The sequence below is a fragment of the Rana temporaria genome, chromosome 4, assembly GCF_905171775.1.
Source record: "Rana temporaria chromosome 4, aRanTem1.1, whole genome shotgun sequence".
Taxonomy (NCBI): Eukaryota; Metazoa; Chordata; class Amphibia; order Anura; family Ranidae; genus Rana; species Rana temporaria.
The window spans coordinates 272,096,521-272,240,699 of NC_053492.1; the positions used below are offsets into that span (position 1 = coordinate 272,096,521).

The window sequence follows — 144,179 nt, forward strand, 5'->3', positions numbered from 1 at the left end:
TTTGCTCTGCTCTGCCAGGAACTGTGTATAGTCTAGACTGGCTTAAACAGGAAGTACAATCCCTTATAAGGGCCTGATCAGACTGAAGCCCATTGGTTGAGAGCTGTGGATCATAGAGACTGACCTGTAGTATAACACAACACAATAAGGTCTTGTCTAGCACTTTAGTCCTCCCGACTCTAATACACTCTGACTGAACATGAGATGGTAATACACTCTGACTGAACATGAGATGGCTGACTAAAACCTCTTAAAGCTATACACACCTAATAAACGTATTATCAACCATAACAGTATAAATCACATCATAACTAGCTGAGTCCCTGCAGGGGAGACCCCACAAGCCGAGGGCCTCAATCTGACAGGGCCTACAGCAAATACCTGTACTGGGACACCACAAGGCCGGCTGGGAAAGAGGGTGTATACAATGCTTTCTTATTGGATGAGGAAGCAGCAGAGAGGCTGTATATCAATCCGCCTCTGAAATCAGGCTGCCGGGTCTAACTAAAGATTATTGGCTTATGCGGCTGAAGCAGCTATATCCCTCCACAGGAAAAAAAGAGTCCACAGCCTTCTGGCATCAATAGAGGATGTGCAGGTACAAAATAAAATAAAAATAGTGACATATGCAAGTAGCGGCATCTGAATTTTAACCTACCAGCTTACGCAGATATACTGTGGCAGGTGGGCTATCCTGTGTGAGCCGACGTACATGTACGTTGGCCCGGGCAAGGTGGATAGCGAGCTCACGCGGATGTCCGCCAGCAACCCACGATCGCAGTGAGGAAAGGGGGAACTGTAAACAAGGCGATTCATCGTTCTGCCTAGTGACATAAAAGATCTACAGTTCCCAGTGATCTCTGTCATGTTCCAGTTAGCTCATCCCCCCTACAGTTAAAACACACTACTTAACTTCTTGATCGCCCCATAGTTTTAACCCCTTCCCTGCCAGTGTAATTTTTACATTGATCAGTGAGTGCATTTTTTATAGCACTGATCAATGTAATAATGTCACTGGTCCCCAAAAAGTGTAATTTGGGGTCAGATTTGTCTGCCTCAATCCCGAAAAAATTACCATTACCAGTAAAAAAAAAGAATAAAAGTCCCTAAATATATCCCGTAGTTTGTAGACGCAATAACTTTTGCGCAAACCAATCAATATACACTTATTGCAATTTATTTACCAAAAATATTGTCTTCTGGTGCCGTCAATCAAATCCAATGACCCGTGCACTGGGGGCGGGGCCAAGTCCAGCAAACGTGTCTATGGAGGCAAATGCTGGACACGGGAGCACGCCGCAAGGTAACCCGGGATAGCACTCCTCCTAGGGGGGGTTATCCGATGCGGGGAGGAGCCACGATAGCTGCCGAGGGCCCCCAGAAGTCGAGGATCGGGGACACTAAAGGAAGCTTTACAATGACTTTAAGGGGACAAATCCTTTTGGGGCTGAAGTGGTTAAGCACACCCAAGCTCCCACCAGGCGCGGCCCCTGCCAGGGATAGACTTGGTCCTGGGACAGTGTCCTCAGTCCGGGGACTGTCCCCAGAAACCGGGGACGTCTGGTCACCGGAGGAGGAGGAGGTATGACATTTTTTTTCGAGGGCTCCTGGTTATTTGCTGCTGCATACTGTAGGTAAGTTTTGTCATGTCTGGCAGAATACATTTGTATTCATCACAGCCCGGGCTGCATACAGGGAATATGGTGGGTTCAATGGTCAGCGCAGCTAACACTGATGGAGGGGCCTACTACATACTATCCACCGCCGTACACTATGCACTTCTTTCCTGCACATACTACCCACCGCTGCACAGTCTGCACTCCTCTCCTGTGTCATACGTCATATGAGGTTGCACCTTTAAAAGCCACTAGGGTGTCACTGGGGACCCAATGCGCGTGAGGCACCTGCGATTGCCCAGTAACTAAGCAGGACAGTGGATCTGTGTGTGTAAACACACAGATCCACGTCCTGTCAGGGAGAGGGGACAACCATCGGTCACCTCCCCCAGTCACTCCCCTCCCCCCTCAGTAAGAATCACTTCCTAGGGAATACATTAACCCCTTGATCGCCCCCTAGTGTTAACCCCTTCCCTGCCAGTCACATTTATAAAGTAATCAATGCATTTTTATAGCAGGGATCACTGTATAAATGTGAATGGTCCCAAAAATGTGTCAAAAGTGTCGGATGTGTCCGCCTCAATATTGCAGTCACGATAAAAATCATGGATCGCCGCCATTACTAGTAAAAAATAAATAATAATAAAAATGCTATAAATCTATCCCCTATTTTGTAGACCCTATAATTTTTACGCAAACCAATCAATATACGCTTATTGCGATTTTTTTTTACCAAAAATATGTAGAAAAATACGTATCGGCCTAAACTGAGGAAACATTTTTTTTTTCAATGGATATTTATTATAGCAAAAAGTAAAAAATATTGTGTTTTTTTTTTTTCAAACTTGTCCCTCTTCAAATACCACCAAAAGAAAGCTCTATTTGTGGGGAAAAAATGATAAAACATGTATTTGGGTACAGTGTTGCATGACCGCGCAATTGTTATTCAAAATGTAACAGCGCTGAAAGCTGAAAATTGGTCTGGGCAGGAAGGGGGTGAAAGTGCCCTGTAGGCAAGTGGTTAAATTTGTCTATTTGATTGACGGGCCGACCAGCCCATCAGATCTCTCTGTTTCTATTCTATTTCCTCTGTATTTAAGACTGCCAGGTTTGCCAGCCAATCATGGTCTGATAAAGAAGCTGTAGCTTTGAAATGCATTACCATTCCTTGCCACTGTCAATAATCACATTTCCTGTTCCTGTACAGTCACCACCAGCTGCTTTTCGTTTCCTGCTTCCTGGTTTTCAGCCTTCTCTGCATCCCCGTAAGATCACACCAGTGCCCCAGGCTGCAAAGGGAAAACAGGACCCTAAATAGGACGTTTATAAGACTCCAGGACTAGCGATTTTCACCACATACTGAACTCATCTAACTTAACCTGTGAGTTACTACTTGTTTTTATTAAATATATGATTTATACTGCACTCAGTCTGGCACCCTTCTGTTCTTATTTCTACACAGAGCCCATCGCTTCACTCTAAGGGAGCTGCCTCCAGGTGCTAATCATTCAAGATCTCGGATCATTTATGGACACGGGGCCAGATTCAGAAAGACTTACGACAGGCGTATCAGTAGATACACCGTCGTAAGTCCTAATCTGAGCCCGCGCAAATTTAAGCGTATGCTCATAATGAGATACGCTTAAATGTTTCTAAGATACGACCGGCGTAAGGCACTTACACCGTTGTATCTTAGATGCATATTTACGCTGGCCGCTAGGTGGCGTTCCTGTTGTTAAATATGCAAATGAGCAAATACGCCGATTCACAAACGTACGCCAGGCCACCGTATCTGTTTACGTCGTTTGCGTAAGACTTACGGCTGGCGTAACGTTACCCCTGCTATAGTGAGGCGCAGCCAATGTTAAGTATGGACGTCGGGACAGACGTAAGTTACGTCGTTTGCGTAAGTCGATTCACGCATTGACAATTAGCGATGTGATTTGGAGCATGCACACTGGGATTCAGTCGTGGCCGGCGCATGCGCAGTTCGCTTGGCGCGGGGACGCGCTTGATTTAAATGATACACGCCCCCTACCCGCCGAATTTGAATTCCGCCAGGTGATTTGCGCTACGCGGCCTCAACTTTGCAGGCAAGTGCTTTGTGAATAAAGCACTTGCCTGAAAAACTTGCGGCGGCGTAACGTAAATGACATACGTTACGCCAGCAGAAAGATCCACTGATCTTTCTGAATCTGGCCCAATATGTTTTAAACAAATGTTTTAATATTATGTGTGCTTACACACACATTGTATGAATACCTATATTCCAGTTGCTATATACTTTTATGTTTCATGTCTAGCGCCGCTGTTCACCCCGTTTTTCTTTTTTTTTAACTACCCGCATAGTTTATATGTATTTTCTATATACTGTATGATTGTTCAGGAAGTTAGACCTCTGTTACCTCAGTAATGCATGTCTTCTATTCAGCTAACATTTATTTACACACCCTAATTTCACCCCCTTCCCGCGCCCTTTTGTACTGTGGAGTTTATTAACTATATGTGCAACAGATTTAGTAACGCATGTTAGCTTTGGGATTTTTGTTTGAAGAATTGCATGACTGCATAATGGTGCTTTTTAAATATCTGCTTGTAGTTCACCTTTAAAAATATTATAAGCATATAAAACAAAGCATTAAAGGCGTCAGTAAATTCTACATACAGTGTTTTCTACTACAGAATGTGTTGGGAGCTCATTAGTTAATGCCCAGGCGCTGTAACTGTGGAAAAAAGGGTGTACTTTTATAATGTCATAACTGATTGGCTAGGTTCCCAGTACAATTCAGTTGGGCAGAGGAATAAAACTCACTTTGGTTGCAACATGACATGTTTGCTGTACATACAAATCAAGGCATGAAAAAAGAAGTGTAAGCAGAAAGGTGAGTCTTGTCATTTTATGCTGGTGTATGTGTATATACAGTATCTCACAAAAGTGAGTACACCCCTCATGTTTTTTGGAAATATTTTGTTATAGCTTTTCATGTGACAACACTGAAGAAATTACACTTTGCTACAATGTAAAGTAGTGAGTGTAGAGCCTGTATAACAGTGTAAATTTGCTGCCCCCTCAAAATAACTCAACACACAACCATTAATGTCTGAACAGCTGGGAACAAAAGTGAATACACCCCTAAGTGAAAATGTCCAAATTGGCCCCAAAGTGTCAATATTTTGTGTGGCCATCATTATTTTTCAGCACTGCCTTAACCCTCTTGGGTATGGAGTTCAACATAGCTTCACAGGTTGCCACTGGAGTCCTCTTCCACTCCTCCATGACGACATCACGGAGCTGGTGAATTCCATTTGAGGAAGCCCGACATATGCTCAATAGGGTTTAGGTCTGGAGACCTGCTTGGCCAGTCTATCACCTTTACCCTCAAGTTCTTTAGCAAGGCAGTGGCCGTCTTGGAGGTGTGTTTGGGGTCATTATCATATAATTATCTTAGAATACTGCCCTGTGGCCCAGTCTCTGAAGGGAGGGGCTCATGCTCTGCTTCAGTATGTCACAGTACATGTTGGCATTCATGGTTCCCTCAGTGAACTGTAGCTCCCCAGTTGTGGCAGCACTCATGTAGCCACAGATCATGACACTCCCACCACCATGCTTGACTGTAGGCAAGACACACTTGTTTTTGTACTTCTCACCTGGTTGCCACCACACACGCTTGACACCATCTGAACCATATACGTTTATATTGGTTTCATTGGACCACAGGACATGGTTCCAGTAATTCGGTCTACTTCAGCAAACTGTTTGCAGTCTTTCTTGTGCATCATCTTTAGAAGAGGCTTCCTTCTGGGACCACAGCCATGCAGACCAATTTTATACAGTGTGCGGCGTACGGTCTGAGCAGGCTGGCCCCCCACTCCTTCAACCTCTGCAGCAATGCTGGCAGCACTCATACATCTATTTCCCAAAGACAACCTCTGGATATGATGCTGAGCACGTGCACTGAACTTCTTTGGTCGACCATGGAAAGGCCTGTTCAGAGTGGAACCTGTCCTCTAAGGCTGCTTTCACACTGAGGCACTTTGCAGGCACTATTGCGCTAACAAAATAGCACCTGCAATGCGCCCTAAAAGAGCCGCTCCTCCTTGGTATACCCAAAAGCAAAACAGAGGCGACAGAATGTAGGCTGCCCTGGGTACCAAAGGTACCCACGATTGGACCCGATCGAAAATGTTTGAGGTGTGTGCTTTACCCCTCCAATCCCATCCGGATCCCGTTCCTGCTGGACCCAAAACTTCCTCTTACCATTAAAAGTTCCAAAAACATCCAAAAACATTAGTCTGTTTTGAGCCAGCAGAAACAAAATCACAATAAAGGGACCAAAAGGCCCTGATTTCCTCATCCCTCACAAAAGGGTTGTACATGTGGACCACGACCAGTAAACGCTGCTTGCTCTCAGCGCAATAAAAGGTAATGCCCTCAAGCAACGGGTCGCCCTTTTTCTCCGCCTGCCGCAACCAACATGTTTGCATATCAGCCTTATTCCAAAAGGTGACGTCATAAACACCAGTGGAAGGAAAGCACTGAACGCAGAAAATAGTCTCTTGAGCCATGCCCAATAGTTCCTCGATTACGCGCTTCTGCACATAGTGCAGGCCAACATCATCCCTTTTTTTCCTCCACAACAGACAGCCGAACTGTATTAAGCGCATCAGGTGCTAACACCATGTTGACCTATGGTCTACCCCACATTCCACAAAGGAAAGGTGAGTAGGGGGGATTGCAACTCGTTGCCTGGGGACTAAGCCGTAGGCCAATAGCAGCAAGGGGGGCCCTCCGAAAAGGGACGCTCCCTCCAAGGCCGACCCTTGGGTACCCCAGGCACCTCTTAACCAAGAATCAGGCAGTCAAGACTACACTTGATCTCACCTGGGCCTGATCTCAACCCAGCACTGTGCATGTGCATGTCTGTCTCTCTGCCTCCTCACAAGGCAGATTGATAGATTTGATTGCTGTCAATCAGATTATGTGACTGGGGGGCAGGGCGGAACTATAATGTCTGTCAATAGACGCAGACAGAGCAACTCAGAAGTGAGCCTGCACGAGTGCCACCATAGCCTCTTTCTCGGGGGGGACAAATCAAGAGTGCTGGCCAGGGACCCCAGAAGAGGAGGATTGAGACATGTTTAAAGTGACAGTGGCTGTGAGGGAGAAGATTTCCTGTCTGTTGTCACAGGAGGGGGTGCTTGGAGAGTGAGGGGGAGGGCTGCTGGAACATGTTACACCAGGTGTTGGCAACCCCTGGCACGCTGCCACATTCATGACGGTGTGCAAAGGAAGCCTGGGACATACATTTGCCATACATTAACCAAGCTGGCCGACAACTGCTGCTGGTTACACAGCCTGGCTGGGACCTTGATGTCTCCAAAAGGAACCCTCAGGTTTCTCTTCTGTGTGCCTCTCTCTCATTCTCTCTCTGCCACAGGGGATGAGCCCCCAGCCCAGGAGTCTAATGCAGAGGGTTGGACCCTGGAACTCTGCACTCCCAGGCCTAAACAATTATACACTTTCCAGCCACCTACTAGACACACCTCTCCAGGGATTGGTCAGTCTCCCAAATATTCAGCCTGCCTGTTCTGCTCTCCTAAAACAATCAAACCAAGGTCCACTGATTACAGAGGAGCTAACCAAATTTGCCTAATAGTCCACCCTAAGCTAAGAGGGTGCAACATCAGTATACAACATCCATACCTGGAATTCCTCTTTAAATTCATTTCTCTTTGCCTAAATTTACTTAAAAAATTAAGAATAAGCACACGTGATATTACTTACCTTCAGCACGTGTGTACCTTATGTTGTGTTTCTCCCCCGATACCACCCCATCCCCACCACCTTATGTATCGGTGCAACTGGGGTTAATGGAACTAAAGGAGCAGTGAAAGGCACTAATCAAGAGTATCAGAGTATGTCCTCTTAGTTCCTCCATTCATTCAAGCCATACTGCAGATTCTATGAATGAATCAGAATATATGAATGGCGTGGATAGAACTTTCAATCATCTACCCATCATCCATTCATAGATTGTATTTCATTCATAGAATCTGTAGTACCGGATGGTGCTTGGCAGAAAGGGCCGGCTTAATTGGTCACTCTTAATGAGTGCCTGTTACAGATCTTTGTTCTATTAACCCTTGCCACCATAGTCTACTGGTGCAGCAGAGCACCAGAGGAAAAGGAATTGGGCTTAACAAAGACATGACAGCACACGGGACATGGAAGTTTCCTGTCATGCACCCTACATGGATGTCAGCAGCAGGTGTGTCCGTGCAGCCACTGCATCCCAATTGACAGCAATAGGACTGCCTGCATGGGGATACCTGTGTGGGTTAAACACAGCCCACCATGGGGGTATGCTGGTGTATGTCCCGTGTGAATGAGGCATTTGTCTCTTCAAGGTCTCCCTCTCCCCCTAAATCACAGCAGTGTAGGGATCAGAAGGGAGGAAAAAGCTGATCTGTTCACAGCAGCGTGAAAATCTCATTTATTTGTCCCACCAGTCCCTCCTTTACAGGCAGGGAGAGAGTGCAATGATTCATAGGACTTGTAGTTTCATATAACTTTGTGAACTACAATCCCAGATGGCACTGCCAGAAGAAAACAGGAAGTAGGAAGATAACCTTTGAATACATTTCTCCAAAATAACTCAAACGTGGGATACCAGAACACAGGGGTAAGCTAATTTTACAAAAAAGAAAGATTTTGCACATTAAGAATGTCATCTGTGTTAGGCATGATAGCTGAAGGAATTCAATTTTTAGAGCTAAAGGTGAATTGCATCAAAGAATGTGCATTTAATATTGGGCTCGCCAATACCCCACCTATTGATTTCTTTGTCTGTTTTTTTTTTTTTTACAGATAGCATTGCTAACAATGGCTGCAATTACATCTGTACCACGTGGCAATAATTTGTACTGTTATAAAGGATTCTGTTTTTTAAAAGACATGATGCCACCAGAGTATATAGACTCCCTACAGGATTTTAAAATAAGAGATGATGATATTTTCTTGATTACATATCCAAAATCAGGTGAGTTTAACATTGCTTGCAATGAGAAATTCTAAAAATGAATTCAGAATTAGTCAAGCACAATTCTTTGATAGATAAGTGGGAACTGCACATAAGAGTAGACTGTTGAAAGTACATTCTTTTTAATATTATTATTATAAATGATCACCCCCCACCCCCCCGAGCCATACCAGGCCGCATGCCCTCAACATGGGGGGGTGGGTGCTTTGGGACAGGCCATGTTGATGGGGACAAGGGCCTCTTCCCGACAACCCTAGCCGTTGGTTGTCAGGGTTTGCGGTCGGAGAGCTTATCGGAATCCGGGAGCTCCCTTTAACAAGGGGGCCCCCAAATCCCAGCCCCCCACCCTAGGTGAATGAGTATGTGGTACATCGTACCCCTACCCATTCACCTGGAAGAAAAAATGTAAAAAAAAACACTCTACACAGGTTTTAAAAGTCATTTATTAGGCAGCTCCGGGGGTCTTCTTCCAACTTCGGGGGTCTCTTCTTCTGCTCTCCGGTGCCTTCTTCCTTCTCCGGGCTTCTCCACTATCTTCTTGCTGCTCTTTTACTATTGGGGGCCCGGTCTTCCGCAAAGTCTTCTTTCCTCTTCTCCGGTGTCCTTCTGCCGGGCTTCTCCGCTATCTTTTTGCAGCTCTTTTTCTAGCAGGGGCCCGGTCTTCCACAAAGTCTTCTTCGCCCCCTGCCCCAAAGCACCCACGACCCATGTTGAGGGCATGCAGCCTGGTACAGTTCAGGAGGGGGGCGCTCGCTCGCCCCCATCCCCTTTCCTGACCAACCGTACTGCGTGCTCAGATAAGGGTCTGGTATGGATTTTTCGGCATAGGGGGTACCCTTAAAATCCATATCAGACCTAAGGGCCTGGTATGCTCTTGGAGGGGAACCCATGCTGGTTTTTTATTTAAAATTTGGCGTGGAGTACCCCTCAAGATTCATACCATACACAGTGCCTGGTATTAGCAGGAATCCAAGTCGGATCCCAATTCAATATCGTGCCGTGGCTAAACGCAACCGCAGCTAATCACACTGTACAAATGCAGCTGATCACTGTGCCTGAAGTCTTAAATTTCAGCAGAAAATAAACATGCTTTTAACTGCGGCAGAACAGCCATCCGTGTGAAAGATGCCTTACATTACAATTCAATACAGGAGGAATCAGAGGGCCCTGCTCGTTAGAGCTTACAATTTAGGAATTGTATGCTCTTTATTACCATCTCTACCTGTATTGTGAAAGCCAGCCCTGTCTAAAACCTAGTTCACACTGTGAGTTTTGTTTCTTTCATCCCAGTGGGCTGATCGAAAAAAAAAAAAAAACTGAAGAGCTCGGGAGGAGATCCTGTACGAACAATCCGATGTTAGTACAGCGATCTCACCCACTGAGCTATTGTGTTCTGACAGGGTGACTGCCCCCCCAGAACACACTGGTCAGCCATTGACTGAGAGCGCTGATCGTAGACCTTTTTTGGTCATGCTCCTTTCAACATAAGCATATCATTTGGCCAGCTTCTGTCGGACCGGCTGCCGGACACACGGGCGATACTGCCCAATATCAAAAGGGAAAAAAAGTGCGCTTATCTAGTGCAATATACAGCTGCAAACTCAAAATGTTTATACAAACAAAAATTAACATAGAAAAAGGTGGAGTCGCGCTAAATAATATGTGATAAATGATGTCTTATCCAATCATAAGGGACAAAAATAAATATAAAAATGTCCAATAATGAAAACAATGAAGAAGAAAGTTCATATATATAAAAAAATGTGGTATATATAAAAAAATTGTGGTATAGCAGATAATGTGATCAGTTCAGTGAGAAATCAGATTCAAAAACAGCTATCCAAAAAAGTAAAAGAAAATCTGGATCAGAGGATAAACCACGGACATGGATCACAACTTCCTGGTATTACTGACCCTTACCAGATAGGACGATCCAAATGGATCAAGCCAAGCAATTAGCCATACACCTGGGCTGCACAGGGAATCGGAATCTTGAAGCGATCCTCCCAATGGTCCTCCAGCAGAGTATCCAGGGAAAAGCAAATGAACTAAAATAGTGTGATACTGTATGGAGCACTTGCATGTATCATCCCCCAGTGACTGGCAAACTAACAGTGTGACACATACAAACCACCACCACCACAGTACACACTGATCCTTACCAGAGCCCTGGAAATAACATTCGCAGACAGTATATGTAGTGTGTGCAGCAGATGAAAGCTTTCCACAGAGCGATCCTCAGACAAGTAATCAGGCGATATACGAGCATGTAGAAGAGAACTCACAATAGTGTAACATCGTTTAGACGTTTAATCAATAAAAAAGTAATGCACTTACAGCATAAGAGATAAAAAACAGCATAAAAGTTCCGGCCGGTAACAGAACGAGTATCCTCACTAGCGGTGACGTCAGTACGCCTCCTCCCAACGTTTCGTCCAATCAGACTTGTTCACGGGATGTGAGGAGGCGTCCTGTGTCACCGCATTAAATACACAACAGCGGGCGGAGCAAGCAATGGACACATGTCCCAAATGACTGGCCGTCCGCCATCTTGGTTGAGGAAAAACTTAAGGGAAACCAAGAAATAAACACAAAAGAGTCTGGAGATACCACGAGACCTACGGACATGAAGAAAAAACGTCAAACTAATGACTTATATCCGTATTCAGGCCTCAAATAAGCACAGGATCCAGAAATGACCAAAATAATTTTATTAATTAATATAGTAACAAATCATAAAGCCAGCGAGGTGGAAATAAACCACTAGCCGGAATGGATAAAAGCTTAGGTGATAGATCATCCAACGGACTATTAATCCATATTAGACCACCCATATATGATCGCATAGGCAATACAGCAACAAAAAATAAAAAATAAAAAATAATAATTAAAGACAAACATTGTCAAAATAAAAAATGTCACGTTGGTAATCATTGAATAATTATCTCACCAAGGCTGTATAATAGAAAAAATTGATTAAAAAATTAAAAATAATCAGAATTGTATTGTGGATGTGTGCACTAATCATATATATAGGCACCCATATATTAAAAAAGTTAATGGCGATTCTCTGGCAACTGTATGTTTGCTCTGTTTATTTTATTTCAATAAAAAACTCTTTTGTTAAAAAAAAAAAAAGTTAATGGCGAGCAAGTCATGGAGACACATGTCCATAGTGCTATAGACGGTCCATCATCAAGGTCAAATCCAAAGCCTTGATATAAATACAGAATAATAATCAATAAAAGTATATAACAAGGTATCCATTAACAAACAGCTAGCGCCATCAGATATTCATATAAAATACATCACATAGAATAAACCACTAATACAGTATCCAAGTGGATAGTGCCTACAACCCAAGTGTTATAGTGAACTTATCAAAACAGTGTGTATGGCCCTTTAGGCCTTGTTCACGCCATGTGCTGAGAAGTGAGTTTTTTATCTGCATATTTTCTGCAAAGGCACGAGGAAAACAATTGTTGGGGTTAAAGCTGCTCCAATGGACCAAAACTTTTACAGTCCACTGAGACTAAAGTTATTAAACATATGTGTACAGTCCTCGAGGTACACTTTTCACTATGCACCCAGATTGATCGAATCTTGTACGATATGCTCCTAATCACCACTGTGACAAATAATGCACACTCTCGGTGAAGACCCGCCACCAGGTATCAAAGCCGCTTACCAGACAGGGCAAGCTCAGTTTGCAGTCGGCTATAGCCCAGCCGCGATCTTTAAAGTTGTAGTGAACCCACAGGTTACAGATTCCTGGAACTGGCTTCCTTCACTTCCACAAGCTCCACCAAATGGTCATGTGTAAACAGAGAGGATGCAACATAGCGTAACTCTGCATAACATATTTTATTAAAAAAAGTAAGTTGTACTTACAAAAACACAGATAAAACCAGTCATGTAAAAATTGCCAGCCGGCAAGCGAACGGAGCCCTTCCTCCTCGGCGTGGTGACATCACTACACGTCCTCCCAGACACGTTTCGTCATAAGACAGACGTTTTCAATGGGATAGGGCGTAGCAGTGAATCACCTTATTTATAGATCCAGACCTCGTTGTGAGATGCAAGACAGCAGCAACGAAGACACCATGTTGACTATGGGCAAAAATGCCAACACCACACGGAAAGTTAGCTAAACGAATGGTGCATCGTCCTAACTAAAAAAACTAAACTATGTAGCGGACAGGCAATTTCGCTGACGGGGCTCGAGAAGTTTGAAAATAATATTAAAAACCATTGTATAGATTCGAAATATCATCCTAAACCCATAAAAAGTTATTCCATGTGTATGGATTATAGCATAAGACCTCCAAACAGTGACACCTACTGGATTGATTGATAATATCCACACGGGAGGTCAATGCACTGACTAAAATGTAAGCATTTCTATATTTCATGTGATTGATACCAGTCAATCTCGTGAAATTATCTTTAGATAAATAACTATTAACTTAGTCCTTTTATTCTTAAAACCCACACAAGAGTTCTCCAAACTGAGATACACTCTATGGGCTAGCTTCACATAGATCAGCGGATCTTTAGATCCACGTGATCTATGTGATTTAAGATCCGCTGCCGCAAGTTTGAGAGGCAAGTGGGTAATTCACAAACCACTTACCTCCAAACTTGCGGTGGCGGATCGTAAAACCCCCGGCGGAATTCAAATTCCGCGGCTAGGGGGAGTGTACTATTTAAATCAGGTGCGTCCCCACACCGATTTAAATGAGCATGCGCCGTCCGCGAAATTTCCCGCCGTGCATTGCTACCATTGACGTCGCTAGGACGTCAGTGGTTTCGGCGTGAGCGTAACTTGCGACGAGCGGGTTTCTGAATCGGCGTACGCAAAAAAAAATTGACGCGGGAACAACGGCTATACTTAACATTGGCTGCGCCTCATAGAAGCAGGGGTAAGTATACGCCGGGAAATCCGCTACGTAAACGTCGTAACAACACTGCGTCGGGCCCGCGTACGTTCGTGAATTGGCGTATCTCGCTGATTTACATATTATTCAGCGTAAATCAGCGAGAACGCCCCCGGCGGCCATTTTTAAAATGCAGTTAAGATCCGACGGTGTAACACAGTTACACCTGTCGGATCTTAGGCATATCTTTGCGTAACTGATTCTGTGAATCAGTCGCATAGATACGACCGGCCTATCAGTCAGAGATACGACGGCGTATCAGGAGATACACCGTCGTATCTCTCTCTGAATCTGGCCCTATATGTGAATAAACCGTAAAAAATGTATTACCCATAGGGAGGAATTATTCAAACCCTCACTAGGGAATATGAAAAATTAACATACTAAATGTCATTAATTGTGTGTGCAAACCCGTCTTTTAAATAAAAGACAGTTTATTACTATATAGATATAGCTGTGAGGGTGAATGTACATAGTCTATGAGAGAAGTATTTTACCCTTCTTAAATTCCTAAAAAGTGAGCTAATTCATTCAAAAGCTTAAAAATAGATTTTTTGGCTGGAGCTACACTTAAAAAATGTACCTGTTCCAAATAACAAACAGGTTCAACTTAAGAACAAACCTACAGTCCCTATCTTGTTTGTAGCCTGGGGAACACCTGTATACGGCTGTTCAGAGTATATAGCGGCTGGGGGCCCCACACATGTCTTTATTTTTTTTGGGCCGATGCGCCTTATTCCCTTGATCCTTTTGACAAGGAAGTTGTTTTTTTTGGTGGCTGTAACCTCGGCAAGGAGAGTATCAAAATTGGCAGCTTTCTCATGTAAAGAGCCATACTTAATTATTCATAAAGTGTTGCGTCCTCACCCAACCTTTCTGCCTAAGGAAGTGTCCAGTTTTCATCTGAACCAAGATGTCTCCCTGCCTTCCTTTTTTCCAGATCCTCGTTCTCCGGAGGAACAATTGTTACATTCTCTCGATCTGGTGAGAGCTGTTAGGCTCTACGTGAAGTTGAAAGCTCAGATACGGAAAACTGATGCTTTGTTTGTGCTGCCAGAGGGGCCCAGGAAAGGGCAGGCAGCATCGAAATCCACTATTTTAAAGTGGATTCATCAGGTTATAATTAAGGCTTATGGTTTGAAAAGAAGGGTTCTGCCTTTTCAAGTTAGAGCGCACTCTACCAGAGCAGTAAGTGCTTCATGGGTGGTGCATCACTAATGCACTAACTACAGCACTTATGGGCACTGATGAGGCGGCACTTATGGGCACTGATGAGGCGGCACTTATGGGCACTGATTAGGTCGTGTTGATGAGGAGGCACTATTATGACACACTTATGGGCACTGATAGGTGGCACTGATGAGCACTAATAGGTGGCACTGATAGGCAGCACTGGTGGGCACTGATAGGCAGCACTGGTGGGCACTGATAGGTGGCACTGGTGGGCACTGATAGGTGGCACTGGTGGGCGATACTGATGGGCATTGGATGTCAGCACTGATAGCCAGAACTGACTGGCCTCACTAATGGGCACTGATTGGTGGCACTTGTGGGCACTGGTGGGAACTGATTGCTGGAACTGGTGGGTACTGGTGAGCACAGATTGCACTGATTTCTGTCACTTCTGGTGCTATATTGTTATACTGATGAGTGCCCTAATTACTTGTGTAGATGTCCCCCTGCGAGCAGATGCCTCTGATTGCCTTTCCACGCCACACACTCTGTCAGTGTGAGGCGAGGAGAGCCATTTACCGGCATCTCCGTGTTTACATGTGTAGCGCCTGGTTACTTCAAAGTACTGGTGCTATTTAAATTTAGAGGGAGATCAGAGTGTTAATTGAACTCTGATCCAGTTAATGTGTTTACATTTGGGTCTCTGTCTCAGCTTGGCTGTGGGCTTATTCTGTTGTTGCTGGGGTGCCCCATGACAGTAGGTGGCAGCAGTGGAGTCAAGGTTTGGGTGCTCTTCCCCAGCAGCCAATCATAAGGGTTGAGCCTCGCTGTGCATGCTGGGGGAGGGTATTTATGGGCAGATGCCATTGGTTCTGGGTCTTCTTCTTCGAGTGCGGCACCCACCTTTAGGGTGAATGCACCACGGCGACCCGGCGTTATGGCCTACTGGGCCGGGGTGTGCTTGCCACACGGTGTTCCTGGTTCCGGGACCATGTTGGTGCGAAACATTTGAGCTGTGGCAGGGAGCCCAGTGGTCGACTGGGTTCCCAATCCTGAAGATTCCAAGCGAGATAGCTGTTCGGTGGGGAGTCCATCTGAGGAGAGCCAATGAGAGGCTGGCCATCCAATAGGGTCTCGGCAAACCACCAGGGATCGAGGTATCCGGACACTGAGAGGCTGGTCACCTGTCAGTCGATACCTGAAAGCAACTTGAAGGAGATCCAGGCGTAATTCTATGAATGAATGAATGAATGAATGGATGACTTGTATAGCGCAACGCATGCGAACTGAATCGCCTCTGGGCGCTTTTTCCAGCCAGTATCTGCTTGGCTGGTGGAGTCATTTTTACCCCGTAGGATCATGACACGCTAGGGACACACAGTCATACACACATATATACATATATACTGGGCCAATTTGGACGAGATCCAATTTCCCTACCAGCATGTCTTTGGAGTGTGGGAGGAAACCGGAGTACCCGGAGGAAACCCACGCAGACACAGGGAGAACATGCAAACTCCAGGCAGATGGTGTCGTGGTTGGGATTCGAACCAGCGAACCTTTTGCTGCTAGGCAAAAGTGCTACTCACTGCACCACTGTGCTGCCCCTATCAAGGAGGTTCATCTCCGTAACCACAATCAGGAGGGCCTGTGGCAGAGGTTTCTCTCTGAGTCCATCCCAGGAGGGTCTGTGGCAGAGACTTTTCCTTAAAGGTTCCAGTTCATTCCAGGAGGGTCTGTGGCAGAGACTTTTCCTTAAAAGTTTGAGCGATACTCTGGTTGTCAGGTCAGTGAGAGAGGCCTGTCCAGGTACGCTATTCCCACTCAAGCAGGAGTGGCGCAAGAAGTGTTACATGTGGGACCAGGCTTGTTTCCCTATTTCTACGCCTGAATCTGCTGTTCTCCTTCTCCTTTCAACTCTACCTTCTTCACCACAAGTTTTATTGTTTTTACCCGGCTGGGTAATAAAAAGCACAGAAAAGACACCTGTCGTGGACCTTCCATTACTGCTATATGCACCATACACCCCTAAGACGGCGGAGGAGCCATGAGGTAAGATGCCACCCTAAACAAACCAGCAGCTCCTCCAGGGGGTAATACTACACATGTGACAGCTGATCACATGGTTAAAGAGCCATGGCCGTGAATGTTTACAAAGAGTGGGGTCCTAGCAACATGGCGTGTGAGAGTGGCCGTTTTGGGCTGACGTCATATGACGTCGGCCCAGAACAAGAGCCCCACCACCCCTCCGTCATTTAACGGTGGGCGGGCGGCAAATGGTTAAAGTTAAACTGTCATAAATCTGGACATATACCACCATACCACACCATACATGCATAAAAACTCATAGAATAAACGCACATATTCCCACCAGAGTCGCCACATAAAAAAAAACGCACATATTTCACTTGCAAAGACATGAGTTTACAGTGAGTTTTTATGCACATTGACATCAGTTTTCATGTGTGTCCATTATGTGCCCTTTTCACACCACAGTGTTGATGTCCTGTCAGGTTTTTTTTTTTCTCGTGCAGAAAACTGATTACACGTTGCAGATTCCTGTGCAGAAAAAAATCTGCACATGATACCAGTGTTGTGGTGTCAACAGGGAACATAGAGAACTATTTTTTTTATTTGTGCCCTTGCAGAACGCATGCAAAAAAACGGACGTCTACGCACATGGTGTGAGGCCTTAATTTGCAGAGACACAACACTTACATCAGTTTTCATGTGCGTTTCAGTGAGTTTTTATGCACATTAACATCAGTTATAATGTACGTCTTTTATAGACATCACACCCTTTGCCATCACTTTCTCTTCTGCCCTTAGTTATATGGTAATTTATGTCTACAGATTAATGTATTTATTTATCTTTCATATCAAAAGGAACCATTTGGACTCAGCAAATAATATGTTTAATATGCAGTGAAGGGCACCGAAATGGTACCGAAAAGATCGACACTTCTGAAAGAATGAAATGGTTTGAATGCCAAACACTAAATCCAGATTTGGATTACAACAAGCTTCCTTCACCTCGTCTGTTTGTATCCCATTTGTCAGAAACATTTGTTCCCCAAGAACTGAAAAGTAAAAAGGGAAAAGTAAGTAGCACAATTATAAATGCACTTAAATATAAGATTACCTAATGTATACAGACCAGAAAAAAATACTGTATATCTTAACCACTTGCCAACCGACCCATAGCACATTTACTGCTACAGGGTGGCCACGCTGTGCAGAATCACGTGTATATACAGGAGCTGATCAGCGGGTCCCATGGATTCGCTGTCTGCCAACACCCTCTGATTGTTTTGTACACAGGCAGAACGACAGTCTGCCTATATAAACAAGGCAGATTGCCGTTCTGTCAGTACAGAAAGCATGGATCCTGTGTTCCTGTAGAGCAGGGGCACCGATCTATGCCTTCCACTCGTTAAAGCACCCCCCACAGTTAGAAAACACCTTTATAGGCACATGGTAAAGCCTCTGATTGTCCCTGATGTTAACCCTTTCCCAGCCAGTGTCATTAGTACAGTGACAGTGCATATTTTAGCACTGATCACTGGTTCCCAAAAAGATGCCATGCAGTGCTTGAGTTGGTCTGTTTAGGGGACAGGAGCCACACTGGGGCAGAGATTCTGACAGCTCGGCAGGGGCAGGCTCAGTGGTGGTTGATGCCACGCCAGCTTTAGCCAGGAATGGTGGTTTGCAACAATGGCACCAACCTCCTCTCTGCCCTCCGACAGGGACACTTAACCCATGTGCCCTGTTTGGCTCACAACATTAATTTGGTGGTGCAGCGGTTCTTGTGCAGGTATACCCGGGCTTACAGGATCTCCTGAGGCAGGCCAGGAAAGTCTGTGGGCATTTCCGCCGGTCATATAATGCCCGTGCTCGGCTGGCTGACCTCCAAAAGGAATGCAACCTACCCAAGAACCGCCTCATCTGTGACATGCCCACCAGGTGGAACTCAACATTGGCAATGCTGCAGCGGCTGCACACGCAGCAGAGGGCCATCAATCAGTACCTGTGCGACTATGGCACCAGGACAGGGTCAGCAGAGCTTGGATTTTTTTTGCCACGCCAGTTCGTAATGATCAAGGATGCATGCACTGTCCTGTCACAATTTAAGGAGGCCACGAGGATGGTGAGCAGTGACAGTGCATGCATCAGTGATATTGTCCCTCTTGTCTTCCTGTTGGAGCACACGCTACATGGAATAATGGACAGGGCACTTTAGGCAGAACAGAGGGAGGAAGAGGAGGACTTCCTTACCTCTCAAGGCCCCCTTTATCCAGACAGTATTCATGCGGGCCTGCCTCTCACACACAAAGAGGAGGAGGATTGTGTCAGCATGGAGGTGGAGCCTAGCACTCGGCATCAGCAGCAGTCTTCAAGGGATCAATTACAGTCCCCAGAAACCTATGGACTTGTACGTGGCTGGGAGGAGGTGACTGCGGATCATGTCACCCTTAGTGACCCAGAGGACTCTGGTTCGAATGCCTCAGCAAACCTACGCTGTATGGCCTCCCTGATCCTGCAAAGCCTGCGAAAGGACCCTTGGATTCATGTGATCAAGGAGAGGGATCACTACTGGCTGACAACCCTTCTTGATCCACGTTACAAGGGTAAGGTTGCGGAACTTATCCAGATTTCACAGACGGATCAGAGGTTGAAACATCTTCGGGAGGCCTTGCAGAAAGGTTTGTGCAATACCTTTCCAGAGCCTGGGAGGTTACAATTTCCTGGTCTTCCTGGACAACGTGTTGCTGAGGCTTCGGTCAGTCACAGAAGGAGCGGTGGAGAAGGTGGCCATCTGACCGATGCGTTCAGACAATTTTTAAGTCCGCAGCCCCATGGTCTGATCGGTTCCAGCAACCATCGCCAGCGTTTACATGGTGCAGGAATACCTAGTAGGGATGAGCCGAACACCCCCCCGTTCGATTCGCAGAACCTTCGAATGGACTGACCGTTTGCACGAACATTTAGAACCCCATTGACGTCTATAGGACTCGAACGTTCGAATTCAAAAGTGCTCATTTTAAAGCCTACTATGCAAGTTATTGTCGTAAAACGTCTTCGATAACCCGGGCTTGCCCCAGGGAACATGTATCAATGGAAAAAAGTTTTAAAAACTGTAGTTTTTTCCTGGAGCAGTGATTTTAATGTTGCTTAAATAAAAAATAAAAAATAAAAAATGAAAAATTCCTTTAAATATTGTACCTACTGGGTGTCTATAGTATGCCTGTGAAAACGTCTTTGGGAACCCGGGCTTGCCCCAGGGAACATGTATCAATGGAAAAAAGTTTTAAAAACGGTCGTTTTTTCTGGAGCAGTGATTTTAATGATATTTAAATAAAAAATAAATGAAGAATTCCTTTAAATATTGTACCTGCTGGGTGTCTATAGTATGCCTGTGAAAACATCTTTGAGAACCGGGGTCTTGCCCCGGGGAACATGTATCAATGGAAAAAAAAGTTTTAAAAATGGTTGTTTTTTCTGGAGCAGTGATTTTAATGATGCCTAAATTAAATAAATAAATAAATGAAAGATTCCTTTAAATATTGTACCTGCTGGGTGTCTATAGTATGCCTGTGAAGTGGCACGTGTTTAGAACTGTCCCTGCACAAAATGAGATTACTATAAGAAAAAAGTAATTTAAAACTGCTTGCGGCTTTAATGTAATGTCTGATCCCTGCAATATGGATGAAAATCATTGAGAAAAATAGCACAGACACAGACAGTACACACACCACGTAGCTTTAGGTGCACACTGCAGAGGACACGGGCAGTACACACTACGTAGCTTTAGGTGCAAACTGCAGAGGACAAAGGCAGTACACACACTACGTAGCTTTAGGTGCAAACTGCAGAAGACACGGGCAGTACACACCAAGTAGCTTTAGGTGCAAACTACAGAGGACAAAGGCAGTACACACACCACGTAGCTTTATGGTGCACACTGCAGAGGACACAGGCAATACACCACGTGAGAATACTGCAGCTAGCACAATCACCTGCCTGCCAGTAAATTAGGAAGAGCTGATCTAGCTAAACTATACAGTGTATAAATATATATACAACACCTAGGATGCATATATATCCTCTACACACTGTAAATTTAACTGACTAGCCTGCATGCCTGCCTGCTCTATCTACCTACTAAAAATGACACTCTCTATCTCTGTCTTCTCTCTTTTAACCACCGCAACACACTACACAAGGCCGACCTGCAGGCGGCCTTTTATAGTGTGGGGTGTGTACTAAACCCCCTGAGCCATAATTGGCCAAAGCCACCCTGGCTTTGGCCAATTATGGCTCTCCGTTTATTGCAAGCTGTGATTGGCCATAGTGCATGCTTGGCCAATCATTAGACAGCAATGCACTGCGATGCCGCAGTGAATTATGGGCTGTGAAACGTAAACTCGAATTTGGCGCAAACTGTCCCCAAAACGTTCGGATTCGACGAACGATCGAACATACGATGTTTGACTCGAGTTTTACTCGAATACGAAGCTCATCCCTAATATCTAGGGGCACTATCAGACTTGGGGACCTTTCCAACCGAAAATCCTCTGGCTTACTGGGTCTTGAGGATGGATCACTGCCAGAGCTTGCACAGTGTTTGCAATTGAGCTACTGGCCTGTCCTGCATCCAGCGTTCTTTTGGAACGCACATTCAGTGCTGCTGGAGGCTTTGTAACCAATCAGAGTGCACCTGTCCATGACTCAGTTGATTGGCTCACCTTCATAAAAATGAATCAGTCTTGGATCACCAGCTACCAATCACCTGATGCTGATGTAACCAAATCATTTTTATGAATGAGATCCCTTTAAGACTGCCTATGCTGATGCTGAGTGACTATCCTGTTATGCTGAGTGACTATCCTATTCCTCCTCAATGTTCATGTTGATAGCTTCTAAGAATATTTTTGGTTCTGCTCACCATCATCAAAGGCCCAATTGTTCTGCCCTTGTTCAACAGGGGCATGTAATTACAATTCTTGATATAATATTTCACAGCAGGGCCCCGTTCTTGCGCCCACAAAGAGTAACTGTGAGGACTTACAGTGTTATAGCACCACCAAAGGCCCAATTTTTCGGCCCCTGTTCAACAGGGGCATGTAATTTCAATTCTTGATATAATAGTTTAAAGCAGGGCCGGTTCCAGTGCTCACCAAGAGAAACTGTGAGGGCTTACAGTGTTCTGGTACCACCAACACCTAAGACCCAATTTTCTGCAGAGTGTATATATATATATATATATATATATATATATATACAGGCGGTCCCCCTACTTTTAAACATCCAACTTACAAACGACTCCTACTTACAAAGGGAGGGAGACAACAGCAAGTGAGAGGAAATCTACCCTGGGGAGGGAAATTCTCTCCTGTAAGAGTTAACATGGGAAAAAGGGTGTCTCCACTGATGCTTTATCACCATCCTTGTTTCCCTAAAAAACACAAATGTTCAAAACCCAATTGTCATTGGGACAGAAAGTGAGGTGAAATCTTCTGAACAGGGACACAGACAGCAAAACAAATGTTACAGGGGTAATGATAGCCCTTCCCTATGATATTCAAAAAGCTTAAACATGGATTTTTTGACTGGAGCTACACTTACAAAATTTGCCTGTTCCAAATTACAAACAGATTGAACTTAAAGTGGAGGTTCACCCTTTAAAAAAAATTCTGACATCACACGGAGCCGCGCCATCCTACCGACAGAATGCCGGTGTTTTTTTTTTTTTCAGCACATACCTCTTAATCACGATTTTGACCTCACGGCAATCCCGCGGGAGTGGGCATTCCCAAGCACTGCCTGTGATTGACAGGCTTCCGAACGGCGCATACTGTTTTTTTCGGCAACCTGTGACGCGCAGTATGCGCCGTTCGGAAGCCTGTCAATCACAGGCAGTGCTTGGGAATGCCCACTCCTGCGGGATTGCCGTGAGGTCAAAATCGTGATTAAGAGGTATGTGCTGAGAAAAAAAAAAAACACCGTCATTCTGTCGGTAGGATGGCGCGGCTCCGTGTGATGTCAATATTTTTTTTTGAGGGTGAACCTCCACTTTAACAACAAACCTACAGTCCCTGTCTTTCTTGGGACCACTTGTATACTACTGTTTAGAGTATATAGGGCCTGGGGGACCCACATCTTTTATTTTTTTAATTTGGGTGCAGGGTTCCCCTTATTATCCATACAAGACCCAAAGGGCCTGACAATGGGCTGGGGGAGAGGGGGGATACCCATGCTGTTTTTCTCAATAATTTTCATCTATATTGCCGGGACCCAACATTATATTAAAGCCGCAAGCAGTTTTAAATTACTTTTATTCCTTTAGAAATGTCATCTTTTGCAGGGACTGTTATAAGCACGGGAAACACGGGCCACTTCACAGGCATACTATAGACACCCCCCAGGTATACCTGGGGGCAGGACCCGGGTCCCCAAACCCTTTTTAGGTCAATAACTTGCATGTTAGCCTTTAAAATTCGCACTTTTGATTTCTCACGTTGGAGTCCCTTGGGGCCGTATTCAGATACCTGAGCGTATCTTTCCTCCGGGGTAACGTATCTCCGATACGCTAAGCCGCTGTAACTTTGGGCGCAAGTTCTGTATTCAGAAAGAACTTGCGCCCTTATTTACGGCGGTGTAACGTATGTGTTGCGGCGTAAGGCCGCGTAATTCAAATGGGGATGTTGGGGGCGTGTAGTATTTAAATTTGTCTTGACCCCGCGTTTTTTACGTTTTTTTTTGAACGGCGCATACGCCGTCTGTAAAATATCCCAGTGTGCGTTGCGCCAAAGTATGCCAAAAGGACGTATTGGAATCGACGTGAACGTAAATGACGTCCAGCCCTATTTGCGAGCGACTTACGCAAACGACGTAAAATTTCAAAGCTCGGCGCGGAACGACGTCCATACTTGACATTAGCTACGCCCCATATAGGCAGGGGGTAACTATACGCCTGAAAAAAGCCTAACGTAAACGACGTAAAAAATTGCGCCGGCCGAACGTACGTTTCTGAATCGCCGTATCTACCTAATTAGCATATTCCTTGCGTAAACATACGGAAGCGCCACCTAGCGGCCAGCCTGAAAATGCAGCCTAAGATACGACGGTGTAAGACACTTACACCTGTCGGATCTTAGGGATATCTATGCGTAACTGATTCTCTGAATCAGGCGCATAGATACGACCTCCCGCGCTCAGAGATACGACGGCCTATCAGGAGATACGCCGTCGTATCTTGTCTCTGAATCTGGCCCATAGACTTTAAAGGTGTTTGAATGTTCACGCAAACTTTCGGCCTTTCGGTCTGTTCTGGATGCGAACCGAAACAGGGGGTATTCGGCCCATCCCTAAAAATGGGTATTCTTGGTTTACATACTGTATATTGCAATATGTGTTCAAGCTGGCCAACTGCATCAAAGAGTTTCCCTCTGGTCAGCCCCTAGTCTATCTTGCAGATTTGCAAACTCTTGCTGAAATAGATACTCTTGAGGGTGAGAACATGATAGGGTAAATTTACTAAGGGCTTATGGACTGTGCACTTTGCAAAGTTTTTTGCTGAGCTAAGTACAGGCATACCCCACTTTTAAGTACACAATGGGACCAGAGCATGTATGTAAAACGAAAATGTACTTAAAGTGAAACAATACCTTTTTTCACTTCTAGGATGTAGTAGGGGGTCAGGGGCTGTATTTGGGGTGTCAGGGGCACACTGGAACAGGACGGGCTATGATCTTGAAGCTTCAGCTCCTTCTACTGCGGCTGCAAAATGTCTGTACAGTACTTGTAAGGCACTTTACATACACTCGGGGGTATGTCCTTACTCGCGAGTGTATGTAAAGTGAGTGTACTTAAAGCGGGGTATGCCTGTAAATAAGGTCAACTTTCACAATGAAAGTGCAAAAGAATACCCAATCACATGCAAGGAAAGGGGCGGGGAGAAGAAAACAGCATTATTGCTTGCACATGATTGGATGATGAAAGTCAGCAGAAATTCTGGTTGCTTAACCACTTAAGGACCGGACCAATATGCTGCCTAAAGACCCAAGGTGTTTTTACAGTTTGGGACTGCGTCGCTTTAACAGACAATAGCGCGGTTGTGCAACGTGGCTCCCAAACAAAATTGGCGTCCTTTTTTCCCCACAAATAGAGCTTTCTTTTGGTGGTATTTGATCACCTCTGCGTTTTTTTTTTTTGCGCTATAAACAAAAATAGAGCGACAATTTTGAAAAAAATTCTATATTTTTTACTTTTTGCTATAATAAATATCCCCCAAAAACATATATATATAAAAAAAAATTTCCTCAGTTTAGGCCGATACGTATTCTTCTACCTATTTTTGGTAAAAAAAAATCGCAATAAGCGTTTATACGATTGGTTTGCGCAAAATTTTAGCGTTACAAAAGTTTTATTGCATTTTTATATTTTTTTTTTTTTACTACTAATGGCGGCGATCAGCGATTTTTTTCGTGACTGCGACATTATGGCGGACACTTCGGACAATTTTGACACATTTTTGGGACCATTGTCATTTTCACAGCAAAAAATGCATTTAAATTGCATTCTTTATTGTGAAAATGACAGTTGCAGTTTGGGAGTTAACCACAGGTGGCGCTGTAGGATTTAGTGTACACTTAGTGTGTGTTTACAACTGTAGGGGGGTGTGGCTGTAGGAATGACGTCATCGATCGAGTCTCCCCTATAAAGGGGATCACTCGATCGATGCAGCGCCATAGTGAAGCATGGGGAAGCCGTGTTTACATACGGCTCTCCCCATTCTTCAGCTCCGGGGAGCGATCGCGACGGAGCGGCTATAAACAAATAGCCGCGCCGTCGTCCCGGATCGCTCCCCGAGGGAACCCGACCGCCGCGTGTAGCGGGGGGGTCCCGATCGGACCCCCGACCCACGTCTAGGCAGGCACGTACAGGTACGTTGATGTGCCTGTCCGTGTAGGCAGGCACGTACAGGTACGTTGATGTGCCTGTCCGTGCCATTCTGCCGACGTATATCTACATGCGGCGGTCGGGAAGTGGTTAATAAGCTCTGTAGCAACAGCTCTTACAGAGTGCAACTGCACTTTGCAAAGTGCACAGTCTATTTGCCTTTATTACATCAACCCCATAGTGACATAATGGGGCAAACACAACTGGAGATGAGAAAAGCTCTGGGCCAAAACTAAGCCCTAAATATCCACATTGAGAAAATACACAAAGTTTAAGTGTGGACAGCACCAGCAGGTAAAAATACCAGTAGTTACCCATGCAAAAAAGTAGGTCCTCAAAAAAAAAGCACCAGACAGGGCAGAGATGACTGAAGTTGCTAAATAACTGGAAAAGGAAAAAACCACGCTACTACACCAAAAGATTACAGGCAGCAGCTGACATGCGATACACAATACAAACAGATGAAAACTAAAAAGCCGCGCCAAACACTTTACACCAATGAATCAGTGCAAAATATTTTTAGGGCTGAGCCCAAAAAATAAATGTCTATAACACTTTACACCAATGAATCAGTGCAAAAAATAAAGGGCTGAGCCCTAATGAAATGTCTATAACACCCACGGGTATTTAAAAGGTAGGTTTTGTATAAACACTTTTCATAAGTTGCAGATGGAGACAAGTTGGTATTTTGGTATAGTAGTTGATCAAAGCTCCAAATCACCAGGTGACATGCATGCAATCAGTGCCAGCCCTCCACCGTAATCATAAGCAGCTTACCAGATGGCAAGCTTTCCACACAGTTGGCTTTAGCCCAGCCACGGCCTTTTTATCCCTGGAACACTGGATGGAACACTCCTTCTCAGAACATAGGTGAGCTCTCTCCAGGACCCAAGGCATAAGCTAGATTCAATAAGATTAAAACAGCATATAGCGAAAAAATTTCAAAAGCCGGCCGGCTTGAAGGAGCCCTCCTCCTTGGAGTGGTGACGTCACTGACGCAGCCTCCCAGATGCGTTTCGTCACTAGTCGGACGTTCTAACTGTCTATATCTCTGATATATATAATTTGACATAAAAACTATTAAAAGTTATTTTTACATGATGCATACAGTATATGTCTGTTCTTCCCTGAGCACCGTTCTTAATGCTATGTAGTCCACTAATTCATCCTGTTTCGTTATTTTGGCATAGCTAGTACATACAGATTCTCAACTACTAGGAATTTATACAAAATTTGTATCTTTTATGAAAGATAATCTACGTGATGAGGAATCCAAAGGACGTAATAAAGTCTGCTTATCATTTTGAAAACATATTTGTTTCATCAGAAAAGTCACCAGATTTCAACCACTTTTTTGAGAAATTTTTGGATGGAGAAGGTAACTATATATGTACAATGTGTTCATGTGATTGTTGATTTAGAAATAGAGCAGCTTTTACACAATATCCTTAGTTTGCTCCCAACCCTCTTGGTATTTGCATCAGCTAAAAGCCGGTGAGTAAATACCCCTTTATTAAATCAGCCTCATAATCCAAAAAACGTGTTTTAACTATTTTTGTCAGTGTATTATAGTGTTCTGTCTTAAATTGCTGCCTACAGAATATTATATGAAAAAAGTAACAAACATTATTTCCTTCCTATGTAGTTGAAAACATTTTGACTGTGTACATAAAAACAAAACAAAAAACTCAGAGTAGTGGAAGGCATGCTATAAACCTTTTACAAACATGTCAGATTGTAGATGGTAGAAGACAAATGGCCTTTGTGACCTTAGAGATGTGATGATGAACAACATCTCCCTGTTTATAATGGGTGAAAATTTTAGAGTTCTCCTTTTCATTCTTTTTCCTTCAGTATTGCTCTTTTACCCAGTAAGGATTGCAAAGCTCAGCATTTAAAGTGAAAGTAAACCCTTCTAATCGTTTTCAGAAAAGGAAGCTGCCATCTTGGCCTCTTTAATCTTCAACTGCCATGATGCTGCACATGTATCAGTTATGACACAGCCATTAGTTTGGTGAGAGCACAAGCAATGTGGACAGGTTACATTCCCGACACATGCGAGGAATGTAACTGTTTCTGTAACTGTTAAATCAATGGCTTTACTTACGTTTTAAGTACCAATTCACATATATTGCGGTAGCGGCATTTTTCACACTGGGAGTGCACAGTCACCATTTGGTTACACAGAAAACAATCGTTTTTCTTTCAATAGATTTTTATTTTTCCAATATAGAATACAATTACAGTATGACCAAAGGCCGTGTCTACAACATCAAACATTTTTTTGATGTTGTAAACAATCGTTTTCTATGTACCCTGTTTGCACAGCAGCACAGCCCAGAGCTGTGGTGCAGTGAGCTGCATTTTATTGAAGTGCACAGGAAGGCACTGTATGTTACTGTACAACAGCGTAAAGCACTGCTCTATAGTGACAAGAATTAAGTGTCGCTTTGTGAACTTTACATAAAGTTCACACAAAAAACATGTGTGATGCAGTAAACCACACCCCTACACCAGCTTCCCTGGCAGCAGGAATGGAGAGTTCCAAAAAAAAGTATTGACCGCACTCCACGACATAGAGGATAAACAAATAATTGTATTAAAAGGATGAACAGTTCATGACAAACACAGGTACAGATGAACCACAGCTGGAGTTGACATTTTTCACAAATTAAAGGGGTTGCAAAGCTTCGTGTTTTTTCATCTTAATGTATCCTATGCATTAAGGTGAAAAAACACCTTGCACGCTCGGGCCCCCCAACCCCCACGTTTTACTTATCTAAGCCACAAAATCCTGGGCTCGTTCCTGCGATGGTTTCCCCCTGCTTGAGGCGGCTTGTCATTAGAGATTGATAGCAGTGCAGCCATTGGCTCACGCTGCTGTCAATCACATCCAATGATGCAGCTTGCCGGAGTGCGGGGCCGAGTGATACAGTCGGCGGATATAGCCGCCGGCTGTATCACTGGAGCGCCCCTGCAAGCTAACCCCCTTGGGAGAGAGCTTCCCATGAAGGGGGTTAGCACTTGCGGGGAGGAGCCGAGACAGCCGCCGAGGGACCCCAGAAAACCAGGATCGGGGCCACTCTGTACAAAACAAACTGCACAGTGGAGGCAAATATAACATGTTTGTTATTTTTTTATTTTATTTTAAACCAAAGCCATAAAACCCCTTTAACCACTAAAGACCCAGACCAATATGCAGGTTAAGGACCTTGCCCCTTTTTGCGATTCGGCTCTGCATCGCTTTAACTGACAATTGCGCGGTCGTGTGACGTGACTCCCAAACAAAATTGGCGTCATTTTTTCCACAAATAGAGCTTTCTTTTGGTGATATTTGATCACCTCTGCGATTTTTATTTTTTGCGCTATAAACAAAAATAGAGCGACAATTTTGAAAAAAATTCAATATTTTTTTACTTTTTGCTATAATAAATATCCCCCAAAAAGATATAAAAAAAAATGTCCTCAGTTTAGGCCGATACGTATTATTCTACCTATTTTTGTTAAAAAAAAAAATCGCAATAAGCGTTTATCGATTGGTTTGCGCAAAATTTATAGCGTTTACAAGATAGGGGATAGTTTTATGGCATTTTTATTAATAATTAATTTTTTACTAGTAATGGTGGCGATCAGTGATTTTTTTCGTGACTGCGACATTATGGCGGACACATCGGACACTTTTGACACATTTTTGGGACCATTGTCATTTTCACAGCGAAAAGTGCTATAAAAATGCACTGATTACTGTGAAAATGACAATGGCAGTGAAGGGGTTAACCACTAGGGGGTGCTAAGGGGTTAAGTGTGCCCTAAGGGAGTGATTCTTACTGTAGGGGGGCGTGGCTGTATGTGTGATGTCACTGATCGTCGTTCCCTACATCAGGGAACAGACGATCAGTGTCACTGCCACACAGAAGAACGGTGAAGGTGTGTTTACACACACCTCTCTCCGTTCTTCGGCTCCTGTGACCAATCGCGGGACACCGGCAGTGATCGGGTCCCGCGGGCGCGGTCACGGAGCTTCCGACCTCGCTCACGACCCCACGGCTGAGCTCTTAAAGGCAACTTACAGGTACGTGCCTGTGCCCAGCCGTGCCCTTCTGCTGACGTATATCGGAGTGAAGGGGTCCTTAAGTGGTTAACCACTTCCCTACCCGCCCATCGTCAAATGATGTCTACAGTTGGGATCTCCCATTCTGGGTGGACGTCATATGACAACCTTGGCTTCACAGCCGTCTAGGGCGCGTGAGCGCGGCATCGCTCGGGACCCAGTGCGCATGCCCGGTGACCGCGATGTCCCCCGGGCACCCGCGATTACCCACAATCACAGCAGGACCGTGGATCTGTGTGTGTAAACACGCAGGACTACATCCCGTCAGAGGTGAGGAGACCAATGTGTGTTCCCAGTACAGAGGAACACAGATCGGTCTCCTCCCCTTGTGAGTCCCCTCCCCCTACAGTTAGAATCACACACTAGGGAACATATTTAACCCCTTCAGCGCCCCCCTAGTGTTAACCCCTTCCCTACCAGGTCACATTTATACAGTAATCAGTGCAGTATAATAGCATTAATCGCTGTATAAATGTAATGGTCACGCTATTTGCTGCGTCGGCGTGGCGTAGGTTTTGAAGGTGCAGGCCGGCGTAGGTGGAAGTGGGTGTGACCCCATGAAAATGATGGTCCGAGCGTGGTGCAGTGTTTTACGTGTGCGCCGTGACATGAACGCATGCACAGCACACCTATGCGCATGCTCACAACCACGCCGGCGTAACTGCCTAGGATACGCCGGCCCACCGGCGTACGCCGAGAATATAAGTACGCCCAGCCATATGCCCGTCCAGCGCAAAAGTACGCCCGCTTGTTCTGTGGTGCAGAGGTACTTTTGAGGTCTGAGCCATGTCAGATACTGAGGTGGACAGGGAGAGGAGAAAGAAAAATTTCTCGGCGGATGAGAGGGTGATCCTGACCTCAGCCATCTCAAAGTATGATGCCTACCTCCATGGCGCACAGAGCGCCAGGACCTGCAAGGCCAGGAAGCAGGAGATCTTCCAGAAGGTCACCCTGGAGATCAATGCCCTTGGGCATGTAACCAGAACCTGCAAAGATATACAAAAAAGATCAATGACATGAGACGGCATGTCAGGGAGAAGCTGGCCAAGGTGAGAAGGCACCTCAGGGGCACGGGAGGTGGACCATTTACTTATGTCCAGCTAACAGCTGAGGAGGAGGTGATCGCCAGCTGTCTGGAGCAGGAGCAGGTGGAGGGCCTGGAGGGTTTTGACTCCAGTGAACAGGACTTGAGGAGAGGTAAGTGTGTTTTATCCCCCATCCGGTGTGGAGCATGTGAGGGGGTGCAAGGGAACATGTGACAAGTGTGTGAGTCCACCAACATGTGAATGCTTTGTGTCATCCACAGATGTGCTGGAGGGAGCTGGGCCATCGTCTGCCTGTGTCCGACCCACGCCATCCCCGGAACATCAGCCTCAGCCTAACCCCCTGGGAAGCCAGGAAACATCGGTGGAGGGGAGTGCCCACACCTCTGCTCTAGAGGTAGTTGTGGAGGAGCAGGGGGATATCCTTCTGGAGGAATGCCTCTACCTTGAGGAGGCTTCCATCTTCCCCGGACCCTCTGAGACCTCGAACGCCCATCAGGGGAACCCCCTCAAGGGCTACCTCGTCCAGGGGAACCCCCTCAAGGGCTACCGCGTCCAGGGGAACCCCCTCAAGGGCTACCCCGTCCAGACGGACACAACCGGCTACTTCCCCTAGGAAGGCTCTGGCCAAGACTAGGGGTGTAGCCGGATCCCTCCAAGAAGGGCTTGAGAGGGAGCAGGCATGGCAGATGCGCCACATGGCAGATATTGCCTGCGACCTGCACAGAGTGGCTGACAGCCTGGCCTCCTTTGTTGGGTCCTCGGATATGCAGCAGTGCCTCACCCAACAGGCTGCACATACCCAGGCCATATCGGACTGCCTGCAGGACGTGAATGCGAACTGCGCAGCCATGGCCACAAGCCTCTGCGACCAAAGCCAGACCCTTGATGCCATGCATCACCACATGGTAGCAGGGGGTCCCTCGTCATCTGTGGACCAGGGATTTGGGGATGTGCAGGCCACCCAGGACCGGCACACCGCGGCTATTGTGGAGCTGCAGGCCACAGCATCAGGGATCCTGGCGGAGGTGAAGAGCCTGGGGGAGGTTGTGCAGGCCAACACTGCCACCATCCAGATGGAGGGTCGGCAGAACAGTCGCCTACAGCGCCAGACCCACGCCCGCCAGCTGCGGATGCAGGCAGATACCAACAGTGTTCTGACACGCATTGCCGTTGCATTGGAGGGGATGCAGGCAAAATCTGCCATCAGATCCAGGAGCGACAGACCAGGGGATGAACCTCCTCATGATGCACCACCCCCCCACCCGAGTCGTTGCCCAGACAATTGAGGAGCCGAACCCTTGGCACGAGGCCTGGCCCACGAGAGGGCAAATGACTGTCCTCTGGACGTTTACAGCTCAGATTATGAGCTTTATATTTTTTTTTTACGTGCACAGATGTAGGTGCTGTCCTTCTGTAAGGGCATGATCCCTATTTTTTTTTTTTGTCACTGCACACGGTCAGGAGTGCAGAAGTGGTGACTGGACACCAGTTTGCAGGGGCAGGATTTGCCCGGTGCTGCTACAGTGTGACTGGTGTGTGAGTGTGTGTATGTGTGTGTGACATTCCTGCTAGCAAGGCGTGTCACCTTGGATCATCGGGGAGAGGTTATCCCCACGACCGTGTAAATGTGGTATGAATGGACAGCAACATCATTGGGGCCTTGGTGTGGCGTTGCTGCTCCCAAGTCCCGCGCGGTGGACTTGGGCTAAACCAATGTGAGGTGGATGTGGTGTGTGAGCTAGGGACCACAGTGGTGTGCATGTGTGCATTGTCCGTGGGCCATGATGAATGTGTGTGTTTAACGTGCAAAGACGCGTTCCACGAGGCAACTCCTGACTGCTGTTCCTTCAGCAGACGGGGTAGCCTCGGGCAGGGGGGGGGGCTGTGTGGCTCGGGGGTCAGGTCATCACATATGTCAATCTCCAGGTCCTTTCTCATGGCGTAGTTGTGCAGCACGCAACATGCACCGATGATCTGGCACACAAAGTTTGGGGAATACAACAGGGCCCCCCCGGACTTATCCAGGCATCGGAAACGGGACTTCAGGATGCCAAATGTGCACGGGTGCGTATGTGTGCAGCATTGTATCTTCTCACCTCTAGTTTGGGGATTCCGGTATGGAGTCAGGAGATGGGGCCCAAGTGCATATGCCGAGTCACCTGGAAAGGTAAAAACAGGAGGATGTTAGTCGTGCATGTGCCCCTCGTGATGTCTGCATCATGGGGTCGGACAGTCATGCTTGACACCCATGTCACTCACCAACCAGCCAGCTGTCCCTGTACACGTTCTGTTTGAATTCTGTTGGGATGTTGCTTTGACGGTATATGTAGCTGTCGTGGCTGGCCCCTGGGTGTTTGGCATGGACGTGCCATATGAGGCATTGGGGATCGGCTATCACCTGTACGTTGATGGAATGCCACTGCTTACAATTGCGGTATATGTGCTCTGTGGCACGGGGGGGGGGCATAGTGCCACATGTGTGCAATCAATGGCCCAGACAGTGCGTGGGAATCCGGCAATTCTGTAGAAATCCTGCATTGCCTTCTGCCGCAGGTGCTCATGGGTGGGTTTGATGATGTGGTGGGACATGCGTGTGAGGATTGCGGGGACAACCTGGTGCACACATCTGCTCATGGTGGATTGTGACATCCCAGACACGACTCCACTTGTACGTTGGAAAGATCCACTGGCGAGGAAATGGAGTGTTGCCAGTACCTTCACCAGTGGCTGCACTGCATGTGAGCGTTCTGTCTGGCTGGTGATTTCATCATGCAGGGCTGTGGCTAATTCCAGGATGGCATCAGGGCTGAATCTGAAGATGCGATACACCTCCGATTCCCCCATGCCAAAGACGTTCATGCGCGTTCGGTATATCATCTCCTGTGCCCTCCTCCGTGACTGTGGACGCAGTAGTGCTATGACCATGGCTGCCCCTGGCATGTTGGCATACAGATGTGTTGTCCTGCAAGTGTGGTTGCTCAGCTCGTCCGTAACGGTGCTGCTGCAGCTGCTCTCCAGCTGATCTGTGCACGTCTGTTGCCGGGTTGCACCTCCTTTATGGGGAATAACTTTGCGCCGGATGTACAACTTACGCGCGCCCCGCGTAGCATGCCCTGGGCGCATGTACGTTCGTGAATCGCCGTATTTCCCTAATTTGCATATTTGAATAGAAAATCAATGGGGAGCGCCACATGCGTCCAGCCTAAATGTTCGCCCACGCTACGCCTGTAATGACATAAACCACATTATGGGTATTACAATTGAAAAAACTATCAACATTGTAGGTATTGTCCCCAACAGTGGAGTGAAATGTGTTGCCAGACAAAATGTGGGAAAAATATTGACATTCACGAGAACCACGATTGAAATTGCCCTTAAAATTGAGCCAAATTAAAGCCATATTTGCCACCTTTCAGGGGGGAGCGGATACTTGTCTTTGACAGGTATCCTGTCCCCACTTCCGGGAGACCAGGCCGCGGCGATCTATGTCAGCAGCTAGGTCCCCCTCTTCTGCCGGCCAGTGAAAGAGCCCAGTGCGCTATACGCATGCACAGTAGGGGCCCGGCCGTGAAGCCGAAAGGCGACGCTTCTGTGTTCCCTTAGTAGCAATTGCTGTGGCAGCACCGACCAGACGATCTGAAGATCGCCTGTGGTGCCCAAATCGCTGGACTCCAGGACAGGTAAGTGTCCTAATGTTAAAAGTCCGCAGCTACAGTATGTGTAGCTGTTGACTTTAAATTTTTAAAGGGGACAGATCTCCTCTTTAACTACTTAACCCCCGGACCATATTGCTGGTCAAAGACCAGAGCACTTTTTGCGATTCGGGACTGCGACGCTTTAACTGACAATTGCGCGGTCGTGCGACGTGGCTCCCAAACAAAATTGGCGTCCTTTTTTTCCCACAAATAGAGCTTTCTTTTGGTGGTATTTGATCACCTCTGCGGTTTTTATTTTTTGCGCCATAAACAAAAATAGAGCGACAATTTTGAAAAAAAATAATATTTTTTTACATTTTGCTGTAATAAATATCCCCCATAAATATATAAAAAAAAAAATTTTCCTAAGTTTAGGCCGATACGTTTTTCTTCTACATATTTTTCGTAAAAAAAAATCGCAATAAGCGTTTAGTTGATTGGTTTGCGCAAAAGTTTATAGCGTTTACAAAATAGGGGGTATTTTTATGGCATTTTTATTAATATATTTTTTTTACTAGTAATGGCGGTGATCAGCGATTTTTTTTCGTTACTGCGACATTATGGCGGACACTTCGGACACTTTTGACAAATTTTTGGGACCATTGGCATTTTTATAGCGATCAGTGCTATAAAAATGCATTAGATTACTATAAAAATGCCACTGGCAGTGAAGGGGTTAACACTAGGGGGCGGGGAAGGGGTTAAGTATGTTCCCTGGGCGTGTTCTTACTGTGGGGGGGGGGGTGGCCTCACTAGGGGAAACACTGATCTTCTGTTCATACACTGTATGAACAGAAAATCAGCATTTCCCCCGCTGACAGGACCGGGAGCTGTGTGTTTACACACACAGCTCCCGGTACCCGCTCTGTAACGAGCGATCGCGTGTGCCCGGGTCGGGGGCGAGCGGGGGGGCACGCGCGCCTCCGGTGGCGCGCACGCGCCCCCTAGTGGCCGCTTGAAGAGCGGACGTATAGCTACGGGCTCTCGCCCAGGAGAGCTGACCTGCCGCCGTATAATGACGGTGGCTGGTCGGCTAGTGGTTAATGAGTGTACAGGTAAAGCTTTGGACCTGAAAAAATTGAGAGATAAAAAATTACCTAACGTTCTTGCTTTTTTTCGCTACAACAATGAAACCCTTATCAAGGATTTGAGCACAGGTTTCATCATTGTATAGAATAGGTAAATGTTTATAGACAATTTGCTGAATCTGTTTAAATTCCAAACTATACGCGATAACCAATGAGGGACAATTACTTCTATCATTGGTTACCCTGTGTTTTCCTTTTTATTATACAAAAGGTCTCTTCTATTTTTCTTAACCGACATGTCAAATTGCATGTCAAATTGGTGGCATTTGCCGGCAATCGCAGATGTGGCGTGGCAGTAATTTTCAGTAGTTTCTGTACTACGTTTTGCGATTTCGGCCCACGATTTACATTGACATCTGTGCAGAAACCTGCACAGATATCTCTATAATCACAAATTAAATCGGGACTGTCAGCGGGAGTGAAATTGTGTGAGTTCAGCTTAACTCGCACAGCTTCACTCCCGCAGCCCAGTGTGAACCTGGGCTAAAACTGTTTTGCACTTTACATTAGTTATTAGAGACAGTCTAATTTAACAAACAGCACATTCAATGATATCAACACTGACATGTCTGTATTGAGCATATATAAAAAAACTATATAATCTTTATTTAAAATAATAAACATGGAATAATTACCTGCTCTGTGCACAAAGCAACCCTGATCCTCCTCCTCTGGGGTACCCTGGCAGCTCTCCTGGCTCCTCCTCTTCAGCAAGTGCCCACCATAGAAAGCAACTTGCTCCGGAGCCATGCTGCCTGTGTCTAAAGACACAGGCAGTGCAGCTCAACCCTGCCTAGTCACAAAATTTGATTAACAACCATTGGTTCCCGCTGCTGTTAATTTAAAGACAGTGACAAGGGAGCAAAGGGTGGGGTTAAGTCCCCCTCTCTGGGTCAATAGACACAGACAGCCAGGCTTGGGAGCAAGTCCACACAAAGTCCCATAAAAGGCGTCTTTCTATGAGGACAATCACCAGAGAGGAACCGGGATTACCAGTGGGTGACCCGAGAAGAAGGGCCTCTCTGTGCAATTCTATTGCACAAAGCAGGTAAGAATAAACCTGTTATTTAAAAAATATGCCTTTTACAATCACTTTGAGGCCCCGTACACACGGTCGAACATGTCCGCTGAAACTGGTACGGCCTAGCGGACAGGTTTCCAGCGGACAAAAGTTTCTTAGCAAGCTAAGAAACTTGTCCGCTGGAAACATGTCCGTCGGACATGTCCGATGGTTATTGTATGTAAAGTGTTTAAAATATGCGCCCTTCCTTCAGATAAACACTGCTCAGCGCACAGGAAATAGCGATAAAGACTTATGATAACCAGGAAAAATAGACAAACTGACAGCAGCCGCTTAAAAAAGAAATAATTGTAAGAAAACAGTAAACGTGAATGAATGCAATTGACTCAAAAGTCCAAACAGTTCAAAGTGTACTGTAGCAGCGCTAGATGATCATAACGTGAGTTCTGATTATAGTACTATGAAAACATAGGTGTTCAATAATGGTGCAGATGAACATCAGCTGTGAGTAGTGTCTTCCATAACATGTGCTCCTTATCACCAAGGGGGTTGTATTTCACCACGTGGGGGGATACTATCCCCTAATGGGGATGCACTCACCAGACCGAGAATAAAAAACAGCATGGGATACACAATCAGCCTTTGTCATTGGTCTTGCACTCTCCACCACTCTGCTGGTATATATCTTGCCCGTGTATATATAAAGGAATAAACTTTGATAGTGTAGTACCGTTTTTCAAACAGTTTATTGGCAAACAAATAAGCCCCCCCTTGTAAAATATGCGTACCACAATATAAGATAAAAGAGCATGTAAAGTACTGTGCCTGTCTCTCTTTACTGGATAGGTAAGAAATGGCGCTCCGGCTCTGTTCTCAGTTCCTGATCCTTGGAGGGTACAGTGTCTAGGTCGTCCGATGTTGGCCACGCCCTGACGCGTTTTGTCATTGACTGACTTCGTCTGAGGGCGTGGCTGCAACTCTCAGCGACCTATTATATAGCCAGAGGCGTCCCACTCGTTATTCGCCGTCACGGCGTCATTCTCACGCATGCACGATGGCGCGCGTGAGGCTTAAGCCCATAGTAGGGCGGAAGTGGGAAGGCGGCGTTCTAGCAGGCATCGAATGCCGCTAGGTGTTGGTAAACGAACCGCCCTCTAACTCAGCGTCCTGGCGTGAGTCCCGCGCATGCGCTGTGGCATGCGTGAGACCAATGCCAGGTCTTGGGCGGAAGTGAGACTGACTCACAAACCGCGCAGCTGCATCAATGATTTAGCGCCGCTGTCCATGACAGGTCAGAACAGCCAATCAATGATGTGCGACGTCAGAGGTGCGCGCGCATCTCCAGACGGAGAACTGCAGGCCCGCCCACCCCTGTCTGACTGGACCAATCGGTCCAAAAAGCCTCAAGCTGCCAGTACCAATATGTAAATACACTGTGATGTCCCGCAGTGCAAATAGCCCATACAGGATATACAGTGCATGCATACTATTGAAAGGAATGATAAACAACTACAATATGGAATTACATAGATACAGTGAATTAAAATATCCCTGGGACTGGTAATACCTAGTATCTATTAAGTGTAACAACAGTAGTAAAAAAATGGTTATGAGATAATAAGAACGGTACAGTAAAATGGATAAACATAAACACTAAAACACTAAAACCAATAAAATGTACCCAGTGTATAAAATCCAGCATTAAGACCATTCTTAAAATAAATAGATAATAAATACATGTTTAAAAAAATATCCTAAAAACATGAATAATAATATCTAAAAAAACATGGTATGTTAACCCCACTGTAGAGCATATTGATTGGATCTTAATGCCATATATATATTGAGTGATCTGATAACGATACAATAGAGCATGGGCGACTTTTTGGAGACCAAAAACTCCAAACCATATGGAATATGGATAATCGAATAATCCGTGTTCTGTGTAATCTATATGTTATTATGCATCACTTATAAAGCAGTTGATATCCAACTCAATGTTCATGCCTTTTGGGGCAAGTGATTCGGTCAAAAAGATCCATCTTGTTTCGCTCTTTGATAATTCTCGGACCCTATGGCCTCCTCTCCAGTTTTGCGTTATATGTTGAACTCCCCAAAATTGTAACCCAGATGGATCCTGGTTATGCTTCAATTTGAAGTGGAGTGATACGTTATGGTCTTCATAACCTGACTTGATATTATTGATGTGCTCCATCACACGTATTCTCATTTTTCTCTTTGTTCTTCCGATATAGATTAAATTACATGGGCATCTTAGTGCATATACAACATGGTCAGTGTTGCAAGTGATAAACTGATCAATGTCAAATTCTGTGTTGTTGACCGGGCATGTGAACTTCTCGAGGCCTCTCATAATATGTGTAACTTCTCTGCAAGGTTTGCATTTCCTGCATGCAAAGAAACCATTTTGACTCCAAAAGGTCTTAGGTTTAGCGGGCGGATCCAGTACCTTCTTTACAATCCGATCCCCATGATTCGAGGCCTTTTTATAGATGAACTGCGGCTTAGGTGGGAGTGAGGGTCCCAATTTTTTGTCCGTCAGTAATATGTGCCAGTGTTTGTTAAAGATTTCCTCCACTTCTTTATACTGGGCGTGGAATTGGGATAGAAAGCCCCACTCTTTTGTGTTGGTGGCTGGATCACTGTCTGATTTTTTGTTCTGTAAACATGTTTCCCTGGGTATATTTCGTATTTCTTCCACCGATTTTTTCATTTTGTCCGGATGGTAGCCTCTGGCTTCAAATCTATTGGTTAAAATTTTAGATTGCGCAATAAAATCATCTGTCTCGGTACAGTTTAGTTTCACCCTCATAATCTGCCCTTTGGGTATGTTTCTGATCCACAATGGGTGGTGTCCACTGGTGGTAGGGAGGTAACTGTTTCTGTCGGTGGGTTTAAAAAATACCTTTGTGGCTAATCTTTGTTCATGACGGTATACAGTTACGTCTAAAAAATTAATTTCAGAACTATTGTATTCCGAGGTTAGCTTGATGTTTTTATTATTGTGGTTTAAAATGCTTAAAAAATCGGTAAGTGAGTCAGTGGAACCAGCCCAGATAAAAAACAAATCGTCAATGTATCGTTTATAAAAAATTAATTCACTCCGTCTGTCTTTAAAAATCACCTTATCTTCCCATTCGGCCATGAACAGATTTGCTATGCTTGGTGCAAATTTCGCGCCCATGGCAACTCCTCTTTTTTGGGAATAATACTTGCTGTCATACCAGAAGAAATTATGGGATAGACAGAAATCAAGAGCATTACCAATGAAAACTTTTTGATTGTGTGGCAGATCATCTCTTTGGCAAAGCGCCCAATTCAGGGCAAGCAGTGCGTCATCGTGTTGTATGATGGAGTAAAGAGACGATACATCTGCAGTTACAAGTAACACGGGTAAGTCTACCTCCAGAGTGATTTCCTGCAGGCTTAACAAGAGATCCTTAGTGTCCTTCAGATAAGATTTTGTTATTCTTACACTCTTTTGTAAAAAGGTATCCAGATATTGTCCCATTCTGGAAGATATGGAGTCAATGCTGTTAACAATTGGCCTCGCAGGGGGGTTCAGGGGATCTTTGTGTATCTTAGGGAGAGTGTAAATAGTTGGGACTTTGTTACTAGCTGGTGTCAGGTAGTTTTTTTCTTTCGCTGTTAGAACCCCTAATTGGGAGCCTCTTTTAACAAGTGCCTGTAGCTGTTGTCTGTAAGCCTGAGATCCTGCTCCAATAGGCTGTATGTGGACTTGTCTGCCAACATATCCGAAATTTGTCCATGGTAAAAAATCCTTACTCAGGATCACTACTCCCCCTCCTTTGTCCGCCGGTCTTATAATAATATCTTTCCGTTTTTCTAACATATCGATTCCTTCTTGTATGTGTTTTACATTGACGTTCTTTTTAGGTTTCAAGTGGTCTAGGTCTCTCAGTACCAAACTCTTGAACACCTCCACCTGGTGATTTGGGTTATTAAGGGGATTAAATAATGACCTGTTCTTTAATCCACTGTTGACTACGGTCTCTGAACTCGTGACATTGTTGCCAATGCGTGGAGTGCATCCAATGAAATATTTTTTCATATTCAGTTTACGAATATATTTATGAATATCTATGTATACATTGAATTTGTTGACCGGTTTCTTCATGCCACATTTTAGGCCTAAATTTAAAATATTCAGTTCTTTATGTGTGAGTTCCACTGAAGTTAAATTAAAAATCCCTCCTATTCCTGATGCCTTCTTCTTTTTCTGCGACCTCCATCCTGCCCTGCACCCTCTGGTTCGTCCTTTTTCGGGTATGGGAAGCGGTCCTTCTCCCATTGGTTCGTGGCTTGAGTTCCTCTCCATTCTTGTTCCTGGTACTGTCCTGATGGGTATTGTGGAGGCAGATACTGGGGCGGAGGATAATGGACAGGTGGGTGGTATGAAGAGGGGTAATTCTGGGGTTTCCCCCTGCGGGGTGGCTGGCCTCGACCCCTCCTTTGGGGCCCCCCTCCCCCTCGCCCTAAAAAAGGACGTGGAGGAGGAGCATTGTCATGGTTTTCTTGGTAGGCTCTTAATGGTGCAAACTTGTTTTGTGTGGGAATCTGGTATTCTCTGCTTTGTGGATTCTGATATTGGTTATCTCTAGTGCCACCACCTCTACTTTTCCCCCTTCCTCTTGCAATAGGGGTTGAAAAACGTTGAGGTGAGTCTATAGTGACCTCCTCATTGCCATATGTATTGATGCGTTCTGTCAATATTGGCACTGACAGTCGTATTTCTTGTGGTTGTTTTTTTTCTATTAAATTGATATTGTCCGGTAATGACTGTTGCCATGCAAATATGGTATTTGTTTTGAAGTCGCCCATGTCTCTATGGTATTTTTTGACTTTCTTTTTTTGAGTGTCCTTATCAACTTTCTCGAGACGCTTATTGATTCTAGTGTTGAAATCAATAATTTCCTGAGAATTTTTTATGGGGTCAAGTTGCAAATTAAATTCATTAATTTTTGATTCCAAAATGACCATTTTTCGTTTTTTCCTTTGTAGGATGAGTTCCTGCAGTTTGAACCCAACCCCAATGAAAAAATCATACCATTCCTGAATAGATCCTGGATCATCAAGGCCATCTTGTGGTACAACATCCCACCTTAGGCTTCTAATGATGATTTTATCTTTAATGTACTGCTCAAGTGTATAAATGTCCCACCAGGCCCTTACTTGTTTCTCCAAAACATTGCCTAGTGCAGACATAGCGCTGTTATAATTTACTTGAGTGGTAGTAGGTTCATTATTTACAAAAACATTGTTTATGTCTAGATTCCTATTGGTCAGAAATCTTAATGCATCCATAGCAGCTGAGAAAGGATCAACGAAACTGTATGTAAAGTGTTTAAAATATGCGCCCTTCCTTTAGATAAACACTGCTCAGCGCACAGGAAATAGCGATAAAGACTTATGATAACCAGGAAAAATAGACAAACTGACAGCAGCCGCTTAAAAAAGAAATAATTGTAAGAAAACAGTAAACGTGAATGAATGCAATTGACTCAAAAGTCCAAACAGTTCAAAGTGTACTGTAGCAGCGCTAGATGATCATAACGTGAGTTCTGATTATAGTACTATGAAAACATAGGTGTTCAATAATGGTGCAGATGAACATCAGCTGTGAGTAGTGTCTTCCATAACATGTGCTCCTTATCACCAAGGGGTTGTATTTCACCACGTGGGGGGATACTATCCCCTAATGGGGATGCACTCACCAGACCGAGAATAAAAAACAGCATGGGATACACAATCAGCCTTTGTCATTGGTCTTGCACTCTCCACCACTCTGCTGGTATATATCTTGCCCGTGTACATATAAAGGAATAAACTTTGATAGTTCATGTTGACAGCTGATGTTCATCTGCACCATTATTGAACACCTATGTTTTCATAGTACTATAATCAGAACTCACGTTATGATCATCTAGCGCTGCTACAGTACACTTTGAACTGTTTGGACTTTTGAGTCAATTGCATTCATTCACGTTTACTGTTTTCTTACAATTATTTCTTTTTTAAGCGGCTGCTGTCAGTTTGTCTATTTTTCCTGTTTATCATAAGTCTTTATCGCTATTTCCTGTGCGCTGAGCAGTGTTTATCTGAAGGAAGGGCGCATATTTTAAACACTTTACATACAGTTTCGTTGATCCTTTCTCAGCTGCTATGGATGCATTAAGATTTCTGACCAATAGGAATCTAGACATAAACAATGTTTTTGTAAATAATGAACCTACTACCACTCAAGTAAATTATAACAGCGCTATGTCTGCACTAGGCAATGTTTTGGAGAAACAAGTAAGGGCCTGGTGGGACATTTATACACTTGAGCAGTACATTAAAGATAAAATCATCATTAGAAGCCTAAGGTGGGATGTTGTACCACAAGATGGCCTTGATGATCCAGGATCTATTCAGGAATGGTATGATTTTTTCATTGGGGTTGGGTTCAAACTGCAGGAACTCATCCTACAAAGGAAAAAACGAAAAATGGTCATTTTGGAATCAAAAATTAATGAATTTAATTTGCAACTTGACCCCATAAAAAATTCTCAGGAAATTATTGATTTCAACACTAGAATCAATAAGCGTCTCGAGAAAGTTGATAAGGACACTCAAAAAAAGAAAGTCAAAAAATACCATAGAGACATGGGCGACTTCAAAACTAATACCATATTTGCATGGCAACAGTCATTACCGGACAATATCAATTTAATAGAAAAAAACCAACCACAAGAAATACGACTGTCAGTGCCAATATTGACAGAACGCATCAATACATATGGCAATGAGGAGGTCACTATAGACTCACCTCAACGTTTTTCAACCCCTATTGCAAGAGGAAGGGGGAAAAGTAGAGGTGGTGGCACTAGAGATAACCAATATCAGAATCCACAAAGCAGAGAATACCAGATTCCCACACAAAACAAGTTTGCACCATTAAGAGCCTACCAAGAAAACCATGACAATGCTCCTCCTCCACGTCCTTTTTTAGGGCGAGGGGGAGGGGGGCCCCAAAGGAGGGGTCGAGGCCAGCCACCCCGCAGGGGGAAACCCCAGAATTACCCCTCTTCATACCACCCACCTGTCCATTATCCTCCGCCCCAGTATCTGCCTCCACAATACCCATCAGGACAGTACCAGGAACAAGAATGGAGAGGAACTCAAGCCACAAACCAATGGGAGAAGGACCGCTTCCCATACCCGAAAAAGGACGAACCAGAGGGTGCAGGGCAGGATGGAGGTTGCAGAAAAAGAAGAAGGCATCAGGAATAGGAGGGATTTTTAATTTAACTTCAGTGGAACTCACACATAAAGAACTGAATATTTTAAATTTAGGCCTAAAATGTGGCATGAAGAAACCGGTCAACAAATTCAATGTATACATAGATATTCATAAATATATTCGTAAACTGAATATGAAAAAATATTTCATTGGATGCACTCCACGCATTGGCAACAATGTCACGAGTTCAGAGACCGTAGTCAACAGTGGATTAAAGAACAGGTCATTATTTAATCCCCTTAATAACCCAAATCACCAGGTGGAGGTGTTCAAGAGTTTGGTACTGAGAGACCTAGACCACTTGAAACCTAAAAAGAACGTCAATGTAAAACACATACAAGAAGGAATCGATATGTTAGAAAAACGGAAAGATATTATTATAAGACCGGCGGACAAAGGAGGGGGAGTAGTGATCCTGAGTAAGGATTTTTACCATGGACAAATTTCGGATATGTTGGCAGACAAGTCCACATACAGCCTATTGGAGCAGGATCCGACTCAGGCTTACAGACAACAGCTACAGGCACTTGTTAATAGAGGCTCCCAATTAGGGGTTCTAACAGCGAAAGAAAAAAACTACCTGACACCAGCTAGTAACAAAGTCCCAACTATTTACACTCTCCCTAAGATACACAAAGATCCCCTGAACCCCCCTGCGAGGCCAATTGTTAACAGCATTGACTCCATATCTTCCAGAATGGGACAATATCTGGATACCTTTTTACAAAAGAGTGTAAGAATAACAAAATCTTATCTGAAGGACACTAAGGATCTCTTGTTAAGCCTGCAGGAAATCACTCTGGAGGTAGACTTACCCGTGTTACTTGTAACTGCAGATGTATCGTCTCTTTACTCCATCATACAACACGATGACGCACTGCTTGCCCTGAATTGGGCGCTTTGCCAAAGAGATGATCTGCCACACAATCAAAAAGTTTTCATTGGTAATGCTCTTGATTTCTGTCTATCCCATAATTTCTTCTGGTATGACAGCAAGTATTATTCCCAAAAAAGAGGAGTTGCCATGGGCGCGAAATTTGCACCAAGCATAGCAAATCTGTTCATGGCCGAATGGGAAAAGGTGATTTTTAAAGACAGACGGAGTGAATTAATTTTTTATAAACGATACATTGACGATTTGTTTTTTATCTGGGCTGGTTCCACTGACTCACTTACCGATTTTTTAAGCATTTTAAACCACAATAATAAAAACATCAAGCTAACCTCGGAATACAATAGTTCTGAAATTAATTTTTTAGACGTAACTGTATACCGTCATGAACAAAGATTAGCCACAAAGGTATTTTTTAAACCCACCGACAGAAACAGTTACCTCCCTACCACCAGTGGACACCACCCATTGTGGATCAGAAACATACCCAAAGGGCAGATTATGAGGGTGAAACTAAACTGTACCGAGACAGATGATTTTATTGCGCAATCTAAAATTTTAACCAATAGATTTGAAGCCAGAGGCTACCATCCGGACAAAATGAAAAAATTGGTGGAAGAAATACGAAATATACCCAGGGAAACATGTTTATAGAACAGAAAATCCGACAGTGATCCAGCCACCAACACAAAAGAGTGGGGCTTTCTATCCCAATTCCACGCCCAGTATAAAGAAGTGGAGGAAATCTTTAACAAACACTGGCACATATTACTGACGGACAAAAAATTGGGACCCTCACTCCCACCTAAGCCGCAGTTCATCTATAAAAATGCCTCGAATCATGGGGATCGGATTGTAAAGAAAGTACTGGATCCGCCCGCTAAACCTAAGACCTTTTGGAGTCAAAATGGTTTCTTTGCATGCAGGAAATGCAAACCTTGCAGAGAAGTTACACATATTATGAGAGGCCTCGAGAAGTTCACATGCCCGGTCAACAACACAGAATTTGACATTGATCAGTTTATCACTTGCAACACTGACCATGTTGTATATGCACTAAGATGCCCATGTAATTTAATCTATATCGGAAGAACAAAGAGAAAAATGAGAATACGTGTGATGGAGCACATCAATAATATCAAGTCAGGTTATGAAGACCATAACGTATCACTCCACTTCAAATTGAAGCATAACCAGGATCCATCTGGGTTACAATTTTGGGGAGTTCAACATATAACGCAAAACTGGAGAGGAGGCCATAGGGTCCGAGAATTATCAAAGAGCGAAACAAGATGGATCTTTTTGACCGAATCACTTGCCCCAAAAGGCATGAACATTGAGTTGGATATCAACTGCTTTATAAGTGATGCATAATAACATATAGATTACACAGAACACGGATTATTCGATTATCCATATTCCATATGGTTTGGAGTTTTTGGTCTCCAAAAAGTCGCCCATGCTCTATTGTATCGTTATCAGATCACTCAATATATATGGCATTAAGATCCAATCAATATGCTCTACAGTGGGGTTAACATACCATGTTTTTTTAGATATTATTATTCATGTTTTTAGGATATTTTTTTAAACATGTATTTATTATCTATTTATTTTAAGAATGGTCTTAATGCTGGATTTTATACACTGGGCACATTTTATTGGTTTTAGTGTTTTAATGTTTATGTTTATCCATTTTACTGTACCGTTCTTATTATTTCATAACCATTTTTTTACTACTGTTGTTACGCTTAATAGATACTAGGTATTACCAGTCCCAGGGATATTTTAATTCACTGTATCTATTTAATTCCATATTGTAGTTGTTTATCATTCCTTTCAATAGTATGCATGCACTGTATATCCTGTACGGGCTATTTGCACTGCGGGACATCACAGTGTATTTACATATTGGTACTGGCAGCTTGAGGCTTGTTGGACCGATTGGTCCAGTCAGACAGGGGTGGGCGGGCCTGCAGTTCTCCGTCTGGAGATGCGCGCGCACCTCTGACGTCGCACATCATTGATTGGCTGTTCTGACCTGTCATGGACAGCGGCGCTAAATCATTGATGCAGCTGCGCGGTTTGTGAGTCAGTCTCACTTCCGCCCAAGACCTGGCATTGGTCTCACGCATGCCACAGCGCATGCGCGGGACTCACGCCAGGACGCTGAGTTAGAGGGCGGTTCGTTTACCAACACCTAGCGGCATTCGATGCCTGCTAGAACGCCGCCTTCCCACTTCCGCCCTACTATGGGCTTAAGCCTCACGCGCGCCATCGCGCATGCGTGAGAATGACGCCGTGACGGCGAATAACGAGTGGGACGCCTCTGGCTATATAATAGGTCGCCGAGAGTTGCAGCCACGCCCTCAGATGAAGTCAGTCAATGACGAAACACGTCAGGGCGTGGCCAACATCGGACGACCTAGACACTGTACCCTCCAAGGATCAGGAACTGAGAACAGAGCCGGAGCGCCATTTCTTACCTATCCAGTAAAGAGAGACAGGCACAGTACTTTACATGCTCTTTTATCTTATATTGTGGTACGCATATTTTACAAGGGGGGGCTTATTTGTTTGCCAATAAACTGTTTGAAAAACGGTACTACACTATCAAAGTTTATTTCTTTATATGTACACTGGCAAGATATATACCAGCAGAGTGGTGGAGAGTGCAAGACCAATGACAAAGGCTGATTGTGTATCCCATGCTGTTTTTTATTCTCGGTCTGGTGAGTGCATCCCCATTAGGGGATAGTATCCCCCCACGTGGTGAAATACAACCCCCTTGGTGATAAGGAGCACATGTTATGGAAGACACTACTCACAGCTGATGTTCATCTGCACTATTATTGAACACCTATGTTTTCATAGTACTATAATCAGAACTCACGTTATGATCATCTAGCGCTGCTACAGTACACTTTGAACTGTTTGGACTTTTGAGTCAATTGCATTCATTCACGTTTACTGTTTTCTTACAATGTCCGATGGTTAGTCCACCTAATCGGACATGTCCGCTGGTTATGACGTGTAACCAGCGTCCCTAAATCCCGCGCATGCGTCAAAATGATTTGACGCATGCGTGGAAGCATTGCACTTCCGTGTTTGAGAACGTCGGTGTCTGTCCGCTGGGATTTTGGTCTGATGGTGTGTACACACATCAGACCAAAAGTTCCCAGGAGACATGTCCGATGAAAACGGTCCACGGACCGTTTTCATCGGACATGTCTCCTCGTGTGTACGGGGCCTAAGACTACTTTAATTCAGGTGTGTGTTCGACCCACTCTTCTAAGAAAATTAGTAAATTTTGCTTTACCTACTTTTCAGAACAAAATGCTAATAAGGGGAAATATGAGCACAGGTGATATTAAAGAACCATAGCTGTTACTCTTAAGCCTGGAAAAAGCTACAAAGCTGAACATGTGGGCTCCCATCACTCCACCATCAGGCCAATAGCATACAAATGCAAAAAACAAATCTAACACTGTTGTTATTCTTACTAGGAATAATAATACTACAAAAATCAGAGCAAGGACAAGGACTCTGACATAGTTAGCCAGGAAAACTAATAAATCTACCCTGAATGTTTGCATGAGCTCTGACTGCATTTTGTCAATCATTTACACTTAAAAGTCATCATGGCAATTTCAGAAGTTAAGCAATACTCACAATCATGAAAAGAAAAAAGCCATTTAATTTTTACAACCATACTGCTATGTACTGTAGGCTAAGCAATTGCTAATAATGACTGTAACAAAGTGTAGAAAATGTTGGTTATCATACTTTTATAGTGATATTATTGTGAGTTTCTACTGTGAAAATCTTTGTCAGTAACCCTCAAGTCTTTGACAAAGAAATATCATCATGGTAATTTCTGGCATTTGCTGTGATAGTGTCAGCCACTGGAGGAAGATCTCGATGACGTTGCTTGTTCAGATCAGGTGTTATTAGTCACTTAACTGATATCAAATTGTTATTATTATATTGTTTCAAGTACCAAGGCAGTACCAATTTCTGTACCTATTCTTTTATGTGGCTCAAAATAATATTTCCTTGATCAGTGGTTTCAAGTGGTTTCAAGTGGGGCCCAACAGGGTAGGGAGTGATAGTTGCTATACTTTGCTATATTGCACAAATATACTGTGAATTGCAGTGAGGTTGACCACATATTTTTGTGTACCCCCCCCCCCCCCTGTTCACAACTCAGTGCCTTAACAGTCATTTTGTGTGTGTCAGCGAATATATTTTGGTATTTAGCTGCTGCTTTGCCTTTGTGGATTTTTTTGGAAAAGTATATTCTGTTTTCTGTTACTAGGGCATTTTTATTTTTGGGAGTGCTCATTATACACTTGTTGCTGACACAGGAAAAGTAGCATGCGATAAAGTGGTGTGCAGCAAAGCACCACACAGCCCCCTCTTCCACCAATCACCATATCTGTCATTAAATTTAGGCAATACCTTTTTAGTTAAAAAAAATATCGGATAGGCCTAAAGTCAGAAGCAGAGGTTCTGCACACAGACATAGCAGGGTCGAGTAGGTTCTGCAGAGCAAAGCAATGGCCAGGCAACACCATATAGAGGCAGGACACATCTGCCTTTTCTGTCAGCGAGGCCGTGCTATACACAGCACAGGCAAGAGGTAGTAGAAGTAGAGTGCCTGAGAACGCTTTTCTCTTTTTCCTCTTCCCAGGCACAGAGCAGCCAGCTGTCTGTAGGTGCTGATAATGTGCCCTTTTCCAAAGTTTCACACAGTTGAGCCATACAAATGGTAGCATCATCAAGGAGCCACTAGAAATGCTTCTTTGAGGCCTTGTACACACGACCGGATCTGTCCGCTGATACTTGTCTGACGGACTTTTTCCCGCGGACAGGCTGAATTGTCTGTTGGTCCGCTGGCTTGTACACACCAGTGGACCAAAATCCCCTCGGACCAGAACGCGGGCACGTAAACCACGTACGACGTCACTATAAAGGGAAAGACCAAAGTCAACGGCGCCGCCCTCTGTTCCGCTTTTGCTAGTTCCGTGTTACCGCGTGTTAGCGAAGGTTTGGTTAGAGACGATTCGCGCTTTTCAGTCTCCGCGCTTTAACAGGTCGTATTCTCGGGTTCAGTGCGTGTGCTTGCGGGATTGTAGTTGGCAATCAGGTACAGGCTTTCAGGTCGTTTCTGCTTTGTAGTGGCGTCCTGTCCGCTCGTATTTGTCTGTCATGCGTTCTTTGCCGGTAGTGCTGGATTTGGGGGTGCTTTCTGTTGGAGTGTGTTCTTGACTGACCAGCCGGCCGGTTTGAAGCCATGATGGAGCAGCAGCATCGATTTTCGCGAATTGGTGCTGGATATGGGCTTGCTTCTGGATTTTCTCATCGATCCAGTAGTTTGGCCAGTAAAAGGGGGAGGAGGAGTTCCTGGGCCAAGAATTGGTTGTGCCAGCGTGACCAGTTCTCTCATATGCCTCTGCTTAGGGAATACACTGTTGTGTAATATATTATTTTACAATGTATTGTGATTTGGTATGTTCAGTTTTTGCAGGCAAATGGTTTGATCACTTACGAGGATGGAACACTCATAAAGATGACTACAATATCCTTTTTTTAAAATATGAAGACATGATACAGGTAAGGTATTTGAGTTTGTTTTTAATATTAACACGTGGCAGCAATAATTTAAAAAAGGTTTTTAACAATATGTTTTTTTTTTTTAAATGCCAATATATACAATGACCTACCTTCTTAGTCTGTGTGGATAGTATAGCCACTTGCTGATTTGGCACACTCAATGTTACTCTTCAATAAGACACAGAATTTGAATTTTATTTCCAATAGGTGCAGTACTGATGGGGTTTTATCCGGTCTTGAAGTGTGAAAAGATGACTCTTCTGAGCTCTTTCTCTACTTGGGAAGTTATACAAACAACTGAGCGTCAAAAAAGCAGGGAGTGTCTAGCTAAGACTACGCCAACCAGCCCTAAAATAGGAAGGGGAACAGAGGAACATACTGTACCAAATACAGTAAACAAAACAATGGACAGGCTGCTGCGGTTGCATAATATCAAAAATTATTTTAGGACTAATTTGACATGCGTGGAGGAGTAGGTGCATGGATCCAAATGCAGAGTGGGCATTCGGATTCCTGCATGCATGCTAAATTTTAATGTGGCTGTGTCTGCACAGTCACTGCGTCTGCATCCATTTCTTTAGGCTGCCTGCATGCAGCTCCAAGGTGAATGCAGGTGCAGAAAACAGCAGTTCAGCACACAGGATGAGTGTAAGCGCATGTCTGAATGGGCCATATCATGGCATCCGAACACTTGCAGAGCACCAGGAATGCAAGTGTAGCACCCAATGAAAGTAGGAAACACAAAGTAACTTATTGGGTCAACATTCACCTCAGGGTTGGATCCTTAAGTTTTTGTTGTGCATAAAAAGTTTGATGTCAGTCACTTTTAAAAGGTAACAGAGTTAACAGAAACTCGGAAACCCAGGGAGAGAGAAATTAGGGCACAGCCTACCCCAAATTTTCACATGAAGATTCAGAATCTTACTTGGTTATAGAAAAAAGGGTCTAAGCCAGACTAGCACCATGTTTACTTGAATATGTATAGCAGTTTCAGTACACAGAGCCTCTGGATGATTCACCAGACTTCCCTTGATGTTCAAGCTTGCACCTAGCTCTTCCAGACACCTTTTAGCAGACAAAGTTTACCCATTTTGCTACTATCCTGGTTCCAGCTTCACTCCACCCAAAAAAATCCACCAACCAGGCAGTGCAAGTTTACAAGCTCCAAACTCAGGCCTTCCCTCAAGAACAAGAACATGTGTCCTCCCCAGGCAATAGACCCCTGCACACATGTCCTCTGTAAGCAAAATCTGGGAGGCAAGAGAGCTTCCAGAAGGTTCTCACAAATATTTATACCCTTTCCCAACATCCACCACTGGCAATAAACCACTAAGGCCCCATGCACACGAGACGCTGTTAAACGCTGTTAAACACTTGTTCAGAGGCAGTTGGACACTTTTTTCAACTGCCCCTGAACACATTCAATGTTATCCTATGTGTCCATGCACACAGTCTCGTTTATTGCCGTTTTTAGGCAGTTGCGTATAACCTCGTTTTTCCAGAAGCAAAAAAATGGGTTCAGACTCAAAAGTTTTCCACGTTTCAGATGCTAAACACGGCAAAACGCGGTTTAAAGGTGACCTATTTTTTAACATTAGAAATCTCAAAAATGATGCCAAATGATGAAAAAATATAAAAAAAACTGTAATTGCTTGCATTGCATTGTGAACAATCCACAACTTGTGGCAGGTGACGTGACAAGTGGACAATTCACAACTTGTGGCAAGTTGACAATCCAGAACTTGTGGCAGGTGTCGTGGCAAGTGGACACGCCACAACTTGTGGCAGGTGATGTGGCCAGGTGATGTGGCAGGTGACGTGGCCAGGTAACGTGGCAAGTGGACAATCCACAACTTGTGGAAGGTGACGCGGCCAGGTGACGTGGCCAGGTGATGTGGTCAGGTGACATGGTCAGGTGACATGGCAAGTGGACAATCCACAATTGTGGCAGGTGATGTGGCCAGGTGACGTGGCAGGTGACATGGCCAGTGGAAATCCAAAACTTGTGGCAGGTGACGTGGCCAGGTGACATGGTCAGGTGACATGGCAAGTGGAAATCCACAACTTGTGGCAGGTGACGTGTCCAGGTGACATGGTCAGGTGACATGGCAAGTGGACAATCCACAATTGTGGCAGGTGATGTGGCCAGGTGACGTGGCAGGTGACATGGCCAGTGGAAATCCACAACTTGTGGCAGGTGATGTGGCCAGGTGACGTGGCAGGTGACATGGCCAGTGGAAATCCACAACTTGTGGCAGGTGACGTGGCCAGGTGACATGGTCAGGTGACATGGCAAGTGGACAATCCACAATTGTGGCAGGTGATGTGGCCAGGTGACGTGGCCAGGTGACGTGGCCAGTGGACAATCCACAAATTGTGGCAGGTGACGTGGCCAGATGACATGGCCAGGTGACGTGGCAAGTGGACAATCCACAACTTGTGGCAGGTGACGTGGCCAGTGGACAATCCACAACTTGTGGCCAGGTGATGTGGCAGGTGACATGGCAAGTGGACAATCCACAACTTGTGGCAGGTGACGTGGCCAGTGAACAATCCACAACTTGTGGCAGGTGGCGTGGCCAGGTGACGTGGCAAGTGGACAATTCTCAACGTGTGGCAGGTGATGTAGCCAGGTGACATGGCAAGTGGACAATTCACAACTTGTGGCAGGTGACGTGGCCTGGTGATGTTCCGCAGCTTGTGGCAGGTGATGTGGCAAGTGACACTCTAAATACAAGTACACTGCTGCTCTCTCAGCTGCTATTCACTCTGGTCTCACAAAATTGCTGAAATGGTTAAATAATACTGTTTTTTGAACTTAGGGAGGGTCTTAAGATGTTTCTTAACTAAACGCTTATAAACACAAATGCGGCAAAACGCGGTAAAACGCAGCGAAATTTGCAGGAAAACATGCATTTCTAAACACCGGTTTTAGCCTTTAAAAACGTGTGTTCAGCAGAGTTTGCACCGACGTCCCGTGTGCATGGGGCCTTAGTGGTTGGCCAGGGAGATCTTAACATTCACAACAAGGGCCTGCAGGAATGCATGGGAATGACATTCCTGTACTTTTTACACAGCAGGTCCTCCTCCTCCAGCGGCCGCTATACTATACAGGACCGTGTCCGCTAATCTGCAGCGCTATATCCCTGCTGCAATACTGTCATTGGCTGCTAGAACCAATGTTGTTCTAGCAACCAATGACATCAACTGTGCTCCCCGCCCTCCTCAGCAAGTTCCTCCGCCCAGCTCCTGCTCTTCCTGCAGCACGCTTCTTCGTCAAACTCCACACCTGCCCCCTGCCTGCAAGAACTTATCCAGGTACATGTTTCTACTTTGTGATGGCTCACAACTCGGATGGAGACACTCTGATGGCAGATGGGGACACTCTGATGGGGACACTCTGTTGGGGATACTCTGATGGGAACACCTGCTCTCTGATGAGGGCACTGTGATAGGGGTCTCTCTGATGGGGACACCGGCTCTCTTATAGGGGCACTGGTAAGGCTGCATTGCACTGATAAGGCTGCATTGCTGAGCACTGGCGAGGCTGCATTGCTGAGCACTGGTGAGGCGGTATTGCTGGGAAATGGTGAGGCTGCATTGCTGGGCAATGGTGAGAATGCCTTGCTGGGCACTGGTCAGTTCGCATTGCTGGGCACTGGCAAGGTTGCATTTCTGGGCACTGATGAGGTTGCATTGCTGGGCACTGGTGAGGCTGCATTGATGGGTAGTGGTGAGGCAGCATTGATGGGCAGTGGTGAGGCTGCATTGATGGGCAGTGGTGAGGCTGCGTTGATGTGCACTGGTAAGGCTGCGTTGATGGGCACTGGTAAGTTTGCGTTGATGGGCACTGGTAAGGCCGCATTGCTGGGCACTGGTAAGGCCACATTTGATGGACACCTCTAAGGCTGCATTTTATGGGCACTGATCATGCTTCATTGATGGCTACTGGTGAGGCTGCATTGATGGGTACTGGTGAGGCTGCATTGATGGGTACTGGTAAGGCTGCATTTGATGGGCAACTCTAAGGCTGCATTTGATTGGCACTGATTAGACTGCATTTGATGGGCACTGATCAGACTGCATTTGATGGGCACTGATCAGACTAAATTTGATGGGCACTGATCAGACTCAATTTGATGGGCACTGGCAAGGTTGGATTTGATGGGCACTGGCAAGGCTGCATTTAATGGACACTGGCAAGGCTGCAATGATGGGCACTGATCAGACTGCATTGATGGGCACTGATCAGGCTGCATTTAATTTGCACTGAGGAGTGAGTGGCCCAGGGCCTGGGCCCCACTTTGCACAATCAATACAGGCATCCTGAGGAGAGGGGCCCCTGACCAGCACACTCAGCACTCCTGACCTCACTCCTCTGCACAGACCAACACATGTGTGCGGACACCTTGGGGCAGGAGGGGCTCTACATATAGGAGCCTGCATAGAGACAAGTTATTGCAACTTGTGTTAGAAATTCCCTGTGAGGGAACCATTATCACACATTGTGGTGGTTTCTTGTTAATATAGCATACAGGTTAAATTATTTTGTTGTTACATCTGTTCTATATTTGTTTAATGCATGTGAATTTTGGAGGTGTCCTCGTAAACTGGCCCTTTACAATAAATGTTTCACTTTATTTGTTAAAAAAGGAGTATGTATTATATACATTGTGTGTGTCTATATATATATATATATATATATATATATATATATATATATATATATATATATATATATATGTATATATATATATATATATATATGTATATATATATATATGTATATATATATATATATATATATATATATATATATATATATATATATATATATATATATATATATATAACACACAAACACACTTTTTTTAATTTTTGAGGTGGGGGGTGGGAATCTTGGGTGAGTTCCCACACTTTTTTTCCCAGGACTTGACCCCTGACTCAGGCTATTTGATCTTTTTTACACTACTCATCAAAAGCAGGCAGAAGCAGACAATAACCTGTTAAAAGATTAGTACAGGGTCTATACACAAGCAAACTTGCCATGGCATATTGCCATCATGTTCTGCTGGCAGCAAATAAAAGGGTGCAGGCTGTTTGGCAAGAAGCTGGAGAGCATTCCAGCCCTGCTGGCACTTTTACTGAGCACTTTGCTCCTATCTTAGATGATTGGGAACCTCCTACCCTCTTTGCTTAGTCATGGCCCAGTGATAAATGTAGAGATACACAAGCTTTTGAGGACCCTTGAAGTGGGCTACTATTAAAATGTAGTGTTCGTGTATACGTGGCTCCTGCTTATTATGGTTGGTAAAATTGTAATTGTGGTAAGCACAGCCATGTTACCACACTGAAAGTGGTGAAAATTATAATTTTTGCCTACTAATAACCAGAATCATTCCTGAAGGGTTGACAGCACTGAAAATTATAATTTTTGCTCACTAATAAAAACCAGAGTACATCCTGCAATAGTTGCAAGCCCCATGCAACCTTTTTACTGACAAAACAGGGACAATTTACTGACACATTTTTTAACTGGCAACCTAAAATATGATAGAAATTCCTATTAGAAATGAAACCAATCATTATTTAAACAATATATGTACATAATATGTACACATCAACAATACCAAAAGCAAGTTATCTCCCCAGTTTTACATTTGAAAAGTGAAACCATGTGAAAAAAAATATCACCATGACAAAGAGTATGAGGACCTGGGGCCCCCTGAGATATAACCTAGTGATTGGTGAACAGTGGGTATGGCAAGAGGGGAAAAAAGGGTGTTGGGGGAGGGACAAAAAGAGGGTAGAAAGGAGTGGGAAAATGGGGATAACGAGAGAGGGGAAAGAGAGAAAGGGGGGGTGAGAGAGGAGGAAAAGGATAGAGATGGGGAAGGGAGAGAGAGAATGGTGATAGAGGAGGGGGAGAGAAGGGGAAGAGAGAGAGATGGGGTGAAAGAGAGAAGGGGGAGGAAAGAGAGTGGATAGTAAGAGAGAGCGAGAGAAGAGAAAGAGAGGGGGTTTGGAAGAGAGGGGAGAAAAGTGAAAGTGGGAAGAGAGAGAAGAAGAAAGGAGAAAATGGGGGGATTGAAAAGGGGGGAGTGGGGTTAAAAAGAGTGGAAAAGAGCGAAAAATACAAGGTGAAGGGGAAGTGAAAAGAGGGAGAAGAGAGAAAAAGGGGCTTCATGCAGGAGAGGACAAACAGGCAATCATGGCAGCAAATATCTCTTGAGGCGGGCCTGGGAAGGGGGCAAGTTACATCGCCCATTAGCTGAGTAGGCAGCAGGAGTCTCTCTCCTATGCATGCTGACTGTCCCTTTACAGTGTCACCCTTTCTGCTGATATATTTACAGATGAACAGATGGTTGTCAATCATGCTTCTTGCCTCAAAAGATTTTTTTTTTAAATGCCAAAAAAGTTTTTTAAAGTACATCTGCTTTTGAAAGAGATAACAAAAGAGATAACAATTAGTTCATAAAAGCTTCCAAAACAAGTTAAAGTTCAGGTAATGATAAATATTTTCAGTTTTCTTTTCTTCATGTTTGCAGGATCTTCGCTCTTCTGTCAAGCAAATTTGTACATTTTTAGGAGTAGAGTTAGATGACGAAGCAATGGATATTGTTGTCAAAAGAGCAACCTTTAAAGAAATGAAAAAAGATGCTCTTGCAAATAGAGAAAATTTGCCTGAAAGAATTATAAATCGAAAACTTGGGTCATTTATGCGTAAAGGTAAAACATTTTAGCTATACTGTAAAAGGGATTCATTTTCAAATATATTGTATAGTGTTTTATATTTACTATCAAAGCTTCATTGTTTATCATATATACTGTATAGCTGTACCATCAGACATCAGAGTAAAATATCTCACCCTATCTGATATTCTGTTCTATACAGTATTAGACATTATTCCTTCATTCTAACAAAATTGAAGTTTGCCCGTGGGAACAATAATAATGTCACTGTATTCCTACAACCTCTATATGATAAAGAAGGTCAGTTTACCTAAGCCCAAAATAATTCTCCCCTTCCGGAGAAACAACCAATATAATTTCTAATCAACTGAAGAGGGAAATAGAGTAAAAAAAAACTTTTATTATAGTTATTGTAGTCTGGGGTCTAATTGTGGAGATTTACCCTCACTTCCTGTCCCCTTGTCACTTCCTGTCACTGATTTATTCAGTGGGGGTCCCAGTCTTCCTCTAATCTGCAAAAATATAGTATTTTTATTGTTGTCTGTCTCTGCTTAAGACTTCTGCTCACTTTTTTCTTTGTCAGCAATGCATAGAAGCTTGGTATAGGGTGGACAAATCTCCTAGTGAGCCCACAGAGAACAGTAAAAACTGACCTAGGTTCCAACTCTTGCCAGGCTGTACAGATGCTTCTTGTCTTTGCCTCTCAACTTTTAAAATGTATGTATAGCCAAAACTTTTTTAATTTTGGATCCAGTAGGAGAGGGAAACAAACCCTGCCATTTAACTTTTTTTGTTGTCTGTGTTGGGGAAATTTTCATTTGCCAGAGACGTAACAGGAAATTAGAGGAAATCTCAAAATTTGTGTGTCCCTTATGGAAGATTTCTAACCCTTCTCCACTCAAGATTTTGCCTAGAGATACACTTTAATAGTTTTATATTTAACATAAGCTGAATGTCATGCTTACCCCTAATGCAGGTGGTCAGAAAGTATAGCTAGTTTCGGTGTTCTTCACCAATAGCAGCCCCCTTTCCCATAAGGCAAGCAGGCCTACTGGTCTTATACACAATGCTATGGTGCCTGACCACCACGCCAGGGCAGGCGTGAACTGATCAAACAAAAAGGTACTTGCAATTAGCAGACAGGCAAAGTGGTTCAGTGACAGTCCAGGTACAAGGCAGGTAAGGTTCAGAATAGTCGGGGCCAATCCATAGTCAAAAGGCAGGCAAAGTTTAGAGAATAGTCAATATCCGATCTGAGGTCATAAATAGGGGAATCCAAACAGCAGAGCAGGGCAGAGAGCTTGCACATATTGCTATCACAAGCATTAGACTGCAGGCTTCACTGGCTTAAATCAGGTTTGGTCTCCACCCGGAGACTGGCTATGGTCAATCACCTTGCAGGTGGACAGACAGACAAGGAGAATGCTACAACCAAAACCAGGATGCTGGAACCAGCCGCTATGATGGAGCAGGAGCACACACGCTACTGACATTGAAGGAGCTCAATTTCTCACCTATATGATTATACAAATAAGGGTTGGAGACTCAAAGAGGCAGTTACACAGAAAAACTCCATCACAAGCCATTGTTCCTGGAAAAAAAATTCTGCTGCTTAACCTGTTTATAATAACTGATAACATTCTAATTCATTTATGCTGAATCAGTAATGCAAACATTAGGAAAAAAACAATGCAAAGCATCAGGGGATGTAGAGATCAGCTGTTTCCTTTGAAGCTAAAGAGGTTGAAATGTGAGGGCATAAATCTTACAAGATTTATCTAAAAGGCATTCAGCTGCATAGGCTTCTGGTGACCAGAAAGTAATGTACTAGGGCTTATTTGTACGTTTTTAAAAAACAAGGTTTTTCTAAACCTGGCCATAGACTACTTTCATTTTCTCTCTTCATTCCCCCTTTAAAAAAAGGCCTCCATTCACAGTACATAGCATGGGTGGACAAAACTCCCAATGTGGGTATTGCATTTTTCCATTTTGACAGTCGGACCTGCTAGCTGTCAAAGTACCTAACTAGTATCAGACTGGATGCAGCCACTTTTCAGATGGCAATTTCCTGCCCAGGTCATTCAATTTTTCAGTTCAGGGATGTTGGGCAGGGGGTAGCTGGCAGGACCACCCACTGAGCAGAAAGTTAGTACAGTGTATGGCAAGCTTTAAAGTACCAGTCTGCAAGAACTGATCTCAGACACAGATGGTGTCTGTCTATTGTGTGCATCGCTTGAATAAAACGAATCACAGTATAACTTTGATTGTGTCTGACTGAAATCAGGTCAGGCAAACCCTTTCTTAGACTCCCTTAAGAATCTTAAGGAACGTAAAGTATTTTTTAATGCATATGATCTATGTAATTTAAGATACAATTTCTGTTAATTTCTCTTTAGGCCAAGTTGGAGACTGGAAAAACATATTAACTGTGGCACAGAGTGAACTAATTGAGAAACTATTCCAGGAAAAAATGGGAGATTTATCACTAAATTTCACCTGGGAACTCCCTGAATAAACAGGAATAGCATTCAATTTTTTGTTCCACTTCATATCTCATGAAAGTAATATAATTGCATTCAGCTTTGTTTAATAGTAATAGTTAGATGTATTACGTGTATCTTATTTTATAGATGTTTATAATAAATCAACAATTTTTTATCTGCTCTATATATGACATTGACGGGTTGTTTGTATTTTCTGTGCGTAATTTAATGTGCCCCTTTAAACCCTGCTAAAAACATCAGAAGAAAATATATAGTATACTCCTTTCTGTAGCTGCCTATCATTATTCTAACTCAGACTTTAACTTTTTTCAACTTGTCTTGGATCTGAAATGTTTACATAAAATGTATCCCATAATCAATAATTCAGTTTCTACCAACATCCATAATTAAAATAAAAATGAAGTTAGATGTTAATGCCTGCAGCTTCTACTTGTAAAGTTAGACTGTCTTTGGGACAGTATTGACAGTAACAGAATAATTATTCATACCACAGGAGGAACATTTCTCTTTTAAGAAAAGACAAGGTACATTTCTATTCAGAGAATATACCACACTTTGGGGCTGATTCATGAAAACTGGAGAAAATAGCATTTTAACAAAATAGCATTAAAACAAAGAGGAAATAAGGGTCCTCTGGTTGAGGTGGATAGCTGGTCAGAGGGATGATAGTGATGAGATGGCACTACTGGCAGCTCTGAATATATAAAAAAGGAAAGGAAAGGCGCCTCTAAGTGCAGTATGCAAAACTTAATAAAATGCACAAAGGGTTAAAAGCACTTACAAGATTGAGTGTTAAAAGACATGATAAAATCAGGAGTCCTCATCTGTGGCATGTGTCCATCTTTGGCACGGTGGTAGAGAGCAGTGTAGAGCCACCCAGCAGCTGTAAAGCGTTCTTGTACATGTTGGAGAGAGGGGGCAGCAGGGAAGCCTATGTTCCGGGTTCACTGAAGGACACACAAGGCTGATGGTGTCAGTGGGGAGAAGGGGGCAGTAATGCATTTCGGAGCATGTGCTCTGAAACGCATTACGCCCCTTCTCCTCATGCAACATTTTTTTGTGACAGAGCTTTCATTTGGTGGTGTTTAATCACCACTGAGGTTTTCATTTTTTGCTATATGAAGGGAAAAAGATGGAACATTTGGAGAAAAAAAAGATGTTCTTGGCTTCTGTCATAAAACTGCAAATAATCTTTCTTCGTAAACTTGGGCCAAAAATGATTCTGCTACATTTTCTTTTGTGGGCAAAAAATCTGTGTATTATTTAGTCTGTGTGATGAAGATTAAGGGGTAGGTCCACAAAGAAATTACGCCGGCGTATCTACTGATACGCCGGCGTAATTTCAAAATTCCCGCGTCGTATCTTTGTTTTGAATCCTCAAAACAAGATACGACTGCATCTCGTCTAGATCCGACAGGCGTATGTCGTAATCCGCGTTGAATATGCAAATTAGCTATTTCCGACGATCCACGAACGTACGACCGGCCGTCGCATTTTTTTACGTTGTTTCCGTTCGGCTTTTTCCGGCATATAGTTAAAGCTGCTATCTGGTGGCGTACTCAATGTTAAGTATGGTCGTCGTTCCCGCGTATAATTTTGAAAATTTTACGTCGTTTGTGTAATTCGTCCGTGCATGGGGCTGGACGCCATTTACGTACACGTCGAAAACAATGACGTCCTAGCGACGTCATTTGGAGCAATGCACCCTGGGAGTTTTGACGGACGGGGCATGCGCAGTTCGTTCGGCGAGGGGACGCACTTCATTTAAATGAAACACGCCCCCTACCCGCCCAATTTGAATTCCGCGCCCTTACGCCGCGAGAGATACACTACGCCGCCGTAACTTACATGCTCAGAATCAAGTTGACGCATGCTTGGAAGCATTGAACTTCATTTTTCTCAGCACGTCGTTGTGTTTTACGTCACCGCGTTCTGACACGATCGGTTTTTTTAACTGATGGTGTGTAGGCAAGTCAGCTTCATCGGATATCGGATAAAAAAATCCTTCAGAGCGTTTTTTTTTATCGGACGAACCGATTGTGTGTACCGGGCATATGAGTGGTCAGTGAATATAGCATAGTGTAGGTTCACTTACAACAGTCCCTGTTTCTAAAAAAAATAGCAGGCCCAACTTAAGAGTATGTGTGGTACAGTAGTGCTGTTGTCTGCAGAGGATGGGTGGGACTGGTGTCTACCAGAAATGTAGGCAGTGGGATGTGCAGATGGGCTAGTACTGGTGACAGGCAAAGATGGTCCAGACAGCAGGCAGAGACATGGTCAGCAACAGCCAAAGGTTTGGCCCTGACTGCAAGCAGAGACATGGCCAGCAACAGCCAAAGAATGTGTCCAAGCACCAGGTAGAGACCTGGTTAGCAACAGCCAAAGAATTTGTCCAAGCACCAGGTAGAGACCTGGTTAGCAACTTCCAAAGTATTTGTCCAGGCAACAGACAGAAGCATGGCCAATTAACAGGCCAGGGTCAGTTCAGCAAGCAGGCAGAGGCATAGTTGATAAACAGCCTCTTGGTTCTTGTCAAAGCACTGTTGCTCACGCCTCACACTCAGAACTGTGGAACGGTCCCACAGACTGCCTCACAGCACCCCACTGCTTTTGTATACCAACTGTACCATTTCACATCTCTTCTCTACACATTGACAGTTTCCTGCTAATCTGGCCCTCGGGCTTAGGGCCTTGGTCAGGTAAAACCTGGACACAGGAGTAGAGGCTTCTTCACAGCCAAAGCTATTCAAAGCTGCCGGCCTCCAGACTCTGCTTTGGGAATCCTGGAGAAAACCAAAAGTTTTGTTCTCTTCACTTTGAAACAACACTCTGCAGCCCCTCACTCTGCATATGTTATACCCCTGTTTGCAATCCCAAAACTACAGAGGCAGGGCCTCGTACTGCGACAGCAGGCAAAAGATCAGTTCAGGTGACAGGCAAAAAACATGGTCAGTTAACAGGCTGAGGTTAATTCAGGTGGAAGGCAGAAACATGATCGATAAACAGGCCAGGGTCAATTCAGGTGGCAAGCAGAGACACATTTGGTATGCTGGCAGCCTGTGACAGGCAGAAATCCACCTACACCATGTTATTTCCATAAAATAATAAATAATTAATTTCAACAAAATATTTGTATGACAGTTTAAAACAGTTTTTTTTTAATCACATTTTTATTTCTTTATTTTTATATCTTTATTTTAATAAATTCCATCATACAACATATAAAATACAAATACATTCTCCCTTCCCACCTTTCATGTAACTTATTATTCAGAAAGATCTAAGGAAGGAACTTTTAACTTTTGTGTGTTTCCCTAAAAAAAAGAAGAAAAAAATAGACCCCCTTTAAAACCCCCTCCACTCGCCCCACGTGAACACCCTGGTGTTATACATTCCCAAAATATAATTAAGAAAGGAGATTAATAGTGCCTTATAACGTGATACTTAAGGCTTGGGGGGGGGAAAAAAGAGAACATTTTTATATACTGTCCCAAATTACTATTCCAGTGTCTGCTTTAATTTGGTGATAACTTCTATAAAACCCTAACCTTGTAACCCTCCCCTCCCCCCTCCCTCCTCGGTCCCTCCACCATTCTTTAAGTGATTTACGTGTTACCAATTCCATACTAGTATTCCATCTTTACAGACATATATACAAATCTCCACCATAAAAGAATAAAACAAAACAAAAAAAAATCAATAATATCAAATATACTGTATATAACATTTAAATCTATAACATTTAAAACTTTCACTTTTGTCAATGACATCAATCCAGTGCACTTCCCCAAAGGGAGGAAGTAAAGACCCCAAAAAACTTCCAGCCTATACTGTAAAACAGCACTCCCCCCCCCCCCCCCCATGGGTTTACTCCCTCCCTTTTTTCAGGGGAGTAGTATAACCATCCTGCCCATGTATCTTGTTGGTCCTTAACCGTGTGTATACATCTCTCTGCTTCCATGATTCTTTCCACCTGCCTTTTCCATTCCAATATAGTGGGACATCTGGACTGTTTCCACAATCTAGGTATCAATGTCTTCGCTGCATTTAGTAGATGTGGGGTAACGCGTCTCTTATAAAACCTAGTGGATGATGGCATTCCATGGAAAAGAAAACATAATGGTGAGAATTCTATAGGTCTAAAGCCCCATACACACTATCAGTTTTCCTGCAGGTTTTCTCTTCAGGTTTACCAAAACCATGTAGTGCAAGGGCCTGCCTGATTGCATACAAATTGAAACTCTTGAGGTTTGACCTCATATTTGATGGTTTTGGTAAACCTGAAGAGAAAACCTGCAGGAAAACTTATAGTGTGTATGGTGCTTAAAAGTCAGTCTTCTAATCCAGGGTGCTATCTCCTCCCAGAATCCCATTCTCTTTGAACAGTACCACCATAAATGGAGAAATGAGACACTTTGACTGCACCCCCCTCCAACAGTTGGCATCCACCGATTAATATATCTGAGCCAATCGAACCGGCATTCGATACCATCTAGTTAAAAACTTATAAGACATCTCTTGTATATAAGAACATATTGAGGTGGATTGTGTGGCCTCCAGCAGTCTTTTCATTTGTTTGGAAGTGAAATTATAACCCAACTCCCTCTCCCATTCACGGATAAAATAAGGTATTGACGCATTTTGGGTGCTTAAAACTACCTTATACATTCGAGACAGCATAAGACCTGGATCTGGTAGGTTGATGCACCATTCCTCAAAACAGTAAGTGGGCTCACTGGCCTAATTTGATGCCTCCACCTGTCCAGTGTCTGGACCAAATCCACAAATGGAAGCAACATCCCCTGAGGAGCCACTTCAACACAGTTTCCCTTCCCATCCATGCCCTAATGATCTAAACTCCCCTTTTATTCCCCCGGAGGAAACCAGGGAAATCCCTCTAATGGTGTCATAGGGGATATTGGGGGGGGGGGGCACATTTTCCTGTGTCATTCACTCTATCCCAAATAGATAAAGTTGTCTTTGTCATTGGTGACACATATTCCGACAGTCCCCTATATGGGGCCCGGATCCATGGAGCTCCCGCCAAGTTCCTGCCTGCCAATGTTTTCTCCAGGGACACCCAAAGTTTACTAGCTGAATCATGACACCAATTCATGATACGGACCAAGGCCATGGCTCTATAATAGGATACTATATCTGGAACTAATTTTGAGCACAGTTACCCTGCTGAACCACGTCAGAGTGTGACTTCTCCACTTTTGTAGATCTTTTAATATAGATACTACCAAAGGTTCATAATATAAATCATATAGGAACCTTACATCTGGGGGATATATGAATCCCTAAATAAAATATAGAATCATATTGCCAAACAAAAGGGAAGGATCGTTGCAATTTTTCATCTTCATAGGCACATGGCCTGGCAGTAACACTGATTTTTCAATATTTATTTTTAAATTAGATAAGAGGCCAAACCTATCTATCTTCAACTTGAATTCCGTCAAAGACTCTTGCGGTGAAGAGAGATCGTCTGCATAAGCGGATATTTTATGTTCCATTGATCCAATACAAATCCCCTTAATCTTCCTATTTCCCCTGATTGTGCACAGATTGGGCTCCAATACCATAGCAAATAACAATGAGAACAGTGGGCACCCTTGTCTGGTGTCGTTCCGTATTTCGAAATAATCTGATAGTCTACCATTAACTTTAACCCTTCACCTTTGATCACCTTTAAAAAAGTCACATGACAAAACGCGTCAGTTGACCAGCATGCACGCACGTACGCACGCACGCCTATGTCCCAGCCAGCATAGAGGATAGCTCACAGCCCCATGCATCTTCAGCCCGCTCTGGACAGCTGCTACACACGTTTTATAACTTTATATATTTTTAATGTTATGGTAACCCATCCTTATGTGGGACCTTTTATGTAACTTATCTTTATGTTCATCCTTTTTACTTTTAAATGAAATATCCCCCAGTTTAATACATATCACACTATGTGGATATTAATATTTTTTTCATGCGAGTGACACGCTCAGCATACCGCCAGGGGTACACATTCCTAAGGACCTGCACGGAGGATTGAAACCAGCTGGAACTCAAATAAGGAAAATTATTCATCCCTGAGAAGAGAGGCTCCATCACCCCATCACCAACTGCCTTTCACCCCATCTGGGGTAGCTGCATCTGGTGAGTGGGGACCCACAAGGGGAGCACGACAGTCACCTTTGAACAGGATTTTGAAGAACTGCACTGCAATATTGCACTTTATCACTTCACTTCACTTTGACTTTGTTTATTGTTTTTTTGCCTTTTTATTTTGGCACCCGCCAATCAGGCATGGACTGCACATGTTTTTGTGATTGTTGACACAGTTTTTGCAAGTATTAGAACCATTGAAGAGCACACATTTTTTTCACCAACTTTGTATTTTTTATTAATGTTCACGCAGGACATCTGCATGGTCACTTATATATTGGCCACATTTTTTCATTAATTGATATTCTGTTTATTGTTATATATTTTTTTTGTATGCATACAAACTCTCAATTGTGTATATTTATTCACACACACTTTCAATACCCACGTGGGGTATTACAGAGCACAGGAGGTTCCACCATACTCACTACCTATAGGAACCCAGCATAGTATTAAAACCAGCACATCAGAGCACAGGGTTTTATTATAACCCAGTCACTCATTTAACTGCACAGGATCCTGGGAATCCTGCATACTGGTACAACTTAACCACACGGAAATCTTTCATACTATTCCATCTAATCTACCTGGGAGCCCATTGAGGTCGATAGGCATAGTATAGGCACTTTTTGTACCAAGATCTGTCAGTATTAGGGTATTCCTCACCATAGGGAATATAAATCCCTGACGGCCAGCAATATAGGGAGTTCACTTTACATTTGAACCGACTGCTTGTGGGACCTCACACTTATCCCACCCCGCCCCCTCATTGTCAAAGAGTAGGCAGTGCCATTTAACCCTTTACATACAGCAACTTTAACCCTTGCTCTTGGGTCTGCATACAGGGCCATTATCCATCCCATCATCCGTTTCCCTCAGGCCCATCTCCCTCAATACTCCGACCATAAACTCCCATCCTATCCTATCAAATGCTTTCTCAGCATCTATTGAAATTACTACACTCGGGATTTGATTCGGTCCTTTATGCATCCAATGCAATACATGCAGGGCTCGAATAGTATTGTCTCTGGCCTCTTGGCCCTTCATAAATCCCGTTTTATCCGGGTGAATCAATTTAACAATTTGATCTTGTAGCCTTAGAGCTAAGATCTTGGCCAAGAGCTTAGTGTCAAAGTTAAGGAGGGAGATGGGCCTATAACTAGCGCAGCACTGAGGATCTTTCCCTACCTTCGGAAGAACAGTCACATACGCCACTAATGCTTCTGCGGGCAATGGATTGGAGGCCGAGACAAAATTAAGATATTTACAAAGAGATGTCAACAAAGTTGAGAATTTTTTTTGTAATATATATTTGTTAGACCATCCGATCCCGGGCTCTTGCCCAATGGCAGAGTCGCAATCACTCCACCTAACACTTCGATAGAAATTGCTTTTTCCATTTCCTCCAGGGCCACAGATGGAATGCCCTGTAGCCCTGAGGCCTCAAGATATTCCCTAATCCTGGTCATCCGCCTCCACTCCATCGCCCCAGCAGCTTCTGAATCAATATTGTATAAGGATGAGTAGAAGCGATGAAACTCAGCTGCTGCAAAATTTTTTAGTATAGCCTCAGATTGATTATTTAAATAATTGTATAATGTACCATCATCCAGAATTTAATGGAAAGAGGGGCATCGCAGGATAGGATGGTAACGGCTGCTAGTACCGTAAACCAAAAATAACTATCACCCGGAAAATAATTTAACCACTTGCCGACCGCGCCATAGGCATTTTACTGCTACAGCGCGGTCGAGTTGTTCTGACAGGACGTCCCTGGGACGTCCTCCCAGAATCCTCCTCTCGCGCGCCCCCTGGGGCGCGCTCCTGGAATCATCCGTGAGCGCCGGGTCTAGAAGACCCGGCGCATCACGGATCGCGATAGATTGCCGCTGACAGCAGCCGTTTACCATGTGATCGCTCCGTCAAATGACGGAGCGATCACTTGTAAACAAACCGGCGTCCTCCCTCCCCTCTCTGTACCGTTCGGTACAGTGTGAGAGGAGAGGGGGGGGGGGAGCGGGTGGCAGCAGCAGCAGTGAGGGCTGGATCTGTGACACATGCAGTCACAGATCCAGCCATCCATCCATCCCAGCTCAGCTATCCCTGTGCAATACTCTGCAATACCCCTATAATCTGCAATACCCTGCGCAATACTCTGCAATACCCCTATAATCTGCAATACCCTGCACAATACTCTGCAATACTCCAATACTCTGCAATACCCTGCGCAATACTCTGCAATACCCCTATAATCTGCAATACCCTGCGCAATACTCTGCAATACCCCAATAATCTGCAATACCCTGAGCAATACTCTGCAATACCCCAATAATCTGCAATACCCTGCGCAATACTCTGCAATACCCCGATATTCTGCAATACCCTGCGCAATACCCCAATACTCTGCAATACCCTGCGCAATACTCTGCAATACCCCAATACCCTGCGCAATACTCGGCAATACTCCAATACTCTGCAATACCCTGCGCAATACTCTGCAATACCCCAATAATCTGCAATACCCTGCGCAATACTCTGCAATACCCTGCGCAATACTCTGCAATACCCTGCGCAATACTCTGCAATACCCCAATATTCTGCAATACCCTGCGCAATACTCTGCAATACCATGCGCAATACTCTGCAATACCCCAATACTCTGCGCGATACTCTGCAATACCCCAATACCCTGCGCAATACTTGCAATACCCCATTACTCTGCAATACCCTGCGCAATACTATGCAATACCCCAATACCCTGCGCGATAATCTGCAATACCCCAATACCCTGCAATACCCTGCGCGATACTCTGCAATACCCCCATACTATGCAATACCCCAATACTCTGCAATACCCTGCACGATAATCTGCAATACCCCAATACTCTGCAATACCCTGCACGATACTCTGCAATACCCCAATAACCTGTGCGATACTCTGCAATACCCCAATACCCTGCGCGATACTCTGCAGTCTTCCCAGCCTAGATGTGAGATGTGGGGTCTTATTGACCCCGTATCTCACTGTAAAGAGGACCTGTCATGCTATGTTCCTATTACAAGGGATGTTTACATTCCTTATAATAGGAATAAAAGTGATAAAAAAAATATTTTTGGGGGGAAAAAGTGTCAAAATTAAGTAAATAAAGTAAAATTAACAATAATTTTTATTTATTTTTTTAAAGCGCCCCTGTCCCCGTGTGCTCGCATGCAGAAGCGAACGCATACGTAAGTCCCGCCCACATATGAAAACGGTGTTCAAGCTACACATGTGAGCTATCTCTGCGATCGTTAGAGCAAGAGCAATCATTTTGGCCCTAGACCTCCTCTGTAACTAAAAACATGTAACCAATAAAAGTAATTAAAGCGTCGCCTATGGGGATTTTTAAGTAGTGAAGTTTGGCGCCATTCCATGAGTGTGCGCAATTTTGAAGTGTGACATGTTGGGTATCTATTTACTCGGCGTAACTTCATCTTTCACATTATGAAAAAAAATTGGGCTAACTTTACTGTTTTTTTTTTTTTAAGCACAAAACAGTTTTTTTTAAAAAAACACGCGTTCAAAAAATTTCTGCGAAAATATCATGCGAGATAAAAAGTTGTAACGGCCGCCATTGTATTATCTAGGGTCTTTGCTAAAGAAGCATATATAATGTTTTGGGGTTCTATGTAATTTTCTAGCAAATAAATGATGATTTTTCCATGTAGGAGAGGAATGTCAGAATTGGTCTGGGTGCTCCAGAACGCCTGATGGTGCTCCCTGCATGTTGGGCCTCTGTATGTGGCCACACTGTGTAAAAGTCGCACACATGTGGCATCGCCATACTCGGGAGTGACAGCAGAATGTGTTTTGGGGTGTAATTTGTGGTATGCATATGCTGTGTGTGAGAAATAACCTGCTAATATGACAGAAACAAGTTTGTTTGTTTTTTGTACAGAATTTTCAGTCGTTTTTCTTTTATAGCGCAAAAAATAAAAAACCCAGAGGTGATCAAATACCACCAAAAGAAAGCTCTATTTGTGTGGAAAAAAAGGACAAAAAATTCAAATGGGTACAATGTTGTATGACTGAGTAATTGTCATTCAAATTGTGAGAGCACCGAAAGCTGAAAATTGGTCTGGTCAGGAAGGGGGTTTAAGTGCCCAGTGGTCAAATGGTTAATATGGACTTTCTCGGTACTGATGACACAGATAGATACAGTAAAAAATTCATTTATTGTACATAAAAAAATATACAGTTTAAAAACACAGCTATGACAATCAACCTCACACTAGTTACAGCAGTGGAACGTAAACGGAAATCCGTAAGGTATCTATGGTTGTGAGGTGAAGTCAAAAGGAGACCTCTACCGGTTTCGCGGATGACAGCTTCTTCAGGAGGTAATCTGTACAACAAATAACATCATATCATGACTAGCAAAAAACACAAATGATAACAAAACAACATTATTATACTGTAAGAGGTCAAGTATGCAAATTGATGTAGATCTGCTTACCACCAGAGGGGAGAAAAACTTGTCATGTCAAAACCACAAGAAAAATCGCATATCATCTCATATTCACAGAAAAGGTCTGTAAGAGATCATTTCATTGAGTCCGGGGGGGGGGGGGGGGGGGCATTAAGGCATTCAATCCAGAGTGTTTCCCTCTGCAAAATCGTCCTATCCCAATCACCCCCCCCCCCTGGACTCGGAGAACCCACCTCAAGAACTAGGAAGCGGACCACCGACAGATCATGGTCATGAGTTTGCCTCCACCAGAGTCATATAAGTGGTCCCCAATCCGCTGCCTGAATTGTCTAATAGTCTTGCCGACATAGAAAGCTCGGCATTGACAGAGCATTAAATAGATAACACCCCTTGTATCACAGTCAGCATGCACCCGTGCTATTGCTTGGGTATCTACTATCTGTCTATCTCCCATTTTTATACTATAAACAGGGCCGCTGATAAGGCAGTACAGCCAGCCCTGTTGTACCGGGTTCCGGCCTCATAAACTCCACAGGGGGGCCTGGTTAGCTCTAAAGTAAATTTCCAGCAAAAAAACCTTTATAACCCACAGCCCCACACCCACTTAATTGCCAGGGAATATAGTAATTTCCTGGGCCCTCTCAGGTCAACAGAGGGGTCCAGGAGGTGAGAGCAGAGGAGGGACTTTTTTGACATTTTTGGGTGCAGGCACACAATATCGCGCCACATGCTGCTCTTCACATGTGCACCTACACAGATTATAGTTCCGGCCATCCACTGTGTGCCTTCCCTGGAGGATGGATTATATTGTGGAGCGGCTCTCCTGCATCAGAGTCCTGGCGCTGCAGTCTGAGGGAGAAAGCGATCACTGTGACTGAGGAGGCTCCGAGTTCAGCGGGAGCACTTGTGGCGGCGATACACAGGCAAGCAGTCCCCTTCAGATGACACACTGACAAGTCACATAGCATAGGCTACTCAGAGAAGTGCAGTCCTCAGACTCCCTGCTGTGTGCTTATGATGATGATGATGATGATGATAGAGTTCACAGCACAGCAGGTTCTCTGTGGTTCTCTCAGTGTCACATGGCTATTGGATGCTGACATTGCTATATGCTGTGTTATAGTCTGTAACACACCGTACAGCCATAAGTTATCAATGTCAGCACCCAACAGCCATGTGACACTGAGAGAGCCACAGAGAATGTGCTGTGATCTCTATCATCATCATCATCATCATAAGCACACAGATAGATGCTACTTTACACTTTTTTTGGGGGTGGGGGGGCTGGGACAGTAAAAATACACAGTTGAGCTGCATTTTTGGCACCCCCCAAACCACTCCCCTTTAAGAACTTTTAACCCCAGGTTTCCAATTAGGTCCGCCTGTTAGTTTTTCCTTCAAACCTGCTTTAAAGCTCCATGTATGTCTAGGGAGTCCAGATGTAAATGGGCTTGTGTCCGTTTACACCCACCTACCTCCATGTCCATTCAGGTCCAAAAAAATTGAAAAGGACTGCATATCAAATGTGGCAGATCAGAGTTAGTCTGATGTAAATGGAACCAAGACCATTTACATCTGGCCACCCATACAGCCACCACAAGTCCATGATGTATGTGGACACACACTGAAAGGGCATGGACATCAAAACACTGACATCTGTCACATTCAGCTTCAATATGATTGGTGGGGCATTGTGACAGCTTCCTGGAAGGATAGCTAAGGTGGTTACAGACTAGAGTCCGAACACACCCGAGCTCATCCCATCAAACTAATTGTGAAAAAAGTTCTAAAATAAGACATCTGTGCTGCTTTATAATATGTGTAATACATTTAGAATATTAATGGTTATTAACCACTTGACCACTGGGCACTTAAACCCCCTTCCTAACCAGATCAATTTTCAGCTTTCAGTGCTCTCACAATTTGAATGTCAATTACTCAGTCATACAACATTGTGCCCATCTGAAATTTTTGTCTTCTTTTCCCCACAAATAGAGCTTTCTTTTGGTGGTATTTGATCACCTTTGGGTTTTTTATTTTTTGCGCTATAAAAGAAAAAACACTGAAAATTCTGTAAAAAAAAAAAAAAAAAATCTCGTTTCTGTCATATTAGCAGGTTATTTCTCACACACAGCATATGCATGCCACAAATTACACCCCAAAACACATTCTGCTAGAGTATGGCGATGCCACATGTGTGAGACTTTTACACAGCATGGCCACATACAGAGGCCCAACATGCAGGGAGCATCATCACGCGTTCTGGAACACCCAGACCAATTCTGACATTCCTCTCCTACATGTAAAAAATCATAATTTATTTGCTTGAAAATTACATTATATATGCTTCTTTAGCAAAGACCCTAGAGAATACAATGGTGGCCATTATAACTTTTTATCTCGCACAGTATTTTCGCAGCAATTTTTTGAACGCTTGTTTTTTTGAAAAAACTGTTTTGTGCTTAAAAAAAACAATACAGTAAAGTTAGCCCAATGTTTTTGCATAATATGAAAGATGAAGTTACGCCGAGTAAATAGATACCCAACATGTCACCCTTCAAAATTGCACTTCGCTACTTAAAAATCCCCATAGGCGACGTATTGCAAGGTATTGGAGTATTGCAGGGAATTGCGGAGTATTGGGGTATTGCGGAGTATTGGGGTATGGGGGAGTATTGGTGGTATTGGGGAGTATTGGTGGTGTTGCAGAGTATTGGGGTATTGCAGAGTATTGGTGGTATTGCAGAGTATTGGGGGATTGCAGAGTATTGGGGTATTGCAGAGTATTGGTGGTATTGCAGAGTATTGGGGGATTGCAGAGTATTGGGGGATTGCAGAGTATTGGGGGTATTGGAGAGTATTGGGGGTATTGCAGAGTATTGGTGGTATTGCAGAGTATTGGGGGTATTGCAGAGTATTGGTGGTATTGCAGAGTATTGGTGGTATTGCAGAGTATTGGGGTATTGCAGAGTATTGGGGGTATTGCAGAGTATTGGGGGTATTTCAGAGTATTGCGCAGGGATGGATGGCTTGATCTGTGACTGCATTTGTCACAGATCCAGCCACAGCAGCTGCTGCTGCTTCCGCTACCCCCATCTCCTCTCACACTGAACCGATCGGTACAGAGAGGGGAGGGAGGAACCGGCGTCATCACATGATGCCGGTTTGTTTACAAGTGATCGCTCCGTCATTTGACGGAGCGATCACGTGGTAAACGGCCACTATCAGCGGCAATTTACTGCGATCCGTGATGCGCCGGGTCTTTTAGACCCGGCACTCACGGATGATTCCGGGAGAGCGCCCCAGGGGGTGCGCAAGAGGAGGATTCTGGGAGGACATCCCAAGGACGTCCTCCCAGAACAACTCCACCGTGCTGTAGACGTGTTTTGTCTATAGCGCGGTGGAAAAGAGATTAACGGATACGTTCACCTCTTGGAACATGTTACATGTTTCATCTGTTTTTAGGGTGGAATAGGGATCAGGAGGGGCCCTGTCAGGTAGGCTGTATGGGGCCTGATGATTTCTATCAGTGGCCCTGACTATGAACATGACGTGATTCTTGTTGTTTCTTTAGTTGGCTGGCAAATAGTCTCCTTCCCTTATTCCCCTGTAGGATAAAAGCAATGGGCGAAATATCTCTGTTTAATTTAGACTTTTCTATCAAGAAGCTGTTTTAAGTCTACCCGCAGTTTCTCCAGTTTCTGCACATCCTCAAGCCTTAAATGGGCCTTATGTTTAATTTAAATTTCATGTATTTCCTGTAAGAGCATATTCATTTCATTCTGTCTCTCTTTTTTAATACGTGATCCCATTAAGGTCAGCTCCCTTCTTATGACCGCCTTATGAGCTTCCCATACCACCTGTTTAGAAACCTCTTCTAAAGTATTAATCTCAAAATATGATGCCAATGTGCGAGACAAGGACTCCACGTTCTGTTTATCGTCCAGAATGGATTCATTAAATCGCCAAGTTCTTTCCAAGCTCTCAATCACTGCTGGACTAATCGTTAAACTTATTGGAGCATGGTCTGATATGGTGATTGGTTCAAATAGTTTACAGAGTTTACATAATTAAAATAATATTGATCAATCAACAACATATAGATCCTTGAACAGACGTTATGTGTTTTAGAGTTGGAGCTTAAATCCTTATCTCGCTCATATAGCACCCTCCAACTATCCACCAAATGTAGAGAGCGGAGGCGTTGTCTAACATATCTCAGATCCATATGAGACAGAAAAGTTCTTCCTGCGGAAGTAAATGAATAAAGGGAACCTGCGCTTAAGGAAGCGACTAATGAACCAAATAGAAGACTGCAGCCCCCCCTAATATATTCCCCCTAAAGGAAATATTAGAGTAACAAAGATAAAATGGTGAGGGTGATGGCGCTGTCTGTGTGACCCCCTAAGCTAATAGAAGGGATAGGAAAAATTGGAAAATAGAGGAGAGATGCTTTCCACTATTCCAGTGGATTAGCTGGCTGCAACAACCAGTTAATAGCTCATAGCGTACCAAATGTGCTGGCTAGAAACCAATAGGTAATAGGTTAACAAGTAATATGAGCAACACCGTTGTTAACTTCATCTAGGGTAAAGGTGCTATGTGTAAATATCAAAACCATAAAACACATCGACAGCCTAACCAGTCCTGTGTGAACCCTGGGACCGGTAGGTGTATGAACATAGAAAGTGTTAAACAATATAGTACAAAAAATCCAAATGTATAACAGTGAGTTCATGTGAATACAAAAGTGTATTACATTTCTATTATAAAGTATAATGTGTAAATGCGCACATATATGCGCCAAGTGCCATAAGCAAAAAATCCAATATATATGTATGGTGTACCCAATACTGGCACAAATAAAAAAATAGAAAAATAATAAATAAGAGTTTTTGGATAAATATCCCAACAAATATAACCAAAAAGATTATTTGGGTGAAAAAAAACAATATCAAAGTATGTATCTTTAATCCGTGAAACATAAGTGTCCCATCCACAGGCAATCTTGATACAATTGTAGAATATAGGTGAACAATCCGTGATAGATAGGTGCTCCTATGAGACAATTAGTGCTTGCAAGGTGATTCCGGTGCTCCTCCACCAGGGTCCCCACTCACCAGATAGCCTCACCCCTGCAGGGGTAGACAGCATGTAGTATAGAGCTCCCACGCTTTGGCTGCTGTTGCATGTATCCACTTCTCACGCAGGGTGTCTGCTGTGAGGCGATGCTTAGATCGTTATGGATGCGGTGTAGTCAGCCACTAAAGATCCACAATCCTCAGGGGGAATAAAAAACAAGCTTCCATGGTGTAGTATGAAAATTATAAAAAATTTATTTGCAATTCCACCAAAGATGCAAAGGGAAATGCAGATACAGACTTTGGCTACAAGTTGCCAATAGCAAAAAAAAAAACAGATTAAAAAAACAAATTAAAAAAACTAGCAGCAAACTTCCAGGTATTGAATATACAGCCACGCTGGTTAGGACGCCGTGCACTCCAGCTGCAAAGTGCAGACGTATCAGCTGGCTTACCCGGAAGTGGCGTGCTTGCGTGTGTGCGTGTCTCCGCCTTACGTACGTTTCGTATTGATGTCTTCAGAGGCGGTAACACGCACACCATACAACAATCCTTAAGTAAGAGCATCACCACGGAACTCCCTCCCCCATCTAGGGCGAAAACCAATCACAGGCAGGGATAATTTGCATACCGCCAATTGGAAACTGGGTAATAGAGAAGACCCTTGGTGACAACTAAAAGTTACGTAGTGGTGCTTTACCGGATTCTGTCATGACATCTGAACAGCAGAGGCTATGCTCGGGATAGAGCCGTGTTAAAATCTGGAGCCATACGCTCATCTCCATACATAAATCACTGTGTGTATGCACGATAAAAGAAATACAGAAACGGCAGAAATGGAAACCCATATTAGCAACCTAAAACATTAATGAAATCATTACACCATAATAATGAACATCAAAGGTGTATATGTGAAGGGTTCAATACAACTACCGCATCTAATAAAGGATGATGAATCCTGTGAGTGCGTGTACCATTAAGTGCCCCTATTACGCCCCTACCCATAATCATATTGTGGGATGGCACAGCTGACACCTTCCAACAGTTTTTACAACAGCTAGATAGCAACAAATATGGACTCACATTCACTGGAAAATGTGATACAACACGTATAGACTATCTAGACCTAGAAATCTACAAAAGTGGGTCCTCCCTATACACCAAAACTTTCTTTAAAACCACAGATCGCAATGGGTATATCCTGACCTCGAGTTGCCACCACCCGAAATGGAAGACAAATATACCCAAGGGGCAACTATTGAGGTTACGTAGAAACTGCAACACAGTTGCATAGGGATGGAGCCCGGTGGCAAATTCAAAAAGTACAAAAACATAACACATACAGTACACTGTAATCTTACAGATTACATTACTGTATCAAATCATTTCACCTCCCTTTTGTCACTAGTGCTTTCTCCAGTGCCCTGCATGCAGTTTTATGTTATATATACTGTTCTTTCTGCCTGGAAACTTGAGATTGTCCATGGCAACCAAAAAGTGTCCATTTACGTCAAAAGTGGTTTTAGACCAGCTAGAAAACAGCGATAGTAAATTAGAACACTTGCAGAGTTGAGCGATAGTGAATCGTGGGGAAATTAATTTAAAAATTATTTTATTAATTGTATAATTATTTATAGTAATTTATTATATTATAATTTATGATTTTGTGTTTCAAACGTTATCATAACGGAATGTTTACTAGACTCTTGTTTGGAAAGATATAAGTGTGTTATTACTAAGAATTACAGGCCTAGCAAGTAGAAGACAAGGTGTATTCATTAAAACAACAGATGCAAGAATTAAAGGAACAAAATGGAAGGCAGGCATCTAAACTTGATGAAATCGAAAACAGGTTACGCAGAAATAATATTCGGGTGGTGGGTCTTCCAGAACGCAGTGAGGGTACTGATCCCATAAAGTTTTTTGAGAAATGGTTCAGAGATATTTTTAGGGAAAATACCTTCTTCTTGCAATAGAAAGGGCCCATAGAGTCCCGTTTAGAACACACCTTAAGGATGGACACCCCCTGCCCATACTCCTGAAGTTCCTTAATTTTACCGATAGAGAGAGAGAGAGACTTGTAAAGCGCAACACATGCGAACTGAATCGCCTCTGGGCGCTGTATCCATTTCATGGGTAAGGAACCCCTTGACCTCAGAAGAGATGGGTTTTAACCACTTGCTTACTGGGCACATAAACCCCCTTCGTTCCCAGGCGAAATCTCAGCATCCGGCACTGCGTCGCTTTAACTGACAATTGCGCGGTCGTGCGACGTGGCTCCCAAACAAAATTGGCGTCCTTTTTTCCCCACAAATAGAGCTTTCTTTTGGTGGAATTTGATCACCTCTGCGGTTTTAATTTTTTGCGCTATAAACAAAAAAAGAGCAACAATTTAAAAAAAATATATTTTTTTTTTACTTGTTGCTATAATAAATATCCCAATTTTTTTTTTAAAAAACTATTTTTTTTTCTCAGTTAAGGCCGATACGTATTTTTCGACGTATTTTTGTAAAAAAAAAAAAAAAAATCGCAATAAGCGACTGGTTTGCGCAAAAGTTATAGCGCCTACAAAATGGGGAACAGAATTATGATTTTTTTTATTATTTTTTTTTTTACTAGTAATGGCGGCGATCTGTGATTTTTATTGGGACTGGGATATTGCGGCGGACGTATCGGACACTTTTGACACAAATTTGGCGCCATTCACATTTATACGGCGATCAGTGCTATAAAAATGCACGAATTACTGTATAAATGTGACTGGCAGTGAAGGGGTTAACACTAGGGGGTGAGGAAGGGGTTAAATGTGTAGCCTGGGTGTGTTATAACTGTGTGGGGGGAGGGGGGTGACTGGGGGAGGGGACCGATGCTGTGTCTCTATGTACAAGAGACACAGATCGGTCTCCTCTCCTCTGACAGCACGTGGAGCTCTGTGTTTACACACAGAGCTCCACGTCCCTGCTGTCACCTGCCGTGTCACCGACGATCGCGTGTACCCGGCGGACATCGCGGCCGCCAGGTACATGCATCGGGTCTTCGGCGATGCGTCGGGACAGTTTTTACCCGCCGCGCGCCACCCAGTGGCGCGCGCGGGTAATGCACATAAAGGCCGTTTTTAAACGGCCACTTGGCACTTGAGAGCCGCGCTGCGGACGTATTTCGTCTATAGCGCGGATCTCAAGTGGTTAATCTTTCTCCTGAAGGCCAAGTGGTCCGACTCCAGTCGGATGGTGGTTGGTAGTGCATTCCACAGGCGGGGTCCTTGGACTGAAAATCTTCGATCTCCTTTGGACTTGTATCTGGCTTTGGGTATCTCGAGGAGGTTTTGATTGGTGGATGGCAGAATGCGATTGGGGTTATGGGCTTTTATTTTTTCGCATAGATATTGGGGGGCGTTGCCTTGAATACACTTATGTATTAGGCAGAGTGCCTTGAAAGTGATTCTGTCTTTTACTGGCAACCAATGAAGGGATCTCAGTGAAGGTGAGATTGATTCCCATGGTTTTTTCCCAGTCACTAGTAGTGTTGCTCACGAATATTCGCATTGCGAATATTCGACTCGAATATAGCATATTCGAGAAATCGCGCTATATTTCGAATTTCGCGGTGAATATTCGCAATTCCGAATATTCACATTTTTTCAATTTGATTTTTTAAACAGATCACATCCTATCGACGTCTAAAAGCATTGCTGGTATGATTAGAGACCCTGGGCCGAGTAGCTAAGCTGAGGCGATCCTTTTATGTTGCCAAATTGAAAAAAAAAAAATTGCGATTTTTCGCTATTGCGAATGCGAAAATGATTGCGAATTTTCGATAACTGTGGTAGGAGAACTCTGATTGTCTCTGATGCAAAAGGGGGGGGCTTTGTGTATGTGTATGTTATGAATATTTGTATGTTTGATATTATTATTTTTTGTAAGAAGGAAAAAATTGCGCATACCTTAAAAAAGGGGAGAATACAGCAGCAACTCAAAAATGTTATACAACATAAATTAATACAAGACAGAAAATGGAGTCGCTCTACAAGAATAAAAAATATGTCTAGTGACAAGACATGTGGGCAAATTATAAAATAAGCAAGCGCAAATAACTTGTGAAATACACAGTGAAACAAATATATAAAGAAATATAGTCCCAATAATAGAAAAATAATCTTTCATAAAAATGTCTTTGATATGTGAAGTGAAAAAAAGTCCAAAGCATGCAGCATGAACGTGTTTAATCTTCAAGGTGTTTGATTGACAAACGGCTGTGACAGATGGATAGAGTAAAGAATCACCACCAATGCAAAACACTTTTTATTTTCTATTGTAAAATATCACGAATATTCTGAGCCAATCAGAGTGCTCCTTTCGCATTTGCCGAATATTCGCAATTATTTTGTATTGTAAAATATCAAGAATATTCTGAGCCAATCAGAGTGCTCCTTCTGCATTTGCCGAATATTCGCAATTATTTTGTATTGTAAAATATCAAGAATATTCTGAGCCAATCAGAGTGCTCCTTCTGCATTTGCCGAATATTCGCAATTATTTTGTATTGTAAAATATCAAGAATATTCTGAGCCAATCAGAGTGCTCCTTCCGCATTTGCCGAATATTCGCAATTATTTTGTATTGTAAAATATCACGAATATTCTGAGCCAATCAGAGTGCTCCTACAGCATTTGTCGAAATTGCGCAATAAATATCGCATTCGCATGTTGCGATATTTCGATAAAATATCACGAATATTCTGAGCCAATCAGAGCGCTCCTCCAGCATTTCTCGAAATTGCGCAATAAATATCGCATTCGCATGTTGCGATATTTCGATAAAATATCACGAATATTCTGAGCCAATCAGAGTGCTCCTACCGCAGTTATCAAAAAATCGCAATTATTTTCGCATTCGCAATAGCGAAAAATCGCAATCATTTAATTTCGATAAAATATCACGAATATTCGAATTTAGCGAATATATCTCGAATATTCAAATATATATTCGAGATATATCGCGAAATCGAATATGGCATATTCTGCTCAACACTAGTCACTAGTCGAGCGACCGTATTTTGAACGACTTACAGACGAGTGATTTGGTATTTGGGGAGTCCTAGATAGAGGGCATTTGTGTAGTCGAGTCTGGAATTGATGATTGTTCCCACCACGACTGCAATGTCCTCTTTCGGGATAAAGGGCGTGAGTCTGCGTAGTAGGCGCAGCAGATGGTGGGATCCGCTGACTACTGACCCTATTTGTGCATCCATTGTTATGTAGGTATCAAAAATGACTCCGAGACTTTTGACTTTGGTGCTAGGGGTGATAGTTTTACCCAGAATGGGTGGGGGAGTCCATGTTGACGCGGGGTGATTTTTCCAGTTAGCGTTTTCGAACCATTGAGTTTAAGATAACTGTTTGTCATCCAGTTATCTATTAGAGTGAGGCATTTCTCTAGTCCAAGAGAATGATCCTTTTTGTTGCAGATGCGGAAATACAGTTGTGTGTCGTCTGCATAAGAGTGATAAAGTAACTTCTGGTTACTGATGATTTCAAAGAGAGGGCGAAGATAGATATTAAACAATACGGGCGATAAGGGAGATCCCTGAGGGACTCCGCATGACACAGTACGTTTTTCAGAAGTGAAAGACCCCAGTTTCACTATTTGTGATCGGTTTTCCAAGAAGGAGGAGAACCAGGATAAATCACCTTCAGCGACTCTGGCTACTTCAGCTAGCCTAGCCAGTAGTAGTCCGTGGTCTACAGTGTCAAAAGCCGCACTTAGGTCCAGCAGTATCAGGAGACAAGATTCTGCTTCGTCTGCGGCCTCTAGAGCGTCATCCCATATTTTGAGCAGCGCCGTTTCTGTTCCGTGACCCGGATGGAAGCCTGATTGAAACGGATCGAGTAATTTATGGGTGTCTAAATGCAGTTGCAGCTGTTGTACAACTACTTTCTCCATTACCTTGGAGAAGACATTTAAAGCTGTTATGGGCCTCCGGTTGTTTGGGTCTTTGGGGTCGAGGGTAGTTTTTTTTTAGAATTGGTTTTATTGTACCTTGTTTTAGCAAGGTGGGCACCATGCCCTCCTTGAATGATTGGTTTATGAGCTGCGTGATAGCTGGTGCCAGTATATCGGAAATTTCTTTCAGCAGTTTAGTGGGGATGATATCATTGGGTACTGTGCTATTACGCAGAGTCCCGATGATGTTTTTAGTGGCATTGATGGAAATGGGTTTTAGAGTGAATTTTGGTGATTGCGGCGGATTTATGTGGGTATTAGGTTTGTGATTTGGAGGGGAGTTGGTGACGGTTCCATTTTGCTGAATACTTTCATGGATTTTTTCAATTTTATTAATGAAATAACCCGATAATTCGTTGCAAAATTCTTGTGAATCAGAATTGGGGGCCTCTAAACAAGCTGGATTCATAGTCTGAGTGACCAGCTTGAAGAGTTCTTGGGGGCGGTTAAGGGCATTTGCGATGATGTTGGAGAAATGATTTTTTTTGGCCGTGAAGATTTCTTTGTCATATTTCTTTGTTATTATCTTGTAAATGGTGTGGTTTTTATCTGAAGAGCACCTTTTCCACCCAGCTTCTGCTCTTCTACGCTCTTGTTTTAGCAACGTCAGCTGGTCATTAAACCAACTGGAGTTGTTTTTCCGGATGCAAGTTTTGCGTTTTGGTGCTACTAAGTCAGCTGACTGTAGTAGCGCCTTGTTGATGGCGTCAAGTGTTTCTGTGACTGTTTGTTTTTGTTGGGTTGTTTTTATTTTGTTCCCTAGTGTTGTTTTGAAGAGTTCAGAGTGGAGCTTCTTCTGAGATCTAGTCCAGTGAGTTGTCACCAGTTTTGTCGTTCTTTTTGGGCTGGCATTTTTGGTGATTGTGAATTTGATGGCATGGTGATCGGTCCATGGTTGCGGCTTATTTCCCGTCAATTTCCAAATCTTGTTTGAAAATGAGATCGAGCGTATGGCCTGAGGCATGAGTGGGGCCTTGTATTAGTTGCTGCAGACCTAATCCTTCCAGATGGTCGATGCAGGCGTCAGCTACGGGGTCCAGCGAGCAGCTGGCCCAGAGGTTGAAATCCCCAAGCACCAAAAGGTGTTTGATGTTTAGGGTATATGTGGAGATGAATTCCGTCAATGACGTGAGAAGGTGCGTTTTTGGGCCTGGTGGTCTATAGCAAAGTAGCATATGGACCGTATCTTGGGGATTTGTTTGCAGCTGCAGAGTGAGGGTTTCCATGAATGGAAGCGAGTTTTGAAGGACTGGTTTGGTGATCGAGAGGTGAGTCTTGTGGATCACCACCAGGCCCCCCCCTCTTTGCCCCACTCTGTTTTGTATTTGAATGCGATAATTTGCTGGCACCAATTCTGTTAGAATAGTGTTGCAGCCAGCTTTCTGTGATGAAGAGGCAGTCTAGATCGTGTTGAAGGATGAAATCATAGATTTCTTGTCGGTGTTTTACTGCCGATCTTGTGTTGACCAAAGCGCATATTATGCGCTTGGGCTGGGGTACCTGCGCATAGTTTTTGACTGTTGATCGTCGATTGATTCTCAACAGTCACTCATTCCTTAGAGCTTTTTTGGTGACAACTGGGAGTATAGAGGCAAATGGTTTTAGTTCCCGGATGGTTTCTACAGAGTATTTTAGGTAACCCATGGTCGCAGAAAAAAACGCAGGGAAGTAATGTTGATTGGGGGGGTCTTATATGGTGATGGGCGGAAGACTGTCTAAGTGAGCCGTCACTCGTTGAGTCTTCTCTCCCCGATTGGTCCAGAGGAAGTCGATAAGGCAGCAGCATTGCAAAGAGCAAGAGAGAAGGGGGACATTTTTTATAATGGCTCAAGAATCTCATTATTCCCAGATTTCTTTCCAGAACTTAGTAAACGCAGGTCGGAGTTTACGCCTATCAAACATAATCTTTTAAAGAATAAAATTAAATACGCATTATTGTATCCAGCACGTCTAAGAGTAATGACAGCAGAAGGCCCCCAATTCTTTGACTCACCAGGAAAAGCAGCACAGTGGCTGGAAGAGAATAAAGCACAGGAGTCATCTTTGAACTGACTGACTGGATAACATGGAAAAGATTGAATAAGGGTTACGGGTTGGGAAGGCATTGAGGGGGGGGGGTTTCCTCCTTTTTTTTTTTTTTTATTATCGTTGCTGTTTTTTTTCCTCTCTCCTTTTTTTTGGTTTGGAGTAATTGGAAGTTATTTTTTGAAGCACTAGGGAAGAGAGGAATAGAAAAGTATACACACATTAAAACACATTAAAACACATTAAAACATAACACTAAAGGTATAAATCGGGATATGGATAGATATTTAGGGAGGAATGGGGGAGGATGGGGGGGAGGGGGGTAGAGGGAGAAGGGAAAAGGAATATATATTTATACACTTACATCAATATGAAAGTGTATTGAACAAGAAACCCAGTACCCCCCCCTTTTTTTTCCTCTCTCCCTCTCTCCTCCTCTGGTTGGGTGTGTGATTAGGGGTGAGGGTCGGGGGGAGATCACGCGGGCTCACGACAGATATGGATGGTAAGGGTAATGTAAGGGAAGGATGGAAGGGAGAGGTCACAGGTATAGCCCCAAGGTTAGGCCTAGATAGGCAGGGGGGGAGGGGAGAAAGGAGGAGGAGGAGGATTGGGGGAGGGCGGGGGGAGGGGGGGTAAAGTTGTATAAGATCACGAGTATCACGTATCACTTATTAAGCGCACAAGGGAAGGGAATGTATCTGAATGTACATTTAAATGTTTTTTCTTTCTTAGGTATATTTAAAATGGTATATATTTTTTTCTTTTTGCTCTTTAGAGGCCTTTTTTGTGTTCAATATGCTTTCTCTCCGGCTACAATGTTAAAATGCATCTACGGCTTTAGTCGATTATGTTTTCTGATAGTTTGGGAAACCCAAGCTCCCATTGGGAAGCTTTACATCCTTGTAAATCTTGTCTATGAGGCTGGGTATGAGACCTAAAATGATAAATATATGCTCCTGGAATGTCCGGGGGATGGGGGACCCAGTGAAAAAAGCTGCAATTTTTACTACCTTGGAGTGGTATGGGGTAGAGGTGATATGCATTCAAGAGACCCATTTGACTAAAGAAACAAAGTTAAAATTGGTAAAAAAAAAAAATATCAAAGCCAGTACCATTCCGTCCACTCTTCTTATTCTAGAGGAGTGAGCATAATGGTAAAAACAGGCGTATCATTTGCATGTATAGAGTCAAGAATACATGAACTGGGTCGCTATATTTTTCTGCACTGTTTGATAGAAAATGTACCATATGTATTGGCTAATATTTATATACCCCCTCCCTTCAAGATGGAGGTTTTGTATAAGTTAACAGAATTTGTGGTAAACAAGGTAAATATTCCGGTATTAGTGGTTGGAGATTTAAATAACGTGCTAAATAGAACAATGGATAGATTTCCACCAGGGACACGGAGCCCAGGGGAAGGAGAAGGGCATCTAAGTCAATTTTTGAAAGAGGTTGGGTGGTGGGACATTTGGAGGGTGAAACATTCAAATCTGCGGCAGTACTCCTGTTTTTCAAGTACATATTCCACACTATCAAGAATAGACATGGCCCTGGGAAACTGTGCAAGCCTACAAGCAGTTAGTAAAATATCCTACTATCCAAGAGGGGTTTCTGATCACTCCCCTCTGGTGCGATCACTGAGCACAGGGAAAAAATGTCCTCCAAGTAATTGGAAAATAAGTCCCTTTTGGCTAGAAGTGATGGGGAACCCAGAAGAAATTGGCATCAAATTAAGGGAATTCCTGGACTTCAACACAGGGACGGCACCAGAGGGAGTGGTGTGAGACGCCCTAAAGGCGTTCTTCAGGGGTATATTGATCCAGCAGGTAGCAAAGATCAAGAGGAACTCTAGGGAATGGGAGGAGAAAATCAGGGAAGAGGTTCTAGAGGCTGAAAAGCAATATGTGGAAAATCCAACACTGACTAAACAAAGGCTATGGTTGGAGAAGCAACAGGAATATAAGCTGGTGGTAAATAAGAAAGTTGAAAATAAATGCCTATTTCAGGAGCAGAGCGCTTTTTCGGAAGGGGAAAGTGTGGGCCATACTTTGGCCCTCCTAGCGAAAACTAATATGGCGCCTTCTAATGTTCCCACAGTTAGGACGATAGGAGGTGGGATATCATCTGAAACATCTGTAATAGTAGACATGTTTGCAGTATATTATAAAGATCTATATAGATCAAAAAAGGGGGAAGCTAAGGTGCAAATGGAAGAATTCTTCAGAGAAATAGGAATCCCAGTTCTATCAGAGGAGGACAGAAACGCTTTGGAATCCCCAATTACACTATTGGAATTACAACAGGCAGTCAAAGGACTTTCCAATCAAAAGTCCCCAGGGCAAGATGGCCTTTCAGCGGAGATTTACAAGCAATACGGTTAGGTGTTGCTCCCGGAATTACTAAAAACGCTGAATTGGGCGATAGAAGGAGGAAGGCTACCCCCCTCAATGTTAGAAGCAATTATTATAGTGCTCCAGAAGGAAGGGAAGGATCAACTAGATACATCATCTTATATATAGGAAAGAATCTCACCCCCAGGCGTCTTAGATGGGATGTTGGTCCCAATGATGGTATTGACAATTTGCAATCAATCGAGGAATGGTACCAGTTTTTTAATGCCTGTGAGCAGAAGCTCATGCAGCTTATGGTCAGAAGAAGAAAGGCAAAAAATGGGATTCTGGAATCTAAAATTGCAGATCTCAAGAAAAAAATGGAGCCATTTAACACCAGTAGTGAATATATGGAAAAATCCAAACTCTTACGAACACATTTGTCCAAATATGACGGGGAAATAAAAAACAAAAAATTGAAAAAATATCAAAGAGACATCAGAGATTTTGAAGAAAACAAAGTTTATAAGTGGCAGGATACCCTTACCTTGGGAAATTCCGCTGATATTAGTGTGGATGGAGAACGGCCCCTCCCTCCCACTAAAAGCACGGAAAGGAAAAAAACTGTGCAAGTCTCTAGTACCCCAAAAAAACCAGCAATGAAAACGAATCTTAAACCTTCTACTCCCTACTACAAACCCCACAATTATCCTCCCCCCAATGCGTATGGGTATCCCCATTCGCAACCAGTCGAAACGTACAATAGATTTGGACCACTGGACAACAGGGTACCAGACTATCAGTACTATGAACCATATCGTCCACAATATCCTCCGAGACCACCGCGAGGGGGGTTCAGAGGAAATTTTCGGGGACGACCAGCCCCCTATCACAACCAGCATCAGGGGGGGGGGGGGATGGGAGAGGGTGGAAGGATACTTATCGCATTCCCCCCAGGTCCCCTTTTTACCAAAAAGATCATTCAGAAAGAGAGGACGACGAGGAAGAGGGAGAGAGAAAAAGAAAAAGAACAGATTAAGTGAAGGTATCTATAACCTGGCAGGGGTGGAATTTTCGGACCAGGAACTAGCTGTGTTACAGCAAGGTCTAAAATTCGCCCCAAATAAAGATATCGATAAATTCGAGGTTTTTATCGACGTGGAGAAACACATTAGAAAACTAAATATTAAAAAACATTTTGCAGGGAATATTGATCAACCAAGATCTCAAAGTCCAGAAAAGTTTGTGCATAGCGGTTTGAGGAATCAATCCGTATTCAATCCCTATAAGGGCTCCAACCATCATATTGAAGTTTTCCGTTCTCTGGTTCAGGACGATATACGAGATATGGAAGTTGTTTCCCATGCTTCTAATGCACAGTTCAAGGGAGCAATCAAAACGATAGAAAGCAATAAAAATATAGTAGTAAGGCCTGCCGACAAGGGCGGTGGACTGGTTATACTAAAAAGGGAATATTACTATCAAGAAATGCAACAACAATTAGATGACCCCAATACTTATCAACTCATGAGTAGTGATCCTACCCATAAACTTAAAGACCTTTTAAAAAATTGGGTGGATGAGGGACTTGACAGAGGGATCTTGAATCCCAAAGAGGCGGCTTATCTTGTCCCCCATGCACCCAAAATTCCGGTCCTATATACCCTACCCAAGATTCATAAGAACAAAGAGAATCCCCCAGGGAGACCTATAATTAGTGGGATAGGGGCCCTCTTCTCACGGTTGGGTGAATATCTCGACGGTTTTTTCAAACCACTGGTTTCCCAGAGTCCATCCTATCTGAAAGATAGTAAAGACTTATTACTAGCCCTTCAAAACATTGAAGCCACTGAACATATGATTATTGTTACAGTGGATATTGAATCGCTCTACACGAACATAAGACATAGTGATGCTTTGACTGCCCTTCGGTGGGCACTCAAGCGGCACTCCAAATTGAAAAAGGTCCAAATAAACTTTTTGATTAGGGGACTGGAATTGGCCATGAAGAATAATTATTTTTGGGCGAATAATCAGTTCTTTAACCAAGTTGGAGGCGTGGCCATGGGTGCCCGCTATGCACCTAGTGTGGCGAACATTGTTTTAAATAAATGGGAGCATGAAACAATTTTTTTGGACCAACATGAATCACTCAGATTCTATAAACGCTACATTGATGACATCATTCTGTTCTGGGAGGGGTCAGAGGAATGTCTACAACGGTTTATAGCACAGATGAATGCCAACAAATATGGGCTAACCTTTGTGGCGGAAACCAGTATGTCTTCTGCTAACTATTTGGATCTCACTATAAGGAAAAAAGATTCTAAGTTTCAAACCGTGACTTTTTTTAAACCGACGGACCGGAATGGGTTTGTACCCACACATAGTTGCCACCATCCCTCTTGGATAGGTGCAGTGCCCAAGGGTCAGTTCATGCGTCTTAAACATAATTGCGATACCAGAGAAGATTTTGAGGCACAGGCTGAACTCCTGACCACTAGGTTTCTAGAAAAGGGGTACCCAGCCGATGCACTCCGGAGAGCGCATGATCAAGTTGCTGTCTTGGATAGACAATCTTTGTTAGTTCCCAAACCAAAAAAAGAGTTTAAGAACGAAGTGCCTTTTATCTCTGGGTTCCACAGGCAGTACCGGCAGGTGGAGGCAGTGTTTAAAAGACACTGGCACATTCTTATGAAGGACAAGGATTTGGCGAAATCCATCTCCGATGTGCCCAAATTTATTTACAAGAGAGCACCAGGCCTCAGAAATAAAATTGCTCCCAATGTCCCAGATCCGCCAAAGAAATTGGTTACCTTTTTGGACGGATCAGGGTTTCACTATTGTACGAGGTGCAAAGCATGCAAAACTACACGCAAGTCTGGTGCTAGTAAAAAGTTGACCCAGTTTAAATCTAATGCTACGGGTGAATCTTTCAAGATTAAGCCTTTTATTACGTGTGGGTCAGATCATGTTACGTATGTTCTTGAGTGTCCGTGCTCTCTACAGTACGTGGGGAGAACTACACGTAAACTAAAGACACGAGTAAACGAACATCTGGCGAACATAAAAAAGAGTTTTCCCAATCATAGCGTCTCAAGGCATTTTGCCAGTCATCATGACAGTGACCCTGGTCTTTGCACTTTCTATGCTATTGACAAAATCACTAGGAATTGGCGTGGGACCCATATGACACGTAGTGTCTCTCAAAATGAAATGAAATGGGTCCATAGATTGCGCACAATGCAACCATCAGGTCTCAACATTGAGCTAGATCTGAATTGTTTTTTGGCCAATGATTGATTCCTCAATGTTTTTCTAAGGTCTTTGAAATTATTACCAGGTTTATTAATCTTCTTTTGCTCTATCGCGAGCTGGATATTATGATGTCTATCCAGTTCAAGTCTATCTCCCCCAGGTTGGGTTCGAGGTAGTAATTGGGATGTACGGTGGGGGCTTCATGCCCTTTTCTTATATCATTTGACCTTTTATATAATATGTTTTTTGATTATATATTTTTATTTGGTCAGTCATCGTATCTGCCATATAATCTGTAATGTCTCTCCATTATTATTATACTCTATTATTGTTATACACCTTGAGACAATTGGGTAGAAAGGTTTATTATATGTATCATCTGGCGAGGCTGGTGATTCGCCTTGATTATCAGTATGCTGGTAAATTTCTGCCAACTTTGTTCTATTTATGACTGATTTTTAGCTGCCCCTTAGATATATCGGTATTCCTAATTTTCTTGTGGGATGTTGGGTCCATCTGATCACTAGCTCTGGGGTAAAGACAGTAGGGGTTCTTCATCTGGAGGTAGAGCATGGATGTTGTTATGGTATTCCAGATTAGACTCATTTAGCTGTCCTTTTGCTCAAACGCTGGTTTGCTCATGCACGTGCAGAGGGGAGCTGGGGAGGCCGTTTTTCCAACATCCCTTCTGTTCAGGCTGCATACTATGTTAACATCACAACATCACTAATTTTATTTATTCAGATCCACCTGATCCAACCAGCCCTTTACTCAATCGGAGTGAACATTTTTTTCAATTTGTTTACCTTTGAGTATCATGCTCTCTGGATGGCTGCATTGCACATCCGGAGGGACCCGAGAGATGCCGTTTTTTATTTTTATTTTTATTTATTTTTTTCGTCTAGCTCCGTGCAGGAGCTATTTAAGAAAGAAATTTTGCAATACTATTGTAGGGATGTTTTATTCAATGTATGCATTTGCTTGATTATGGTATTGTTAATGATTTTGATGAATGCTTAAACGGCACTGGGGCTGTGTAGTTTGGAACTTTCCCTAATTGGACAATTGAGTAGCCATACTGACTACAAATACAGAGATGCATTGTGATCAGGCACGCCCCCCTGAAGACGAGTAATCGAAACGGACGTTGGAGGCAGTCCTGGTCACGAGACGCCCCCCCGCTTTGGTGAAGCTGACAGGAAGGAGTTTATGGTGGAACTACGGCGGTGGTATCTGATCCTGATAACCCAAGTTTTGAACCGCAGATTGGCGGTGACAGGCCTGCAGTCCCAGTGCCGGGTAGGCACTTTTAAAGTAAGAGGCCATTTGGCTTTCCGTTGTTTTTAGTTGTTTTTATTATTAAAACGTTATTACGCTATCGGCGTCTACCGGTTCTCTTTTTTTTGCATATCATCCTTATCTGGAACGCCTGGAAACGAGATTCAATAGTCCATATCCATGTGTGTGTAGGCACAATCCTGCACTAGCCCGTATGACCATCTTTTTAAGTAAAGTGGTCAACAGGCTCTGGTAAGAGCACTTTATATACAAAGCACCTTGGGTGGAAACAAGTGAAATTTGAAAAGTATGGTGGTGGCATTTTCTACTTTTCTCCACTAGGAAGATCACAGCAATTGTCAAGATTCGTTTGGCTTTCTATGCATGCTATTGGGACTCTATTTTTATATTTTTTTGGTGTTTAACACAGTGAACTTCAGTGTTTTTTGCTTACACTGCAGAGGAATCTGCATATTCATGCACATCTGTGTGGGACATTTCTGCTGTATATTGATTTATATTGTTTCAGCAATCACTGTTCACATATGCTTTTGGAAACGTATTTTATTATTAATTGTTGCACGTTGTTGTGTGGTATTCCACATTTCACAATCACTATTGTGTGGTTGAGCGCCCTCTACCTTCCATTTACATCATCTTATAGACCGATATCTTTGCTTTGTTCAGATGTAAAAATCTTGGCCAAGGTATTGGCAATGAGAATAAATAAATATATTCAGAAATTAATACATCCAGATCAATCTGGATTTATTCCAAATCGGTCCACGAGTATAAACATAAGAAGGCTGTACTTAAACTTACAGACTCCGACGGAGAATGCAGGAGATAGATCCATCCTATCATTGGTTTGGGTTTGGTCCATCTTTTATTAAATGGATAAAGCTATTGTATAATGCCCCAAGGGCCAAAATAAAAATAAATAATGAAGTTTCACAGTCATTTGAATTGGAAAGGGGAACGAGACAGGGATGTCCATTGTCCCCCCTCCTTTTTGCCCTGGCAATTGAGCCCTTGGCGACTGCAATTAGAGCTAGACAGGAAATACAGGGGTTCCAGAGAGGAGTAGGGGAGGAAAAAGTCGCGCTTTATGCGGACGATATCCTCCTTTTTTTGGGCAATTCTACAACCTCCCTCAAAACTGCAGTTCAAACAGTAGAAGCATTCGGACGATTCTCGGGCCTGGTAATAAACTGGTAAAAATCAACACTCTTACCAGTAGACCCATTAAGCAACATGGATGGGATAGGAATCCCTCAATTAAAAATTGGGGAGGAGATGGAGTATCTGGGAATCGTGGTAACACGTAACCCAGAACAATTTATAAATAATAATCTAGTGCCACTTCTGGGTAAACTTAAACGCAAAGCGGATATATGGGGACATCTGCCACTGTCAGTAGCCGGCCGCAGCAATCTTATTAAAATGATCTGGATGCCACAATTTCTTTATATACTTCACAACTCCCCAGTATGGATTGATAACCGATGGTTTAAAAAGATAGAAATCCTCTTTAGGACCCTAATCTGGAAAAAGGGAAAAGCAAGGATTAGTCTCCTAACGTTGCAATTACCAACAAATAGAGGAGGGCTAGCGGTCCCACACCCCTATAGTTACTTTTTGGCGGCACAGTTGCAGCATTTGGGGGGTGCAGCATAGAGGGGGGAGGAAATGCAAGTGGGAAAATGATGTTAAGAGGGTCCCCACATAGATCAGTAATAGAGACCTTAGAGGCCAACTCTTTCTTGGTAAAAAGCCCAACAGTAAAGATGATGGCAAGAATATGGCAAGCAGGAAAAGTAGCGCTGGGCTATAAAGGACTAACAGAATATTCTCCATTATGGGAAAATAATAACTTAAAATAAATTTTGGCCATGGGGAAACTAAAAGAATGGGATAAACGGGGGATAACCAGAGTGGCACAACTGTACACAGGTTGCACATTAAAACTCTTCTCAGAGCTAATTAGTGAATATAGCATTCCAAACTCCATGTTTTTTACCTATTTGCAGGTCAGACACGCACTCCAAGCCCAATTTAAGCTACAGCCGGTAAGATGGCAAAAGCTTAAGCATTTTCAAAGACTAATCAAGACGGGGGTCTTGAAAGGTCTTATCTCAGAATTGTATGAACGGATCAGTGATCAGTTAATGAATAAAGGGGGCACAATATGAGCCCACTTTCTTGGGACTGCGGCTCCCTCAGCCCTGAAAGGTAGGTAAGGGTTAAGGGTTTTAATGACAGCACCTGGCCTGCTAAGGAGCTCGGCAGGCCGGGTGGGATCAGCCAATGGGGTACGGTGGAAGCTGCTGGAAGAGCCTGGAGGCTATTTAAGGACCAGCAGCTTCCGGTGGTCTTCCTCTGGCCCTGTGTGAAGCAAGCAGCACGGACTGCACGGACTCCTGCTTAAACGTCTTACCTGCCCAGATGGAAGATTTACTAAGGCAGCTCGTCGAGAAGGCAGGCGGAGCCGGAGGCGAAGCGTGGCTGCGTCAATGCCTGTCGGCTGGGACGGAGAAGGAGGCGCGGCTTTGCGAGGAAGGAGAAGAAGGCGTGCCATGGGGCGGTGAGCTAATTTTGATGTACGGCTCTGTGCAGGTACCGCCCGCTCCCGCCCCATCCCCTCGTTCAAGACGCAGCTCCCCGCCGGAGAGAGCGAGTGCCCCGCCAGTGGCTGAAGCTGGGACGTCAACGCAGCAGTCGGAGGACGAGGCCGGGGGCGTGGCGACCAGGAGCTCGGGTGGAAGAAAGAAGAAGCGTGCGGCTTCACAGTCCCCCGCGAAGAAGGGGGGTCGCCGGGGTCAAGCAAAGAAGGCACCTCCACAGGTCAGCAGAGGTAGACAGCCGGCGGCGCAGGCCCTCAGGCAGCAACAAGGTCCACCACAGGCAGGCGCTCAGCACCCAGGGGCGCCACAACAGGCACCTGGTTTGCAAGGGAGACAGCAAGGCCCTGCAGCGCTGCTGGAGCAAGCGGCTCAGCAGCAGGGCATCCAGCCCCCAGCAGTGGGTGAGTTAAGCCAGCTATCTTTATTATCTGGGCTTGTGGGTTCATTGTCAGTACTGATCCAATCTTTAAATGCTAAAATACCTGTCAGTCAGAATGAAATCTTAACCCCTCACAACATATCAGGTAACACTGCTGTTAACCCCATTGTTGCCCCTGTGTTTACTACTCAGTTAGCTACTGCTAGTGGTTCAGGCTCTGTTGAAAGTTGCAAGGAGACTCCTAAAGTCTGCGTACCAGAGAGGTTTATGAAAGAGGCATTGCCTTGTGAGGTGTCTCCTTTGGGTTACCATCTGAGCCTGGCTTTGAAAGAAAAGATCTGGAATGGAGATTATGTAGACTTGCTTTCATTACTACCTGCAAATAAGGAAGTGGCTGTCAGCAAGCAGGAAGAAAGAGAGGATGAGAGGCGCAGGTCAATACCTAGGTCTTTCAACAACTGGCTCCAGGCCTTTTGCATATTTGCAGGTGTGCTAGGAGAAAAACACCCGGAGCAGTGCGGTGGGCTTTTTCAGCATCTAGACCACGTGTTGGAAGCTTACAAAAATTTTGGCGGCATGGGTTGGTTCTTCTATGATGAGTCATACCGTCAAAAATTATCAATCCACCCGTCCCTTAGGTGGGGCATGAAAGATGTAGGCCTGTGGTTGAATTTGATGGCACCCATGAAGCCGCCAGCTCCTAGGCAGCCCCCAGGAGCTACTCCCGCAGCGGCTCTCAGAAAAGGCTGCTGTTTTGCTTTTAACGAGAGCCAATGCCGTTGGAACAGTGCTTGCAAGTATAGGCACGAATGCTCTATATGCGCTGGCGGGCATCCAGCGACAAAATGCTTTAAGAGAAATGCTGTGGCCGTCCCTTCGCAGGCGCAGCATATTTTTCCAAAAAGCCTGCACACCTGTGAGGCTGGAAAGTCTGCGCCCGTGGCTGGACAGGTACCCAGACAGGGAGAAGGCATGTTTACTTAAGGAAGGTTTTGATCAGGGTTTTCCGCTACCTGCTTTTTCAGGGGAAGGTTGCAGGCTAGCGGGTAATTTGAAGTCAGTCGAGCGTTTCCCTCAGGTGGTAAGGGACAAGCTGTGCAAAGAATTGAGAGAAGGTAGAATAGCGGGGCCTTTTGACCAACCCCCCTTTCGGAATTTTAGGGTCTCACCGTTAGGCGTAGTACCGAAGCGGGAACCTAACGAATATAGGATAATCCATCATTTGTCCTTTCCCAAAGGAGAATCGTTGAATGACGACATTGCGGATGAGGTATGTAGAGTATCTTACGCCACTTTAGAAGATGCGATTTCAAGAATAAAGTTGCATGGTCCGGGGGCGCTACTGGCAAAGGCGGACATAAAGGCGGCCTTCAGGTTATTGCCAGTCTCGCCAAGAGCATTCGACTCTCTCGGTTTTTATTTTGAAGGGCAGTATTTTTTCGACAGATGCCTACCAATGGGGTGCTCGCTGTCATGCGCATATTTTGAGGCATTTGCAACTTTTCTTCACTGGGTTCTCAGTGTGCAGTCAGGAGTGGACAGTATAGTCCACTACCTGGACGATTTTCTGTTCATAGGACCGTCCGATTCCGTTTTATGCTTTTGTTCAATTTTCAGTCGATGGCGCAAGATTTTGGTGTTCCGCTCGCGGAGGACAAAACGCGTCGGCCCGGTACGTCGCTCGATTTTTTGGGCATCGAATTGGACACCGAAAGCATGGAGTGCCGTTTGCCAATTGCGAAAGTACAAAAGTTGAAAGGTTTAATTGCGTCGGTGCTCCGGAAGAGAAAAGTGCGCCTGAAAGAGATGCAATCGTTGCTAGGCGTTCTGGCGTTTGCGTGCAGGATAATGCCGGTCGGCAGAGTTTTTTCTCGACGCTTGCATCTCTCCATTGCAGGAAAGAAATCGCCATTTGATCATATTAGGGTGACCACCCCTTTGAAGGAGGACCTTCTAGTGTGGGCAAGATTTTTGGATTGCTACAACGGCAGGTCTTTCTTCCAAGCAGATTTTGTCGTCGCCAGCGATTTTCGTTTGTTTACAGATGCAGCGGGTTCGAAAGGTTTCGGTGCAATATGGAAAACACACTGGTGTTGCGCAGTTTGGCCAGAGTCTTGGGTGATTTCGGGAGCGACCAAAAACGTGGTCCTTTTGGAATTATTTCCAATATTAGTGGCTTTGGAGATATGGGGAACTGAATTTGCAAACAGGCGAATTCTAGTTGAGACAGACAATAAAGGGGTACTTTATGCTGTCAACTGCTTGTCATCGAAGTCGTTGCCAGTTATAAGGATCCTACGGCAAGCTGTTTTCAGATGCCTCAAATTCAACATCTGGCTGAAGGCCAAGTATGTCCCAGGGGTGTTGAATAATCTGGCCGATTCTCTGTCTCGCCTGCAGGAGGAGCGTTTTCGGAGTCTTTTTCCGGAGGCGGATGTGCTCGGTTTTCCTTGCCCGGCCTACCTGTGGGAGATGATCTAGAGGAAGTATCGGCGGCAATTACGAGGTCTCTGGCACCCAAAACATGGGCTTGTTACACTGCAGCCTGGAGCAGCTGGATAGCTTTTGCAGGCCAAGAGGGTCATGTGTTTAGTCAGCCTTCTGAGGGCGCGATCTTAGCTTTTTTGTCAAGTTTAATGCGGCAACAGTTGTCCTGCAGTCACATTACTAAGGTGTTGGACGGCATTTCTTTTCATTTCCGTTTATTAGGTTTGAAGCCGTGTTCTTATTATTTTACAGTAAAACAGGCCCTAAAGGGATACAGAAGATCCAATCCGGTGTCGGATGGGAGGAGACCAATCTCGCTGGAAATCCTAAAAGGGCTGTGTAAGGCTACAGAGGCGGTGTGTTTTTCGAGATACGAGGCACTACTTTTCAAGACAGCGTTTGTGCTGGCCTTTTTTGGTGCCTTCCGTGTTTCGGAACTGATACCGGCCAGCAAGAAAGGTGGTTCTGGTCTACGGCCAGAACAGGTGTTGGTGGAACAAGTTGGTGTGCGTATATGGCTACAGCACTCCAAGACGGACCAGGTTGGTAAAGGTAGATGGGTAAATTTAAAAATGCAGGATGAGTTGTCTATTTGCCCAGTAGCAGTGGTGAAACATTTCCTAAGGTTCAGACCACCCGGGGGGGAGTATTTTTTGGCTCATGTTGATTCTCTTCCCCTTACCAAATATCAATTTGACTCAATACTAAAGAGGTGTCTGGCTAAATTGGGTTTGGAGGATTTCAAATTTTCATCCCATTCTTTTAGGATCGGGGCAGCCTCGGAGGCCGCACGGTCCGGCGTCCCGGAAGGTGACATTAAAGCACTAGGTGGGTGGAGATCAAAATGTTTTCAGTTATATGTTCGCCCTAATTTGTTCGTTTAATTTTAGGTACCCAGCTCACAGTGTGGATTCTGGGGCACTCCTTTGTATATTGGGCTCAGAAAAGAGCGAATCAGCGTGTGTACTCGTCCAATTTGTCGTTACACCCGGACAATTTCAGTGTTTCATGGAGAGGTATAAAAGGTCTGCAATGGGCCCAATTGAATTTTCAACTATCTAAACTTTGTCAAATATGGCCACAGCCATCGGTGTTAGTAATCCATTTGGGTGGAAATGACTTAGGGAAAGTCAAAACTTTAGATTTAATTTTTGCAATAAAAAGTGATCTGCAGCGTTTCAGCTCAGCCTTCCCGGATACGATAGTGGTATTCTCTGAGATAGTCCCTCGGCTCACATGGCTCTCCTCTGAGCAGAGGAGGGTCATGGAGAAAATGAGGAAGAGGGTTAACAGGGCGTTGGAGAAGTTCATGCCACAGTTAGGGGGCTTCTCCTATCGTCATGTGGATTTAGAGGGTGGCTACCCGGGTTTGTACAGGAGGGATGGGATCCATTTGTCGGAGGTTGGTTTGGACATTTTTAATTTAGGGTTACAGAATATGATTGAGAAGGCCGCGACGCTTGGGGGGGGCCGGGCTTGAGGGCAAGCCCGCCTGGTGGGGACGTTATTTGTAAATAAAAGAAATTGTTGGAGTACTGCTCGAGTTTTCAGAACTGAGCAGGTTTTTTCAGCTACATGGTATATGATGATTTATGTTTGAACGATTTATTTAAAGTTATGGAAATTTATTGGTAAATCAATAAAGGTGTCGCGGCCAAATATTTTGCCACATAAAGTTGTGTCAAGTGTACTAATTTCAGTTATATCCGGGAAGGTAGGTTTGGGCGGGTGGGGCCTGCAGTTCCATGAATAAAGGGGGCACAATATGAGCCCACTTTCTTGGGACTGCGGCTCCCTCAGCCCTGCTAGGTAGGTAAGGGTTAAGGGTTTTAATGACAGCACCTGGCCTGCTAAGGAGCTCGGCAGGCCGGGTGGGATCAGCCAATGGGGTACGGTGGAAGCTGCTGGAAGAGCCTGGAGGCTATTTAAGGACCAGCAGCTTCCGGTGGTCTTCCTCTGGCCCTGTGTGAAGCAAGCAGCACGGACTCCCTCCCTCCCGCCCCAGTCGCGACTACTTTATGTGATGGGTCACCCTGGTATCCAGGGGGGACGTTATTTGTAAATAAAAGAAATTGTTGGAGTACTGCTCGAGTTTTCAGAACTGAGCAGGTTTTTTCAGCTACATGGTATATGATGATTTATGTTTGAACGATTTATTTAAAGTTATGGAAATGTATTGGTAAATCAATAAAGGTGTCGCGGCCAAATATTTTGCCACATAAAGTTGTGTCAAGTGTACTAATTTCAGTTATATCCGGGAAGGTAGGTTTGGGCGGGTGGGGCCTGCAGTTCCATAGGAAGAGAGAAGTTGAGCAGGAACAAACAGAGGTGGGAGGAGGATATTGGCCTCATAACGAATGACCAATGGGACAGGATATTGGAACTGGGGACAGTGGTTTCACTAGCCCTGTCACAACGGGTCTCCCATTTATTCCTCCTCCACAGGGTATGTTATACTCCCAAGAAATTATATGGATTTGGATGGAAGTCAGATGATAAATGTCCCAGATGTCAAAACACAGGGGACCTCATCCATATGATGTGGACATGCCCAAAATTGCATAGATACTGGGTTGAGATTCTGGACATCATAAATGCAACCTTTGGAATCACTCTGGAACTTGAAGCCAGGGTTTGTCTATTAGGATGCATTGAGGAGAGAATGGGGCAGAGGGATATATTAGAAGCAGATGTCTATTCCAGGCAAGGAAATTGATAGCACTAAAATGGCAAGCACAAAATCTACCCACAGTAGCGGAATGGCTTAATGTAATGAACAGCACAATAGGGAAGGAGAGGGGAACATGGATTAGACGTGGTAACCTCAAAAAATGTAATGCAATATGGGAGCACTGGTTATGTAAAATAGGCCGCTTACTTTAATTAAAGAAAGACTGCTAGAGAATAATTTAAGGAAAAGAACAAGATTAAAAACGTGGATGCACTTTAAAAGTAAGATAGGTGGGAGGGAGGGAGGGGAGGGTTGGGATGGATGGATGGATATTTCTAGCTTATGTAATTCATTTTTTGTATGCACATAAAATGCACTGAGTGTAAAATATGGATTTGTATCTTCTCTGCTGTATTTGTATGGAAACAATAAAAAAAAAGTATTGAATTAAGAAAAAAAAAAGAATTACAGGCCTACAATATAAAACGCCAAATTTCAAATCAAAACATCTGACATAATCATACCGCCAGGGAGGCTACACATCATTAAAATCACTGCTCCTGTAAAAACAATATTTTTTTTCTTTTGCATTGATACATGTCCCCCAAAATGGAGTTTGGGGTCCCATAGACTTTAATGGGGTTCGCAGATTGTGTCAGAAATTTTTCCATGTCCTGTAGTTCTGGTGTGAACAAGGGGGTGTTTGGCTCATCTCTAGAAATAACCATGAAGGTGTTAAAGGGTAAGTTCACCAATACAGAAAAATCTGCAATCTCAACCCCAGTCCCGCTGACCTGCGAGCTCCCGCTCTGAGCCCTGCTATCACTGTTTCGACAGACTGAGGCTTAGAAATCCTCTCGGCTTAGAAATCCCCTCTGCTTAATCTCCAAAATGTCCCCAGTCAGGAGGTTCGTATCGGAGTATCCTAATTTATTGGTGCTGTCACATGGGCGGCACTGACCAATCTGATCCCACGTAGCCCGTTCTGTCAGAGGGGAAGAAGTAGAGAGAATTCTGAGGGAATTTCCAGGCCTCGGTCAAGCCTCGGTTACAGGGGGGGGGGGTGAAGAGGGGTGTAAGTTCACCATACAGGGGAGGATTTAAGTTCACCTTACAGATTTTTCTGTAAAAGTGAACTTGCACTTAAAGCAGGGGCGGACTGACAACTTATGGGGCCCCCGGGCAATAGAAGATTATGGGGCCCCCGGGCTTACAGATGGCCACCAAACCAGGAGGCAGTACAGAGGCGGGGCAGCTAAAATCTCTGGATTTTCACATCAAAATCATATCGGTTTTGGACATATCAGGGACAGATGTTAAAAAAACTGATTTTTACATACTGTCCCTGGTTTTACTGAGCCTGGCAACCCTGATGGGGCCCCCTAGTGGCACGGGGCCCTCGGACGGTGCCCGAATGCCTCAATGGTCAGTCCACCCTTGACTTAAAGGTTGTCACTATGGAGTTGTTTTACCAAAAACAAATAAACTTTGCCCAAGAGCTTAGTGACTAAGGTTAAGCTCTGCTGACTTCCATCATCCAATGATGTTTTCATATCCCTTGCAAGTGATTGGGTATTCTTTGCAAGGTGAAATGTCAGCTCATTCAATAAGATCTAGGGAAAATTCCCTTGCTACGTAAAAAGCCTATTGTCCTTTAGTAAACCATCCCATGTGATTGTTAAAGGAGTAAATTCGGGACTGACAAGGGCACAGATCACAGATGAACTTACAATAAATAAAGTGGACATTTGCTTTTCTATAAGAAACTCACTTTCTATAAAAAAATAAATAAAAAAAAAACCATCATGATTCATTTATAAATATTACAAATAATGGATTCTGAAAGAAACCAAAAGGTAAGCCAGATTGTCATTTTGATACATTTCTATCTCCCTTTATGAGTAGGATATCAAGACAGAGACCTGTACTTATGGAGTGTTGGCTGTGTGTAAAAGTACATTTTATTACTGTTAAAGAAATGCTCTTTTGCATTTGATGGTGCTTTATAAAACGTAGCTGCCTGAAGTTTAACTGTATTATAAACATACAAGCAATAAACACTAAAATCTGCAGTAAATTGTACACATACTACATCCTACTGAATGTGTTGGGAGCTCATTAGTTAAATCCCAAGGACAGTAACTATGGTGAAGGGGTGGACTTTATAAAGTAACTATGGTGAAGGGGTGGACTTTATAATGTCATAACTGATTGGTATTGCTATACCGTAGTAGTAGTATAGTTCACCCGGATAGAGGAATAAAAATCCCTTCCGTGGAATATTGTGAGTTTGGTACAAGCTACGAATCAGGAAGTGAAAAAACAAGTTTGAACAGGTCAGTCTTATTAACACTGTTGCGTTTTTATCTTCATTTTTTATAAGATGTGTTGCATGCTTGATTAGTTATATTATGTATTTTGCTAAGTTTGTAGTTGGAAAAAGATTGTGGAATAGATTAACAATAGCAATTTTTGTCCAACTAAGAAACAAATTCTGAAAAAAGTACTATTCTGGATGGAACAGTTTTTAATAAAACATGGTTCTGCCTAGAGCAAAGAGAATCAAAGTGTTTGGTCATTCAATCTTTTGCATACGAGGTTAACAATAAGGAAAATGAACTAGGCGTAAATCAATTAGGTGTAGTCATTCTCAAAAATCAAGGGGCTAGATTCACATAGATTAGCGGATCTTTAGATCCGCATAATCTATGTGATTTACGATCCGCCGGCGCACTTTTGCGAGGCTAGTGCAGTATTCACAAAGCACTTACCTCCAAACTTGCGCCGGCGGATCGTAACTCCCCCGGCGGAATTCAAATTCCGCGGCTAGGGGGAGTGTACAATTTAAATCGGGCGCGTTCCCACGCCGATTTAACTGCACATGCGCCGCCGGCGATATTTCCCAGTGCGCATTCTCCAAATGACTGTTTTCGGCGGAAACGTAAATTCCGGCCATCCGTATTCCCGACCGACTTACGCAAACGACGTAAAAATTTGAAACTCGGCGCGGGAACGACGGCCATACTTAACATTAGCTACCCCTCATGTAGCAGGGGTAACTATCCGCTGGAAGAAGCCGAACGTAAACGACGTAAAAAAAAAGCGACGGGCGGGCGTTCGTTTCTGAATCAGCAAAAATCAGAATTTGCATATTCCTTGCGTAAAAAACCGAAGCGACACCTAGCGGCCGGTGGTATATTGCAGCCTAAGATCCGACGGTGTAAGTCACTTACACCAGTCGGATCTAAGGGAGATCTATGCGTAACTGATTCTTATGAATCAGTCGCATAGATCCGACCATCGGATCTCAGAGATACGACGGCGTATCAGGAGATACGCCGTCGTATCTCTTTGTGAATCTGGCCCACGAGGTGTAAATAGGAATGAATTGCACAACATCCCCAAATTAGACCACAAGTATTAACAAAGAAAAAGGCAGTGGGACGTTATTGGTGCTAAGTTCTCAGAAATAAAACCACAAGTACAATATTCCCAATAAAAAAATCATATTTTACTATACAAATGTTAAAAACATCCTTAAAGGATAAATCAAAGGAAAAGGGTGTATAATAAAGGCCGCCAATACACCACTCAGCGCCAAAGAACAGTATAATTGCTATTCCAAACAGGAGACTAAGAATCAGAGGATCATACAGATAATAGAAATATTGACAACAAAAATTAGATCCCCTAAGTTTCATCAAACATAAAGGAAAATCCTATCTGAGCAGCTGTTTAAAACATAGCAAAATATAAAAAATAGTATATAAAACATAAGAACAGTACCGAACTGTGTCAGTCATATTCCAAAACAGCGCTAGTGTTGGTACATAAAATGTGGCTAGGGCTGGCGCTAGCGCAAGGCAACATGGGCACTTGCCTTATGGCGCCAGCGCCGGCCCTGAACAGGGTGCAAAATTGACCGGGTCACCGCCGCAGCACCGCCACCGGGACAACTCGCCCGGCCGCCCGTGGAGAGAGAGAGAGAGTGTGTGTGCTGGCGCTGCTGCAGTGGCGACGGCGTATCCAGAGTATAGCATGGGAAGTGCCTGTGCCTTGCAGGGCCAGCGCTAGTGTAGATGGAGCCTAAATCCCCGCCTACCCTCCTCCTGCGCGCCTTCATCTTTTCCCCGAGCGGGTCAGTGAGTGACGTCACCCATCAAGTTTCTGTGGAGCCTGGAGAACAGAGAGGAGATTTGCAATTAGGGGAACCCCAAAGCCAGGCAGCAGCACACTGCAGCAGCAGGTGAGACCAGCCAGGTACCGTCCGTATCATCATGTATGTTCATGTCTTACTGTGTATGTTGTTGTATGATGTGAGTGTGCCAGGTTACAACTGCCAGTGCCAAGCAGCCAAATGTATAGTACTTGCTCAATATGGATTAAATAAATTAGAATTATGCATAGCCATAGATATCATAAATAAAGTGATTTGTGCAAGTAGTACCTGCTGTTGCACAAATCACTTTATTTATATCTATGGCTATGCATAATTATAATTTATTTAATCCATATTGAGCAAGTACTATATTTGATTGGCTGTTTGCATCTGTTTGGTCATGTGCCTGGCACATGACTTAGGCTACTTTCACACTAGGGCGTTGCAGTAAAACGCTGCTATTTTAGCAGCACCTTACTGTCGTATTCGGCCACTAGCAGGGCGCCTCAAATACTTTTTTGAGCGTCTTGCCAGCACACTGCTAGAGGCCCAAAAGGGTTAAAACTGGCCGCAAAGCGCCGCTGCAGCGACACTTTGCTGATGGTTCAGTGGCGCTGCCCATTGATTTCAATGGGCAGGGGCGCTTTAGAAGCAGTGTGTACACCGTTCCTAGAGTGCCTCAAAGATGCGGCTACTAGTACTTTTTTGAGCATCCTGCCAGCGCACTGCTCCAGTGTGAAAGCTCTCAGGCTTTCGCATTGGAGTGAGAAAAGAGGCTCTTTCAGGGCACTTTGCAGGCGCTATTTTGTAGCACTGTAGCACCTGCAAAGCTCCTCAGTGTGAAAATAGCCTAAGACCCCTTTTCACACTGAGGCACTTTGCAGGCGTTATAATGCTAAAAATAGTGCCTGCAAAGCGCCCTGAAAGAGGGAATCCATTCACTCCACTGTGAAAGCCCAAGTGCTTTCACACTGGAGCGGTGCGCTGGCAGAACATTAAACAATCCTAAAGCGCCCCTGCCCATTAAAATCAAAGCGGTTGTTTTTCTAAACCCTTTCTCGGCTGCTAGCGGAGGTTAAAAGCATGGGTGCAGGTAAGGCCGCATTTATGGGTGCAGGTAAGGCCGCATTTATGGGTGCGGGTAAGGCCCCATTTATGGGTGCTGATATTACTGCAATTATGGTTGCTGATATTACTGCAATTATAGGTGCTGATATTCCTGCATTTATGGATGCTGGTAAGGCCACATTTATGGGTGCTGATATTACTGCATTTATGTGTGCAGGTAAGGCCGCATTTATGGGTGCTGATATTCCTGCATTTATGGATGCTGGTAAGGCCACATTTATGGGTGCTGATATTACTGCATTTATGTGTGCTGGTAAGGCCGCATTTATGGGTGCTGATATTACTGCATTTATGGGTGCTGATGTTACCGCATTAATGGGTGCTGATATTACTGCATTTATGGGTGCTGGTAAGGCCGCATTTATGGGTGCTGATATTACTGAATTGATGGGTGTGCTGGCAGGACATTAAAAAATCCTAATGCGCCCATGCGCATTGAAATCAAAGTGGCGCTTTGCGGGTGTTTTTCTAAACCCTATCTCGCCCGCTAGCGGAGGTTAAAAGCATGGGTGCGGGTAAGGCCGCATTTATGGGTGCAGGTAAGGCCACATTTATGGGTGCGGGTAAGGCCGCATTCATGGTTGCGGGTAAGGCCGCATTTATGGGTGCTGGTAAGGCCGCTTTTATGGGTGCTGATATTACTGCATTTATGGGTGCTGGTAAGGCCACATTTATTTTGATGGATCTCTTGACCTCAAAGGGGTCAACATGGTTTTCTACTGCTGTTCCAGATTACATATTTCAGATCACCATGCATGGCTAGGAATGAGTCACGGACACTCTGTCTCAGTTGAAGCACACCGTTATCTGTGGTTTATTGCAGACAAGCGAAACTTCTACATACAGTATGATACATCACTATTATGTTAATGTGAACTAGAAAGCACATCTAACTGGTCAAGATACAAGATGGGGTGTCGATCTTAGCCAGGCCTCTGATGTGTCTTCACCTCCGCATTCCTAAAACTATGTGGGAGTGGGGGGGTATGCGCCATGTTTGGGAGGGGGGGTGCTATCAGGAGCTGATTTGAGTGAGGAAGGATTGTAGCAGTGGTATACAAGAAAAAGCAATATAGACTTTATATTAAAGATGCATTAGAGAATAGACATTTTCTAATTTATCATTATGCTCATTGCATTCCTTCACATTATGGGTGCTGATATTACTGCATTTATGTGTGCTGGTAAGGCCACATTTATGGGTGCTGATATTACTACATTTATGGGTGCTGATGTTACCGCATTTATGGGTGCTGGTAAGGCCGCATTTATGGGTGCTGATATTACTGAATTTATGGGTGCTGATATTACTGAATTTATGGGTGCTGATATTACTGCATTTATGGGTGCTGGTAAGGCCGCATTTATGGGTGCTGGTAAGGCCGCATTTATGGGTGCTGATATTACTGCATTTATGGGTGCTGGTGTATGGTGTGAGTGTGTGCGCGTGTGTGATGGGGGAGGGGGCGGCAAAATGCACCTTCGCCTGAGTTGGCAAAAATCCTTGCACCGGCCCTGAATGTGGCCAACTCCACAGTGACAGTTTTAAACAGATGATAAAGTGCAGAGTGTCAGACAGTGTCCATAGGTGATCCTGGAAAGATAACAGCATGCACCTTCCACTGGAAATTCCAGGTCCACCTCGTGAGAACCCACTCCCCCTTAGGGGTTTAAACTCACCAGAGCAAGCAAAAAAACAGGCCTTAAACAGGGGATAAACGTCAGAACCATATATTGCACTGCACTCAACATCAGTCAAGGAGATGGTAGATTGTTGGAGGCTCCGGGTATCCTGTAGGTGAAGAAAGACTGGAAGCTACCAGAGATACACAAGGCCCAGAGGCACAAGTACACAAGATACAACAGGTGCAAGGATACAGGTTGGTAACTTGTATCCTTGCACCTGTTGTATCTTGTGTACTTGACTGATGTTGAGTGCAGTGCAGTGCAATATATGGTTCTGAAGTTTTACCCCCTGTTTAAGGCCTGTTTTTTTGCTTAAACCCCTAAGGGGGAGTGTGTTCTCACGAGGTGGACCTGGAATTTCCGGTGGAAGGTGCACGCTGTTATCTTTCTAGGATCACCTATGGACATTGTCTGACACTCTGCACTTTATCATCTGTTTAAAACTGTCACTGTGGAGATGGCCACATTTTACTTACCAACACTAGCGCTGTTTTGGTATATGACTGACACAGTTCGGTACTGTTCTTATGTTTTATATACTGTTTTTTATATTTATCCTTAAAGGATAAGTTCATCTTTTGTAACATGTTACATCCTCTTGAGACTACCCACCTCCCAGTGAGAGCGGATGGATTTTCTCCCAGCACCCGCTATCACATTATAAAAACAGTGTGGCTGTATGGGGCTTCATCCACACAGCTGCTTCATTCATTCACAGAGACATGTGAATGAATGAACTGAACTGAACTACAAGTCCTATCTTCTACCGTGGCCCACTGCTTATAGTTCTCACTGAACTAGGAGAGCATGCATGATCGCCCTCATAGTTCATTGACTCTTCCTGCACTGCAGTACTGTAACTGTCAGCCTGTATGGGCAGACAACTATACTGAGTGTCTGCAGGAGCTTAACGTTGCACCCATGATCCACTGATAGCAAGTGCAATGCTTTAAAGCTGCAGTGTAAAAATATAATAAATGCACATCTCTTGCCTGCAAAATTATGTTTACTTATTTTTTTTTTTTCGAAAGGTGAGCTTAGCCTTTTAAAGTGAAGGTCCAGTTAACAAAAAAAATGTCTATAAGGGCACACTAGCAGGCACCGAATTGGGTAGGTCGTGGTCCTCCAAAATGGTACTAACACACAGTAAAAAATAATAATGGAATAGTGACATATACAGTAACCACAGAGATCCATGTTCCCAAAAAGGGCCACAAAGGACATCAACCACATTAAATAAAATAAAACTCCACAATGATATTCACCTTGTGCCCATAAGTGGTCAGCATACACTTCCATGCTGCAGACAACAATACAGGCCATTAAAACCTTGCCCTCATAAATAAAAATGTCACTCCAAGCCTGACTTCACCCCCATGCCGACTGCTGGAGATATGCAGTGCAATAGAGACATGCATGGGCATGCCACTGAGCATGCATGGCACCATATATCATGAGTGCTCTTAATGGTAAATGTTTATTTAAAAAAAAATATATATATATATATATATATATATATATATATATATATATATTTTACATACATAGTAAGAAAAAGTTCATAAATTAGTTGAAACAATAAAAACTTTAAAAGAAGAAAATTACCTTGACAAAAAGCATTAGTTTTCTCATTATATGCATCTTACAAAAGACAGAGGGGCAGATCCACATAGATCTTCACCCGTGCAGCGTATCTGAGATACGCTGCGCCGCCGTAACTTACCCGGCTTTGGTTTGAATCCACAAAGAATTTGCGCCGTAAGTTACGGCGGCGTAGCGTATCTCTCGCGGCGTAACGGCGCGTAATTCAAATCAGCAAGTAGGGGGCGTGTTTCATTTAAATGAAGCGCGTCCCCGCGCCGAACAAACTGCGCATGCACCGTCCCTAAATTTCCTGCCGTGCATTGCGCTAAATGACGTCGCAAGGACATCATTGGTTTTGACGTGGACGTAAATGATGTCCAGCCCCATTCACGAACGACTTCAGCAAACAAAATAAAAAATTTAAAATTCGACGCGGGAACGACGGCCATACTTAACATTGCGTACGCCACCAGATAGCAGCTTTAACTATACGCTGAAAAAAGCCGACTAGAAACGACGTAAAGGGATGCGACGGCTGCTCGTACATTCGTGGATCATTGGAAATAGCTAATTTGCATACTCAACGCGGAATACGACGGGAACGCCACCCAGCGGACGCCGAAGAATTGCATCTTAGATCCGAAGACGTACGCCTGTCGGATCTAACCCAGATGCCGTCGTATCTTGTTTTGAGGATTCAAAACAAAGATACGATGCGGGAAATTTGAAAGTATGCCGGCGTATCACTAGATACGCCGGCGTACTCTCTTTGTGGATCTGCCCCAGAATCTGCTATAGAGTATATTAGGGTTCCACCAGTCCATATACTGAGGTGCTAATGGGGGCTGATTATATTCTTAATAGTGCTTTCTGTTATTACTTCAGTGTATGTTGGGGCACTCAATTTAGCTAAAAAAGAATGTAAGGTGCAGCACCTTTAGATAGGCTTCACGGCCTAAAACCTAACAATTAGCAAAAAGATAACTGGTCCATGGACGGCTTTCTTACTGAGGTCTGAAGAGGGGCTTTCATGGAAGACACATTTACAGAGACCTTATTCTTTAAATTATGAAAATGTCAAACATATTTTACAGTATCTAAGAAAAACAATGTGTATTTTAAACTAGTCTTGCCTATACTCCACTTATTAACTCATTTTTATTACAGGTAGCATTTCTAGCAATGTCTGCAATTACTCCTGTGTCACGTGACAAATATTTGTACTGGTATAAAGGATTCTGTTTCATAAAGGAAATGATGACACCAGAGTTTGTAGACTCCATACAGGATCTTAAAATAAGAGATGATGATGTTTTCTTGATTACATATCCAAAATCAGGTGGGTTTACCACTGCTTGCAATGACAAGTTAGTTCAGTCAAATATAATTCATTGTATTAAAAATTCCTCTGTGACATGAATATGTGGGCTACCTGTGGGGAGGTACAGTGTGGTGCGGCGACAGTAAACACTCAGGGGTTGATTTACTAAAACTGGAGAGAGCAAAATCTGGTGCAGCTCTGCATCGAAACCAATCAGCTTCCAGGCTTTATTGTCAAAGCTTAGTTGAACAAGCTAAAAGTAGAAAAGAATGTTTGGACAGCCGCACTCTGAAAAAACCACTCGGTTGCCTTTTATTGGTAATTTTTTTTTAAAACACCACACATCACAGCAGAAAATTGGGGGATGCAGCTGACGTGTTTCACACTATTGGTTAGTGCTTAGTCATAGCTAACATATAAGAAAATGCACAAAAAATATATAGTATCAAACAAAAACCATATGATCAACATCAACCGATGGTAGATTGTTCCCAATCAAATGAGAATCAATCACATATGCCCATTAATTGAGTACCAATTAAGGATGTGAGCACACTTTAGACCATTAACCCTTCACAAAAAAGAAAAAGATTAGAAGCTTAGATGTGAAAAATAAGGACAAAATCCTTATATAGTGTAAGTGAAAAATAATGTGTAAAATTTATTTTTTATTTTTGGTACAAATAAATTGACCATGTAAGTGTTATGATAACAATGTGAATCCAAAGTATGTATAACTGTTTGTTAATACAAAATAGATAAAATGTATATGTAAAACTGGGAATATACAAGCTAAAGTTAGAAGCTGATTGGCTACCATGCACAGTTGCACCAGATTTTTCAATCTCCAGTTTTAATAAATCAGCCCCTCAGAGTCCAGTATTAAAATTTGGAAATTCACAGCAAGCCTGGCAGGAAGGCATTCGACCAGGAACACGCAGAGAATGCAACAGCGATGTGTAGCAGAACAAGTCTCGGATGTGCCGACAGCACCTGTCTTGAGGTTCGGAATGTGGTTTTGCCAGGTTCGTGCCCAAATGGGGAGGTCTACAGGAAGGATGGTGTTCTTGTCCTTTCCCTACTGATCTCCAACTTCTCCCTGCCTTTAATCACTGTCCCTATCAGACGGGTGACCTATCCCTACATTACCCACACATGAAATGCACACCAAACTTGGGAGCCAGGGCCTTAAAAGAGAAGTATGGGAATCAGGGTTATTGCAGATTTATACATACCTAGGTGGATTCAGCATCGGTCTGATGCTGCATCTGCCCCCTGGCACCTCTACACTGAGAACCGTGCGATTAAAAACCACCGATGACTTGGTTCTTACAGCTCCCTGAGCAGAGAGCTGCTGACTAACTGTCAGCAGTTCTCTGCTTTGCCCCCGCTCTCTCTGGAGTGCTGGGCTGTGGAGGGGGTACAAGCTTTGGCTGTGTTTCTTCTTTAAATAGGCTCTGCCTGACCCAAGATGACTGCCAGAGTCACATGGGGCCGCAGCATCCATTCAGATTGCTTCATCAGTTACACAGGAAACCATAGAGGAACCATGTTCCTCTTGACTTCCCCTCCAACTGCAATGATGCTGCGGTCGAGTGCCACCTACAGTGGAGAAAATAGAGTGCACCTGCCTACATGAGAAAAGCAGAACCTATTTCAAGTCCATTCTATTTACACCACTTCTAGTGCTAGGGCCCTCACATAACTTGTTGTGTTATTGTGATACTATTCTCTTTCCACTATCTCTTTTCTCTTTTGTATAATCTTTATTTGTGAACGGCATAGTAATACATCACAACTCGTGTTGTCAGAAGCATCTTACATCAAACAATAAGCCATCCATTTTTGTTTTTTTTCCAACATAACAGAGAAAAGAAACATAGGGAGCACGTAATCACATTGAGACCTAGTACCTATGATAATATCACAGGGGATCTGAGGGCCCACTATCTCTTTTCAATCACTTCTTTTTATTCAAAATACATGTGCATTTACAATACACTTTGTGCACTTAATCAGGTACAAAATACAGTACATATTTAATAGATAAAAAAGACATATTAAACTCTAATTCCCCAACGTACTACCGTACTACCTTTTCTTTAACTATATACCTTTTGTGCAGTATTTTGTGCATTTTTTCTATTTACCTCACTCCCTCCCTTGCCACACCATCTTATCTTCATCTTTTAAGTCTACGGCTTGTGCTTTTTTCCCTATTCTATTCCTGCTTGATCTTATTGTTTATATTTTTCCTCCTACTATTTTGTCCTTCTCTTTTCCTTCTTCTCTTCCTTCCTTTAACTCCGTAGTCTATCCGTTACCAGTTGTGGCGGCGCGAGTCTGGCATCACCCAGCCATGGTTGCCATATCTGTTCGAATTTACCGGTTTTCCCCCTACGGCTATATGTTAATTTTTCTCTCAGGAGTAGATAATTCACATATATAATCCATTGCCTTCCCGTCGGTACCTCTGGTGCCATCCAGTGTCGTGCTATACGTTTTCTCGCTAGGTATAGTACTCTAGTTAACATTAAATAGATTCCTTTTGGGAATTTTTTATCCTCTATGGCCCCCAGTATATATACCCGGAGGTCCAGAGGAATAGATACCCATGCCAATCTACTTATGCACTGGGAGATCTCCTCCCAATATCGATGTAGTTTTGGGCATCTCCATATCAGATGTATAAAATCTCCCTGATGTATTTTGCACTTCAGGGCATAGCGGGGAATCTCTTCCCCCCCCCCATCTATACAACTGCTCTGGTGTTCTATATGCCCTGTGGATTTTACGGCCCTGTTCCAAAGATTTTCATCTATATCCCCTATATCTTCAGCCCATTTGCCCTACCTGCAATGTGAAATGGAGCCCTACCTTACAGTAGAATTGGACTACATTTTACAGTCACACATTTAATGTACCTTAGCCCACCGCCAGCCCCCCTGCAAGTCTTATACTTGTTTGTCACTCATCCAACCCACAAAGCCAGTGAGACTTTTGTCAGAATCTTCTGAGCTGGACCTACATATGGGTTTGTACATTTCCCATTCATTTTAATCCTAAGGTGACTTTGTACTCTGCTGAACCTTGTTTCTTTCTTTCACATTTTGGATTAAACCCAAATATTTCAAATGGCCATGTTTATCTAAATGAAGAAATATGTTGTGAAATAGAACCAGTTTTCACTGGCTGTTTAATCAGATATCGGAACATAGTCCACACGTTGATAAAATTCTGAAACACACAAACTCATTAAAGCAAATAAATTTGATTAAGGAAGAATTTAAAGAAGAATTGACAGTGTTTTATTTTTATTTTTTTCCTGAGAGCAATCAATCATTAGTGGTGGGCACAGGTACACAACAAGTGTTACTGCAAATCAAATTTTTATACCAAAAAAAAAAAATACTGTTTTTAAACCAAAAAAACAAACAAACAAAAAACTGTTCCCTGAGTATGTTAAAGCCTACAGATAGAAAACATAATTTTTTTTTAAATAAATCAGTGCAAGGGACAGTACTTACTTGAAATGTGAAGTGCCCCTTGTGCTGGTGCTGGCTAGCTGAAATCCTTTGCCTCCCCCATAACCTTGCAGCCGTAATTTTCCAGTGCTGAGTGGGCTAATATTAGTGCTTGACTCGTCACAGATACTTGTCAAAGGTGCCGAGTTTGCCCACCCTTTCCGCCTTTCAGAAAATGCATTTGAATGCATGTAAAATGGGGGTCAAAATCGCACCGCACTGCTCTAAAGATGCACAGGGCCCTTTTTAAAATCGCATTCACACTGCATATATGTGAATAGCCTCTAAAGGAAAAACTTAATTTCTCTTCCATGCGTTCCAGATCACATCTGAAATCGCATCAGTGTGAACCAGGGCTGACCCTGCAGCACCTGAAAATTATTTCTGTGGGGGTATGAGAACAGTGCAGAGAACTTTGGATTTCAGCTAAGACAGCCGACACCAGCACAAAGGGCACTTCCCAAAAACACTAAGTAGCATCCCTTGTTCTTAATTAAACCCTTAAAGCTGGTGGCTGCCAGCCCTTTAAGGGCTTTAGAATGCCGGGAGGCGTGGCGGGGCTTATGGTCATGTGATCAGAAAGCTCCTGATCGTAAGCAGTGAAAAGGAGCTTTCAGTTAGCCGGCACAGGTCTATTGGTGCTATTTCACACAAATATGCGGCCGTTTGGCGCCAAGGCCCGGCCTCTGAGAGGCCGCATATTTGTGTGTGCTTGGTGAGAAGAGGTTAAAAAAATAAAAAAATTACATAAAGACTTGGGTTGACAAAAACACCAACAGGATATGCAACACTTTACTATCTACCCCCTTACACTTATATACTAACAGATTCATCCACCCCACACAAATAAGTGACCCATCTTTTGTGTTAGTGGGAGAAATGTTCCCTATTATTGGTATCAGTTGAAGGAGTAGAGCCCCATTGTCAGTGGGAAAAAATAATGCCCATTGTTTTGTGGAAAATAATGCCCATTGTTCTGTGGAAAGAATAGTGTCTCATCATTAGTGTCAGTGGGAGGAATAGTGCCCCATCATTGGTGTCAGTGGAAGCAATAGTGCCTTATCCCTGGTATCAGTGGAAAGAATAATACCCCACTCACTGGTACCAGTGGAAAGAATATTGCCCCATCATTGGTGTCAGTGGAAGGAATAGTGTACCATCCATGGTATCAGTGGGAGGAATAAAGCCCCATCATTAGTGTCAGTGGAAGGAAGTGTGCACTAAGGAATGGACAAAGGCAAGCAAAGGGACACATTCAGCCTGCATGCCACAGTTTGGAGCCCACTGTTTTAGGACATCTCTACTTGTGAAATATTAACTAACACATGTAATAATGTTCATCTTGCTTCAACAAAAATCTATAAAATCTATAAAGCTGTTTAAAACAAATTGAGCTGTAACTATCTACCCTCTTAAGGCCTGTACACACGATCCAATTTTATGGCCATAATTGTCTGATGGACGTGTTGTGTCGGATTATCCGACCATGTGTATGCTTCATCAGACTATTGTGGGCTGAATTAACGACAACAAATGTTGGCTGTTTATGCTCACCAACTGTCTGACAATAAATCTGTTACGTCGGTTTATCCGATCGTGTGTACACAAATCCGTCCCACTAAAATCCAAAGTGCAAACATGCATACTCGGAACCAATACTAAACATCAGACAACAATAGCAGAAGTTGCCCAAAGGGTGGCGGTAAAGAGCTGAAAAACCACGTGGTTTGGTGAATGTTGGCTAAAATGTTGTGCTGTCTGTATACAGAACAAGTTCACGGCCAACGCCCTTCGGACCAAAATCCACGGGAAAGTCCGCTGGAAGTCCGATCGTGTGTACGAGGCTTAAGACTTACACACTAACAGATCCTACACCACACACAATTAAGTGACCCCCCATTGGTGTCAGTGGGAGAAATTGTCCCATTGTTGTTTTCCATGGGAATAGTGTCCCAGCATCAGTGTTAGTGGGAGGAATAGGGCCCCATCATTGGTATCAGTGGAAGAAATAGCACCCCATCCCTGGTATCATTGGAAGAAATATTGTCCAATCCCTGGTATCAGTGGAAAGAATAGTGCCCCATCACTGGTGTCAGTGGGAGGAATAGTACACCACCATTAGTATCATTGGTGGAAATAGTGCCCAATTGTTGGTGTCAGTGGAAGGAATAGTGCCCCATCATTAGTGTTAGTGGAAGAAGAGTGCCCTAAGGGCTGGATAAAGGCAAACACAGGGCCACATTTAGCCTGCATGCCACAGTTTGGAGCCCACTTCTTTAGAACATCTCTACTTTTGAAATATTACTCATGTAATAATGTACACCTTGCTATAACAAAAACTCTGGACTGCTAAATATGGTACATTGGACAAAGGGTTGTTATTTTATTATATTGGAATTAATTAGAAACCATGTAGTTTGGTGTCCCAAATGCATAACCAATTGACAGAGGGGGAGAGTTACTAAAACTGATGCACATAGAATCTGGTGCAGCTGTAGTAACCAATCAGATTAATTGAATAAGCTGAAGTTAGAAGCTGACCGTTTACTATGCACAACTGCACCAGATTCTGTGTGAACTAGTTTTAGTAAGACTCAGCCAGTGTGTGCCAGGGAAAAGGTTGTACACTCTATCTTAGAGCATCCTGGACAGATACAGCTAAATCTATGTAATTGTATAGATACAAATTAATGTAAATATTTCCCTTTCACATTAAAAGGAACTATTTGGTCTCAGCAAATCTTAAGCTTAATATGCAGTGAAGAGCACCGAAATGGTACTGGAAAGATCGACACTTCTGAAAGAGTGCAATGGCTTGAGTTCCCAACTCTAAATCCGGATGTAGATCACAGCAGTCGTCCTTCTCCTCGTCTATTTGTATCCCATTTGGCAGAACCATTTGTTCCCCAAGGGCTAAAAAATAAAAAGGCAAAAGTAAGTAGCATCGTTTTGGGCTGATAATGTTACTGGAATATGATATTAGCCAACGTATAGAGACAATAATTAGAATTAAACAAATGTTATCTGTCCCAAATTCGGTGGTTATTTTTTGTCAGAATTTAATAATGTTTTTTTAGTTTCAATATTGTGGTACCGTGGCGCTTAGCTCAATTAAATATCAACTCCCAGAGCTTACCCTGAAAAAGTAGCAGTGGCATCATCGCTGTACTGCATAAAGTCTGTACAGAGAGCAGACTGCAAAATGCCTGCAAAATATTTACAGAGGGGTTGGACACAAAGGGCCAGATTCACAAAAGGGATACGACGGCGTATCTGCTTCATAGAATCAGTTACGCATAGATATCCCTAAGATCCGACAGGTTTAATAGTTTTACACTTTTGGATCTTAGGATGCAGTACCGCGGCCGCCGCTGGGGGGAGTTTGCGTCGTAAACCAGCGTCGGGTATGCAAATTAGCAGTTACGGCGATCCACGAAACTTTTTCCCGTCGTTACGTCGCCGCAAGTGTTAGTTTGCCGTCGCAAAGATAGGGCACCTTTTACAAAGTGGAAAATTACTCCACCATGTAAAAGTATACCCGTCTTTCCCGCGTCGCTTTTGAATTTTTTTTAAAAAAAATGTTTTTCCCGGCGCAAGTCTTTTTTTCACGTCGCGATTCACAAAACGTCGGCGCGTCGTAATTTCGCGCAAAGCACGTCGGGAAATTTGCGTCGGGAGCATGCTCAGAACGTCCGGCGCGGGAGCGCGCCTAATTTAAATGGTACCCGCCCCATTTGAATTGGCCCGCCTTGCGCCGGACGGATTTAGGATACACCGCCGCAAATTTCCAGGTAAGTGCTTTGTGGATCGGGCACTTAGACAGAAAATTTGCGGCGGTGTAACCTAAATCGGTTATGTTACGCTGCGCCCGGGCTACGTGAGTCTGGCCCTTAGTTTACATGTTATATTGTTTTAACAAGTGAGTCAAAATTAAAAGTCAGACAATAGGTGAGTCATGGACAGCACATGGATCGGATTTAAAAAGTAATGTGAGTTTTGCCATTTTTAGTAGTTACCCCTAGTGTCTAGGCACAGTAGTATTACATAAAGAAAGCAACTAAGTTACCTGTTTCCTATTAATCGATCAGAACCAGAGGATGGGTTCATGTTCACAAATGTTATAGAATTTCTGGGCCCAATAACACAGCAGCGACCTGGGGTGTCCGACCGTGTTATAATATTACAATGTTTTATTTGTTCAGGCAGTTAAGTCACATGTAAACATAAAGGCTGCTTTAACTCAATGTAGGAATTTATATATATATATATATATATATATATATATATATATATATATATATATATACACGGAGTGCATAATTATTAGGCAAGTTGTATTTTTGAGGCCTAATTTTATTATTGAACAACAACCATGTTCTCAATGAACCAAAAAAACTCATTAATATCAAAGCTGAATATTTTTGGAAGTAGTTTTTAGTTTGTTTTTAGTTTTAGCTATTTTAGGGGGATATCTGTGTGCAGGTGACTATTACTGTGCATAATTATTAGGCAACTTAACAAAAAAAAAATATATACCCATTTCAATTATTTATTTTTACCAGTGAAACCAATATAACATCTCAACATTCACAAATATACATTTCTGACATTCAAAAACAAAACAAAAACAAATCAGTGACCAATATAGCCACCTGTCTTTGCAAGGACACTCAAAAGCCTGCCATCCATGGATTCTGTCAGTGTTTTGATCTGTTCACCATCAACATTGCGTGCAGCAGCAACCGCAGCCTCCCAGACACTGTTCAGAGAGGTGTACTGTTTTCCCTCCTTGTAAATCTCACATTTGATGATGGGCCACAGGTTCTCAATGGGGTTCAGATCAGGTGAACAAGGAGGCCATGTCATTAGTTTTTCTTCTTTTATACCCTTTCTTGCCAGCCACGCTGTGGGGTACTTGGACGCGTGTGATGGAGCATTGTCCTGCATGAAAATCATGTTTTTCTTGAAGGATGCAGACTTTTTCCTGTACCACTGCTTGAAGAAGGTGTCTTCCAGAAACTGGCAGTAGGACTGGGAGTTGAGCTTGACTCCATCCTCAACCCGAAAAGGCCCCACAAGCTCATCTTTGATGATACCAGCCCAAACCAGTACTCCACCTCCACCTTGCTGGCGTCTGAGTCGGACTGGAGCTCTCTGCCCTTTACCAATCCAGCCACGGGCCCATCCATCTGGCCCATCAAAACTCACTCATTTCATCAGTCCATAAAACCTTAGAAAAATCAGTCTTGAGATATTTCTTGGCCCAGTCTTGACGTTTCAGCTTGTGTGTCTTGTTCAGTGGTGGTCGTCTTTCAGCCTTTCTTACCTTGGCCATGTCTCTGGGTATTGCACACCTTGTGCTTTTGGGCACTCCAGTGATGTTGCAGCTCTGAAATATGGCCAAACTGGTGGCAAGTGGCATATTGGCAGCTGCACGCTTGACTTTTCTCAGTTCGTGGGCAGTTATTTTGCGCCTTGGTTTTTCCACACGCTTCTTGCGACCCTGTTGACTATTTTGAATGAAACGCTTGATTGTTCGATGATCACGCTTCAGAAGCTTTGCAATTTTAAGAGTGCTGCATCCCTCTGCAAGATATCTCACTATTTTTGACTTTTCTGAGCCTGTCAAGTCCTTCTTTTGACCCATTTTGCCAAAGGAAAGGAAGTTGATTAATAATTATGCACACCTGATATAGGGTGTTGATGTCATTAGACCACACACCTTCTCATTACAGAGATGCACATCACCTAATATGCTTAATTGGTAGTAGGCTTTCGAGCCTATACAGCTTGGAGTAAGACAACATGCATAAAGAGGATGATGTGGTCAAAATACTCATTTGCCTAATAATTCTGCACTCCCTGTATATATACACACATACACATACGGTACCTCCCAACTGTCCCTGATTTCGAGGGATTGTCCCTGATTTGGAGCAATGTCCCTCTGTCCCTCATTCTCCTCATTTTGTCCCTCATTTTGGTCTGATCTATATAGATGTATATAAAATGCACTTTTTATCAATCAAAAAGTGTTTCCCAGCACTAAACTTTCATCTGATTTCTAAATTGCTGCATTTGTAAATTCCAAAAGCCAATATAAATAAATAGTAGTGGTAAAAAAAGCACTTGTGGGTTTAACCAATCTTATTTTTTTGTACAATTCTCCTTTAAGGGGGCGTGGCAAGGGGTGTGTCCTATGCCTGCATACTTTTGCTGATAGGTGTCCCTCATTCACCATCTCAGAAAGTTGGGAGGTATGACATACATACATACATACATACACAGTAAATATTGTGAGGGGGTTAGCTCTGCAGCGGATGTGTGTGACCCCCCCCGAATGGGGTCACACACAAAATCAGGCACAGCAGATAGCGTTGTAGGTGAAAAAACAAAGGTGTGGTTTATTTGCACTATATACAGTGAAAAATATAACAGCAAAACAAAAAGAAACATGAAAAGAAATCCTGGTCAGTTTGACCGCTTACTACACACTTAGATTCCCTATCTAACAGCTAGGTGCAGCCTTGTGCTGCCCCAGCCCCTATCTCCCTGTTTTAGAAGTTTGTCGCACAGGACAGATACCACACTCCCCAGTCTATACAAACACAGAACTGGTTCCAGGTTGGAGCACTTCCCTTGCTGGGAGTTTTTGTATAGGTCTTAATGAGCCCACTTACTTTAGCTGGGCTCACTAGGCCAGATTCTCGTAGATCGGCGCATATTTAGTCAGGCGTAGCGCATCTGAGAAGCGTTACGCTAAGCAAACTTGGAGAGAGAGAAGTCCCATATTCCCGGAACACATGCGTCCTACGATGCGCTAGCGCAACTTAAATGTGTCGGCGTAAGCCGGCGCAAGTGATGGTAGGAGGGAAGTGGGCGTGATCCATTCTAATGAAGCGTGACCCCCATGCAAATGAAGTCCGGACCAAACGGAGCATGCGCCGGACGTGGCCCGCCCCTCTGCGCATGCGCAAAGCAACATTGGGTGTAACTCCCCCTGAGATGGGCCGGCCCAGTGCATAAGAGCGTCACCACATGCGCCCGTCAAGCGCAAAGTTACTCCATTTTTTGGGTTGGTGTTGTATGTGCTATTGACATTGCTGCCTTGCTATGCCTGGTCCCAGGAAGGAGAAACGGAAGAAAAACTTCTCCCCAGATGAGAGGGCAATCATCATATCTGCCATGGAGAGGTATGATGCTCGCCTCCATGGTGCAGATAGTGCCAGCACCAGTAAATCCAAGAAGGATGAGATCCTCATGAGGATAGCTGCCCAAGTAAATGCCGTAGGTCCTGAGGTCAGGACCCCCCAGGACATCTAAAAAAAAATGAATGACCTGCGGGGTTTGGTGAGAGGCAAGCTGGCGAAGATCAATCGCCATTCCAGGGGCACTGGAGGGGGACCACCCTGTACGATCCGGCTGACTGAGGAGGAGCAAGTCATTGGCCGCTGCCTTCAGAGGGAGCAGGTGGAGGGAGTGGAGGGCTACGACACAGGTGAGCCGGCCATGAGGACAGGTAAGTGTGTTTTATCTCCTATCTGGTGTGTAGCATGTTTGGGGGGGCAAGGGAACATGTGACAAGTGTGTGGGTCCACCAACATGTGAATGTTTTGTGTCATCCACAGGTGTGCAGGAGGGAGCGGGGCCATCCGATGCTGCCAGTGGCCGTCCTATAGCATCCCCCGAGCATCCTGTTTCTCTGGCTGACCCCCTGGGAAGCCAACAGGCCTTGGTGGAGGGGAGTGGGCAGTCCTCAGCGCAGGAGGTGGTTGAGGAGGAGGTGGTCCATATGGACCAGGAGGTGATCCTGTATTTGGAGGATTCACATGTGTTGGCAGGACCATCACAACCAACCACCCGCATCATCTCCAGCCCCTCAGGGTCCTCCCCACAACCTCTCCCTCCTGTCCCATCCCCCTCATCTCCAGCCACTCAAGATCCTCCCCCTATGCAAGGGCCCCAGCCACTCCTGTCCCCAGGAAGGCGAGCCAAAAGACAAGGGGTGCGCCCGAAATCCTGAAAGAAAATCTGGCCAGGCAGCAGGACCAGCAGAGCCACCATATGGGGGAACTAGTGGTGGAGTTGAGGCGCCTAGCTGACAGCCTGGCCTCCTCGGGTCCAGTACCGGATGTCATACAGGATGTGGCTCTAAACAGCGCAGCAACTGTGACCAGCCTCGGGGAGCTGCAGGCGACAACGGCTGAACTAGTGGGGGAGGTCAAGTGCCTTAGAGTGGCTGTACAGGCCCAGACAGCTTCCCTGGAGGCTGTGCTCAGCCGCATAGCGGTGGCATTGGAGGGCAGACAGGCAGCCAGGGAGGGACCTGGGAATGCTCCTCCACCTGATGCCCCACCCCCCCCCAACTGAGGCTCCCCCCAGGCAATTGAGGGCCAGGAGCCTGGGTACCAGGCATAGCCTGCGCCGGGGCAAGTGATTTTTTTTTGGGAGATCTTGTTGCTCTGGTTAAGAGCTTGTTATGTTATTTTTGCTCTGGTTAAGAGCTTTTTATATTTTTGTTGCTCTGGTTAAAGGTTAATATGCAAGTTATTGTCATAAAAAGTGTTTGGGGACCTGAGTCCTGCGTCCTGAGTTTTAAAAACTGCAGTTTTTTCGGGAGCAGTGATTTTTTTTTTTCATATTTCCTTTATTTTATTTAAGACAAACAAATGACAGCAGAGGGAACCAACATTACATTACAGGTATATGTCAATATTCAATTTAACCACTTAAGGACCGCCTCCTGCACATTTTCATCTGCAGAATGGCACGGCTGGGCACAAGCACGTACATGTACGTCCTCTTTAAGTGCCCAGCCGTGGGTCACGTGACCGTGACCACGGGACCCGCGGACCCAATCGCTGCTGGAGTCCCGCGATCGGTCCCCGGAGCTGAAGAACGGGGAGAGCTGTGTGTAAACACGGCTTCCCCGTTCTTCACTGTGGCGCTGTCATCGATTGTGTGTTCCCTTTTATAGGAACACACAATCGATGACGTCACACCTACAGCCACACCCCCCCTACAGTTAGAAACACAAATGAGGTCACACATAACCCCTTCAGCGACCTCTTGTGGTTAACTCCCAAACTGCAATTGTCATTTTCACAGTAAACAATGCATTTTTAAATGCATTTTTTGCTGTGAAAATGACAATGGTCCCAAAAATGTGTCAAAATTGTCCAAAGTGTCCGCCATAATGTCGCAGTCATGAAAAAAATCGCTGATCGCCGCCATTAGTAGTAAAAAAAATAATAATAAAAATGCTATAAAACTATCCCCTATTTTGTAAACGCTATAAATTTTGCGCAAACCAACCGATAAACGCTTATTGCAATTTTTTTTACCAAAAATAGGTAGAAGAATACGTATCAGCCTAAACTGAGGAAAAAATGTTTTTTAATATATTTTTGGGGGATATTTATTATAGCAAAAAGTAAAAAAAAATTGAATTTTTTTCAAAATTGTTGCTCTATTTTTGTTTATAGCGCAAAAAATAAAAACTGCAGAGGTGATCAAATACCACCAAAAGAAAGCTCTATTTATGGGAAAAAAAGGAAGCCAATTTTGTTTGGGAGCCACGTCGCACGACCGCGCAATTGTCAGTTAAAGCGACGCAGTGCCGAATCGCAAAAACTGGTCAGGTCCTTTAGCTGCCTAAAGGTCCGGGTCTTAAGTGATTAAACATTCCCTGCATCATATAACCTCCTCTTCCTTCTATATGTAATATACCTTCTCCTAACAACAAAATCTGCTTATTATCAACCATCATTAACCCCCTCCTTCACATACTATTATTATTCATAGTCCTAAGAGTGTACACATTGGGTCATCTGATCCCCTCGCTGTCGGGGAATCCTCTTGTCCCCTTCCCAGTGGGGGGAGTTTCCTATCCATTTCTTCTTATACCTTGTTTACCTCTGCTTGTCCTATTCCCCCAAAAACAAACCCCCCTCCCTAAAACAACAACAAAAAAAAAAGAGAAAAAAAAAAGAGAACCACCCCCCCCCAGACAACCACTCTCTCCCCGGACCCACCCGCTCCAAGTCTCATTAATTTATAAAGGTACATCTATAAGGTTTTCCCCCTCCTCTGAATATTTAAATTGATTCCACTCCGCCCACGTCTCCAGGTAAACCCCCCCGTTTCTGCCGAGACGTCCAGACCAAGTCCTCCATCCTATTCAAATCTTCTACTTTTTTAAACCACATCCCTACTGATGGGGGCTGGGTCCGCTTCCACATTACTGGAATACATGCTTTTGCTGCATTTAAAAGATGACAGATTACCAACTTCCTATACCGTCTAACCGTGATATCCGACTCCTGTAACAGGTAGAACGTCCAATCCCCCAGTTACTCCCCCTCACTAAACCTCTGCGTTATCTCCCACACCTCCTTCCAAAAATGTGGTATTCTGGAGCAAGCTCAGTACAGTGGATTACTCCAAAGAGTGGCATGGTTTTACAGGGAGCTCCCGAAGGAGGTGAAGGGACACCCTATGAGTCTCTGGGGGATTTTTTAATAATTGATTCAAAATATCTATCACCACAGTTCTTAGTTCTATACCATCTAGATTCTCTGGAACCCCTTTAAGGCGGATATTATTTCTCCTACTCCTATTTTCGCTTCCTTCGGCTTGGAGCTATAGAGTAGTTAACTGCTGTGTTTGTGTATAAACCTTATCTTCCAGCATCCTAAGACGCATCTCTGTTGTACTTTGATAATTTTCCACTTTGCACATCCTTTCCTCTACCCGCCCTACCTGAGTTTGGACCTCCTCAATCTCCCCCCGTAGTGTGCTTGTTAAATTGACCATAATCTCTTGGATGTCTTTCCTAGTAGGTAATGCCTGAATAAGCTGAAAACGTTTTCTGATATCTATTTCTCCTTCTTGTTAATTTTGCACAGTTTGCTGGCTATCTTGAACATTTGTCAGGCATACCTGTAAGGCCTTGTACACACCACCGGATCTATCCGCTGGGATTTATCCGCAGATCAGTTCCAGCGCATAGATCCGGTGGTGTGTACGACCGAGCGGATATTTTTCCGCGGATATATTTCCGGCCGATGGATTTCCAGCGGATAAAAATTTCTTAGCATGCTAAGAAATCTATCCGCTGGAATCCTGTCCAGCAGATTGATCCGGTGGTCTGTACAGACTCACCGGATCAATCCGTCCGCTCCTCTCCCTCGCATGCGTCGTAATGATTCGACGCATGCGCGGAAGTCTTTATCTTCCAGCGTCGCGCACGTTGCAGCGTCATCATCGCGGCGACGGCGCGACACGTCACCGCGGATGGATTCCGCACGTATTTCGATCTGATGGTTAGTACAACCATCAGATCAAAATCCGCCAGAGGATTTATCCGCGGGAACGGTCCGGAGGACCGTTTCAAGCGCATAATCCTCTCGTGTGTACGGGGCCTAAGTCCTGATCCACAGTCTTTTGAGTTTTTGAGAGGTTTCACCCGCGCCTGATCTACATTCTCATCCATGGCGTCCAGCGCTTCTCCCGCCTGGTATGGATTTTAAGGGGAACTCAATGCCAAAATGTTAACCAAAAAATGGCCTGGACTCCCTCCTAAAATCCATACCAGATCCTTATCTGAGCATGCGACCTTGCAGGCCAGGAAAGGGGGTTGTGGGGGGTCTGTGGGCATGGGGCTTATCAGGGCTTGTTAAAGGGGGCCAGGGTTGTGGGGATGAGGCCCTTGTCCCCATCCTAATGACCCACTCCCCCATGTTGAGGGCATGTGGCCTCGTATGGTTCAGGAGGGAGGCACTCGCTCGTCCCCCCTTTCCTGATCTTCCAGGCTGCATGTTCAGATAAGGGTCTTGTATGGATTTTTGGGGGGGACCCCATGCCATTTTTTATTTAATTTTATTTTGGTGTGGGAATCCCCTTAAAATCCATACCAGACCCAAAGGACCTGGTATGGATTGGGGGGACCCCACACCGTTTTTTTTATTGCTGGCAATAGTATTTTATTGCCCATAATTTAAAAGTGATTTGTTTTTGTTTTTCTTTAGAAATGTCAGTTTTGACAAAAGTCAGGTTCTATACATGGTACAAATGTGCCACTTTACAGGAAGACTAAGGGGACCACCAGGTACTATAAAATAATTTTTAATTTTTATTGTTGCACTTTAAGCATCATTAAACTCATTGCTCCAGAAAAAAAACAATCTTTTTTTTTTTTAAATCGCATTGCTACATGTCTCCCAGGGCAGTACCCGCGCCCCCATACCCTTTTTTGTCCAATAACTTGCATATAAGCCTTCAAAATGGGGACTTTTGATTTTTCAGTTTTGTGTCCCATAGACTTTAACCACTTGCCGACCGCGCTATAGCAAAAATACTGCTACAGCGCGGTCGAGTTACTGTGACAGGACGTCCCTGGGACGTCCTCGTGCACTTCCGCGTTTGCGCGTCCCCTGGGGCGCGCTCGCGGAAGTGTCCGTGCTCTAGAAGACCCGGCGCATCACGGATCACGGTAAATTGCCGCGAATCGCGGCTGTTTACCACGTGATCGCTCCGTCAAATGACGGAGCGATCACTTGTAAACAAACCGGCGTCATTTGATGACGCCGGTTCCTCCCCCTCCTCTCTGTACCGTTCGGTACAGTGCGAGAGGAGAGGAGAGAGGGGGGGGGGAGCGCGGGGTGTCAGCAGTGCTGTGGCTGGATCTGTGACAACTGCAGTCACAGATCCAGCCATCCCTCCCAGCTCAGCAATACTCTGCCATACCCCATACTCTGCAATACCCCATACTCTGCCATACTCTGCATACTCTGCCATACTCTGCATACTCTGCCATACCCCATATTCTGCCATACTCTGCCATACCCCATACTCTGCCATACTCTGCATACTCTGCCATACCCCATACTCTGCATACTCTGCCATACCCCATACTCTGCAATACCCCATACTCTGCCATACTCTGCATACTCTGCCATACCCCATACTCTGCCATACTCTGCATACTCTGCAATACCCCGTTACTCTGCAATACCCCGATACTCTGCCATACCCCGATACTCTGCCATACCCCGATACTCTGCCATACCCCGATACTCTGCAATACTCTGCATACTCTGCCATACCCCATACTCTGCCATACTCTGCATACTCTGCCATACCCCATACTCTGCCATACCCCATACTCTGCCATACCCCATACTCTGCCATACCCCATACTCTGCCATACCCCATACCCTGCCATACCCCGTTACTCTGCCATACCCCGTTACTCTGCCATACCCCGTTACTCTGCCATACCCCGTTACCCTGCCATACCCCGTTACCCTGCCATACCCCGTTACTCTGCCATACCCCGATACTCTGCCATACCCCGATACTCTGCCATACCCCGATACTCTGCAATACCCCGATACTCTGCAATACCCCGATACTCTGCAATACCCCGATACTCTGCAATACCTCGATACTCTGCAATACCCCGATACTCTGCAATACCCTGCGCAATACTCTGCAATACCCTGCGCAATACTCTGCAATACCCCAATACCCTGCGCGATACTCTGCAATACCCAAATACTCTGCAATACCCCCAATACTCCGCAATACCCCAATACTCTGCAATACCCCCAATACCCCAATACTCTGCAATACCCAAATACTCCGCAATACCCCAATACTCTGCAATACCCCCAATACCCCAATACTCTGCAATACCCAAATACTCCGCAATACCCCAATACTCCGCATATATAATGTTTTGGGGTTCTATGTAGTTTTCTAGCAAATAAATTGTGATTTTTCCATGTAGGAGAGAAATGTCAGAATTGGCCTGGGTGTTCCAGAACGCCTGATGGCGCTCCCTGCATGTTGGGCCTCTGTATGTGGCCACGCCGTGTAAAAGTTGCACACATGGGGTATCGCCATACTCGGGAGGAATAGCAGAATGTGTTTTGGGGTGTCATTTGTGGTATGCATATGCTGTGTGTGAGAAATAACCTGCGAATATGACAGAAACAAGTTTGTTTTTTGTTTTTTTACAGAATTTTCGGTCGTTTTTCTTTTATAGCGCAAAAAATAAAAAACCCAGAGGTGATCAAATACCACCAAAAGAAAGCTCTATTTGTGTGAAAAAAAGGACACAAATTTCAAATGGGTACAATGTTGTATGACGGAGTAATTGTCATTCAAATTGTGAGAGCACCGAAAGCTGAAAATTGGTCTGGTCAGGAAGGGGGTTTAAGTGCCCAGTGGTCAAGAGGTTAATAAGGTTAGCCATTCGGGTAGGAACTTTTTCTCTGTTCTGGTGCAAAATGAACAGGGGGGTGTTCGGTCCATTTCTAAATAAGAATAATTTATCCAGTATTGAATAGAGAAAAAAAAACACAGAAAATACCCAGAAACATTGTACAGTAAATGCACAGTTTGGAATCAACTTTAATCGGCTTGTTTGGCTAGACTCTCAAAGCATAAAGAATATTTATTACGTTCTCCCTATTAGAAATGTCAACAACTACACCATTTACAAAATTAAGAAACAGTATGCTGTCTGTTTTTTTTTTCTTTAAGTAATCCATAGTTTTTCTCTTATTTGAGGTTATTTACGTGATGAGAAATCCAAAGGATGTTATGAATTCATTTTATCATTTTCAAAAGATCGCTGTTTTATCGGAGAAGTCACCAGATTTTCAGCACTTTTTTGAGAAATTCTTGGATGGAGAAGGTAACTGTATTTCCTATAATAAATATGAATACTAATATGAATACTAATGCACAAACCAAAATGTATAGGTCACTGAGTGGCTGCCAACATGAAATGGTGTGCCCACACAATAGAAAATAAAAACAATATATAAATGTGGTGCTTACTCAATATAAACAGTATAAAGTGCAACAGCTTCCAAAGTGACAATGCAATCATTTTAAATAATAAATGCTGGTGTATCCAAATTGTTTTATTAATCCCCCAAAAAAACGTGGATGGATAATAAAGTGCTTGTGCAAACATATGTATATTCAAATGCGACATCAGTGCAAAATTCTGTTCATATAGTGATCAGTTTCTACCATCCATACACCAATGATGAGCCCCAGCCTCTCACCTCAAATAAGACCCCTACAGGTCTAGCAGTGCTTCTGTTGTTGAATATCTTAAATATCCAAGCTATTTTCCTTGGAGAATCCAGCCAGATTAAGTATATTTTGGAAAGGAAACTCCACTGTAAATGTTATCCTCCTTAATATCCTCCACTCTCCTCCATTAAAGGCTCACGTGGAATATAAAGAGATCTCTATAGTGCAGTATTCCAATAAAATTATTTATTATGGCAGCAGCAAACTTACATTTAAAAACAAGACATTCCACTGATCTGTTTACCCTGTGCTGGATGCCTGTGTTAGGCATCCCTGACAATGACAGATTAAGTGCCCCTGCTGGAAAAAAAAAGGAGGGAAGAAATAAATAACAGCTGATTCATGATTATGGTAATATTTGTTAATTATTTAGCCTCTTCCATACTGCTCCCTTAACCGTGTCCCACCCAGCCACTGTACATAAACAGCTGGGTCGGACAAGCACTGCTCTGACTGGACATACCTGTATGTCCTGTCAGAACGTGTGGTGCGATCCAGTGATGGCTGTGTCCCTCGGACACAACACATCACAGATTGGGATATGGGCTCTCTGATTGGACTTTAAGATGATGTGATGGCTGTGTCCAATCACAGCCATCACACAATGTAAACAGAGACACATGCCTCTGTGTCGGCTCTCCTCCTGAGCTCAGTGAGGAGGATCGCTGCATCCTGTCAGTAATCTCTGTGTAGCTGCTGATTTTACTGTTCAGCTACACACAGATCATGCAGACTGCAGCCACCCCACACCAGTGCACCAAGCACCATCTGTCTATGTCCACAGTGCACATCAACATAAAAAAATTTAAAACACCCCGTGCTTGCGTGCAAAGGCGTACATGCGCATTGATCCTGTACGTACATGTAAACGGTAATCACACCACACATGTGAGGTATTTCTGAAAACGTCAGAGCGAGAGCAATAATTCTATCACCAGACCTTCTCTGAAACTTTGGGGTGTAGTTGCAAGTATGCCTATGCCATGTGTGATGCCGCGTACACACAATCATTTTTCGGCATGAAAAAAAACGACGTTTTTAAAAACGTCATTTAAAATGATTGTGTGTGGTCTTCACATCGTTTATCTGCTTCTGAAAAACAACACATTTTTTTTTTGAACATGCTGCATTTTTTAACGTCGTTTTAAAAAATGACATTTTTGGGGTTGTAAAAAATGATCGTGTGTGGGCAAAAACGAAGTTTTAAACCCGCGCATGCCCAGAAGCAAGTTATGAGACGGGAGCGCTCGTTCAGGTAAAACTACCATTCATAACGGAGTAAGCACATTCATCACACTGTAACAGAAAAAAAAGCGTGAATCGTCTTTTACTAACACGGAATCAGCTAAGAGCAGCCCAAAGGCGAATAGAACTTCCCCTTTAGAGTGCCGTCGTTCGTGGTGTACGTCACCGCGCTTTGTTCATCATTTTTCAAAAATGATGGTGTGTGGGCAATATCGTTTTTAATGATGAAGTTGGAAAAACTTAGTTTTTTGGACATGCTGAAAAACAAAGGCCCGGATTCAGATAGGAGATACGACGGCGTATCTCCTGATACGCTGTCGTATCTCTGAGTGCGGGCCATCGTATCTATGCGGCTGATTCAGAGAATCAGTTACGCATAGATTTCTCTAAGATCCGACAGGTGTAAGTGTCTTACACCGTCGTATCTTAGGCTGAATTTTCAGGCTGGCCGCTAGGTGGCGCTTCCGTATGTTTACGCAAGGAATATGCTAATTAGGTAGATACGACGATTCAGAAACGTACGTTCGGCCAGCGAAATTTTTTGCGTCGTTTACGCTAGGCTGTTTTCAGCATATAGTTACCCCTGCTATATGAGGCGTAGCTAATGTTAAGTATGGCCGAGTTTTGAAATTTTACGTCGTTTGCGTAAGTCGTTCGCGAATAGGGCTGTACGTCATTTACGTTCACGTCGAATCCAATACGTCCTTGCGGCATACTTTGGAGCAATGCACACTGGGATATTTTATGGACGGCGCATGCGCCGTTCAAAGAAAACTTCAAAAACGTGGGGTCAAGTGAAATTTAAATAAAACACGCCCCCAACATCTCCATTTGAATTAGGCGGGCTTACGCCGCCACACATACGTGAAACCGCAGTAACTAAGGGCGCAAGTTCTTTCTGAATACAGAACTTGCGCCCTAAATTACGGTGGCGTAACGTATCTGAGATACGTTATGCCGGGCGGACAGATAGACCATTTTATCTGAATCCAGCCCAAAGTTTTTTTTCATGCCGAAAAACGATCGTGTGTACGCGGCATTAGAAATAACTTGTTAATATGAAATTTTTGTGAAATTGGATTAAATTTCTTTATTTTCCAAATAAATAATCCTGGTCAACTTCAAAGTCACGCGACTTTCGTGCCTTCATTCCAGCACAACTTCGGCACGACTTGCATGCAACTTCTTTAGCAGAAGTCAATGCAAGTCAAGCAGAAGTCGGACCAAAAGTAGTGCAGGAACCTTTTTCTAAGTCAGACCGACTCAAGTGGCTCCTATTAGAATGGTTCCATGGCACTGAATGGGGCACGACTTGTCATGCGACATGTGCTCTCAAAGTCAAAGCGCATGTCGCACCGCAGTGAACCAGGCCCAAGTGTGGGCAAAAATTGCAACTTAAAAAAACTCGCCAAGCCTGTTACTATATACCTCAGACTGTCTAAGTTCCAAGAAGGGGTCATTTGGGCAGTATTTGTACTGTCCTGGCATGTTAGGGCCTCAAGAAATGAGATGTCTGTGCATCAGGTGTAATGAATTTTTAACCACTTCCATACAGGGCATTTTCACCCCCTTCCTGCCCAGACCAATTTTTAGTTTTCAACACTGTCGCAATTTGAATAACAATTGTGCGGTCGTGCGACGTGGCTCCCAAACAAAATTGACATCCCTTTTTCCCCACAAAAAGAGCTTTCTTTTGGTGGTATTTGATCACCTCTGCATTTTTTTTTTTTGCGCTATAAACAAAAGAATAGCGACAATTTTGAAAAAAAACACAATACCTTTTACTTTTTGATTTAATAAATATCATAATTTAAAAAAAAAAAAATGTCCTCAGTTTAGGCCGATACGTATTCTTCTACATATTTTTGGCAAAAAAATAAATAAAAAAATTGCAATAAGCGTATTTGATCGGTTTGCGCAAACGTTCTAGCATCTACAAAATAGGGATTATAATTATGGCATTTTTATTTTTTTACTAGTAATGGCGATCTGCGTTTTTTTTTTATTGTGACCGTGACATTGCGGCAGACACATCGGACACTTTTGACACGTTTTTGGGACCATTCACATTTACACAGCGATTAGTGCTATAAAACTGCACTGATTACTGTGTAAATGTGACCTACAGGGAAGGGGTTAACACTAGGGGCGCTAAAGGGGTTAAAAATGTTCCCTAAAGTGTGTTCTAACTGTAGGGGGAGGGGGACTCACAAGGGGAGGAGATCAATGTGTGTTCCTCTGTACTGGGAACACACATCTGTCTCCTCACCGCTGACAGGACATGGATCTGTGTGTTTACACACACAGATCCATGGTCCTGCCGTGATTGCGGACATCGCGGCCGCCGGGCACGCACACCGGGTCCCGAGCAATGCGGCGGTACGCGCGCGTGCCGCCTAGCCGCCCGAGAAGGCTAGGACGTCATATGAGTCTAAAGGACGGAGGGTTCCCGCCGACGTCATTTTACTATGACTCTGTAGGGAACAGGTTTATGACAGTATCAGAGCTTGTAGACTCTATAACTTTCACACAGACCAAATAATATACACTGATTTAGGTTATTTTTACCAACGCAATGTAGCAGTATAAATTTTGGCTCGAATTTATGAAGAAAGATTACTTAAAAATATAAAAAAATAAAATAAAAATGCTCTATTTGTGTGAAAAAATTTATAAAAATGTAATGTGGGTACAGTGTTGCATGACAGAGTAATTGTCATTTAAATTGTGACAGCTCTGAAAGCTAAAAATTGGCCTGGGCACGAAGGGGGTGAAAAGTGTCTCGTATTGAGGTGTATAGTATTGCTTCATTTTCTGACTGATTGTCCGAATTGTTAGAAAAAACAGCAAGGACCGCTGACTTTTTGCAGCACATATGTCAGATACAGTTTAGCCATAGAATTCTTAATCATCTAGAATCATTTAAATAATGTTGTTGCTTGATATGTGATATGTAATGATTTGTTATGTCTGCAGTTTATGGAGGCAAATGGTTTGATCACTTTCAAGGATGGTACAATCATAAGGATTCATACAATATCCTTTTTTTAAACTATGAAGACATGATAAAGGTAAAGAATCTGAGATGAATTTTAATGCTAAAATATGAAAGAAATAGTTTATATATGATTTTTTTATATTAATTTGATAACCTAGGGTCAATGATCAGTTATGTAATGGACATTTCTATTCAAATAGTGAAATTCAGGGTGGTTACTGCAACTTGCATATAAATCATACAAAATGCAGCCACAGAGGGGAATGTACTAAGGCTGCAGCAGACTGAATCCGGAGCAGCTGTGTATGGCAACCAAACAGCATCTATCTATTTTCAAAGCTTAAAGGGGTTGTAAAGGTTCGTTTTTTATTTTCTAAATATGTTGCTTTAAGCTAGTGCACTGTTGGTTCGCTTACCTTTTCCTTCAATTTCCCTTCTAAATGTTTTTTTTCTTTGTTTTCTTTGTCTGAATTTCTCACTTCCTGTTTCCCCTCAGTAAGGTGTTCAGTAAGCTGTTCTAAATTACTTTCCACCACTCGGATGGTGGTGGAAAGCTTACTGAGGAGAAACAGGAAGTGAGAAATTCAAACAAAGAAAAAAAGCATTTAGAAGGGAAGTCGAAAGAAAAGGTTAGTGAACCAACAATGCACTAGCTTAAAGGAACCTATTTAGAAAATAAGACGAACCTTTACAACCCCTGTAAAGCGGTGTTCCGCCCAAAAAAATAAATTTAAAATACTGCAGCTGCTGGCTTTTAATAACCGGACACTTACCTATCCTGGAGTCCAGCGATGTCAGCACCGCAGCTGATGTTTCCATCAGCTGTCAGGTTCTGCCGCTGCTATTGTGGGTAAGGGAATCTGTCAGTGTAGCCTTTCAGCTTCACGCCGGGAACACACTTCAGTCCATTTAACATGGTTTCCTGAGGGTCACGTGCATTTTATGGAAAGAGCAAGGGACCAGCAGGTTGTGTTTTTGGTTCCATAGACTTCAATGGATCAAAAATGTGTATTGAAAAACGCAAATTGCACCCGGAATATGCATCAACTGCAACCTACATAGGTGAGAACCAGGCCTTAGTAAGCTGTGCTTTACTTCTGTGAATTGCAAAGGTAAGATACACTGCCAGGTGTGCCTCCTCATTGTTCAAATTTTTTTAACCCAAAAGTGCTTATTAAAGGGTAACTCTTCCTGCAGCTCTATGTCCGTACTCAGGTATAGACTTTCAATAAAAGAGCTGAAGGAAGTGTCAATGGACTTAAAGTGTGATTGCACTATGACGGCTGAGACTAATAGTTCATCCATTCATAGATCTCTGTAAATGAATGATGCAGATCTGTGGGCAGAGCCCCACCACTTTCAGATCTGACAGGGGAGAAGAACCTTTGCATGCTGTCAGAGCGGATCCGTTTTGTATCATGTACCCTGGTCTTAAATTTGGACATATAGCCAGATTCAGGTAGGGCGCCGCATCTTTAAGGCGGCGTAGCGTATCGTATTTACGCTACGCCGCCTTAAGTCAGAGAGGCAAGTACTGTATTCACAAAGCACTTGCCTCCTAACTTACGGCGGCGTAGCATAAATGGGGCCGGCGTAAGCGCGCCTAATTCAAATGAGGATGGGGGCGTGTTTTATGGAAATGATTGGTGACCCAACGTGATTGACGTTTTTTACAAACGGAGCATGCGCTGTCCGGGTACATATCCCAGTGTGCATTGCTCCAAAGTACGCCGCAAGGACGTATTGGTTTCGACGTGAACGTAAATTACGTCCAGCCCCATTCACGGATGACTTACGCAAACGACGTAAAATTTTCAAATTTCGACGCGGGAACGACGGCCATACTTAACATTTGATAGGCCAGCTATTTGTTGGAATAACTTTACGCCAGAAAACGCCTTACGTAAACGGCGTATCTTTACTGCGATGGGCGCACGTACGTTCGTGAATCGGCGTATATAGTCATTTACATATTCTTCGCCGAATTCAACGGAAGCGCCACCTAGCGGCCAGCGGAAAAATTGCACCCTAAATTACGACGGCGCAGGCCGTCGTATCTTAGCTAGGTTTAAGTGTATCTCAGTTTGAGCATGCACTTAAACTTACGACGGCTTAGATTCCGAGTTACGTTGGCGTAACTACTGATACGCCGGCGTAACTCTTTGTGAATCTGGCTATAAGCCTTTAAGCCTTTTGTCATTAATGAAAAACTGTTCTACCACTTGCCAATTTCTTTCAAAACATACCTGAATGCTTACACCTCAAAACGTTTGATTAAAATAAAGATATGGGACCAGGTGGGTGTACCGAATGTGTGGTGGTGGTGTTATGTGTCTTTTCTTTTTTTTATTTGCACTGTTTTTACCTTCACTAACTATGTCAATCTGTGGAGTCACTGGACATTTTTTATCAACGCATACCCGAGGGCTTTAGTTCTAATTTTTTACAAAGACACTCACTGTCCCTTCCCACTCTGTATTTAGATCTGTTACGACTGCTACTTCTAGCCTTCAATTTAAGCCTAGTAATAATACTTTATGAAAAACACATGTCGCTGCTAACATTATCTGGAAAAAACATTTTTTTAACTGATATAATTTAAATAATAGAGTATTTTTATATAGATGCTGCTGTTTGCAAGCAAAGCAAATTGTTAAAGTGAAAAAAATATGAATGTAAGGGTACGCTGCCACTGATGCTGTCCCTAAATATCATACTGTTTTGTAACACCACATTCAGTTTTGAGGCATTGTCCAAACCTGTAATTCAACACATTAGTGCATTTTCCATGTTGCTTTGCAATGCAATTCCCTCAAAAGTTCAGATTCGCTGAGCATTTTGGGGGATTGGCCAAACTTTGGACAAATCAAATCTTGCAACGTTTTGTTTATCACTAATCTAATCTCGTGTTATACCATGTTACCACACTGGAAGTGATGGAAATGATAATGTTTTCTCACTCACTAATAGGGATGAGCTGAACACCCCCCCCCCCCCCCGGTTTACCAGAACCTTCGAATGGACCGAACGTTCGCGCAAACTTTAGAACCCCATTAAAGTCTATGGGACTCCAACATTCAAAATCAAATTGTAAAGGCTAATATGCAAGTTATTGTCCTAAAAGGGGTTTGGGGACCCGGGTCCTGCCCCAGGGAACATGTAGCAATGCAAAAAAAGGGTTAAAAACGTCCGTTTGTTCGGGAGCAGTGATTTTATTAATGCTTAAAGTGAAAAAAAAAAGTGAAACATTCCTTTAAATATTGTACCTGCTGTGTGTCTATAGTATGCCTGTGAAGTGGCACGTGTTTCCCGTGTTTAGAACTGTCCCTGCACAAAATGACATTTCTATAGGAAAAAAAGTTATTTAAACTGCTTGCGGCTTTAATGTAATGTCTGATCCCTGCAGTATGGATGAAAATCATTGAGAAAAATGGCATTGGTCCCCCCCCCCAGGTGTCACGTACCTGGTGATGGGAGCCCGATGTGCAGGGAGCGGCCTCTCGTAAGCCTCCGACTCAGGAGCCCCTGATAGAGTGGACAGGGGATCAAGTGTACAGAGGGGCACAAGTGCCTGGTAGTAGGCTGAGTAGTTTGCTGGAAGCAGAAGCAGGATGAAGCACTGAGGTCCTGGCAGGAAGCTGGCAGCAGGCTGGAAGCAACGGAGGCACTTGTGGAGCAGGAAGCAACAGGTCAGGCAAGCCGGGTCAACACAGATGAGCAGATCAGAGCCAAAGCAAGTCCAAAAGGGGTAGTCAAGGTTCAGGCCGGGTCGGTATAACAGGCGAGCAAAGACAGAGCCAGGGGTTAAGCAGGTGCAGAGGTCAGACGTAGCCGGGGTCAGAGGCAGGTTGCAAACAAGAGAGGTCAGAGGAAGCCAGGTCAGGTAATCAGGAACAGCAATTACACAGGTGCAGATTATCCAGGGAAACACTGTAGACAGGACAGCAAGTTGGTGAGGGATCAGGTTGTTTATATAGGGAATCCTTGGCGCCAAACACTGTCAACGTGCGCGCGCGCATGCGCGCAAGTGCATTCCAACGCGCGCTCCAACTTGCGCATGCGCGGGCAAACGCGCACCAATGCGCGCATGCGCGGGCAAGCGCGCACCAATGCGCACACGCCGGGAACGGATTCTCCTGACAACGGAAGGTCGTCCATGACACCAGGCCATTACTAGCCCCTTTGGGTCTTGTATGGATATTAAGGGGAACTCCGCACCCAAATTAAAAAAAGGAAATGCGTGGGGCCCCCAGGCCCTGTATACTTTGAACAGCAGTATACAGGTGGTGCAAACAAGACAGGGGGGGCACATTCAGATAGATCAGCGGATCTTTAGATCCGTGTAATCTATCTTATTTACGATCCGCCAGTGCAAGTTTTTGAGGCAAGTGCTGTATTCAGAAAGCACTTGCCTCGAAAGTTGCGCCAGCGTATCGTAAATCCCCCGGCGGAATTTAAATTCTGCGGCTAGGGGGAGTTTACTATTTAAATCAGGCGCGTCCCCGCGCCGATCGTACTGCGCATGCGCCGCCGGCTAAATTTCCCAGCGTGCATTGCTCCAAATGACGTCGCTAGGACGTCATTGGTTTCGACGGGAACGTAAATTACGTCCATCCGTATTCGCAAAATGACTTTCGCAAACGACGTAAAAAATTCAAAACTCGGCGCGGGAACGACGGCCATACTTAACATAGGATACGCCGGATATAGCAGGGGTAACTATCTGCCGGAAAAAGCCGAACGCAAACGACGTAAAAAAAAAGCGACGGGCGGGCGTTCGTTTCTGAATCGGCGGATCTCCTCATTTGCATATTCGTTGCGTATTCAAACGGAAGCGCCACCTAGCGGCCAGCGGGAGATTGCAGTCTAAGATCCGACGGTGTAAGTCACTTACACCTGTCGGATCTTAGGGAGATCTATGCGGAACCTGATTCTATGAATCAGGCGCATAGATCCGACCGTCGGATCTCAGAGATACGACGGCGTATCAGGAGATACGACGTCGTATCTCTATCTGAATCTGCCCCAGGGACTGTAGGCTTGTTGTTAAAGTGGAGTTCCACCCTCGTTTTCAAGTCCTCTTCACCCCCTGCTTCTCTGTCCCCTTAAACTCATTTGGCATATCATTTTTATTATTTTTGAAAACTCACAGTTAAATTATTGATATGCTTCTCCTCCGGCGCGGCCCGAGCACGTCATCCCCCGTCCGCTATGCCTCCTGGGAGATGTTTGTCATCCAACCCAGAAGGCAATAGTCGGATCGTAGCATCGCTGTGCTGATACTTTGCTAAGCACAGGTTTCCCTAAGCCACTCCCTCCCGTTTTCCTTATAGGCCAATCATGTCTAGAGGGGCGGCTGATTTCCTCCCTGTTACCATGGAGCAGGACACTAGTGAACATGAGGATAAAGAAAGAAGAAGGAAGAATGTAGTGGGGTAAGAAACCAAGTCAGCACCCGGCGCCAGTCATTGTCGGCCCCCCTCCCGGCTTCTCAACTTATAATAATGTGCGATGGCAGTGTCTTTTATATTCGGTGATCGCTGGCATCCTCTGCTTATCTACTTTTAATGAGCGCTGTCATATTGATTCATTTATTTTCTTTTTATAGTGATTGTCATTTTGTCATTTACTCAGCTATCAGAGGCACCCCCCCTAGCTACTTTTAATGTGCAATGTCAGTGTCATTTATATTCGGCGGCCGCCCCCCCTGCTTATCAACTTTAAATGGGCGATGTCATTGTCATATATATTCTGCGATCGACGGCAACCCCTATGAACTTTTAATAGGCAATGTCATCGTCATTTACTTTTATCGATTGGTGGCAGACCACCCCCCCCCCCCCAGCTTATCACCTTTGAATGGGCAATGTCATTGTCATATATATTCTGCGATTGGCGGCGGCTTATAAACTTTTAATGGCCAATGTCATTGTCATTTACTTTCAGCGCCCCATCCCCGCCCAACAACTTTTAATGGGCAATGTCATTGCCATTTTCTTTCATTGTCATTACTTCCCATTTCCATCCCCCCGCATATCAACATTAAATGGGTTATTTCAGTAGAGGTTTGCATAAGGGGCGGCAACTTCCTCTGCCGTTGCTATGGAGACCTGACCTGAAACCTATTACACTGCTTGTGTAGCTGAAATCCAGGAAGAAATACAGTCTGGCTTCAGATGCCCACACTTAAGATGGCCACGGTCTAATGCTAGTTTATAAACTTTCAAAATGCTGTAATAACCTAACAAAACGGACCTTAGTTTACAGACTAACTTTACTAGAATACATTAGGCTTGTGTATTATAGGGGTATTTTTATTTAAAAAGTGTACTTTCGGTCGGAACACCACTTTAAGTAGAATCTGTTTGTAATTTTGAACTGTTACATTTTTAAAGTGTAGCTCCAGCTGTAACATTTGTTTTGCTGTCTGTGCACCTGTTCAGAAGGCATGTAATTATAATTATTGATCTAATATTTCACAGCAGGGCCCATTCCTGCGCCCACCAAGAGTAACTGTGAGGGCTTACAGTGTTGTGGCAACACCACCACCAAAGGCCAGAAGATAAGAAGATTTCACCTCACTTTCTGTCCCAATGACAAATGTTTTTTTGAAAATGTTTTTTTTGTTGTGAAACAAGGATTGGTGATAAAGCATCAGTGGAGAGGAAACATCTTTTTGCCATATTAACTCTCACAGGAGAGAATTTCCCTTCCTAGGGGTAGATTTCCTCTCACTTCCTGTTGTCTCCTTTCCGTTTGCAAGTAGGAGTCGTTTGTAAGTTGGATGTTTGAAAGTAGGGGCCTGCCGTATATACTCTGCAGAAATTTGGGCCTTACGTGTTGGTGTTGCCACAATACTGTAAGCCCTCACAGTTTGTTTTGGTGGGCGCTGGAACGCCCTGCTGTGAACTATTATATTAAGAATTGTAATTACATGCCATTGTTGAACAGTGGTAGAAAAATTGTGCCTTTGGTGGTGGTGGTGGTACTGGTGCTACAACACTGTAAGTCCTCACAGTTACTGTTAGTTGGCGCTGGAATGGGCCCTGCTGTGAAATATTAGATCAAAAATTGTAATTACATGCTCCTGTTGAACAGGGGCAGAAAAATTGGGCCTATGGTGGTGGTCATGGTGGTGGTGGTGTTGCCACAACACTGTAAGCCCTCACAGTTACTCTTGGTGGGCGCAGGAATGGGCCCGGCTGTGAAATATTAGATCAATAATTGTAATTACGGTACATGCCCCTGTTGAACAGGGGCAGAAAAATTGGGCCTTGGGCACTGGTTTCACAACACAGCAACCCCTCACAGATACTCCTAGTTGGAGCACAGGAATGAGCCCTGCTGCCGAGTATTGCATCAAAAATTGTAATTACACGCCCCTGTTAAACAGGGGCAGAAAAATCGGGCCTTTGGCACTGGTGCTGGTGCCACAACACTGCAACCCATCACAGATACTCTAGTTCGAGCGCAGGAATGAGCCCTGCTGAAAAGTATTGCAGCAAAAATTGTAATTACATGCCCCTGTTAAACAGGGGCAGAAAAATTGGGCCTCAGCCACTGGTGGTGGTGCCCAGAACAAAAAATGTTCTTACAAGCTATCAGCATGATCATTGAGGAGGAAGAGCATAGTCACTCAGCATAACAGGCTAGTCACTCAGCATCAGCATAGGCAGTCTTGTAGAGATCTGACATTTCCAAAAAAAATATTCGGTTACATCAGCATCAGGTGCTTGGTAGATGGTGGTGATCCAAGACTGATTCATTTTTATGAAGGTCAGTCGATCGACCGAGTTTGTGGACAGGCGCACCCTGTGATCGGTTACAAAGCCTCCAGCAGCTCCCGAAAGAACGCTGGATGCAGGACAGGCCAGTAGCTCAATTGCATACTGTGCAAGCTCTGGCCAGTGATCCATCCTCAAGACCCAGTAACCCAGAGGATTTTCGGTGGGAAAGGTGTCCAAGTCAGATCTTGCCCCTAGGTATTCCCGCACAATGTAAAATAGACGCTGGCGATAGTTGCTGGAACCGATCGTACCATGGGGCTGGGGACTAAAAAATTGTCTGAACGCATCGTTCAGACGGCCACCTTCTCCACCGCTCCTTCTTTGACTGACCGAAGCCTCAGCAATACGTTGTCCAGGGCCAGGATTTTGTAACCTCCCAGTCTCTGGGAACGCGTTGCACAGACCTTTCTGCAAGGCCTCCCAAAGATGTTTCACCCTCTGCTCCCTCTGCGATGGCAAGATAAGGTCCACAACCTTACCCTTGTAACGTGGATCAAGGAGGGTTGCCAGCCAGTAATGATCCCTCTCCTTGATACCACAAATACAAGGATCCTTCCGCAGGCTTTGCAGGATCAGTGAGGCAATGCAGCGTAGGTTTGCTGAAGCATTCGGTCTGGAGTCCACTGGGTCACTCAGAAGGACATGATCCGCAGCCACCTCCTCCCAGCCATGTACAAGTCCATTGGTTTCTTGGGACTATAATTGATCCCTTGAAGACTGCTGCTGATGCTGAGTGCTAGGCTCCACCTCCATGCTGACACAATCCTCCTCCTGCTCCTCCTCCTCTTCCTGTGTGATAGGCGGGCACGCAGGAACGTTGTCTGGATAAAGGGGGCCTTGAGAGGTAAGGAAGTCCTCCTTTTCCTCCCTCTGTTCTGCCTCAAGTGCCCTGTCCATTATTCCACGCAAGCGCGTGCTCCAACAGGTGGATAAGAAGGACGGTGTCACTGATGCATGCACTGTCACTGTTCACCATCCTTGTGGCCTCCTCAAATGGTGACAGGACAGTGCATGCATCCCTGATCATGGCCCACTGGCGTGGGGAAAAAACAAGCTCCCCTGTCCTGGTGCCACCTGGTGGGTATGTCACAGATTAGGTGGTTCTTGGGCAGGTTGTGTTCCATTTGGAGGTCAGCCAGCCGAGCACTGGCAGTATATGACCATTGAAAATGCACACAGAGTTTCCTGGCCTGCTTCAGGACATCCTGTAAGCCTGGGTACCTGCCCAAGAACCGCTGCACCACCAAGTTAAGGACGTGAGCTAAACAGGACACATGGGTCAGTTGTCCCTGTCGGAAGACGGAGAGGAGGTTGGTGCCATTGTCACAAACCACCATTCCTGGCTTAAGCTGGCATGGAGAAAACCACCTCTGAGTCTGCCCCTGCAGAGCTGACAGAACCTCTGCCCCAGTGTGGCTCCTGTCCCCCAAGCACACCAGCTCAAGCGCCGCATTGGCATCTCTTTGCCTGCGTACCTGCGTAGCCCCTTGAATGCCTATGGAGCACTGCTGGTTCCGAGGACAAATCAGCACAGGAAGGGGCCATGGAGGAAGAAGAAGAGGGGTGGAGGAGAGAGGTGTGTCACAATTAGGGATGAGCTTCGTATTCGAGTCGAACTCACGTTCGACTCGAACATCGTATATGTTCGATCGTTCGTCGAATTACGAAAGTTTTGGGCCGTTTGCGTGTCACGGCCCATAATTCACTGCGGCATCACAGTGCATTGCTGACTGATGATTGGCCAAGCATGCACTATGACCCGCATGCTTGGCCGATCACAGCACGCAAAAAACTGAGAGCCATAATTGGCCAAAGCTAGGGTAGCTTTGGCCAATTATGGCTCAGGGGGGTTTATTACATGCCCCACACTATAGAAGGCCGCCTGAAAGTCGGCCTTGTGTAGTGTATTGCAGTGGTTAAGAGAGGACAGAGAGAGAGAGTGTCATTTTTTTGCAGTGAGATAGAGCAGGCAGGCAGGCTAGTCAGTTAGAGTTACAGAGTATAGAGGATATATATGCATCCCAGGTGTTGTATATATATTTATACACTGTATTGAGTATGTATAGCTAGATCCGCTCTTCCTAATATACTGACAGGCAGGCAGGTGATTGTGCTAGCTGCAGAATTTTCACATGGTGTACTGTCTGTGTCCTCTGCACAGTGTGTACCTAAAGCTACGTCAATAGATTTGCTGGTGTTTCTCATATTAGTTCCTAAAGGCAGTAGAGCTGCACGATTCTGGGAAAAATGAGAATCACAATTCTTTTGCTTACAATGAAGATCACGATTCGGTCACGATTCTCAGAAAAAATGCATGGTGCTTTTGTTAGCATGCATTTTTGTGATTTTTTTTTTATTTACACGCACACACTATAAATATATATATATATATATATATATATATATATATATATATATATATATATATATATATATATATATATATATATATATATTATAATGTGTGTAAATAGAAATAAAAAAATCATAAAAATAAAAATGCATGCTAACAAAAGCACCATGCATTTTGGTGCAGCGGCATTAAAAAAATTAAATTAAAAAAAGTCCCATGCTCTTTGGTGCTATTGAGGGGTGGCAGGCAGTTCATTCTCAAATTAATAGGCTTTTCTGCAGCAAGGCACATACTCTGATGCATCGCATAGATGTGAAGTTGAACCTTTAAAACACAGTCAGGAGGCCGAGGGACATCAAAAACCACAGCAGTTATAGCTGATAATAGCATGGCTGTTTTGTACTAAGTCACTACAGTACTACCCTACCTCACTGCGCACTCACTGATGAGCTCCTCGTTTCTCAAGACAAGTGTGAGACACTGTCTGTGTCTCTGCACCACCCATGCCCAGCAGTGCACCGCTTCATGAATTGAACTGACGTCAGTTCCGGTTGCTGACGTAAGTTCCGATATCCGCCATTTGCGTTCAAAGCTGGTTACGTGGAAATGGCGGCTGCATATAAAGATTGCGGGTCATCCCGCATGGAGATCATGGGGGGGGGGGGTGAATCGAGATTGCGATATTCTCGCGATTAATCGTGCAGTTCTAAAAGGCATTGATCTTCTCATATTAATACCACAGGCAGGGGATCATTCTGCAAGTATTTTCACGTGGTGTGCTGTGTCCTCCACAGTGTGCACCTAAAGCCACGTGAATACAATTGCTGCTGTTTTCAAATTAATATCACAGGCAGTGGCTGATCAGCAAGTATTTTCACTGCGCCCATTCCTGCGCCCACCAAGTCCTACTTGCAAACGGAAGGAGACAACAGGAAGTGAGAGGAAATCTACCCATAGGAAGGGAAATTCTCTCCTGTCCACTGATGCTTTATCACCAATCCTTGTTTCACTAAAAAACCTACATTTTCAAAAAATCATTTGTCATTGGGACAGAAAGTGAGGTGCAATCTTCTGAACAGATGCGCACAGACAGCAAAACAAATGTTACAGGGGTGATAGCCCCTCTCTATGTTTTCCAAAAATCTTAAAAATAGATTTTTTGGCTGGAGCTACACTTTAAAAAAGTACCAGTTCAAAATTACAAACAGATTCTACTTAACAACAAACCTACAGTCCCTGTCTTGTTTGCACCGCCTGTATACTGCTGTTCAAAGTATATAGGGCCAAAGAGGCTGGTAATGACCTGGGGGGAGGGGGGCGGGGAAACCCATGCTATTTTTCTCAATGATTTTCTCATGATTTTCAATGGGGTTCTAAAAGTTCGGTCCATTCAAAGGTTCTGGTGCAAACCGAACGGGGGGTGTTCGGCTCATCCCTAGTCACAACCACCAGTAGTAGCATTTGGCTTGGTCATCCACTCCACCTAGTCTTTGGCATGTTGTGGCTCAACACGGCCAGCTGCCAAAAAAAGGACAAGCGTGTCTCACTGCCACGTGCTGATGAGGATGCACTGTGTCCACGACCAGCACTGTTGCCTCTAGATGCAGAGCCTGCTTGCCCTCTTTTACCGGCTCGTGACTGTCTGCCTCTCCTTCTTGTCCTTGCAGATATACTAATGGCCTGCAGGGAGATGTAGCTGCAAAAAGCTGGGATGTATATATATATACTGATTATACTGCAGCTAGCAGAATCAACTGCCTGCCTGTAGTATTATTAGTAAGAGAACACCAGCAATTGTCTTCAGTTAGCTTTAGTTGCACATTGTGCAAAGGACACAGTACACTAACTGAAAATGGTTGCAGCTCCCTGCCTGTGGTATTAATCCGAGAACACCAGCAATTGTATTCAGGTAAGCTTTAGGTGCACACTGTGCAAAGGACACTAAAACAAAATACTGGAGGTCTCTGCCTGTATTTGTATGAGAACACCAGCAATTGTATTCAGGTAAGCTTTAGGTGCACACTGTGCAAAGGACACAGTACACTAAGTGAAAATACTGCAGTTAGCACAGTCACCTGCCTGCCTGTCTGTATATTTTGAAGAGAATAACAGGAACAGTTCTAGCTAAACTGAATACAGTGTATAAATATTTATACAACACCTGGGATGCATATGTATCATCTACACACTGTAACTGCAGCTAACTGACTCACCTGCCTGCCTGTTCTATCTAACTCAAATTAAATGACACTGTCTCTCTCTCTCTCTCTCTCTCTCAGCACGCCGGAACACACTACACAAGGCCAACTTCCAGGTGGCCCTATATAGTGTAGGGCATATGTACTAAATCTCCTGAGGCATAATTGGCCGAAACCACCCTAGCTTTGGCCAATTATGGCTCTCTGTTTTTTCCGCACTGTGATTGGCCGAAGCATGCGGGTCATAGTGCATGCTTGGCCAATCATCAGCCAGCAATGCACTGCGATGAATTAGGGGCCATGACGCGCCACTCGAATTTGGCGTGAGTGGCCCATAACATTCGAAATTCGACAAATGATCGAACATACAATGTTCAAGTCGAACATGGGTTTGACTCGAACTCGAAGCTCATCCCTACTCACTAATAATAACCAGAATACCTCCTGACTCAATGATTTTCTCTGTAAGGCAATAAGCTGTTTTTAAAGTGATTCCTCTTTTGAAGAGGTAACAACTGGCTCTGCAAATCATTTATCCAAGTTGCCAAAACTATTTTAACTATCAAATATTGATAAGTATTATTTTTTG

At 44.0% G+C, this 144,179-nt stretch overlaps 2 protein-coding genes across 4 annotated transcripts in view; both read left to right on the forward strand.

Moving 5' to 3' along the window:
* Positions 1–2,808: 2,808 nt before the first annotated feature.
* On the forward strand, positions 2,809–59,888 carry LOC120937242 (amine sulfotransferase-like). 3 transcript variants are annotated; one of them, XM_040350291.1, is made up of 7 exons: positions 2,809–2,997; positions 8,485–8,656; positions 17,653–17,867; positions 26,980–27,106; positions 50,427–50,521; positions 57,070–57,250; positions 59,611–59,888. In XM_040350291.1, exons 2-7 carry the CDS (start codon positions 8,500–8,502, stop codon positions 59,727–59,729), a joined length of 894 nt encoding a protein of 297 aa, XP_040206225.1. In that variant the 5' UTR covers positions 2,809–2,997; positions 8,485–8,499; the 3' UTR covers positions 59,730–59,888. The 3 variants fall into 3 exon arrangements, with proteins under 3 accessions (XP_040206225.1, XP_040206222.1, XP_040206224.1); XM_040350288.1 differs by lacking the exon at positions 2,809–2,997 and adding an exon at positions 4,399–4,498; XM_040350290.1 differs by lacking the exon at positions 2,809–2,997 and adding an exon at positions 8,185–8,299.
* A 40,816-nt stretch (positions 59,889–100,704) lies between these two features.
* The window catches only part of LOC120937244 (amine sulfotransferase-like), a 53,399-nt gene continuing 9,924 nt past the window's right edge, over positions 100,705–144,179 (forward strand). Inside the window, exons 1-5 of the mRNA XM_040350293.1 lie at positions 100,705–100,829; positions 108,218–108,389; positions 114,615–114,829; positions 126,473–126,599; positions 131,231–131,325. Coding sequence (XP_040206227.1) covers positions 108,233–108,389; positions 114,615–114,829; positions 126,473–126,599; positions 131,231–131,325 — 594 coding nt within the window. The 5' untranslated portion in view covers positions 100,705–100,829; positions 108,218–108,232. The remainder of the gene's footprint in view (positions 100,830–108,217; positions 108,390–114,614; positions 114,830–126,472; positions 126,600–131,230; positions 131,326–144,179) is intronic.

Coding starts and splice junctions, on each gene's coding strand:
- LOC120937242 (XM_040350291.1), top strand. CDS start 8,500: ATGGCTGCAATTACATCTGTACCACGTGGCAATAATTTGTACTGTTAT. Junction 8,657..17,652: donor GATTACATATCCAAAATCAG/GTGAGTTTAACA, acceptor TCATATCAAAAG/GAACCATTTGGACTCAGCAA. Junction 57,251..59,610: donor TGGGTCATTTATGCGTAAAG/GTAAAACATTTT, acceptor ATTTCTCTTTAG/GCCAAGTTGGAGACTGGAAA.